The sequence below is a fragment of the Adelges cooleyi genome, unplaced genomic scaffold (genome assembly GCF_023614345.1).
Source record: "Adelges cooleyi isolate 19-005CV unplaced genomic scaffold, UGA_ACOO_1.1 ACOO_flye_CR_arks_rails_tigmint_CR_PRNA_651, whole genome shotgun sequence".
Taxonomy (NCBI): domain Eukaryota; kingdom Metazoa; phylum Arthropoda; class Insecta; order Hemiptera; family Adelgidae; genus Adelges; species Adelges cooleyi.
Genome location: NW_026096352.1, coordinates 13,415,617 through 13,559,795, shown reverse-complemented (window position 1 = coordinate 13,559,795; position 144,179 = coordinate 13,415,617). Strand labels below are relative to the sequence as shown.

Below are 144,179 nucleotides of genomic sequence, written 5' to 3'. Positions count from 1 at the left end.
ATGACCTTGCATTGAAAAAAATGTGTCTGATACCTGCCCAGTCGGTCTTGTTCTGCTACAAGCTAACCTTTAATTTTTTTAAAGTTTGAACCGTGAATGATTATAATAAAGCTCATTGTCAGTATTAAATTCTAAATGTTAAAATTATTATAATCTAAAACCTAACCCAAACTAACACGGGTGTGCTAGTTTTTTTTTAAATAAAAATAATTATGTCATGCATTATGTATGCTGCGATCTACCGGACAAAACTTGATAACCGGCACAAAACTGCTTATTCGCTATATTAAGTATCATGCCAAGATTCGAAACTGTTATGAATCTTTTAAATAAAAATTATTATAGCTGTAAAAAATAAAAATTTTAAATAACATTTGTATATGATAATTTTTTATAAAAAAAAATGAATTTGTTGAACATTTTTAGATAAGTTGTACATGAGGGGAAGTCATGTGAAAAACAGTTCCCCCTCATTGGTTCTGTATTTAAAAAAAAAAAGATAAGTTGTACATAAAACTTAGGAAACCAGAACCAAATAAATAATAATAAAAAAATAGTGTTTTAATGGTACTTTTTTACTAAAAGTTCTTACTGTAACTAAAAGAGTGTCTTTTGTACATTATTAAAACAATGACAAATGTAATCGCAAAAGTGTAATTTTGAATATTATTTTATGAATAAAAATTTACTGTTGAATTCGATTGAAGAATTTAATAGACGAGTTTTCTATGGCATTAACCTAACTATATTTGTATGAGGTATATTATAATGTTAATATAATATATATTTTGTACAATATTAATTTCGGGCGAACTTTTAATATATTATACGCATATAGGCATCGTTTAAATAGTAGATGAGAATTTGTTCTATAAAGTTGCCATGTCTTCAGATAAAAAACAAACACATATTTAGTACTTACACTACCGATACCTTTTTAGCTTCGGATTGACCTAAAAATAAAAATAAAACGATATATGTGTAAATATGTAATTTTTAAATATTATATTATAATAATTATATTGAAATAATTCATAATACCTGTGCACACAAATAGTGGGATAGGAGTACAATTTTTTGAACAGGTGAGATCACAGGTCTTTAGGAATTATTATCTTAACTTAATGCGATAAAATCACTTTTGAATAAACGCTTCGATACTAACCTTTTGTTGTTTTGAATATTAGACCTAACCATCAGAGCTACGACTTAAAATTTTATTATGTCAATTAATAAAATTATAAAATTCCTAATCAAAAGCGTACAAAATAATTCAAGATTTTGGACTATAGTCTATTCTATTGGCTTAACGCTATTTGTTAATGATGTATGTATAATATTATTTATAACGTTTAATACAACACTTAACGCCCACACAGGTAGTAATGTTTACTTGTAGGACGACAAGGTGTTATAAAATTATATTTATTAGCTTGTTTAATCAGTACAAATGGTATGCCGTATGACACATTAAGATTTGAGTAGACAAAAAAACTATAAGGTATAGATTTAAAAAGATAAAATTGTTAAATTTCACCAAGCGTGACGTATAGGCATTTTAACGGCACCAAAGTGTTGGGTGCATTTTTCCTAACGGCTCTTTTTCGGTACCAAAATCAATACTGTGGGTAGATTTTCACAAATTATAAAAATGTAGACATTATTTGTGTGTTAGTCGAATTAGAGATTGAAATCCGACCGACGAGTCAATTTCCCTCTCCCCCCCTTTTTCGGAAGAGTGTGGGTTTCCTTAATTAAAAAAAAAATGTTTAGTTCATTTTTTTGGGAAATATTTAAAATCTTACAGACCCATTCTAGATTTACTTCAGCCTTATTTTCAGATCACTTATCTTTAAAACTACACTCGAAAGATTAAAATAAAGGAGAAGTTTCCAATCCTTCTAGAGGAAATTGTGTGAAAATAATTAGACTATTAAAAAAAAACAAAATGCGCCGTAATTTTAAGTGGCCACTTGTGAAAATGGTTTAGATATTTTTTCAGTTTTGAAAAGGAAGGGGTGAACTTGTGTACATTTTTTGACCCAATTAAGTACCTTTTAGGTACAATTTCTGTTCGAATAGTCACTCTACATGAAATACAGAGTCGGTTAGGTTAGGTTATAAGATATCGCGGATCCAAATAAAATTGCGGTGTTGGTCACAATAAAACACATGATAAAACTTCCATTAAAAATATAATTGCAACAATACTACTTTTATGAATAAAAATAAAAGTTATCAGTTTAATTCTACGCACAGATGTGCAATATTTTCTATCGCATTGAACCTAACCACCATACTCTTTATGATGCAAATTATTATGGAAGTATGCAGAGAGGAATGGAGAAAAAAACTATCAAATATTATGAATATTTGTTCATTTTATAACAATATTAGGACTTATTGTTTGTATAACTATAATTATTAAACCATTGAACAATCTGATATGTCATTATTTAAAATAAAACCATTATTCGGATTTTTTCCCCTTTTTACCTACTTTTATACCTACTATTTCAATGATATGTCTCTCCTGTAGTCCTATCAAACTAAAAACAAATAAAAATTGTATTATTGAATATTGTCTCATATGACGTCTCTTATAAACGTAAAAAAGAACTGTTATATACAAATACAAAATTAGTCATTTTAACTATTTAATGCATTTTTTTAAAATCAAAATACATGAACTAAGTTTTTGTTCATAACTTCGTAAATTGATAAAAATGTTTACGGTCGGTCAGCATCATAAAAATAAAACTAATGACGTGATTTTTAGTCATATGATACAAAAACCTTCTTTTGCCTACTACTTATTTCATTTTTCAAAATGTCATCAGACCTCAGAAGATGAAGACGTATTTGCTGCTGTAAATATAATGAGCTTCTTAAATCATAATCAAAGACGTTGGGTTCATCAATTTTGGCGCAAAAATTGTAACAGTCATGGTGTTTAAACAATTAAACGATCCTGATAGGTGTAAAAGTATTTATAGAATGGAAAAATCTGCATTTGAACAGTTGGTTAGACTAGTTGGACCCAGTATTAAAAAAAACGTACACATAACACATGATCTAACATGTCAGGTCGGTGGACGCTATTGTAATATGATTTTTCAATTTAACTTTAAAAAAAAATTCCTGAGTGACTTGTTACAATCAAATCATTTGTCATATCATACGTCATGTAACTAACCACGTTGCTTTGGGGTTCCGGTGCCAAGCTTTTAAATGTTTACAATTTAGTTACTTTTTATTAGGTCTTTGTTTCTATACTACGTTTAATTGTATTTGCTTTACGGATTATTTTACTGTAATTGGTAAAATTATTTTAATCAATAACATCTTTTATCTGGAAGTTAACTATTTTTGTAAGATCTATTAAAGATATCGGATTTTTTATCCATCCTTATATTTAAAATGTTCACAATGTTGAGAAAATGTAACGTAATAATATATAATAGGTTTTTAATTAAATAAAAACAATAACTTTAGGTACTGATTTTTTTATTTGTAATTTTATATTGATAGAAATCAGATGATAATTTTTTTTGTAGACAACGAGAAGCGAAATATTTTAATTGAAAATACACAAAAATATTTAAAATACTATTATTATATATATATGATTATTGAACATGTCCGATTAATATTGTTAGAGCTTGTGAGTTATTACCAATGATATTAAAGTTAAATTTTTTCGGTATGATTTTGTAGGAAAAATACAGCTTTAATGTATTCCAAAGCGTTGATTGTTTGAAAACCTAAAAAAGGAAAATTAGTTTTTTGGCGATGACCACCAATCGACATTAATTAAAATTATAACATTGTTTAAATTAACTTTACCATTGAATTTGCTTAAATAATGTCCCGCTTTTTCGACAGTTTCTGCCGACCCTGTAAAACCAGTGTCCGACTCATACACGTAGTTTTCATACTCATTGGAGGACAGTACACAGTCGTTGTTACGATCCATCTTAACGAAATCGTTTATGGCAGATACGACATCGCATAGACTTAATACACTCAATTTCTAAATAATTTTTTAAGCAATAATGTGTAATAGTTATTAATCAGTAGGTGTGGTAGTGTAACAAACATAACAGCGAAGAACTGTTAGATTTAAAAAAGAAATAATTATGAACGATATTACTTACATTTTCCTCAACCGCCGTATTGCGTTCTGCCGCAAGAATGATTAAATCCATCAACAATATTCCAGCAGGTTCTGTACGAATTTTAATAATTAGCAGTTCTCCAATTACTAATCATACGTATTATAATACAAAAATAATTCTTACGGTGGGATTTAAATAGCAGTTCCAATTCGTCATTTACGGTTATACTAAACACTTCGAACACTTTTTCACATGCCACACGATCAACGCTACCGGATGTCTTGTATGCTTCGTACAAACTATCAAACATTTCTATTTGTGCTATGGTTAGACCATGACCCTACAAATAATGAATACATTTTAAAAAAAAATCTTATTATGAATAAATTGCTGGCAGTTTTGGTGAGGATTGTTCACCATACTATATGTAGTGCTCAGCTGCACAACTAGTGGTTCGTAAAATTTGTGTTACATAAGAAACGTCTGCGAATGATATTCACTTATCTATATGTATAAAAATAAATGTTTGTCTGTCTGTCCCCAGATAGCACAAAAAGATCTATAGCTATTGCATCAAGGACTCTCTCGGAATCAGAATACCAATTACCACAAATATGTTTGGGGTGTTAAATTACAGTGGTATTGTGCAATATTTGGTATTAGGCATTTAACAGTAGCATCTTTGATGAGACAGGCGTTAAAATCGTAAAATGTTAAACAATTATTGAAGCTTGAGTGGGGTATTATATTATCATCGTAAAATGTTTTTTTTAAGTGTTTCACTTCATGTAGTCATTCAAATTAATTTCTGCTGATGTATAGAAATACACCCCATTCAACAACAAACGAATCACCCACTAAACTCACGTTAGGACGTTCTACACGAACACTAATTGATTTATTAATATCCAACATCAACGAAATTATAGTTATTAAAAATCAAATAACCCAAATAAAAAACGTTGGTAAAAAGAGACTTAAATTTAAATAAGGGGATGGTGTGCTACTAAAAGATTTAAAAAAAACCGTGAAAACTGGCAAAACGGTAAAACTACTGATGATAATACTAGACACAATAACTATAAAGAAGATTTAAACGATGGTTCTGAATGGTTAAGACAATGGTCAGATACGGCCACATAGTCAAAATAAAAATGTGTTGAAAGAATTTAAAAAAAATAACAGGGTCTGCTCTTATTTTTTTTTAAAGCCCTTATTTTAAGCTGGTTCTTATAAAAGTTTTTATTAAATGATTCTAGAGATTATATTTTCCTAATTTTTTTTAAATTTTGCTCGAGTAATGCACTTACTGCTGGTTTGATATCCATCATGAACAACAAGAACTCCGTAGCAATAATTACATAGTCGTCTAAAATTGAATTAAAAATTAAAAATTGTCTACATCAAGTGAACCGCCTCCTTGGCTTGTGTGCATTACCGCCTTTTTCGGTTCTAAGTTCTTCTGATTTTGCGTTCAATGCATCATTTACAGTTTTCCAATTACTGAATACTTTTGATAGCTGTTGAAGCTTAAGGTAACCAAATTTGTTGCATTCCTCGAACTCTTCTAGATAAAAGCTTACATCCGAAAACGTGAGTTTTTTAACCTGAAAACAATTTATTAATACAGAATGATTGCTTATGTGTAGGTCATATGAACTTAAGCTTTTCGGTAAAGTATAGATGTTATTATTTTTGAAATAATTTGCTGCTAATTTCGACTAGTCGAATGCTGGTTTTGAGCAATTACTTTTAAAGATACTAAAGTTAATATCACTCAATCTTCCGTTCTAAATTTTGAACTTACATTTAGTTCACAGGATGTTGAATTTAAGATAAGACACTAGTTATCTCTAAAAAAAACTACAAAATCACGATTATGTTAAGAGAAAATGAGTGTCTTTTCCGTAATAAATCTCCCTGTATAATATAACTACTGTAAAATGTTTAATTCTTTAGGTTTTAACACATAAGAGATGGAGCTATATTGTTGAGAAATATATTAAATTTTAGCTAATTCACAACTATAATAATAGTATGATAGAGAATAATTTAAAAAGTTCACACTTAACCAACGCGCATTAAATAATTTGAGAATTTGAATACCTTGTCGGAGCTTTTTTTGCCTTTTTCTGCTAATGCATGTAATAAATAATATAAATTAACAGAATCGGGATCACCTGTAAAAAATTGATTAGTTATTAATTAAGTCATTAAATATTTTTAATAAATTAGTTGTAACAGTGGCTTTTTGCCTGACACACAAAAGCAATAATAATATTGTGCTTGGCTGGTAGTCAGTTTTGAATAAATAGTATTCAAGTTATTAAAGTAGGTATATAATTGTGCTACATGTGTATCCAGCTTTGCTCGGGTTAAGAACTCGGGTTGACGTACATATCGACAATATATTGGTAAAGTAGACGAATGCATTGTGTTGATGGGAAAAAATTTGCGGTTGTTCCACGATTGGTTTTTTCACCGAACTGTTGTATGAACAACGCTGATCTACTTCTTGTGGTGAATTGTCCATGAAATAAATATGACGAGATCTGTAACCTAAATTGTTTCGTCTTATTGGCGGCATTGCAATACGATTAATCACTAAAATGGGCAACTATGTAATGTGAAACTACGTCTTTTTGGCCCGAATTTATGAATAAATATGATCAGCCGTCAAACTGTCCATTTGTCAATATGTCAGCTATCAGTTGTAATATTTAGGGACGTAGCGCCATGTATTGGAATAAAATTTCATTAAAATTAAAAATTTTCTATTTTCCCGGCTAATTTTTTAATTTTTCTTTCCGTAAAAAACTCTCTTGGACTATTACAAACATTAAAAAAAAATTTACCAAATAGGTCCAACCGTTCTCACGTAATGCGATCAGCAACGAACAGAATTTCATTTATATATAATTATAGGCAGAAGGAACGGTAAAGTGTTGAATTATTTATATTTGCACGCAATACTCAACCGCACGCCCCTTCCCACCCTCATTTTCAAACTTAATCGACTTTAAAAATATTTATTCAAAACTGGTTATCGACCAGTTAATATTTTCAGTAAATTGTTCTTAACTTTCTTAATTTTTCTAAAAATTTAATTTATTATGTACTGTTAATTATATTTCGAAATTTGATAAATTTCCAGCAAATACTAAAATAAGGTAACAATTTGTTTCAAATATTGTGCTAAAATATAAATATAAATGTTTTCAAAAGGAAACACTATAAAATTGCAATTCTTTTAAGAGTAAACTCGTGTAGGGCGTTAAATTCATCACATGGTACGATTCATTAAGCTCATCAAATATTAATTAACCAAGCGTAAAGCCCTTAACGGTCACAACGGTCAACTTGAAGTGCCCAAAAGATAATTGTAATATAATTGTTTATTAATATTTGTTACCTATGTTGTATCCAGACATAATTTTCGTATCTTCCCATTTCAGTTCAAAACAACTTTTCACGACTTGTGCGATTTGCTCCTGATTAACTGCATTGGTAGTCGTCGTACTGTGATTTTCAAACAGTTCATGCAACCGTTTTAACTGAACACCGTTCAGTCCAGTGCTCTAAAATAAAGTATGACAGCTATCACTTTTAGCGGTAAACGTACAGAATGAACCTATTGTGAAACGTGGCAGATTTACACACATTCGTACTGTATCATAATCATCATCACCATCATGTAGCTTAACGGGCCATGAAGGCCCAACGCTGCTATCGTGAGATGGTTTCTTGACCAATTCACTATCAGGGACCGGGCGTCAGTCCGTCGCCGGAGAGGGGGATGGCGGCTCCTTTTCACCGGACAATTGGTCGCCAAGTAAACGGAGTACCCTTAACCCAGAGTCAAACCAGCGACAGTGATCGAACACACTGCCGCCTTACCCACTCAGCCACTCCTCTTCATATAATATAATCGGTATCTACCGCTGACGAGAACGCTTATTTTTTACAATAACATATTTTTCTTTTTTACCCGTGTTGACAACAGTCAACGGATATAGGAAAAACAATTTTTTATTTTACTGGCGCCACACTGGCACGTGGTTATATGAAGTACGGTTTTATCCCATTTAGTTACAAAACAATTTACAAAAATCCGTGAAATTCCCGATCACCCAATATGGACCACTTTTCTTTGACTTTTAGGCAATTTATTTTTTTGGAACACGATAATAATAGAATGTTAATAACAAATTAATATTATTAACCGAACAGCACCGTGGTGGGAGCAAACATTAATATTTAATAAATTTCCAAAACGATAAAATGGTGGTCTAGGTAATCCAGAGCTATTATCTTCGGAGTAGAAACGACAATTACCCCTGATTCACTACTCCGAGCAATTGCTTCTCAAAACAGTGAACTTGATATACCAGTGGACTCGGCTAACAACCTTATCATTAAGAGAGGGCAAAGAGAAACAGTTGTTTGGATTGTTGAGGTTCATCTAAATCACTATTAGAGCCTCATCTCCCAACCCATGGTCATTAGTTTCATAAGGAGTAGATCCCGTAAAATTGAGGAGTTAAGATTTTCATCAATAATAACATCTAAATATTTCATACTTGATGTTTTATGTATAACACAGTTGTTATAGTTTGTAGTGTCATAACAATCACTCAAGTGGATCATGCTTATCTCCTAATTACATTTATTTTATTTTATACTAAAATAAAAACACTAAAAAATGTTGATCAGTCACGGCATGACATTGTAAGTTATAACGTTGGCGTTTTTGTAGGAACGATTAAAAAAATAATAATAATCTACAAGGTAGACTTTGAAGGGAACGGGATGCGCTAAGGTCGTTTTTCCCAAAAATAGTATTATTGTATTAATTAGTAGTATAAGTATAAAAAAACTGAAATTCTCCCACCCTTGACCATTTACCGTCGTAATGAATACCGAATATAAGCACAAAATAATATGTATATTATATACAAATAAAAAAGTATTGTTTTCAACAAAGATGTTCAACTAAAACAAAACAAAATTAAAATTTTGTATTTTGAGTAAAAGTTCAGTAGGTAACGAATGAAGTAATAATGCCGTATGTTTTAATATTATTGTTATGATGTGTGTGTGTATGTATGCAGGACAGATAAACCGATTGATTACACGTCTAATGAGGTTACTGAGGTCAACTGGTTTCTATGTGTATAGTAATATGTATCCATGATTTGGGAGAACCCTACATAATATAAATAGGCGTAGGTACGGTCAGCAAGTCATTCGAAGCTAATACAATAATTATTAACTGTAAAGTCGTCTCTCACACGGTTTCGTCGCCATGAATTCTAAGTACGTGGTTTTGGTTTGTTTTTTGGTTTTGGCGTTCGCTTTCAACGGCGTGAACGCCGATTGCAACCCAGATGATTGTATGGATCGATGCCGTGGCCAGTTCGGGGGACTGTATAAAGATCCTCGAGGAGTATGCGAATCTTCGAACAATGACTATTGTAGGTGTTATGGTAAACCCTTACTTCCACCACTTTATACTGTCGCGGGTCCCGAGATAATGATCAATTGAAAAATGGTAAGTAATAAAAAACGTTATTTGTTCATTCCAAAAAATGCGCTACGACCCTATGTATATTTTGTTATTTTGGATTTAATTACCATATTATGTAAACCTCGGATGTTGATGACATTGCATATTTTTTTATTGAAATCAGACTTATATCCAAAAACTGCGTACATGACATTACGGTATAGAATGTTGTCAAAACCATATATTTTAAAATGCTCACACAATGGGCATTCGATTTGTGTTCATCTGCTTCGTTTTAATTACCTACAAAATACAATACAAAACATAATACATACCTATAACCTACATGTTAATTATATTTAATCACCGTTTGTATGTTACACAAAAAGTTGTATTATATACACAAAAAAAATGTATCCCTAATGGAAGTTAAATAGTTATTTTTTATCAGTATTTCAGAGGATTTAAAATCTTTTGTTATAACCGTACGTATAATAAAAATAGACAATATTTAGGGCAAAAGAGTACAATAATAATAGTCAACTATTGGTTACTATTCACAAAACCCAACACACGTTCTAAAAAGATACATTTTTAGTAGTATTCCGATGTAACTCAATCAATTTGTTTTATAAACGTCATACATTTTATACTCGCGTGCAATAATTGCACTAAACAAAGGTACTGATTTATTATTAGCAAACGCGCAAAAGACTTCAAAACGAAATACTTAAAACATTAGGTTTCATTAAATTAAATTAAATGCGTCGGCATTTGTCAGCACTCCTTGACAGATAATCCGACTATTTGCACGTCTAATGAAGTTACTGAGGTCAATTTGTACAATGTGTATATTAAAATACATCCATGACTCGGGAGAAACCTACATAATATAAATAGGCATACGTACGGCAGGGAAGTCATTCGAAGTAATTACAATTATTATTGCTATTGTAAAGTCGTTTCTCACACCGTTCCGTTGCCATGAATTCTAAGTACGCGGTTTTGGTTTGTTTTTTGGTTTTGGCGTTCGCTTTCAACGGCGTGAACGCTTATTGCAACCCGGATGACTGTTGGGGTCTATGCCGTGGCCAGTACAGTGGGGAGTTCGGAGCAATTCGAGGAGTATGCGAATCTTCGAACAATGACTATTGTCGGTGTTATGGTAAACCCGTAGATCCACAATTTTTGAATTTCATAGGTTCCGAGCAAACACTTAACTGAAAATTGGTAAGTAATAAAAAACGCTATTTATTTATTCCAAAAAGAGCGCGTCGATCCTGTTTTGTTGTATTTTGTTATATTGAATTTGATTACCATGTGTAAACGTTGGACGTTGATGGCTTTGCATATTTTAGTTTACTGTTTAATTGCCATTGTTCTTTTAAATTTGAAAACACCATCGAATTAATTATAATTCAATGTTATCCTGATACATAAATACCTTTTTAAATAATTCTATTTTCTAAAAATCTAACTTCTAAAGTTAGAAAGTATTAAATTGCGGTTCTGTATTTACTAATAAGCATCAAAGCGTTTATTTGAAAGTGATTTTATTCAATTTTATCACTTTTATTTATAATTATTCCTGTAGACCTGTGACCTCTCGGTCCCCTCGTTGCTTTGATTCCATTATGCTTATACTCTACTGTACTAGTCCTCTCGGATAAACTCACTTTCAAATTAACGCTTTGATGCTTGTTTGTAAATACAGAACATCAAATTTAATACTTTCTAACTTTGCTGGTTTATACTGTGCTTGGTTTAAACTATACTGGCTTTTTTTTCTTTTGTATTTTTTAGCTCAAGACATCGTCTTAAACACCTTCGTCAGTTCAACGAGAAAATGTCACAATTTCTTGGAAAGTAGTAATTCTCTTTTGTAATACTATTTAGTTACCTTTAATAAGTTACACATTGAAGATACCTAAATAAAGTTATGTATAGATAAAAAGTAATGACATAAATAATAAAGACGAAATTTTACTGAAAATGTAATGTGTTTTAATCTTTTTTTATTTACTATGAACAAATTATCATAGTCAACGGGTGTGTAAATTATCAAAATAGATTATTTAAGATTTAAGTGGTTAAAATTGTTCACGACTTATTATTATAATTAACAGAAGAGCACAATATTCATAAATAATTATTAACTTATACGTTTGAATTGGCGTAATCAATTTGTAAAAATGTCAAATTTTATGACTTCAAAAAAACGGTCATTTTGGCTACGTTTGTGTGTTGTCAGCAAATAAATAGAAATACATTTTTTTTACAGCATAATATTAGGCTATAAGGTTACCTGAAATAGAATGACGTTAATCGTTTAACTAGAAAATAGTATAATCTGTTTTTTGCACAATATATGTTTAGCTAGATAATTTCTTGTAACCAGTGTGATTTCCGTAATAGGTCAATCGTTTAATTTTACAATATTATGTTAGACGATAGATGTTGTTATAATAAAAAAAACAGTGATACTATACATGATATTTTAAGAAATTCAACTTATTTTGCAATTACACCTATTTACTAATTTATTTATAAAATTTCATTATCCATAATTTTTATTAGTCTAACTTTGACCCTAACTCATTAAATTGAGATAAGACATATTCTAAACCTAAAGACTTGCGTTGTTTTTGCAGGGAATAGACATTTATCATTTAGAAATTAGGTCAAGAAATAAAATTAAATAAATAAATACTGAAATGTAATTAAATTATTGCACAAACTGGTATATTTTTTTTTAAATAAAATAAAATATTTCTGACAAATGTCATGAATCTAAAAAATTTAATTTTTACACACAGTTACGTAACTGCGTATATAATTATCAAATTTGACAAAAAGTCATTTTTTAAAAATCGGTGACTTATGCCGTTTTTGAAATGACCGATTCAATTATACATTACATTTTAATAACACAAACAAGTAAGAATTGGTTCGCTGACTAAAATGTACAAATATTTTACATTTTGTTGAAATACAAAATCACAGATAATGGACGGTAGCGAAACGTAAATGAGCTGTTTAGTGTACTTACTTGATACTTCTAGTCCTTAGACATAATTCTACTAATAATAATAATAATATTTTTTACACTTTTTAATATCATATTAAGAGGACGTCACACATTCGTTATTTTCTTCAAAAAACCCGCCTCGCGCGGATTAATTTTACAAAGGCTATAATCAAAACTAAGAAACCAAATTTTTACATAATATAAACAGCAACATTGTCTGTGTTCTACCATCGCCTTTTTTTTTAATATTTCAACCAATTAATGAATAATTAATTAATTAAGAAAGGACTTTTTTTACTTTTTTAAAACTGATATAGCTATATCGAAAAAATACGGATGATGGAACACAGATAATTTTCTCATCAATAATATGTATGAATTTCTTTCCTCAACTATATATGAAGCCTGAGAAAAATCAATCCGCGCAAAGCAGTTTTGATGGCAAGAAATTTTTATTTTATCCTGTAGAAATGACTGTGATAGTCTGACAAAAAAAATGGCAATCAACAAAGTATCCTTAATACTGTATTAATTAGTATACATTATAGTTCAAACTCTGCTGAAAAACTTTTTTTATCAAATATTATACTACCCATTTGTAATAACCAATAGTCTGGGTTAACGTCTAATGCACCAATAAAAACTAGAGCCAAAAACTGAGAGACTGAAAATATGTAGATTTTTTTTTCTAAATAATTTTTCTCTATTATTATGAATAATTATACATTTTTATATTATTGGCTACAATGAAATTCCCAAATAGCAGCTATTAGCTTACGGCAGTCAGTCATTAGCACTCATATCAGTATTTTACATTTAATATAACATTATACTGTATTTGCTTCAAAACCGTCATGATCTTCTTTTAACATGTAATCAATTCAACTATTTTGAATACTGTGATCTTTTTTTTTAACCTTATTAATGTTTACCTCTTTTTTTTTGTGTTCCTAATCGTTTTATTATTCATAATGAATTTGCCCATTTTACGTAAAATTTCTTAACTGTCTGAAAAAATATTATAGAAATTTTCAAACTTTGGGTAACAAAAAAAAATAACTTTTTATATTATAAACTAAATTTTAATGGTTTTCTGCTACTTGAAAAGAAAAATAAGTATTTTTTTTTAGAAAGCTAAATTTATTTTAAAAGAGAAACTGATTTTTTTTTTTAATGGCTGAAGGTACTATAAACAAACAAACAATAAAAAAGGGTGTCAAGATAAAAACTCAAATACTTTAAACCCTTCCCTAAAAATAAATTTAAGAATGTATTGAAAAAAAGATATCTGATTTTTCTATAAAATCATCATTCGATTAAACAATAGGTATTTTAACTCTAAACATGCTCATAGTAAGAACTTGGGGGGGGGGGGAATCACTCCTTTACCCTTAAAATTTTGAAAAAAAAATGTAATTTTCAACTTTTACAAGCTATATACTCGAACAATGAGTTGGTTTGAGTTAAAATTTATAAGGAATACTTATTTATTATGCCCATATACGTCAATTGTCTTTATTATAATTTTAATACTTTTAGATGAAAATGTATCAGGTTTTTTTTGCAGATTTTTTATATTGTAACATAAACATATAAAATCTTTAAAAAAAATTATCAAATCATACAAATATTTACCCCCCCCCCCTTTCCTCTAAGGGGATTTGATTTGAAAGTGGTTTTAGGCGAATAAGCCAGTACAGTAGGGTCGTGACCTAATGGAAACGAGTGAGAGGATTATAGGTCTACGGGAATTATTTTAACTAAACGTGATAAAATCACTAAACATTTTTTACAATGACCGAAAGAGCAACTTAATTATCCTAGTTATATTATTACATTATATGTATAAGTTAGTTATATATCATTTTTTTTTTGTGTATAGGAAGGGCAGTCATCTGTTTGGTTGTGGATACATTTTTCCTTTCTAATTTTTCTACAATTGAATGTATTTATGATTTTTTTCCTTTTTCCAACAATATAAAAGCTTATTGTTTGCATAATAATTATAATTATTAAATCAGTGAACAATCTGATATGGCGATACTTAATAATTTATGTTATTGTTTAACTGAATCATTATGATCCATATATTTTTGTTTGTTATATGTCTACTGAACATTAATAACTAGTTTTTGATGCAATAAGGACTGTTACCATTTTTTAAATCCTTAGCAAATAATTGCATTTTACTGATTTATAACAATGGAATGTAAATATGGAGCATACTTATTTTTCATGTTGATAATTTTTACTGACAATTCAGTCGGCGAAAGAAAATATTTTCCCAATCTTCCGTTATTAAGTACCTACCTAAATAACAGCATACATGCACTGTGAGTACTACTCACAAATTTCAATAATTTTAAAATTATTTATAGATATTCAGCAAAAGTATTTTAGATACAGCACTTGTTTGATAACAGCTAGATTTAAAATTGTATTGTGTATTTAACTGCCACGTTTGTAATATTTGTTATAAATCTTTAAAATATATCGATTTGTTTACTTTAAATGTCAAGTCGATCGCGGTAGCCTTACCGATGTTTAATTTGTTGATTTCATACAAGTTATATTATAGTGTATTTATACACATTAGCTTTATTTTCCTTGTGATTAGTCCATTTAAAAATCAATTTTTAATATAGGTACATATTTTGTCTATATGTGAATTCAAATGGATTACAAAAATATAGATAATCTTGCTAATCGAAAATTTGGAAAACAAAAATTTTAATTTTATGAAAATTTACAAAGAGTCGATTTAGTGCTTTTTTATTGACTTACCGCAAGATGTGTATTTATTGTATACAGTAAATGACACATTAGCACAATCAAGGCGGCTAACATTAAGTAAAAGTTATTTTGTTTAACAAAATTTTTAGTGATTATCTACAACTCAAATAAATATATTTTAGGGTGAATTCAGAGTGAAATTTCGAGAGCGTTCATTTGTAATGAAAGCATAAGCTATCCTATATCTCATAACACCACCAATTATCACGGATTTCTATGAACAAAACGGTCTTAACGGGCAAACTAATCCAAAGAATCCCATTTGACAACTCTTTACCCGTAACAAAAAAAATCTACAAAATAAAAATTAAGATATGTTTTCACGTATCTGAAGATGAAATTAATGAATTTATTTTATTATTAAAATCTCTACTTAAACGCGGCAGTATTAAGTAAAATTGGCGGTTGGAAGCCCAATGCGTTCGTTTACAGACAACCTAATGCTTGTAGTACAACAGAGAAATTAATGGGAGAAGTTTGGTTACCATTTCTACGTAGCTTTAACGAATATTTCGAAGGTATCGACTGTCCATTTGCAATCGTATGTATAAGAAATTATATTTTATCTTTTTTCAATTTTCAGTTGACTAATATTAGTAGAGTAATTGTAAGCGATTAAGTGAAAAATGTAAGCACTATCAAATTTAATTATGTTAGATATTAATTTTTAATTTATTGACTTATGTTTATACTTCTTGACGTTAAATAAAATACATAATTATTGTTTATTTATGTTTAGAAAAATTAAATAATCATTTAACCAGTATTTTACAATAACAAAGTCTTACTCTATTCAATTATTTGTAGCTATATTATACAATATGACTAACATAAAAATAATTTACAGGGCAATTATACATTGAATGGTATAGACTTGTCTCAATTCCAGAAGCTAAATATGCTCCCAAACAATTTTTTTATGGAACTTACAAGCTGAAAATACAAACCATAAACACAAAAGACGAAACTGTTGGTTGCTTATTTGTAGTTTTAGAGGTTGTAAGACCCTGGGAGTACAATTTATAATATAATAAATGATTTATGATTATATGTAGAATTTATTTGGTGTATTGTTAAATGTTTGATTGTTCATGTAATTTTGTTGAAAGTGGAATTTAAATAAAGAATAATTATAATATACTTATTATACTTGAGTGTCATCTAATTACATAATTTATACCTTTTGTGAAGTGTTTTTTAAAAACAACATTTAATATTGGGTACTCTTTTTATTGAACTCTGTAATGATCTTTATTCTTTGTTTTATGACTTCTGGGCCTACCATAGTTTTTAGCTGGGATAATGGTTTTCAGCAAATTATTATTTAATATTTACGTACACGATATGGTTTATTCAAAAGCTTTCGCCATTTTACCCTTCAGATTTGAATACTAAATGTAAGAAAGCTATATAAAAGTTTTTAATACTTTTATTGTATTACATTTTGACTTTAAATATATTTGACAAATGTTTTAAAACAGTAGAAACTTTATTAAATTAATCATCCCGGGGATTTTTGGGGTAAATGGGTTTTTTCAAATTGTTCCCCTACTTATGAGCGTGCCCTTTGCACGTTGAAAAGTACTTGGTCAAAATGTATTTTTATTGTGTTAAGATGCCAAAAGATTACACAAAATTTCGGTAGAGGCTTTGTTATATAGGCATATAATAATTTATTGAAAATCCGTTACCTGTCTTATGCATAGGCACAATTTTTTAATACATTTGTGTTTTTTAATAAAACTGATGTATTGGAAACTGCATCATAACAGTTTTAAAAATATTTTTCCAAATCAATGGCCTGTAAGAAAATATCAAGACAATTAATTATACAATACTAAAAAAAAATTTCGGGGATGACAAAGTAATTAAGTTTCTTATCGGCCATCGACCCACATAAATATACCGCTATTACATCGTATTTTTTTATTTTAAAACCATTTCTATGCTTGATCTAATCACACTGAAGTTCAATAATTAACAGCGCCATTTGGAAACGCTATTCAAATAAACTTGACGGTACAGTTATGCAATGTATCCAGGCGTTATGGTTTAATGTCTAAGTGCAACTATTAGTAATAGAATGTTGATTAATTATACAGACCTCATGTTTCATTAAAACGCCAAAAATACAAGGTTAAAATTAATTATATATATAAAGAAACGGTATTATTTTAATTATTATAATTTATAAGCATACGAAGAATGTAAACACACAACAAAAGCTTTAAGGGATATATTTCTAGTTGAATATGTTTTGAAATTATTAACACTTCCAATTGGTATCATGTACCTACTTAAATAGTTTACGTTGAGTAATTTGATCATGTAACAACATTTTATTTTATGTTACAATGTTACATTGACAAAAAAAATAAATTGTGTAATTGAACAAAAATGTATAAAGGATTGCTATGTAACTTGCTCAGCCTTAACTATATGACCGGCTTTTTTAATAATAATCATTGCTTGATTTAACATCATTGTTAATAAAAGGGTAATTATTTAGGAGAGTGTCTATGAATGAATTGACAAATTTATAACTATGGTATTAGCTATTAGTTATAATCGCAAGAATAAACGTTAGTGACCCAACCAATATTAAAAAAGCCAGTCCAGTAGGGTCGTGATCTAGGGGGAACGAGGGTTATATACGGGAATTATTGTAAACTAAACGTGATGAAATCTCTTTAAAAAAAAAAACTCTTTGACACTGCACCATACATAGATACTTTCTTACTGTTCTGGTTTATTCTGTGCCTGGATTGAACTCTACTAGTTGGTTTGAACATATTAACCTCGTATTTGTATAGAAACGTTTATTTGAATGTGATTTTATTACTTTCAGTTATAATAATTTCTTTAAACCTGTGACCTCCCGACCACAATATGCCCCGATCCCACGTGTTCCTTTTTTTTTATCAAAAATACAACTTAAACTATTTGACATGGTCAAAATTTGTTTAAATATTTTTCTCAAACTGTATATAAAATTATTATTTTGGTAATATTATTTAATTGTAAGTAAAAAAAAAAATTCCGGAAGTAACAGTCTGGTGACCACAGACCTATTATTATAATGAAGTAGGTCTATTATAGGTACCGGTCAAAAAATATAATTATGCCCGCAAATGTCTGTCACGTGGTTGATGTTCATTTGATTATAATGTAATATTCTTCGTATTTTAGAAATAACACATCTTTTTTCCTTTTTTTATAATATATTTTAAAGTTTTTTGAATGACATATTTAATAGTTTTATTGTTATATATTTTTTTAATCAATAATACTAAGTAATTCAATTGACAAGGTTGACATATTTTGTTAAAATATTTTTCACAAAATGTAGAATTATTTTTTTATATACACTGACTGTATCTGTAAAAATCATACATTGAATTGACGCAAATTAGAGGTTTTGAGAGTTTTATAGGAACACAGCATCTTGTGGGAAATAAAAGCTTTAGTCCTATGAAAATTACAAAAAGATGACTTAGTACTTTTTTTATCAAACGCCCGCACGATGTTTACATTGTGTACAGTACCTATGTATATTGTTACATTAGCACAGTCAAGGCGGCTAACATCAAGTAAAACTTATGCCGATTAACTAGGTTTTTGGTGGTTATCTACAACTTAAATTAATATTAATAATAAATAAATATATCTAATAAATAAATATATGTTATCGTGAATTTAGAGTGAAATTTCGAGGAGCGTTCCTTTGTAATAAAAGCATAAGCTATCCTATATCTTTTAACACCACCAATTATCACGGATTTCTATGAACGAAACGGTCTTGACAGGCAAAGTTATCGCAAGAATTCCATTTGACGACTCTTTAAACGTACCAAAAAAAAAAATTGTTATAAATTAATAAAGATATGTTTCACACATCTAAAGATGACAAAAACTAAAGAATTTTTAGTTTTTATTTTTAACAGCTCGACTGTAAACTGGAGGTATTAGGTGAAATTGGCGGGTGGAAGCCCAATGCGTACTTTTACAGACAACCTAAAGCATGCAGTACAGCGAAGAAATTAATGGGAGAAAATTGGTTACCATTTATACGAAACTTTAACGAATATTTCGAAGGTATCGACTGTTCATTTGCAATTGTATGTATTACGTATGATACTTTTTGATGTTAAATAAAATACATATTTGTGGATTATAACTATTAAAAAGAATAAAGTAAACATTTACCTCAGTATCTAACAATTACACAGCCCTACTTTAAACAATTATATTGGATAGATAATTTGTAAGTAAATTTCACTCAAGAATGTAACTATATACCTATTATTTAATACAGTATGACTAATATAAAAATAATTTACAGGGAAATTACACGTTGAATGGTATAACGTGTTTCATTTTCATAGGTCTAAATATAATCCAAAATAATTCTTTTATGGAACTTACAACGAAAAAATACGAATCATAAACTAAAAGGACGAAACTGTTGATTGCATGTTTATAGTTTGAGATTATAAGACCTTGGGAATATAATGTATAATATAACAAATGATTTATATTACATGTTTTGTTTTCCTAACCCACAAAATTTTTAAATAAGATTTCAATCCCTTTGTACGGATAATTTATTCGGTATATTGTTGTGTTATGGTTCATGTAATTTTGTTTAAAGGGAAATTTAAATAAATGAATAATTATAATATACTTTTTATACTTGTGTGTCATCTAATTGTATAATTTATTACTTTTGTGAAGGTCAGTTTAAAAAAAAATATTTAAGATTGGATACTCTTTTTATTGAACTCTGCAATAATCTTTCCAAATTTTAACTATGAAGGAGTGAACTCTTTCAACTATTAAGCCCCCTCCCCCTTAAGTAGCAACTAGGTGAAATTTGTGATTTATAGAGTTGCTACTCGAAGGAATTGGTCGAGCATTAAAAAAGTTACAGTGTATACAGTCACAAAAAAACCCACATCACTGTTAAACCAATAGTACCGATGCATCGAGCTAATAAAAATGTTTAAATATTTTTTGATTATAAATAATTTAAAACATTGACAAACATTGTGATTGATATGCACAGGGATTAAGAGTTTTTAGTAAAGCTAGTCCAATTATTTATATATCTATATATATGACTTTGTGATAATACTATTTGAAGAAAAGCTACAGTATAGACTAAATTACAATGATCAGATTTAGGAAATACGGTAGCATGAACAAATTGTTTTATTGCCTACATTAAATGAGGCAAACTGTGGATGATTTGAAGATATGAAACCGGTATACATTGTGCACCAGCTGCTCGAAAATGTTAGCGACCAAGACGAACATTTTGAGCCACGTCAAAGTAGTGTACCTAACAGTAGAGTACAAGTGCTACATTTTTTACAATGATTTATTTCAAGCAATATGTACAGCACGGCAAATATACAAAAGACGATCGGCTTGGTTTACTGCCGACCTTATATTACCTTGAACGGATTATGTTATGTAAAATTATAAATTTTATTCATATTCATATATTATAGCACACAAATATACAAGTAAGATAATTTCTACACTATCCCATTGTGTGTGAGATAGATTTATTTAATATAACTGTGATAATACAATGTGTAAAATTGTGCAGAAGTAATATTTGTGCAAGTGAAGATATTTAAAAGTATTATGAATTTCTTATGAAGATTTATGTTCATTTACATTACAATATAAATTAAACATAACTAATTTCTACAGCTAGACTAGGATCTTTAATTGCTACTTTCATTGGCTTGTCAAGAAAATCACTTACAAAAAATCCTTGTTGGATACAAATCGCATACACAAGTTTCTTAAATTTCTGAAAAGACATCATAGCTAAAAAACAAAACAAAAGAAGTAGTTTTATTAGAAAAATCATCTTGTATTTAATTTTTTACAATATAAACAGCAGGTAAACAGTATTCAAGAATATTTAAATGTATATGACATAAAAAATATATTTTAAAAATTTCCGAATGTGAAAAAAATAGCGTGCTTTAACGTCTTAACAGTAGCGTCTTAAAAATCTTTCTGACGGTCACGCAGATGTTTTTACACAACCATGCCATTTCTTTTTTGAAAGAGTACCAAATATCGCAAGTTGTTAAGACCACGCACGCAAGCTCTTGAAGAAAACAAGCTATGGAATTTCCTGTATATTTATATTTTGATATAATATATCATTCATAAAAATAACGATAAATATGATATATATATATATATATAATAAGGTGTTTTAACGAAATGTATCTAAAATCATTATTTCATTAAACAAATAACTGTAACATTAAGTTGAATAATACATTTTTTTTGTGAGCTGTTTGGGTGCTTGGTATATAGGGTCATTTCATGACAAATCACCAGATGTGTGCACGAGTGGATTTCCTAAATGCCTTAAACTAATATAATATCTTATGCGAAAAGTTCCATAAAATTGAAAAATAAAGAAAACAATGTTTAAAATTTGTTTTGGACTTAGGCGATGCCATCTTCTGTAATTTATAGTAAAAACGCCTAAGTTCCCGACAACGTTACCTACTTAATGATTTATTATGATATCGAAATAGGATTTTCATTGAATAATTGTAATTCAAGAGTTTTTGTTTTTTTTATAATATTCTTAAACAATTTTTTTTCAAATTTTTAAGTAGTTAAAAATTAAATTTTTTTTTTATTTTATAAATTTCATTAAATTTGTGTGCTGACTCAAGGTCAAAGTTTCATAAAAAAATGCAAAAAATTTTATTTTAACAAAACTAACTAAGTACTCTTGTTTTATAATTTTTTTGGAAATTTTTTTTTTATGACGTATAATTAACTTTAAAATTTGGTATTTTACTAAAAGTGCAATATTTAAGAGCCTATCACTTTTTAGGGCTTGAACTAAAAGAAATATGTACAGAACTTCCTTATATGCATACAGAACATCTGGTAAAAGTTTGGTAATGGAGACTTATTTTTACTAGGAGTTGTATGAACATGAATTTTTGAAATTTCGCACTTTAGAACTATGCATAACAGCTCGCAATTTAGTGTCACTATTTAGTGTCGTTTTCGTGCTGGAGGCAAGGCTAATTCATGTTCCATGCTAATATTTATTCGGAAACTATTGTTAAATGATTCATAATGTATATCTAATAGTTACTTGGTTCTTCTGGTAAATATGAATTCTCTGTCCAATAATCTTTCACATATTGTGAATTATTTTCACCCTCAAATTCTATAAATTGTAACTTACTAAATCCCTTTACGCCATTTTATTTTTTTAGAGCAAAATTGTAAGCTTCCATTATAGGCTGAAAAGTTTTTATATTCCTTTTATTATTTTTTTATTTCATGAAAATACTAAAACAATATAAAGTACCCTAACAGAACGAATATGATATTTTATCTAAAGTTAGTTTACCTTAGCTTCTACTATCATATTTTGCATGCGCATGTCAAGGAACTCTTTTAAATAAAAACCTTGTTTCTTGTAAATCCAATACACAAGGTTCGTAAACTAAGTAATAAATACTATTGTAAATTGCACCACTCAAATTGTTTTGGATACATTACTCTTATTTACAATTTTATTTTTTTTAATAAATTACAAACATTTTTAACAATGGCTGCGAATCAATGAAATTATCCAAAGCTATATTATTATCTGGGACATAAATTTTTGTTGTGTACACCAAGGGCAGACAATAAAATAAAAAAAGAACTCGGGTTTTTTCTCCGTATTACCTATACCTACTATTCTAATTTTATGTCTTTCCTGTAATCCTATCACTATTATTAGTTGACATTATACTATATGATTATCAAATTTGTGATTGAATGATTAATGTTATAGTTTAACTGAAGTCTGAATTAATACAATCCATACATTTTAGTTTGTTACTTACTGAACAGTTACTAGTCTTTGGAGCAATAGGCACTGTTACCAGTTTTATATGCTTTGCGAATAATTGCGATATACTGATTTATAACAATGGAAGGTAAATATGTTACATATTTATTATTCATGTTGATATTTTTTACTGACAATTCAGTCGGCGAAAGAAAATATTTTCCAAATCTTCCGTTTGTAAGTAACTACCTAATTAGCAGCATACTTGCACTGTGAGTACTACTAACAAAATTTCAATAAATATAAAATGATTTTTAGAAATTTAGCAATGGTATTTTAGACACAGCACTTGTCTGCTAACTGCTCGATTAAAAATTGATTGTATATTTAACTGCCACTTTTGTAATATTTGTTATAAATCTATAAAATATGCCAATTTGTTTACTAAATATGTAATATATTTAATATTACATATTTTTTGTTATGTTCATATTTTGTACTGTTGATTTAATCGGTGACAGAAAATATTACCCCAATCTTCCCATTGTAAGTACATACTGCCTACCTAATTAATAACTTACTAGCACTGTGTGCTACTCACATAATTTCAATAAATTTATAACGATTTATAGAAATTCAGTCATGATTTTTTAATATACAGGGGTTGAGCAATAAAAAAATGTATAAGCTTTTCTTATTTTTTCACTACTGAAAATTTATCTTTATAGTAAAAAAAAAAGTCTATCAAAATGTATGGTCATTCGGTTAGGTTACGTTTTTGACATTTTCATGTCTTAGCTCTGGCACATAACCGAAAAAGTTTTTCAGCCGATTCTGGTCGACTGAAAAACTTGGGTGGTTAATATATTAAAACATATCAAGTTTCTGGCTAATATTTTAGTGTTTTTATTATATTAAACTCGAACTCAAAAATTGCTTGAATATTTGATCAAACAAATATTTATTTATTAAACAAGTACAATAAAATTAATTAAAAACTAACAATTTTGTGGGGAAAAGAGGGGTTACTCGGGTTACTGGACTTTAAAGAAAAACACATTTTTTTTTACCTTTCAACTTTTTGAAACATTAAAAAAAAAAGCATACTATGAAAACACAAATTTAAAGTAATTTCAACTATTTTATTGCATTTATAGAAAAACAAAATACATATATTAAGTTTTTGTTCATAAATAATAAATATATAAAAATGTGATGTTCGCAGTATCTTTCAGGATTAATTAAGTAAAGCTAGAATATAAATTCATTAATATTTTTTTAAAAATAATACGGTCATACGGTCGAATTTTTTTAAAATATTTTTCTTTAAATGTAGAATTATTATTTTGGTAATATTATTTTTATTTGTTCGTAAACGTTTGTAGATGTGGCAGTCTGGTGACTGCAGACCTATTATTATTATTCTATAAATTGTAGGTGAAATTTAATTGTTATGTCCGATAATGTCTCTCACGTGTTTGATATTCATTTCCTATCGGTTTTTTGTTTTTTTAATAGATTTTAATGTTTAAAACATAACAGTGTTTAACACTGACTTCGCTCCCCCCCCCCTGTAACTGGTCAAAATCATTACACAACGCCTTGTTGGAAATAAAAACTTAAGTTTTATAAAAATTCCACTCCAAGTGCTTTTTTATTGAACGCCCGCATGATATGTGTATATTGTATTGTCACATTAGCACAGTGAAGGCGGTACACATCAAGTAGAAGTTAAGTTGATTAACAAGGTTTTTAGTGGTTACCTACAATAATTCTAATAAATACATATATTTTAGGGTGAATATAAAATAAAGTTCCTAGGAGCGTCCATTTGTAATGAAAGCATAAACTATCCTATGATGTTTAACTTACACTTATCACGGATTTCTGAAACCAAAAGGGTCTTAACCGGCAAAATAATTCTAAGAATCCCATTTGACGACTCTCTGACCGTAACTATAACATTCCTTGAAAAAAAAAATTTGTTTTCACATACCTGAAATTAACAAGAAATTAAAGTACCTACTTGTTTTTATATTATCAACAGTTCCACTTAAACATGGCGGTATTAGATAAGATTGGCGGATGGAAGCACAATGCGTTCGTTTACAGACAACCTTATGGTTGTAGTAGCCTCAAGAAAATGATGGGACAGGTTTGGTTGCCATTCTTGCGTAGCATTGGCGTAACAATATCCGATTGTCCATTTAATACCGTATGTATTAAGAATTATACTTAATAAGTTTTCAGTGTTTCAGATAAATAATATCATTATTAATAGGGCCGAGTAAAGTAATTGTAAGCATTTTTTAACTCTTAAATTTTCTCTATTACTCAAGATTCTAGCTATATAATACAGTATGACTAACATTAAAAATAATTTACAGGGTAATTATACAATGAACGGGTTTGATTTGTCTCTACTAGAAAAGACTAATTTTCCCAAACAATACTTTTATGGAACTTACAAGTTGAAAATACAATACACAAACAAAGAGGACGATATTGTTGGTTGTCTAATCTTAGTTGTTGAGTTTGTAAGACCCTGGGAATATAATTTAAAATATTATAAATGATTTATATTGTTACATGTTTTATTTCCATGTACCGTAAAATAAATAAATACGTTTTAAATCCCTTTATAATATGTATAATATTTTCGGTGTAATGTTATTAAGTGTGCTGTGGTTTATGTAATTGTGTTTAATGGATTTCAAATAAACGGATAATTATAATATACTAATTATACCGTATACCTTTAATTATGTAATTTAAAAATCATAACTAGTGTGTATTTAGCCGGGCAATAGAAATCAAGAAAGAGATTGATGAAAAAAAAACATTTAGTTTAAGCTTAAACACAATTAAAACACAATTTTAAACAGGAGTACATTTTCGACGACACCCCGCTGTTTTATCTCTAAAATATAATTATATATTGTCTATCCGGACGTCTTAGGTCCGGATAGACAATCTATGGCTAGTTGTAAATTTGACCGGGCGGGCGGACGGGTGGGAAGTAGCTGATTTAACCATGCGGTAGCTGTAATGGTGATTATTTTTTTATCATCAGCGCATAAGTGTAATTTTTTTATAATTATTCATTATTTCATTAATTATTTTTTTTAATATCAATGACCTTACACTGAGCCCAGCAAAAAAAAATCTCAGGATGACATGACAATATTTAGTGATTCAAGCCAAAGGTTAGTTAACTGTTTATTTTATTTTATTTTTTACTTAAGTACTAATGTGTATAATAGATATTCTTAAGATACAGAATAAATTTCAAAGTCCAACATATAAAAAAAAATATATTATTGTATTTAAAATAACAGTAAAATAATACTTTGATATTTTTTTGTATAATATTATATTAAAAATATGTAAAAAAAAGTTCTTTATAATTGTTTTAATTTTGATTTTTCAATAAACTTTAGCGACAAAAAATAGCAAAAACATAATATTTATTTATAAAAAAATTAATTCATTTTTTTAAAAATTCATCTTAACTTTCTTTAAATAAATAAAAATATCAAAATTTTAATTTGTCAATAATGACCCAACGATTTCCACAACAAGATATAATACCACGATTGATACAGTTTTTTCAAGATACTTGCATAATATGACTTCACAAACATATGTATCATATTTCAGCTATCATAAGCCAATTTTCTCTATGATAGAATGTACAAATTAGATTTTTAATGAATATATACTTATTAATAAAGTTTTAACGAAGATATTTTTTTAAATTTAATTTCATGTACTTATTTTTTTTTTCTTATTCCTTAATTAACATTTTTTCACCCACTTTACTACAACACATATACGTTCGGAACTTAATAAAGAATATTATAGTATAATTATATTTTTAATAAAGAATAAAATGTTGTTTTCGAAACGTTTAATTTGTCTCAGAACAGTGATCCTACACAATCTACGACAAAATATAGTACAACCGTTGATGCTGTTTTTACAGATATTTGAACAAAATTGAGTCAAATATATACGTATCATATTTTAGTCATCATAAATCAATAATTTCTATGATAAAATGCGAGATTTAGTAATATATAATATGGGCGTACCTTGGCTTTTGTGGTTCTTCCCAAAGGGGGTCCCCTACGATTACGGACCGACTAGTAGCGCTAGGCGCTAATTGCGGGCCGGGGAAGGTATGTTGCAAGAGAAGTGGTCCCATAGAAGGCCACTTAACGTTCGGCTCAACGTCACTTTAGTCGCCTTTTACGACAGGTGTGAGGCCCTTGGAAGAATTCTTTCTCCCCTGTCCACAGGGATAAGTAATATATAATAATATACATATGATAAAAAGATTTTATCATCACTTTTTATAAATTAATCGAATGCAACCATATGATATCTGAACTTCGTTCCTACCGAGGGTCCCGTGACCCACTCAGTATTTTTTTAAATAAAATGAGCACACAACACTATTAGCAAAATAAAAAAATGACAATTCTCACTTCTCAGAACTTCCAACTGTTAAAAATTAGTTTGAAAAAATGTCTTATTTTGTCCTAAAAGTTTGAATTTTTCTAAGTGTGGTATTCGTGATAATGATAAAAAGCTCATGTAAAATCAATCATCCACATATGTACAGATGTACCTAGTAGTAAACTTAGGTATAAATTATGTTTGTAGAAGTAATGTGCAAGCGATTCCTCTATGCTATTTGTAAAAAAACGAAGATGTAAACTCCAAGGGAATCGTATTTAGTTTGATACCAGGTCACCACAATACCTAGTTGCGACACTGGTGGTTTCTTAGCCATAGTTTAGTGGTCCACCGCCAATTTATTTTAGAGAACCATTAAGACTTGTCAATTGTTTTTAAAAACCAGCAAAGTACAGTTTTTTGGTAAGGAGGGGGGGAGGAGATGGTTTAAAAAGATAACAAACTTAAACGTTTATTAAAGAAAAACCAAATTATTTTATTTCTACATTTTGCTCATCTTTTCCAGGTCATTTTACGCTATTTTAACAGTTGTTCATATTTAAAAATAATAGATTTTGCTAAATTTCATTGTAATATAATATCGATAACAATAAGTATCCATATTGTTTGAAGTGCATAAAATATTTTATTGTACAGTATTTAAAAAAAAATTGTAAAATATCAAATCATTTTAAAATTACCCGCTACAACAAACTAATGTTTTCTTTATGCGCTACTTTTTTTATCTATAATTAGATATGATATTTTGATTTATAACTCAATAGTATAATTATATAATAATATTGAGTATCTATAACTTAATATTATAATTCGATCTCATAATAAATACACATTAGGCCCTATGTAAAAAAACTTTGGATTAGGTATTCCAAAAACTTTTGTTCCAAAAAATATAACTTCCCATAATATGGTAGTATAAAAGTTTATATTATAAACTTTTATAAATAATAATTGTATAATATATTTAAAACAAATAATAATATGATAGTACTATGGAGTAATTTATTGAAAGTGACCTGTATAATTTAGCAAAATACTAATAAAAATCTTATAGTTACAAAATAATATTCTAAATATAATATCAAATATTACTTCAGCTTTAGGTTTTTTCCCGTACAAAATTAAGTCCTACGAGAAAAGATAGTATCAAAATACCGAACTTTAACGCCGTTGTATCTAACTCAATTAACTGAAATTGAACTGAGAAACTAAACGAATAATTTTTATAAGCTATACTTGTCATTTTATATAAAGAAACGAAATAAAAATGTAAAATATTAAAAAAATATACCACATTTGTTTGCTAAGAATTGTTGAAACTTTGACATTATTGCATATGTCTGTTTAAACAGTTTAATATTTTTTGTTTAAAAATCATACAATCATGTGTCATCATAACGCGCAAGTGTGTAAGTGCGTTTTTTTTAAGGTTTTCTTAAAAATAATTTAGAACATATTTAATGCTATACTGCTAAACTTAAAACATCGGTAAAACATTATCGAAATATCGATCTTTTAGACAAAATTATCGATATTATTGTATCGATATTTTTGAATTCGATGTATCACTTTGATCGACAATAATTATGTCTCGATATTAGATTTTTGTTTTTTTAATTTTTTAATAATCAGAAATGTCAACCCTACTAAGGTCCATATCATATTGTGTTGTTATACCTACATATTACAATTACAATTGTATTACATATTTGATTTATTGTCAACTGCCCAATATCTTTAGTTCTTATCACTTTTAATTTTATGTTTATCATATCCAGAGACTAGAATAATATGTTATTATAATATAATAACATATTATAATATTAGCTTACCATGGTTTCTTACATACCTCATATCTAGACGACGATATTATGAATTTATTACTTTAATTTAAACAATAGCCTTATATAAGTTATAATCTAAAATATCGGATATATCAATATATCGGAATTGAAATCGATTTGCGCAACCCTAAATTTATTTATTTATTAAATAAATAAATAAATGTCTATCTGACGTCTTTACACTGTAAAATATATAGTAGTAGTAAAGTGTATAGTAAAATAGATATCCCATTACGCTGCCATTTTATTTCTGAAGATAACAATTCAAGACGATGTGGAATAACCTATATATTTTAACCATAGGTTACCCCTATTCTTATGAGAAACATATTTTGTTAATAACAAATTTGACATTGCTGATATTAGGCATTATAGTCAGTACGTTTATAAATTATACGAAGCTATAAAAACGGTTTAAAATTAAATACTATGTCAACGTTTCTTAATGCGCTTTTAAATCATTCAATCGTATTTAAAGATAAAACTCTATCACTAAGTAATAAATACTATTGTAAATTGCACCACTCAAATTGTTTTGGATACATTACTCTTTTTTACAATTTTATTTTTTTTAATAAATTACAAACATTTTGAACAATGGCTGCGAATCAATGAAATTATCCAAAGCTATATTATTATCTGGGACATAAATTTTTGTTGTGTACACCAAGGGCAGACAATAAAATAAAAAAAGAACTCGGGTTTTTTCTCCGTATTACCTATACCTACTATTCTAATTTTATGTCTTTTCTGTAATCCTATCACTATTATTAGTTGACATTATACTATATGATTATCAAATTTGTGATTGAATGATTAATGTTATAGTTTAACTGAAGTCTGAATTAATACAATCCATGCATTTTAGTTTGTTACTTACTGAACAGTTACTAGTCTTTGGAGCAATAGGCACTGTTACCAGTTTTATATGCTTTGCGAATAATTGCGATATACTGATTTATAACAATGGAAGGTAAATATGTTACATATTTATTATTCATGTTGACTTTTTTTACTGACAATTCAGTCGGCGAAAGAAAATATTTTCCAAATCTTCCGTTTGTAAGTAACTACCTAATTAGCAGCATACTTGCACTGTGAGTACTACTAACAAAATTTCAATAAATATAAAATGATTTATAGAAATTTAGCAATGGTATTTTAGACACAGCACTTGTCTGCTAACTGCTCGATTAAAAATTGTATTGTGTATTTATCTGTCACGCTTGTAATATTTGTTATAAATCTATAAAATATGCCAATTTGTTTACTAAATATGTAATATATTTAATATTACATATTTTTTGTTTATGTTCATATTTTGTACTGCTGATTTAATCGGTGACAGAAAATATTACCCCAATCTTCCCATTAAGTACATACTGCCTACCTAATTAATAACTTACTAGCATTGTGTGCTACTCACATAATTTCAATAAATTTATAACGATTTATAGAAATTCAGTCATAATATTTTAATATACAGCACCTGCTCCTACACTGTGATTTTAGCTGTACACCCTTTTAATTTATTTTTATAAATCTTTAAAATATAAGATTTTAAGTTTGAATGTTTTACTACGTAATTTGGCAACTTAAAAACGAACAGACAACCTTAGTCTTTAATATTGTTATAATATCTTTAAGACCAATATACTCGTATTTATTATTAAAAACAAAATGAAGTAAAATATTAATTTGTTAAGCTTCAAATTAAAATTTAAAAGTTGTTAAAAAAAGAATTAGTTGAGTCACAACCTAATATTTTATAGTTCACTCTGCTGAACATTTAGTCACGTAAATTGAAGAGTCTACTTGAAAAATTATTCATTAGAAAATACTATTTACTCAGTAAAGTAAACTACAATATGTTGTAATCACTTTTTTCAGGGATCATGTAAGTGTAGATAGTGCCATCTCTATTTGTTATAACTTAACTACTATTTGTTTCAATTCTTAATCCAAAAAGTTAACACGTCATTGCGAAAACCGGTAATTAGTTTTTGATTTTTCAAACTAATTATTTTAGGGGTTGCGCAATAAAAAAATGTATAAGCTTTTCTTATTTTTCCACCTTAGCTCTGGTACATAACCGAAAAAGTTTTTCAGCCGATTCTGGTCGACTGAAAAACTTGGGTGGTTAGTATATTAAAACATATCAAGTTTCTGGCTAATATTTTAGTGTTTTTATTATTTTAAACTCGAACTCAAAAATTGCTTGAATATTTGATTAAACAAATATTTATTTATTAAACAAGTACAATCAAGTTAATTAAAAAACTAACAATTTTGTGGGGAAAAGAGGAGTTACTCGGGTTACTGGACTTTAAAGAAAAACAAATTTTTTTTTACCTTTCAACTTTTTAAAACATCAAAAAAATAAGCATACTATGAAAATACAAATTTAAAGTAATTTTAACTATTTTGTTGCATTTTTAAAAAAACGAAATACATATATTAAGTTTTTGTTCATAACTAATAAATATATAAAAATGTGATGTTTGCCGTCTTTTTCAGGATTATATAAGTAAAGCCAGAATACAAATTCATTATTATTTTAAAAAATAATACGGTCACACGGTCGAAATTTTTTTTTTAATGTAGAAAATTTTGGTAATATTATTTTTATTTGTTCGTAAACTGTTGCGGAAGTGACAGTCTAGTGACCGCAGGCCTATTATTATTATTATTCTATTGTAGGTCCCAAATTAAAATGACGAATTTCAATTCATTTTTTTATAAAAATATATGACCCCATCTTGAGGGAAATAAAAACTTAAATTTTATGAAAATTACATAAAGTTGACATAGTGATTTTTATTGAACGTCCGCACTATGTGTATATATACAGCACCTATTTATTATCACATTAGCACGGTCAAGGTGGTACACATAAAATACAACTCAAGTTGATAAACAAGATTTTTAGTGGTTATCTACAAATTTAATTAATATTAATAATAAATAAATATATTTTAGGGTGAATATAGATTAAAATTCTTAGGAGCGTTTATTTGTAATGAAAGCATAAATTATCCCATTTCTTATAACTACCATCTATCACGGATTTCTAAAACCAAAACGGTCTTAACGGGCAAACTAATCCAAAGAATCCCATTTGACGACTCCTTAAACGTAACTATAACATTCTTTGAAAACTAAATAAGAATATGTTTTCACATATCTTAAGACGACAAAAATCAAAGTACTTTATTATAATCAACAGCTCCACATAAGCGCGGCAGTATTAGATAATATTGGCGGTTGGAAGTCAAATGCGTTCATTCACAGACGACCTAATGCATGTCTTAGCCTCAAGAATATTATGGGAGAAGCTTGGATACCATTTTTACAAAGCTTTAACGAATCAATATCCGGTTGTCCAGTGAAACCAGTATGTATTGTAACTTAATATGTTTTCAGTTTTTCAGTTAAATATCATTATTAATAGGGTCGAGTAGAGTAATCGTAAGCGAATAATTCAAATGTAGGTGCAAAATAAATTTAATTATGTCTTATTATTGATATTGATATGTCTCAATGTTGAATAAAATACAAATTCGTTAATTGTAGGTTATAACTATTTATAAAAATTGAATAAACATTTACCTCGTGTTTTAACAATTACACAGCCTTACTCTATTCAATTTTATTGATAATTAATAATTATTAAATCTAAAATTCTCCCTATCACTCCATATTGTAGTTATATTATACAGTATGACTAACATAAAATAATTTACAGGGCAATTATACATTGAATGGGTTTGATTTGTCTCTACTAGAAAAGTCTAATTTCCCTAAACAATATTTTTATGGAACTTACAAGTTAAAAATACAAGCCACAGACAAAAAGGATGATCCTGATAGTTGCTTATTCATAGTTTCAGAGGTTGTAAGACCGTGGGAGTATAATGTATAATATAATAAATGATTTATGTTACTTGTTTTATTTTATTATACCATAAAATAAATAAAATATAAGTTTTCAATACCTTTACATGTTTAATTTATTTGGTGTATTTTTAAATGTGCTATAGACTATTGTTTATGTAATTTTATTTAATGGAACATTTAAATCAATAAATAATTATAATATACTTATTATACTTGTGTATCATTTAATTATATAGTTTATAATTTATACCATTGTGTACAATACATATTCAATGTTTATACATAACCAAAAAATAAAAATAAATACATACTATATAAAACCCGGTTAAAATTGAGCAATAGATTTTTAAATAGCATAACAAGTATATTACTTGTACGTTAATTTACTGTAACGTGCAAACAATATAGTAAACAAATTACTAATAATATTACTTATTATTGGTAAATGTTCGACTACAAATTAACATTTTTGACAAAAATTACCTTTACGAAATCCCTTAATGCACGCAAGAGAGAGAATTTTATTTTTGCGTGTAGTGTATACTATACAACTATATAATAATAATAATAATAATAATAATATACTGTAAATAAATTACTTGTACAATATTGAAATAACACTAAAAATAGATAAGATTTTATAACAATGAGAAAGCAAAAGTATTGCACATGGAAGCCCGCCTACAATTCTTAAAACCAAATTCCCTCAAGACGGTAGCACTGATTTCAACTGGCCAATCAGGGAACGTTATGCGAAAATCGATAATTACAGCCCGGCTGGACGTTCTGTTGACTGTTTTCATATTTCAATATTTTGTATAATCACCTGCTTGTGTATAATGTCAGTGATGGCTCGATAGGAAACGTCCGGGATCCTTATCGTGTATCTTTTAACTGTATTTACATTTTACGGCAATCTTGTAGCTTTTTAATTACATTTAAATACAACAAATATTATATATTAATACTGTCAGAACGAATACTCATTGTTATACTACATTGACTACTGATTGATTCGCGATGGCGCCCCATAAGTATCGTTAGTACCGTTCGTCCAAGTGGCGCACAGTCAAATGGAATATGGATGGAGACAATGTTATGACTATGGAAACTGATAAATCTATCGGCGACAGTCTCGACATAAATCAGGTAAGTTAAAGACGAACATTTCAATTATGTGATTTAGTTTTTACAAACTATCATTACCTCGAATGACTTCTGTTTGAAAGATGTTTCACCCAAACATAAGTAGTTATGTTTGTTTGTAGCAAAAACTTTTTTTTTTAACTGTTAAATTCTAGTCTGTACGTATTTCTTCAAAGCTAAGCTTTCACTTAACTGATCAATATATATATATAATAGGTAGGTTCAAAAAAACCTTAACTAACAAACAATTCATTATTGTTTGTTTTTCTCTTTAGAATATATTATTTAAATATGAAAAATGTTTTAGTATTTTTTTTAGATTTGTAATACTATTTCATGAGATTATTCGTGGAGACTTTATAGCAAAAATTAATTTTTTTTCAATAAAAAATGCTTAAAAAAATCTTTTATATGAAAATTATTAGCATTAAAAAAAAAATATATTGCTAATTCTATGGACCTTAAAAAATGAAGGTTTTTGATATTTTGATTAAAAAAAACACAAAATTACCCTAAAATTGTTTTCATAAATTAATCACAACATATTATTCTCTATTTAATTAAGAACAAAATCACTATAATAACAGTAACATTTTTTTTTTTTAATGGTAAAAAGATAAACAAAAACTGCGAACAAATTAACACATCGTAAACAATTTAAAAAAAAATTCTAATCATGAAACTTAAAATAACTTAAAAACTAGAAAAACTTAATATTTACCTTAAAATTAGTTGAAAAATAACTGGTTCTAGTGTCAATTTTGAGTGTATGGTGTGTTAACAATGTAAGTTAGAATACTTAAAATAGTTAATACCTAGCTAAAATGTAATTTATGGTACTAATGTTTGTTACTATATTTGACATTTCATTATGTCAATTTTATTTCAGTATCCATCAATGACAGTTCTATACGATCTAACAATTCAGAAAGACTCTATGACTAATGATGTTCCATTGCCACAATTTTGCTCCGAACAAGAGCTGTGCTTTAAGTATTTTGATAAATGGAGCGAACAACACCAAATAGATTTTGTCAGACATCTTCTGACACGTATGTGCCACAACCAACAAGGACAAGTTGCCTCCTATTTACAACCCATATTACAAAGAGACTTTATATCACTCTTACCTAGTAAGTTAAGAATTTTGTTTATGTTAGAAAACCAATAATGATTTTTGATTAACTATTAATTTTAAATTTTTTAGACAAAGGCCTAGACCATGTAGCTGAACACATTTTGTCCTACTTGGATGCTGATTCTTTGTACGCTGCTGAGTTAGTGTGTAAAGAATGGAATCGGGTAATTTCGGAAAGCATGAATTGGAAAAAGTTAATCGAACGTAAAGTGCGTACTGATTCGTTGTGGCGTGGGCTTGCTGAACGAAAAGGATGGTGTGTTTCAACATTTATTATTTTAGCGGTTTATTATTATAACCAGTGGGGAAGGGTCATAGGAGACAATATTTACTTAGATATATTAACTTAGAATATAGATGAATAATTTTTTTGCACGTTCGCGGAGTCGCGGATAATCCTATAAACATTTTGTTACTGTATAGATAGGAGATACAGTCAAATTTGTCTCATTTTGCCGGGCGTGGTGTGCAAGGGAAATTGGCAATTGGGCGGAGGTTATCGTTGCTCTATGACACATGTCTCACTATTTATTTATTTATAAGTAATCGTTATTATCAGTTATCGACGTCCTGGCATCAGACATACGAGATAAAAAATAAAAAACCGACATTCATTTTAAATTTAACATCTGCAATCAGAAAAACTATTTGAAAATTTCATTATTTTGTTATTATATTTTTTTTGTTAAATTAGTTTGAAAATTTTTTTACCTTTTCTGGTATAAGTCAATTTTATTTCTAGTTTTTGAACTTATTTGTTGTACAGTGTATACTTAAAAAAAAAGAGACAAGAAGTACGGGGGGCCGCAGCTCCATTTTTTTTTCAATATCTCCCCAACCTAAAGAACCACGCCTCGCCACTGATTATAACCATCATTTAATTTTCTAGGATTAAATACTTGTTTAAACCAAAGCTGGTAGAATGCCATCCTGAGAATTTCTCCTATAGGAGCTTGTTTCCTAAAATAATGAAAGATATTGAAGTAAGTAACAGTGTTACTATGATAAAATTTAAGCAAATTAATAATATTGTGCCAATTATACAAACTAAACCAACTATTTTTATTTTCTTACAGAGCTTAGAAACAAATTGGCAAACTGGAAATTTTGTTTTGAAAAAGATTAATTGCCAGTCAGAAAACTCAAAAGGTGTATACTGCTTACAGTATGATGATGAAAAAATTGTCTCTGGACTACGTGATAATACTATTAAAATATGGGATAAAAATACATTACAATGTACTAAGGTAATAGTTTTGTTATTTATATATATATACATATGTAAATTATATTTAAGAAGGTTAGAGATGTGAGAGGGACCATTGGCCAAGCCATCAGTATGTTTGGTGCTGACTGTTACTGGCACTCCGTTTGCTGGAGGAGAAGTTGTTTGGTGAAAAAGAGCGGTTATCCCCTCTCTGGCAACGGACTGACAACCTGTTTGAACAGCAAATTCGTCTAGAAACCATCATCTCACAATAGCTGCTTTGGGCCTTCAAGCCCGTTAAGCTTACATAATATATATATATATATGTATTATATATATATATGTATTATAACTTCATTTACGTATCAATAAAAGCTTAAACATCTAAACAATTTGTAAAAATAAATAAATTAAAAACTGTTTCTTGCATGATATTTGTAAATATTGCAGTTTACATTTTGGGGAAAGATGTTTAAAATTATGTACTAAATAATTTGTCTTACATTCAGAATGTTCAATAAATTTGAAGTTTTTCAATAAAAAGTGCTAGAGTTAATTTTTTCTTTTACTTATAATAAAGTATAAAATAAACAATAACTTAATAGGTAGATATACTAATCTCTCTCTCTGGCTGGGAATAACTCTGACATGTTTCTGAAATTGCAATAGTACTCAGACTATAAAGCAAAAAGATTTCAAAATTGAGAGAGGTTCTAATGCCGCCACGCTAGCTATAGTGTAACTTTTAAACACACATAGCTCATTGGTTATACATCACTTGTGTCAGAAAAAACCGGAACGTTTAGTATAATGGCTTCTTTATAACAACATTTACCCCTATCAATTATAAGATTACACCCATAAATAACATCAACATTTTAGAACTTCAAATGAAATCCCTTGTCATAATTCCCTTTATATTCCAGTTAATAATTTTTTTAAAACAATATGGTTCAAATATTACTTCTTGTGGAATTTATAATATATCCGCTTCAATAAAAACAAATTTTGATTTAACAACCCGTTTTGTAATCAATAAACAAAACTATATTAAGTAACGATTTCTTATCATTATACCTTATCTCTGTACATTTATACTGAATAATTTATTTATCAATTGTTTAATATTATCTTATTAAATCTTAAAAATACAAGCTCTAAAAATAATTTTTAGACATTTTTATTTATTTTTAAAACAGGTTTTTTGAGGTAGGTCTTCAAATTTTAATAATATTATAAAACAAGTAATAGTTTAATTAGATTTAGACAATACAATAGAGTATTCTTAAATTTATATTATCGAAACTAAAATGACAATGACTGTTTTATGTGTTTAATCCGATAGTTTTATATTTTTATAAATCTGTATAAAACTTTAAATTCCGTTTGAGAATGGTAAATTTGGTGTATTTATACAAACTGCTACAATTTACAAAATTAAATGTTATTGTCCAATTACTTGCCAAATTAATACAAATTTGATATTTTATTGATTTTTAAGCTGTTTTTTAACGAAAACGTTACAACTCTTTGTTTAAAAAATAACTCTAACATATTGAAAATTAAAGCTGTTAAGAGTTTTTGTTCTACTGAAGAAGCTTTTTATACTGCAAAAATAAAGTAATTTAAAAGCATGCAAGACAACTAAATTAATTTCTAATCAAATTGAAACAACTTAAATGTATCTTAATAAATAACTGGGTTTTTTCCCTTAAGACAATCAATTTATATTATAATAGAAAATACTAATGCGCATTATTCAAAAATATTTATAACTTATGTAATCAACAAATTCATACCTAATTTTTGTTGATGATCAAAATAATTGATATGTGTAAAATTATTTGTGATGAAGTTTTTATTGCAAGTTTTTGGTTGTTGGTATTGTAAATATTTATTTTGTATTGAATACCTATTCAAATCATTAAAATATCATAAATCAAATTGTATTAATTATGAAATGTTGTGAAAAACAAACTAAAAGTTTAACCAATTTTTAGGTATTAGCTGGCCACACTGGCTCAGTCTTGTGCTTGCAATACGATGACAAAGTGATTATTAGTGGCTCCAGTGACGGCACATTACGTATGTGGAACATTGCAACTGGTGAAACAGTAAACACTTTGGTACACCATACTGAAGCAGTTTTACACTTGAGATTTAACAATGACATGATGGTGACTTGTTCAAAAGTTAGTGCATTCATTGGATGTTACACTATTAACATGTTGACATTGACTGTATTATATTTTGTATCTTATAGGATCGATCAATAGCTGTATGGGACAAGTTGTCGTCTAGTGAAATGAACTTACGTCGTGTGTTAGTCGGACATCGTGCAGCAGTGAATGTTGTAGATTTTGATGATAAATATATCGTTTCTGCTTCTGGAGACCGTACGATTAAAGTGTGGAATTCATCCAGTTGTGAATTTTTAAAAACCCTAAACGGTCATAAACGCGGCATTGCCTGTCTTCAGTATAGAGATCGTTTGGTAGTCAGCGGTAGTTCAGACAACACCATCAGGTACTTCATGATAGCTACTTATGGACAGAGATGTACCCAATAAAACCAAAAATATCTTGTTAAAAAAGTATCAATCATGCACACCTCAGATTATGAAGGTACTGTTCATTTATTGTTAACTTATTATGTTTATTCCTGTTAATTGTTATAGATTGTGGGATATTGAGTACGGCGCTTGTTTAAGAGTACTCGAAGGTCATGAAGAACTGGTGCGATGTATTAGGTTCGACAGTAAAAGAATCGTTAGTGGAGCTTATGATGGGTATGTGAGAAATAATAATCATTATGATTGCTTTGGCTTGGGGTATAATAGTTTATGTTTTAACCCATAGAAAAATCAAAGTGTGGAACTTAGTTGCGGCGTTAGACCCTCTAACTCCATCAAGTACGCTTTGTATTCGCACACTCATGGTAAGGGTTTCGCACAGCATATGCTTTTATGAATTTATTTTTTTCGTGATTAAGAGAGGAGGTATTTATTGTCCGGCAGGAGCACACGGGACGAGTGTTTCGACTCCAGTTTGACGAGTTCCAAATTGTAAGCTCCTCGCATGATGATAACATACTTATTTGGGACTTCTTGAATTACAATGACACAACTAATATGGCAGCAGGCCCATCAAATAACGCAGAGGTACAAGCATTACCCAATCAACATGGAAACATTTTTCGTCCTTCGCCACCACCAGAGCCTTTAGGTAAAATTGTTTTCTCTTTAGTTGAATATAAAATATAGTTTGTGTTATACTTATTTATTGTATATGTTTAGATGTTGAGTGATCCCATCCTTGATCGACCGAGTACAAGTTAAGTACTTGCTGTGAATATCGTCTAAAAAAATGATAAATTAAATACTTATCTCATCTTTTTCTCTTTTTGTATTTATTAACTATATTATATATTATACTTTAAAATATTTATATTTATATTTAAAATACAACATTAAATATAAAAACTTCTGAATATAACTGTGCCAATGTTCTTAAGTATTTTTATCGAATCGTATATTATGTATACAATTGATATTTCTTCGGTTTAATGCAAATTATCGAGTGTTTTTAATGCTGCTTAAAATTTATTGTTTAATTTAATCAAAACGTCTGTGATTTTTCGTTAATAATTTTTTAACAATATAATATATCAGACGAGCATAATGACACTTCTTGCTTTCCTTCATAAACTTTATTTTGTTAAACAACATTGTGTTCCTTCGTTTTAGTTTTAGGTTACAGGACATGTTTATAACCTACTTGATTTTGTTTGTACTATAAATTTAATAACATGCAGTATTGTGTTCTTTATTTGAATAAATTCCAAAAAAAAAATTGTCTATATAAGAGTGATTGTGTGTAAAACTTATATAATTATTGATATGAAATAAACATTTTATTTGAAAAACATATTGGTTTTTTTTATGTTTTTAGTAAACAAAATAATAAATAACAATGGTGAAGTCAGCTTTTGCCGGAGAAATTTTTGGAAAGTTATAGCCAATAACTAAATTTTAACTTTTTTTTTTTCATTCATATGTAATGTGTAAAAAAAATGTTTAGGCCAAGTCAATTAATTGAATTATGCACTAGAACAATTAAAACTTGTTGTAAGTATACAAATAATAAAATTGTTTTTTGCTAATTACTCGGTGAACAGTCAGTCTAGATATACCCAAGGCAAAAACTAATAGGTAGAGTTATATTTTAGAAACCCTAGGCATCTTTTTTACACTAATTATCATTATTGCGATATTATCATTATAATTATGATTATTAACTAACTGTCATTAACATCTTGAGCCTCCGTTAGTTTTCGAAAAAAGCACCATGTAAACTATGACTAAACTTAAAACTTTTCGTCTGTCGTAAAATATATATTATTTGGCGTATGTTGGTAAACCTACAATTGTTTCATACATTTATTTAGTTTGGTAAAGTACGGTTTAATCGATAAGTCGCTCATAGGACATCAGCGTTGCGCACGTCGTCGATGAAATCGCTTTAAGGTTTGCGTCGGGCCAATATAATGTGGGACCTGCGCATACATTTCATTGTCTTAAAAAAAAGTACAAAATATTCTATATTCATTGTGATACCCGTTTGAAATTCAGAAAATAAAAATAAATGACTTGAAAGTTAAGCGAACAGAACACCATTTGGTTTGATTAAAGCCAATCAAACCGATTTGTATAACAAACATAATTTATTGCTTGACCATATTTACCACCGAATAAAAATTAACATTTTTATTTAAGTATAAGTAAGCCGTAAGGTATAGTGTTAGATATAACTAATGAAAGAATAAGAAGATATCGTTATCTCATAGATAATGTAGACATTTTTCCTTATTTCGTTTTTGTTGATATTTTGTTTATTTTGTGTCAGGTGTAAATGGTTATACTCAGAGACGTATTTAGGAATTTTGCGCCCCAGGTAAGAAAAATAAACACCCCCTTCCCAACCTATATTTCTTCATCAATAGGTGTATTTGTAAAAAAAAAACACATGATAGTGAAACCAATACACTCCTAATCTGAAAGGTATATTAGGTGTATATAAAAAAAAAAGTTCTTAAAAACATGCTTTTCTAAAAAAAAAAATAGTAAAAAGTGAATTAAAAACTAAAAATAATTTTATTACAAGAACATTTTACCAATCAATTGTAGCATATTTTATTTAAAATGTTAATTACTTTGAAAACAATCGAAAATTAATTTTTGACTAAAAAGAAAAGCGTGGGCGTTATTCAACAAAGTCCAAATTTATTGAGTTAAGTATTAAGAAATGTATGTGTCACACACTAATATTCACCCAAATTTAAATTACAAGAAAACTTACATTATAAAACATTATCTGATAAATTTTTTTAGGGACTTTGTTGAATAGGGCCCACGCTTTTCTTTTTAGTCAAAAATTAATTTTCGGTTGTTTTCAAAGTAATTGACATTTTAAATAAAATATGCTAGAATTGATTGGTAAAATGTTCTTGTAATAAAATTATTTTTTACTTTTTAGTTCACTTTTTACTATTTTTTTTTTTTAGAAAAGCATGTTTTTAAAAAAGTTTTTTTTAAATTTGTTTTTTTACTTTTTAGTCCTATTAAGGTATTTAATAATTGCTGAATAGATTACTAAATTAATTTTAGAAGATTTGGAAAAATATGAAATTTTAGTGAAATGACCCCCACATTTGGCCCTGTGTAGGGCGACCTGGATGTCCGAGTCTCAATATGATTACAGGATATTGTATTGTCATCTAAGACGAGTGTCTGTACCAAGTTTCAGCCCTATAAAACATCGGGAAGTGGGTTAAATTAATTTTGCAAGATTTGAAAAATACCCGTACAAACGTACGTACGTACGTGTTAGCGAGCTAAAGAAAAGCAAGTAAAAATACATTTATTGAAGTACATATTACATAATTATATTAGGTATATTTATTATTAATTATACAAAAAACCTAAATGTAATAGGTTAAATGACAACGTTTAAAAAAAAAATCCCTTAATGTATAAAATTCCCCATATGTGAAAGAATATTAAAAATGTTTACGACGAGCTTTTTCAATAAAAAACGCCATTAAAAGGCGAGCAAAAGCAGTAGAATTTACGCCGAGCGTATCAATGATATCATCATAATCTAACTTCTTTGTTAAATCTGACTCTATAGTTAAAACAGCCAAAGAATTAGCCTTTTGTCTGTAGTATTTGATCTCAAGTAGGACTTGACTCTTTTTATGACTGAAAAAGACCTCTCAGCAGAATAGTTAGATGTAGGTAGGACAAGAAACAAAAATTCGTAACGCACTTTCTACATATGGTTACAAATCTTTTTTTGTTTGTTTGTGATTACGAACATAGATAATAGATTACGAGTACATAAACGTTACGAACAAAGATTATTATTACTGGCAGTTGGCACGACCGTTTAAACATGTCTACGAAATATTTTTGGGCGGCCATATTCTGTGTATCTTAATTCTCAAACTACAATATACTTTTCTATCGTATTTTCAATGCATGTTTCGTGACAAATGAAAACTACAATAATACATTTATTAGTATCATTACTTTTTTTATCACCCAAATGACCTACCATATTATATCAAAATGCTCTCCAAAATTTACCACCCGGGGCCCAAGCCCCCCCTGCCCCCCTAAATACGTCTATGGACTTATACTTTAAAAGTACACATCAAATTCACCACCAGTCAAATTTTCTGACGTTCAAGTCCGAAAACACACTTAAAAGTTGAAATAAAAAAAGGGTTAATTGTTTGGGGGGGGGGGGGTTACCGCAGATAGATGAGGTTCGTCTCAAAAATACCCCAACCAAATTTGGAGATGTTAATTTAAACATTTAAAATTTTTTAGAGTGATTTTCTTGATTTTGAAATCGAGGTATAGTTATAGAAGTTAGTTTCTTTCCTTTTACAACTTTTGACTAGGTCAAAATAAGGCTCTAGCCTTATAACAGTGCCAATAACGAAGAGTTCGTTTCGATGGTTGAAAAGTTAAAGATTTAAAATACGTTTTCTAGCAAAAAAAAAATCGTTTTTGTTAGGGACGAGTCACTTATCAGCGATAGATACCGCGCAAACAAGCCGTTGCATATTTCTCTGTTGATTTTGTAACACAAGTTTGCAGACAAATTATTTACTTATGAGGGAATATTATTATATTTTCATGTTATTATTCATTTTTTTAATATTTCTAAATTACTTTGTATATTTTTATATATTTTAGACGTATTTAAATTATTTCCAACTGGTACGAATTCGGAATTTCTACCAGAATCGTCTAGTCACCTGTTTGGTCTAAGAATGAAACACTATTATATACAGTACGTATTGCACATTTTGATTACATGCGAGAATTCGATGTTGGTTTTCTGAATGTAGTATAACAATATTGCATGTTTTCTTGACTGACGACTTTTGGATAGATCGCGTTGGTAGCTCTGGATGTAACTTTCAATTGATAAAATCTGATGAGCGATAACAAACGCATAAGCATAAATTATGATTTATGAAATGCCTATGTCTTATAATTATTTTGTCATGGTAGGTACTAGATAGTAGCCTCTAGCTAGTAGATACGTTTGTAAATCAAAGCGACAAGAGTATCATAAATTATATAATTATAGATAGGTGTAAACTAAAACTGAAATCACAGATCTAATCTGTGCTGAAATCAAAATTCAAAACGTTAAAATACAACAAACTACCAGTGGGGTATTTGCAAGTATTAAATAAAAAAATATAGATCTTATTTTGTAAATAAAAATGTATATATCATATAAGAAATTTAGTTTACTTCATTTTTCTATTTGTTTAATAAAATAATTATTTCGTCGCTGTTATGCAAGTATGATTTTGATTAAACATTTAAAAAAATGCAGTTAACTTAAGATTATTGATCAAAACAATACAATTCCTTTTATTTTAAAAGTCAATGGGGGATATAGCACTTCCCATATCACCTCTCTTTGAGCACGATTACTGGTTTTAAGAGCTTAAGTCTAATAACTAGAGTTAAATATAACACTTCTATTTGATAGTTGTACTTAAACTTTAATTTTTAAAATTAACGTGGAGGATCATTCAATCAATAAAAATTACATTACTAGGTTTATATATATAAAAAAAAAAAAAATTAATAATAAATAACAAAAAAGAAATATCGATTGGTATACATTCACAAAATATAGATGAGTATAAACACAATCGGTAATGTGATGGCATACGTTTAAAAATTACATACAAATTATTTCCTATAATCAGAAAACCTACGAAAATAATTCATCTGCTAATTGAGTTTTTATTCGATAAAACGTTTTTTAAATCGTCAGGTAATGAACTTATGATGTCATCCATTTTAATTTTCAATTGATCTTTGATTTTCTTGTTTAACGGATATCCTTTGCTTTCACATTCAACTAGTTTCTCGCGTATTTTCAGAATCATGTCAACAATTTCCACCTCTTGTTTACCTTCTAACCACTTGTTTATGTCCTAAAACCAAGCACAATTTATTAAAATAAAAATACAAATTACACTTTTTATAATTTTTACTTACCACGCTGGAAAGTGCTTCGATTTGCAGTATTTGAAGTTTCATCATCATTTCATTATAGCGAACGTTATACCAGCCGTTGAAATTTGGCGATCTAAAGAATTGCTTATAAAGTCCTTTCCAATCTCCTTTGAGCCCACAAGTTAGCTGGGGTCCAGCATACTCTAGACTTGCCATAAAGTTATCAGGATTAAAGGGCCAAGGTTTAGGCGCAGCCTTAAAACAAAATCGTGTAGTTTGTTAAATAGAAATATTAAAACAATGGAACAGCTGCATACTTTAAAAGGAGATATATTCCTTTGTAGGGGCATCAACGACGACATGTATCGTTCGAGTGGAATCATAAAGCTTTGTGTCAATTCTAGAAAATGTCTTCGCAACAAAGCCGACTGCACTTCTTCCGGTCTTTTATTCTGCATTCCTCTAATAAGTTTTTTTACAAATGACTTGTCTTTTTGCAAGAATGGTTTGTACTGAGTGTACACGCCTGGTTTGGCATCTAAAATTTTGAGACTCGATCCTTTTCTAACTTTATTTTTAAATGGAGTGTCTGAATTAAAACACAGTAAATACAAAATTAACACTTCGTGTTTAAGATTGCAAGATAGATCTCACCTTTTTTTGTCGTTTCCATAACTCTCACTATGTGCGGCCAGTGTTGTAATGTTTTTGAAAAATAAGGATTCGTAACACCAAGAATTATGGGAGGTGGGTTCAATGTTTTACTCATATACTCTTTGAATTCATTATCGTGAATCGTAAAGTATGGTCTGTAATCTCCATGATACGCCAAAGGTACGATTAGGCTGAAACGTTATTAATTGAAATCATTCGAGCTTGTGCAATTATTAGATATTGACCGTTTTAATTACCTGACTAAAGCCTGAACAACTTGTGAACAGTACGACGGAGACGAGGCCATGACGACGATAGGCTCTGATATCAACACAAGTTCCCATAAAAGTTGCACTTGAGTAACAATCGATGAGAAACATTCAAACGTATTTAGCTCATAGAGAGACGACACTACTACCGGCAATTGGTAGTCAGGAACCATTGAATTTGACGAGCTGCACATTTTGTTGTTATCACATATCAATTGAGCCTACAAAATGTTACGTATTTGAAATGTCAACAAATTTTGCTTATTATTCAATTCATCTACTTGTTAATAAAAATAGTGGTTCCAAATTATAAACAAATTGTGTACAAAAATAATTACCTGCAAGACGATTCCTAATAATGGCAAACTAACAGTTTCGCCGGCATATAATTCTGGCCATTGTTGAATATCATGCCAGGCTACTTCTACACCAGTAATTCCATGTTTAAAATATTCTGGTGCTATTGTACCACAAACTTCCGAGAAAAGACTAATAAATGGCAAATGGGAGAGTATAATTACACTCTAAACATAAAAAAAAAAAACAATAAATACAATTAGTGTGATAAAAGTAAAATAAAACTTTAACTTGTCTTAAATACAATAGTATGTATACATTCATTTTGTTTTAATTTATTCATTAAAGAATGCAATATTTATAATTTAACAATGGCCTATGATTGCTTTTGTCCAATTGACAGTTAATAGACGTCTCCTTTATAGTATTATTAGAATCCAAACAGAACTTGGTAATTTATATAAAAACAAGTGAGTGTTGCATGCTAATAACTCATTTTAACAATTTAATGATTTTGTAACTCATTTATGTGCAACTAATACAAACAGCAGCTACAGCTTATTTATAATATTCAACATTGAGTTTTTCAAATCTTGTAAACAGTGCAACAGATTCTACAAGAGATTTTAAAAAAGGGGGAGAGAAGTGGTAACTAGTAAAATAATTAAATACAAATAAACATACTTTTTGGAAGTAACCTCTTGGCAGAGTAAGATCTTTGATTTGTCGAAAAAACACAAACCCATACAAACAGCGATGGTCTGCTTGAAGGAAGACTGGACATTTAGTATTATAGTTGATATGACGTTGACTTAGGGTCTGAGGGGGCGTACACTTTATTTTCACGTGAAATTGTGTATCGCCCATGCAGCCAGAGTTGGAATCGGGAAACGCCAAGTAACACAGATTAGTCTTGTCATCTTCGGACAAAACAACATTGTTGGGATAAACTAGCTAAAAATCAAAATGCATGTAAGCAAAATTAAAGCATAATATAATTAGAATTATATTCAGATTTTGGCTATACCTCCAACGCTTGTCCAAACTCCAAATCAAACGTAACTACGCAGATGCCCTTGATCCAATCAGACAACACTCCGATTTTGTCGTCAAATAGATTCTCGTCAACAGAGTTGGCCATGTTAATGTACACGTCATAGGGAAATAATCCCAAAATTTGTATTGATTGACATTAAAAAAAAATCAATAAAAATATATAAAAACCTAATTGATGGCACCTAAACGTTTGCGGCTAATTATCGTCGATTATTACAGGCCTCTTCAATGTAATATTCACCGATCTAATTCATCATAAGTATATACTTAAAGTGGTCAAATGTTGATGTACGTTAGCTCCTTTCTTTTTTTAAACGTTAAAAGTTGTACATGATGCGTTAAAATACTAAAAACTGATCAAGCTAAACAATAGTTAACAGGAAATACAAATCGGTTTGTAAATATTTTCTAGCTTTGATAACGATTGACGGGTGATTGTTTGGTTATCAGCTATCAACAAAATATGAACGTTGATAAAACGATTTTGTTATTTCCTGTCGGGTTTCCTTTGTAGTTTGTGGTAGCCCGTAGGTATAATGTTCACCTTACACGGCAGCCAAAGAGCTATTATCTAGTTTTTAAATTAGACAGACGAGTAACGACTGTTGTAAATTACGAGTTTACCGATTGCTGCACCACGGAGAATAGGTCCCGAGTCCTGATAGCCTAACTGCTAGATTATAATTGAATTTTTAAAAATCAAAGTATAAATTTGTATTTACCCGCTAATATGATGGAAAGTGAAATAGTTATCGACATGGTAATTAGACCATTATTAAATAATCACAGAATAGTCTGTATAGAAGAGATGTTTTTTCTTTTCAAGTACACAAAAAAAAAGTGCGATTGTTTTAATTTAATACGACATTTCCAACGCTATACTAAACTTTGTAACGCATTTACGTAGGGTACTTAGCTAATGAGTGACACTTAGCGGTGTCTGTTTTTATTATCAAGACCATATTATGAAAACTATACCATAGTTCTATCACTATTACGACAAAGAATTGCCTTGGTTAAAGTATAGACGTAAAGGCAAATAGGTAAGCTCTTTCGTGCTTGGGTAATGTTTCTCAAGCCTACAGTCTCAAAAAACCTATTCCTCTTCATTAACATGTGATATGATCATTGAAAAATGAGAATAATATGAATAATATGTATAACATATTTAACAATACCTATGTACTCAAAGATAATACATTACAGCTATTTTGTTAAACTGTGTTCTTAAACAATGGCTTTATGTTGTCTTATACTCGCTTTATTAAATGAGACTTGATATAGAAAGAAACAGCTTAGGTTAAACCCAATAAATATTGTTTTTTTTTCTTACAGAGCTTAGAAACAAATTGGCAAACTGGAAATTTTGTTTTGAAAAGGATTAATTGCCAGTCAGAAAACTCAAATGGCGTTTACTGTTTGCAATATGATGATGAAAAAATAGTCTCTGGAACATGTGATAATATTATAAAAATATGGGATAAAAATACATTACAATGTACTAAGGTAATAGCTATGTTTTATAATACATATATATATATATCTTATAAGTGATAATACATTAACTTAAACAAATTGTTTCTCACATGATATTTTTAATTATTGCAGTTTATTTGGGGTAAATTATTTAAAATTATATAATGGATATGTTGAGGCTGAATTACACTTAAATGTGAAAACATTTTAACACATAATAAATAACTATTTTAATATTATTTATTTTTAAAACTCATTGATGGCGTATTTCTAACACTTGATACATTTAAATTATTTTATAAATGCTATATTTTCATTTATTTAATTAATAGTACATGATTAAATAACTTTTCAGTTGCAATTTTGAATTGAGTCTCGTGGATTTATTAATACAGAATATTTAAAAAATTTGAAAATTTTCAATGGTTTAAATATCATTATATATCGAATTTGTAATAAATCTGGATAATAAGGTCACATTTTAATTAAATTGCTCTTATTGTGTTTATTAAACAAAACTAAAGCTAATTTTGCCAACCTCTATTTATTATTCATATACTACACCTTATTATTATACATTTATACTTCTTAATTATATAATATATTTATCAATACATTTATACTATCTAATTAAATCTTAAATTTAGAAGCATTAAAAATAACGTTCAGGTATTTTTATTTATTTTAAAAAAATTAGGTTTTTTATGTAGATATTTAAATTTTAATAACAATGTAATGTGATAATAGTTTACTTGAATTTATGTAACATAATAGGGTATTCTTAAACTTATTATTATAAGAATTAAAAAGACAATGTTTAGATTTCTTTCTTATTGTAAAAAAGAGTCTTGTATTAAATATCATAATAATAATTCTATGTTAAAAAATTTAATTTGTATACTATAAAATTTAATTAAGTTATTATTAATTTTCAAAATACTGGGCTAGAAAATATTTTCTAGAATTTGGTGAGCTGTTTTTTTCTTTACAAGCCAATTAGACTTTTGCTGCTTTTACAAAACTTTCCCAGCGGTCATGATTATTAGCTTTTTAATTTTCATTATTCCATATTTTATTTATTAAAAAGACTTTCAGTTTTCTTTTACTTTCTTTTGGTAGTCTTGTGATATTTTTGTCTTCTATTGGGCACTGCAATATTCTTCTTATCAGTCTAGCCAAAGATATTTTTGACAACAAATTAAAAAAAAATTTTATTTTCTAATAGAAAGCACAATTATTGCGCTTGGCTTAAAAATATTTGCAAATTATGTAATCATAAGGTTATACCTAATTTTTATAAAGGTAAAATAAATTATGATACAGTTTTTATTAATATTTTTGTGTTTTTAATATTGTAATAATTTATTTTATATTTAATACCTGTTCAAATCATTAAAATATCATACATCAAATTGTATTAATTGTGAAATGTTGTGAAAAACAAACTAAAAGTTTAACCAATTTTTAGGTATTAACTGGCCACACTGGAGCAGTCTTGTGCTTGCAATATGATGACAAAGTGATTATTAGTGGCTCCAGTGACGGCACATTACGTATATGGAACGTTGCAACTGGTGAAATAATAAACACTTTGGTACACCATTCTGAATCAGTTTTAAACTTGAGATTTAACAGTACCATGATGGTGACTAGTTCAAAAGTATGTACATTTACATATTCACAGCATTCATTATACTATTAACATCTTGCCTAGATGACATTGACTGTATTTAAATTTGTACCATCACATAGGATCGATCAATTGCCGTATGGGACAGGGTATCGTCCAGTGAAATGAACTTGCGTTGTGAGTTAATCGGACATCAAGCTGCAGTAAACGATGTCGATTTTAACAACAAGTATATCGTTTCTGCTTCTGGAGACCGTACGATTAAAGTATGGAATTCATCCAATTGTGAATTTGTACGAACCCTAATCGGTCATGAACGTGGTATTGCCTGTCTTCAGTATAGAGACCGTTTGGTACTCAGCGGTAGTGGAGATAAAACCATCAGGTACTTCTCGATTCCTAATTTTCATCAGAGATGTACCCAACAGAATTTAAAATATCTTGTTAAAAAAGTATCAATCTTGCACACGTCTGATTATGAAGATCATTTATCATTAATTTATTAAGTATTTTCCTGCTAAATGTTATAGATTATGGGATGTTGAAAATGGTGCTTGTTTAAGAGTACTCGAAGGTCATGAAGACCTGGTACGATGTATTAGGTTCGATAATAAGAGAATTGTTAGTGGATCTTACGATGGGTATGTGAGAAAATATATTCTTTATTACTGCTTGGGGTATAATAGCTTATGTTGTAATCCATAGAACAATAAAAGTGTGGAACTTAGTTGCGGCGTTAGACCCTCTAGCTCTTTCATCTACACTTTGTATGTATACTCTCATGGTAAGCATTTCACACAACATATGATTTTATAAATTTCTATTTAATTGTAATTAAAAGAGACATTTTTTCTCCGGCAGGAGCACACAGGACGAGTGTTTCGACTCCAGTTTGACGAGTTCCAAATTGTAAGTTCCTCGCATGATGATACCATACTTATTTGGGACTTCTTGAACTACAATGACACAACTAATATGGCAGCAGGCCCATCAAATAACGCGGAGGCACGCGCATTACCCGCGTCACATTCAACGAATTCCTTTCCACCTATACTGCAACAGCCTTTAGGTACAAGTTTGATTACTTTTTAATTGAGTATATAATTTAGTTTGTGTTAAGCTGGTCCCACACGATTCATATACTTTACGATCATCGTCATGGAGGAAGCTCACCGAGTTCCTTGCCAATATATTGATTTAACAATCGAATCGTTCCCACGCGGCTCATGTATTCTTCGGTACTTGGCAGTTGTATAAACTTGTGTTCATTTGTGTATCCTTGTATAAACACTGCCAGATCAAAATAGACAATGACGACGCTGTTTATGCGGCAGATACTTTCATGTGTGCACATTTAAAGAAGGAATCCAAATGAAGATGGTGGACCCTATCAATAAATAAAAGTTGAAAAAAGTAAGTGTTTATAAGTTTTAATTAAGATTTTAAGGTATAAAATAAAGCAGGAACTATGTATATAAAATAATTATTATAATTAAAATTAGACTTATTATCAATAATGTAATATAAATTTTCGTAATGTATTTATTTATTTTTAGATACTGCGCTTCAAGTATGTTGGAAGACATAAATTGCAAAGCATCAGGCAAATTTAAAAACTTTTGTAGAATTCGGCTAAGGACCTAAGAGTTCCTGCTCATAAATTAGGTCCATTAATTTAAAAGCAGGATACAAATATGTGGAAGTCTAAATCTATGGAGGTTACCTTATGGTCTTTAGCATCCAAAGACAGTTTTGTCAATTTATCATATTTGTTCAAGGTATCTAACCAACTAGTAACCAATACTATACTTGAAGTGTGTAATGCTTTCATACATGTTTCGAAAAATGAAATAAAGGTAAAAAATAATTGAATTAAGTTGATAAAAATGAAATTTATGAAAACTAAAATTACAACTCCATGTAAAATAAATTAGGACCTACTTTAAATAAAATATAAACACTTCAGTTAACCTGCATATTTAGATTTTTTTTTACTGAACTCATTAAAGTATAAATTAAGTGGGTTTTAAATAATAATATCATAAATTTCACTTCCGATATTGTCCTCGTTGTTTTCACTATTAATAAATGAACAATCATCTATGTCCCTATATAAATCAGAATTGTTAAAGTAAAACCAATCAATTGTTAACATTTTTTTTTAATTTAAAAAAAAAATGATCCCTTCAACTTCTTATGAATGGCATACCAATGCTTCTTCAGCCTCAATAAGTGTCGAATATTATTACGGCTTGTATTTTACTACATTGTAAAAGTAGAACGTCTTCTATGAAATATTCAGCTACGGGTTCTTTTGATAACGAAAACTATATGTTGCCAATTCGTAAAATACCCAAATCAGGAGATGAAGCAAAAGAAATTCATTCACTGAATATTTTACAACTAACGGAAAAATGTACCGTGACAAGATGCCTATTGTTAGATATTTAGCTTTAATTATATATTTATTAAACGGTGTATTATTAATCATACAAAAAGTTGTAATTTTATTTTTTATTTTATAGGTTGATTCTTTACTTAGTATTAGCTAAAAAAAGTTGTATAATACAAACATTGATATTATTCATATTGTTAATATATTATAATTGTGTATACTATCAATGACGAATAAATTACTGTCAAATATTTAGTTGCAACACAACATCTATTCCAACATCCGAATTTTTAATTTTAGTATTAAATATTATGTAAATAATAGTATTACTTTTATTTCAGAGATAATCGACTGATTATATTTTAATGTCAAGTCGCAAGCTTTTAACAAAAAAATAACTTTATTTCAAGAAAACGTCTTTGTTAAATATTTTATGAAAAAAAAATACACGTATTTGAACAGATTGACGATAAGTAGCTATCAGTGAATCTTTTTTTCTGTTTTCCTTTAATCCAAAACTGTGCAATCGGTGCTGATAATATTTTAATATATTCTCTGTCATAAGTCATGCATCGTTAACAGCATTTCGAATTTTATGCAATGCATCTTAGGGATTCTAAATACACGTGTTCATCTCGTACAGAGAAATAAACTCTAATGTCTGTTCATTTGACAATTCCGTCATAAATTAATTTAAGGTGTCTCACTAAGACCTGACGAATGAAATAACTTTGTTCTAGCGAATATTTTTGGCTATAAAGACCACAGCTTGTATTACTCTCCACCTTCCAACCGAGACTTTAAACTGAAATAACTTTAAAAGTAATTATCCAAAACTAGCTTTAGACCAGTCAACATTTTCAGCAAATTATTCTTCATAAAATAGACAAATTGATAAAAAAAAAAAAAAAAGTAAAAGTAAAAAAGTTTAGAGTAATACAAACCGTGGTGTTTTTAGCACAAATAAGTATAAAAATAATTTAAAAAATCTTAAAAATATTGACTAGAATAAAAGTTGTTTCATTTGTCAGGTCTTTACCTTGTCCCAGCAATTTTTATACGAATATTCGTTATACTTTTGACACTTGTCACATTTACCGACAACGCATAGTGACTCATTAGAAATAAAAATCTCCTACACGACTTGTAAAGTATAGGTTTTGACGATTATTCGCTAAATACTTGAATCGTGTGACAGGCCTAATACTTGTTTATTGTATATGTTTAGATTTTGAGTGAGCAACCCATCTGGGATCGACAGTATACAAATCGCTAAGTACTTGCTGTGAATATCTTCTATGGAAAATAGCACAAATTAATCATATCGTGGAGCAGGTTTTAAGGGTATTTTAAAGTCATAAAACGCGTGCCTAAGAATTGTACCTTCCACTTCACGTCTAGCAGAGTTGCCACAGATGTCAATTTTGGCACCTTTTAAACTGTAGCACACCTCACTGCTGTTATCACGATAATGATGTTGCAATTGTAATTTTTTAGTATATTATAAACTTTGTTATATATTTATATACATATATTATATAGATTTATTTATGTTTAAAACTGTACAACATAATAAAATATAACACCCAAGTATTAAAAAATTAAATGTATACTAAATTCTATTTTCATTCAATAACTGACGTATGTATTTACATGTAAAAATTTTGTCTTTTAGTGCAGAGACAATTGAATTATTGTGTTAATTTTTTTAATTACGGACTTTGACAATAAAAGTTGTTAGCAAATTACTTAATTAATATACGTAATTAATTGTATTTTGGCTTATTACTGTGGTGAAATGTGGTCATACCCAAGTCGGAAACTAATAACTTTTTAAACTAACATTTTTTTTTTAATGCTATGTAAATGTTGACTTTTTCTTCGTCAAAAAATATACATTATTTCTCGGAGAAAAAGAATTGCTTATGTAAAATATGGTAAATTACATACATTTGTTTCATTCACGCTGCCCTACTTGTATAGTTTGTAATATCAATAAAACATTAAACAAATTTATTTTGGCTAAGTTAGTAAATCTTTAGCTAATAAAAATACTCCCTACGCCTGCCGGTTTCGGTAGTCGACTCTCCGGTATCCGTTGGACGGGGGCTCACGCTCCCAAACCACCAGAGGGAAAAATAATTTACCTGAAGGACTTAACTAACCTAACCAACCGCTCTAGAAGCATCAGCGAAGCCTAACGTATCCTTGCGTCGTTTACAAAGGTAACCATTATACAGCTGCCTTTTGTTATACATGCGAAAATATGCAAACTTCAAGTGGAATTAGAGGAGTCCGACGATTTTTAATTTCAGATTCGTAATCAAAGTAAAAAATAGTACAAGACGATAAAAAAAAGACCGGTAAAGTGCATTTATGCCTAAAAAGTAAAATATATTTATAACTTAACAAAAAAAAAAATTTTATTTTAGTGGTTTATATTTTAATTCAAATTAACCGAAATAAAATATAACATTTTGATTCAAGCTAGCTTTATATACAACAAGAGTACATACGATTTATTTATTTGCTTATGATGTTCTATAATCTTGCCCTCGAGGCGTATAAATATATAATTATAAACATTAAGTATAAGATATAGACGAAAAAGAAACTGTCACTACTGGGCGATCTCTTATATGACAATTTTATAATTATCAGTTTTGATAGGGATTAAAATAAGGACATCTTCCGATACATTTTCCGTTTGCTAAACACAATTGACATAGACCGATTGATTGAAACTTAAAATTTTACTGATAAGCGAGTTTGAGTTACACATAATTTCGGGTTTTTTTTCCGGTGTCATTCAGATACATATGTCCATCGACAATTTGTTATAGTTAAGTTAAAAACGCACTAGGTTTAACCCGTAGTCTTTCCGGACACGGGCTCCCGGTAAAAAAATCGATAATTAATACATATTTTGATGTATACGTTAATGTTGTTGACATGGTATTTTGTATTGGTTTTTTACTATATACTTTTCATTATGGTTACGCTAGTTAGTATTTATGAGGGTCATACCTTCCCCTTCCTCAGTAGAAGTGTAAAATATAAAAATTTTCGATTTCTTTTAATAATTATGGTCGGTGTATGGGGGTTTATGGGATGCCCCTTAGAATAATAGGGTATTGGCAGCACAACATACACCAACGTCATGACACATTCTGTCATCAAAATATTGCTGGCCGCTCATGGTCAACTTCATATACGTGATTGACGGGTGATTATATTTTGGTTATCACTTATCAGTTATCAACAAAATATGAATGTTGATAAAACGGTTTTGTTATTATTTCCTACCTATGTTTTCGGATTTCCTTTATTGGATTGCTACTCGATGGAATAGACAATAGTTCCTGATAGCCTAACTGCTATATTATAATTGAATTTTTAAAAATCAAAGTATAAATTTGTATTTACTCGCTAATATGATGGAAAGTGAAATAGTTATCGACACGGTAATAAGACCATTATTAAATAATCACAGAATAGTCTGTATAGAAGAAATGTTTTTTCTTTACAAGTACACAAAAAAAAAGTGCGATTGTTTTAATTTAATACGACATTTCCTACGCTATACTAAACTTTGTAACGCATTTACGTAGGGTACTTAGCTAATGAGTGACACTTAGCGGTGTCTGTTTTTATTATCAAGACCATATTATGAAAACTATACCATAGTTCTATCACTATTACGACAAAGAATTGCCTTGGTTAAAGTATAGACGTAAAGGCAAATAGGTAAGCTCTTTCGTGCTTGGGTAATGTTTCTCAAGCCTACAGTCTCAAAAAACCTTGATCTGACATTTGATATATATTCTTTCTAAGAAATTGTTGAGGAAAAAGGTCTTAACAGTTAATTTATTTTATTCAACAATGAACAGCTAATCCAAATCCTATCACTGGTTGTTAGTTCACATCTCTGTGACTATAATATGTCTGGTCTATCTATACCTCTTTATCATTATGTGATATTATCATTGAAAAATAAGAATAATATGAATACTATAGAAAAAACTATTAAGCAAACTTATGGTTAAATATATAGTAAAGATATAAAATCTACTTGAACCCTAAACCATAAAAATTATACACTTCTTGTGTACACATGTTACGACAACGATGTTGTCATCTTCAGCGCTAACAACAGACTCCATCATCGTTGTCGTAACACGTGTATGCAAGAAGTGTATAATTCTTATGGTTTAGGGTTCAAGTAGATTTTATATCTTTACTGAATAATATATATAACATATTTTACAATACCTATATACTCAAAGATAATACTTTATAGCTACTTTGTTAAACTGTGTTATTGAACACTCGCTTTATTAGAATGAGACTTGATTTAGAAATAAACAGCTTAGGTAAAACCTAATAAGCATTGTTTTTTTTTTTTATAGAGCTTAGAGTCAAATTGGCGAACTGGAAATTTTGTTTTAAAAAGGATTAATTGCCAGTCAGAAAACTCAAAAGGCGTATACTGTGTACAGTATGATGATGAAAAAATTGTTTCTGGACTACGTGATAATACTATTAAAATATGGGATAAAAATACATTACAATGTACTAAGGTAATAGCTATGTTTTATAATATATATATATATTTTATAAGTGATAATACATGAACAAATTGTTTCTCACATGATATTTTTAATTTTTGCAGTTTACATTTATTTTAAGGTAAATTAATTAAAATTATGTAATAGATATGTTGAGACTGATTTACACTTAAATGTAAAAACAATTTAACACACTATAAATTACTATTTTAATATTATTTATTTTTTGAACTCGGTGATGGCGTCTTTTTAACACAATTCAATTATTTTATGAATCCCCTAAGTATATTTTCATTTATTTAATTAACAGTTTGAAGTTTTTAATAATTTTTGAGTTGCAACTTTGAATTGGGTTCTACAAATACATTTATACAGAAAGTTAAAACAATTTGAAACTTCATTGGTTTAAATATCATTTTATATCGAATTTGTAACATATATCTGCTCAATAAGGAGAAATTTAATTAAATTGCTCTTATTGTAGTCAATAAACAAAACCAAAGCTAACATTGCCAAACCTCTCTATATATTATTTGTATACTACACTTTATCACTGTACATTCATATTCTATAATTATATAGTATATTTACCATTTTTTTTTTTTACAAGCTAATGAGCTAAATGAGCTAAATGAGCTAATGAGCTTTTGTAGCTACTACACAACTTTCCCAGTGATCACAATCATCAGCTTTAATTTTCATTATCCCATATTTTATTTATTTAGAAGCCTTCCAGTTTTCTTTTACTCGCATTTGGTAGTCTTGCAATATTTTTGCCTCCTATTGCACTCTTCTTATCTATCTAAATCTAACCAAAGATATTTAAAAAATATGAAAAATTGAATAAAATTTGAAACTTAATTAATTCTTAATATTTTACATCTTTATGTACTAAACAACTCAATTATAAAATTTAGGCCGTCAGTTTTTTCTTATTGAAAAAGGTTTTCCTACAGCAATAACAAATGTAAGCAATATAAGATGACTAAAAATTTCCATTATTATTTGTAATAAAATTGAAATAATATATCTTAATAATAACTGATTTTTCCCTCCATAAGACAACCTATTTATTTTATAATATAAAATACAATTATTGCGTATGGTTCAAAAATATTTGTTAATTATGTAATGATGTAGTTTTTATTAATAATTTTGTGTTCTTGATATTTTAATTATTTATTTTGTGTTAAATACCAAATTGTATTAATTATGAAATGTTGTGAAAAAACAAACTAAAAGTTTAACCAATTTTTAGGTATTAGCTGGCCACACTGGCTCAGTCTTGTGCTTGCAATACGATGACAAAGTGATTATTAGTGGCTCCAGTGACGGCACATTACGTATATGGAACGTTGCAACTGGTGAAATAATGAACACTTTGATACATCATTCTGAATCAGTTTTTAGCTTGAGATTTAACAATACCATGATGGTGACTAGTTCAAAAGTATGTGCATTCAATGGACGTAATACTATTAACATATTGCTAAGATGACATTGTCGGTATTATATTTTGTACCACATAGGATCGAACTATTGCTGTATGGGACAGAGTATCGTCCAGTGAAATGAACTTACGTCGTGTGTTGGTTGACCATCGTGCTTCAGTGAATGTTGTAGATTTTGATGATAAATATATCGTTTGTGCTTCTGGAGATCATACGATTAAAGTGTGGAATTCATCCAGTTGTGAATTTGTACGAACCTTAATTGGTCATGAACGTGGTATTCCCTGTCTTCAGTATAGAGACCGTTTGGTAGTCAGCGGTAGTTCAGACAACACCATTAGGTACTTCTCGATTCCTACTTTTCATCTGAGTTGTACCCAATAGAATCAAATATATCTTGTTAAAAAAGTATCAAAATTTCACACCTCCTAATATGAATATATTACATTAAGTACATTTATCATTTATTTATTATGTATATATCTGCTAAATGTTATAGAATATGGGATATTGAAAACGGTGTTTGTTTAAGAGTACTCGAAGGTCATGAAGACCTGGTACGATGTATTAGGTTCGATAATAAGAGAATTGTTAGTGGATCTTACGATGGGTATGTGAGAAAATATATTCTTTATTACTGCTTGGGGTATGATAGCTTATGTTGTAATCCATAGAACAATAAAAGTGTGGAACTTAGTTGCGGCGTTAGACCCTCTAGCTCTTTCAACTACACTTTGTATGTATACTCTTATGGTAAGCATTTCACACAGCATATGATTTTATAAATTTCTATTTAATTTTAATTAAGAAAGTATTTTTTTTTCCGGCAGGAGCAACCTGGAAAATTGTTTCATCTCCAGTTTGATGACTTTCAAATTATTAGCACCTCGTCTGAGGATACCATATTCATTTGGGATTTCCTGAACTACAATGATACAGCTAACACGGCAGTAGGCCCATCAAATGACGCAGAGGTATGTGCAGCATCTACTCCACATGCAAAGAGTTCCTTTCCACCTATACAGCAACAGCCTTTAGGTAAACATTTTATTATTTTTGTATTGAGTATATAATTTAGTTTGTGTTAAGCTGGTCCCACACAATTTATATACTTTACGATCATCGTCATGGCAGAAGCTCGCCGAGTTATCCACCGATATATTGACTTTACGAATGAGTCGTTCCCATGCGACTTGTGTATTTGTCAGTACTTGGCAATCGTATAAACTTGTGTCTATTTGTGTATCCTCCTATAAACACTGCCAGATCAAAATAGACATTGACAGCAAAAAGATTGCTGTTTGTGCCGTTGTTACTTTCCTGTGTGCACATTTAAAGAAGAAAAAAAAATCCAAAATAAGATGGTGGACCCTATCAATAAAGTAAGTATTTATAAGTCGTAATTAAGATTTTAAAGTTTAAAATTAAAACGGGAACTATATATATATATATATATATATATATATATATATTAAATAATTATTGTAATTCAAATTAGACTTATTATATATGAGTAATGTAATGTCATTTTTCGTAATGTATTTATTTATTTTTAGATACTACGCTTTAAATTTGTTGGAAGACATAAATTGCGAACCATCAGGCAAATTCGAAAACTTTTGTAGAATGTCGGCAGAGGACTTAGAGTTTCTGCTCAATAAATTAGGTCATTAATTAAAAAACAAAGTACAAATATGCGAAAGGCTAAATCTATGGAGGAAAGGTTGCAGTTACCTTAAGATTTTGAGCATCCGGAGACAGTTTTGTTAATTTATCATATCTGTTCAAGATATCTAACCTACTGGTATCCAATGCTATACATGAAGGTGTGTAATGCTTTCATACATGTTTGGAAAAATTAAATCAAAGTAAAAATTAATTGAATTTAGTTGATAAAAATAAATCTAGGAAAATTTAAATTACAACTCCATGTATAATAAATTAGGACCTACTTTAAATAAAATATAAACACTTCTTAGTTAAACTTTATATTTATGTTTTTTTATACTGAAAGAATTTGAGTATAAATTACATTTACAAAAAAATATATCATACCTTAGACATACAACAACATATTTTGTTAATAATCATAATTTGGGTCAATTAACGCCAATACGAATGGACAACGATATTAAATGCAAACACATAATTTTACAATGTCCTATGAATAGTGGCTCGGAATATCAACTACAAAGGCACATTTAGTGTTGTACTTTTGACTTTGGTGAATGCTGCTTACTCTTATACTATTGCCGATGTGGGTTGTCAGGGACGTATAAGCGATGACTGTTTTTTTGACAATATTAAGTTATTTAAAAAAATTAAATGAAAATAAGTTGGAACTTCCTCCTAATAAAACACTCCCTGGGAGAGAGATGCATGTACCATATGTATTTGTCGCAGATAACGCTTTCGGTTTAGGTCTACAAATAATCAAAGGGTATACAATAAAGGGAGTGTCGAATTTTCAGCTATTGTCTTTCACAAGCTCGTAGGGTAGTTGAAAACGTGTTCGGCATCGGTATTTCCAGTACTTTGCAAACCAATACTACTTCGGTCTCAATAAGTGTCGAATATTGTTATGGCTTGTATTTTACTACATAATATTTTACGGAAAAGTAGAACGTGTTCTACGAAATATTCAGCTACGGGTTCTATTGATAACGAAAACGAAGATAAATTAATTGAGCAAAATGATTTAAAATCTATATGTTACCAACTCTTAAAATACCTAGAAAATCAGGAGATGAAGCAAAAGAAATTCGAGATTCATTTGCTGAATATTTTACACCTAACGGAAAAATATACCGTGACAAGATGCCTATTGTTAAGCTTAATTATATTTTTATTAAACGATGTATTATTACTCATACAAAAAGTTGTATTTTATTATTTATTTTATAGGTTATTAATTGTTATAAAATAATATATTGTTATAACAGTAAAACAATATAAACTGATGTAAGTTATAAGTATTTCAAAGTTATTATTATTAACATTTTTTACTTAGTATTAGATAAAAAAAGTTGTATAATACAAACATTGCTATTATTCATATTGTTAATATATAATTGTATGTATGTACTATATACTATATACTATCAAGAACGAATAAATGACTGTCACAATATAATGTTGTATCTACTTCAGTATTTAAATTTTAGTATTAAATAATATGTAAGTAATATTATTACTTTTATTTCAGAGATAACCGACTGATTATATTTTAATATCGAGTCACAAGCTTTTAACACGACAACACTTTAACTCGAGAGAACGTATTTTCAATATTTTTATAAAAATACACACATTTGAATAGATAGAACTATTTAAACGCTTTACCCGGCTGTAATAATTAATATTAAACGAGTAAAATAAATAACATACCTCTATTCTTAAAATAGGGTTTGCCTCGTACATTCAATGCAAATGTGTTGCCATATGATCGTAATAAACTCAATTTGGCTTAAATATCTCAGAATAATAAACGGAAGATAAGTAGCAATCGGTGAATCTTTTTTTCTTTTTAAATCCAAAACCAACAATCGATGCTGATATCTTATATTCTCTATCGTTAACAGCATTCCATCATAAAGTAATTTAATATTTTATAAAACACCTACCCATTTAATATTACTATTAAAAACTTTAAGAAAACAGTGTTGTACGTATGTGTACAGATTACATAACACGTGAATAAAATAACGTCAACAAAAAGACGTGGAATTAAATGTCGCCTTTCGTTTGGCGATTATAGACAACCAGGTCAATGGACTCCCAAATTGTTAGGGAAACCCATCAATAATTTATACAAATATTCGTTATCCCTTTGACACATTAAACCATCGGGAAACCGACTTTAGACTTGTTTATTGTATATTTTTAGATTTTGAGTGAGCAGCCCATCTGTGATCGACAAAGTTTAAGACGTTAAGTACTCGCTGTAAATATCTTCGAATATCTTCTAAAAAAATTAGCACAAATTGAACATACCGTGGAGCACGTTTTAAGAGCATTTTAAAGTCGTAAAATGTAAAAAGAACTTACGGCTTCGGATAGGATTCCGAACTTGGGCGATACGTGTGCCAAAGAATTGTACCTTACACTAGCGGAGTTACCACAGACGTCAATTTTCACACCTTTTAAACTGTAAGCACACCTCACTGCTTTTATCACGATTATGATGACGCAGTTGTATTTATTAAGGGCAGGTATTATACTGTATATTATAAATACTTTCAAATATATATAAAATTATTTATATTTAAAAATATACAACACCAGAAATAAATTACCCACATATTGAAAGTTTAATTTGTACAACAACTGACAAATTTACATGTAATTACTTTGTCTTTTAATGCAGAGACAGTTTATTTATTGTGTTAATTTTTTGAACTACGGACTATGACAATAAAAAGTTTTTTGGTCACACCAAAATGTATAGTATATTTCTTCAATATATTTTTTAATTTTATAACACTGTTTTCTAGGTACAAAAATAATAACCACTAATAATTGTTATTATTAGCTATGATTAGTCAAACCAATAATATTTATTAAAAATATAATAGCTTATATCTCCGTGCAAAAATTCCCACTTCTTAAAAAAAAACATGTAACAGCTAGATATTTGTTATATTCATATGATATTGTTTGTACTACCACTCTATTATGATTTTTATAATTATGTTGTATATTATCATATTAAACGTTATCGTTAAATTATTACTCCGGTCCACTATATTAATATATAAACTTACATTACTAAGGAATAATATCGAAAAAAAACTATTAAGCGGCATTTTTCTAATTTTATAAATGAAAAAGTATAGCGTATGATAATACATAACTGATGTTCTTTTACACATTTAAATACATATAGAAACCCAAGATGAATTGTTTATTACGAAATACATTGAATTAGATACAAGTGCGACATAAAAATATTATTAAAGTAAAATAACAACAATAGGTGCTGTATAATTTTTTTCAAAGATTGCTGGTCTATTTTACGGATAACAATTTCTTATCTCTTCCGCAAGTAATACACCTGCATGTCACTCATAGAACTCTACTTTCTTTAGAATTATACCATCGAAAGTGCGTTTGTATCTGTTTACTTTGCCATCAGGTGAAGTTATTTCACAAATCCTACCATCAGAGTCAAGATCGGCGGTTTTTATAAAATTCTTTGGGTATTGCATACTTTTGAGTAAACCTAGTAAACGGCACACCACGGTAAACTTGGTGGATGCTGGGTCTCCTCTACTTTTCTCTAAAACTAAAAAAAAATTGAAGACATGGACGATTTAACTTACTTGAAAACCAATCAACATGTTTTACAAAAAAATACTCTTAAAGCTGAAATATGAGACTTAAAAATCACAAAAATAAAAATTGTTTTTATTAAGTGGAGCCCAATGAAACTGATAAAACTAATAACCGGATGACTTGCTAGAAAAAGTGTTATTACGGAATATCAATTGAAAGAATTTTAAAGTGTCATATTTTAGTTTTAAGAATGTTCTTTCACATTTAAACATTTTGATTGGTTTTAAAATTAGAATTTTCTTAATGACAAAATAAAATTTCCCGTGTTAATCAAATGAAAAAAATCACGAGGTATTACCTTGAATTGAGCTTGGGAACTAAAATATTAGGAGTTTTTCATCTGTATTCGCTACTTTCGACTGAAGCTGTAATCCTTCGGAGGAACAAAAAAAAAAAATGAAAAAAAAACGTATACTATATATACGTGTTTAAGAATCTGTGTAAAGTATAAAACATTTTATACAATTAGGTTACCTGGTAAATTGTCAATGAATCCTGATTCTGAAATTAAAATTAAAATATGTTATGCCTAATTTAGTTATGAATGATTATCAAGCTATGTAGATCAACTATGTGGAAATATTATGTCCATTACATGCTTTTACTTTTGATTCCTCCTTTTTTTTAAATTTATTTCTTTATTTTAAAATGTCTATGGAGTCGAGACAATTATTTAAATTTATTTGATATAACAAATTTACAAATATAAACATTTAATTATTAATTTTGATTATTTACAATCTATATTCCACAGAAAATATTGTTCTTGTGTCATTTCACGCCTAATCACCTAAAGTGTGTGCAAGTGGATTTTCTAAATTCATATATTGCATGCGGAGTAAAAATATGATTATTTTAAGTTTGTTGTAAGCTGGCTTTATACACTAATCTTTTAAAAGTCCCTCCTATCCATTACATGAACATTTAAATATTTTTATTTGCCTGTTAGTTAAAACATTGACCTCGAGTTAGTATACATTTTGTACTATTAATTATATTATAACCCATTACAGACCACAGTAATTGAAACTATTTATTTATTTCAAAAGTCAGTTAGTGGATCAGCTATTGTCTTAAGCCTATAATTTTCGATAGTAATATAATATCGGTATTATCTACATAGAGTTTAGTCATGTTTTTCTACGCGTGTAAAGGTGTTTTTAAGTATGTATATTTTACCACAGTATTATTATGTACTCGGTTGTCAAAAACAAATAAACACGGTTACGCATATTATACTACCTACAAAAGCTATGCACGAAAAAATATGTTTTAAAATTGTATTACAATTGACCTAGTTCTAAAGGAATAACATATCGTGTTGAATTTGCCTGTTAAATTCATACTTACTAACTTTATCAATAATTATATTTTATAAATTCACCAATAAAGGAAAAAATATTAAAAAACAGGTTTTTTTTATCTCTCCTATTTTTGATTTTTGATTTATGATTAATGATACAAAACTAAAGTATAAAACTATAATAACTTAATCCCTAAACAATATTTTTAAAACTAACATGGTAATTGGATTTTCTCCAAAATTCGTCCTGTTTCCATGAACTATAAAAAAAATTCATCCAATAACCTTTGATGCTGCGGTTATTAATAATAATTTTAAAATAAAAGCTATAGCGTGGCGGGTAGCTGAAGTGAAACTTTTTTCGGATTTGTTTGGATTTGGTGGAGTTTAAGGCTTTACCGGAGGAATAAAAATACACACAATATATATATATATATATATTATTGTAGTAATTTATACTTTCTAACTTACAAATGAAATCATTTTACCTTGATGTTACAATTATTATAGGGCCTCTACACCTGCGTGTTTTTAGTCGAAAACAACTCATTCTAATTCAAACGTACTGTTCCTAAGAATACTCCGATTTAAGTTTTGAAAAAATATTTTAATTCTTCAAAACTTTTTCGAGGCATCGGTCGTGACACAATTTAAAAATTATTTTTAGTTAATTAATTATTTCAGTTAAAAATTGCATTTTTTTACATTGAAATAATTAATTAACTGAAATTAATTTTAAAATTGCGCCACGACCGATGCCTTGAAAATGTTGTGAAGACTTCAAATGTTTTTTAAAAACTTAAATCGAAGTATTTTTAAGGACAGTACATTTGAAGTAGAATGATGTATTAAAGTGAAATTTCAATTTCAAATTTTGTGGTTTCAAACAGTGTAATGACTTGTGCCTGCAAGTGCGGGACATTCCTTATCGACCGCTATCGTCGTCGTCGCACGGCACCCGCAAATTGCACATAAGGATATTATTTTTAGATATTTTGCCATGTTCAGTGTATAACAAAATACTATTAAAACGAGGATCATTGGCAGGGCATTGCAATTTATACTGAATTGTAAAAATGTTCGTTTTTCTACAATTTAGATTTTGAGTATTCGACTAGCGTTGTTGATGTTGTCCCTCGTCAGGTCGTCTCATACTTCATTAATTCATGTTTTTGATAATATTTAAATATTTCATATAATAAAGAATAATAATACTACTAGAAAGTATAAACCTAAGTGTAGAAAACCCTTATCTCGCAGGATAAAGAATAAAGGGAATTTAATCACGCTGAATAAAAAAAACTGTCCAGAGAGAGAAGTTAGATCATGCTCCATGAGTTACATAATATTATGTCTAATTATGATTAAAACAAGGCTTTATGTATTATATTTTAAAGAACGGCATATTTTACCAAAAAACAATTATTTATTTTAGCTTCGACGCGTAACTGAGAAGGTATTGTTGTTACAATGATGTGTTTTTAATTGTATTTATTTTTGTTTTTTTGTGTCTGGACGTATCTTCTATGCCGATTTCTTCATGTACTTACTTTATATATTAGAAGTATAATCTGAAAGTTAATTTCTTGGGGCAAAATTCACCTCTTCCCCTTCAAAATTGGGAAATCACATGAAAATTTACATATTACATATTTATTATAACTTTTTTTAAAATAGTCGATTTTGGTCCAAATTTCTATGGAATATTCTTCGGATACAGTACTATACAACGTAAACGGAAAAACGTTGACGAACCAAAAAAATATCACAAACCTTTTCCCTTAGAATGATTAGACATTTCTTCTTTATTTCCCTTTTTCAAGCAAAGTTTTGGGCCTTTAGGTCAGAAAAATTAAACTGGCCCAAGACATACTAGAAATATGCCAATTAGAAACCCGGATTATTTTATGGAAGCAAAAACGGCTGATGAAAAAAAACAGGTTAAGTTAGTGTAAATATTTGGATTTATTCATAAATTTAAAAAAATTCCATTTTATGGGTAGGTAAAAATATAGATAATTGAAGATGAGTACCCAAATTTTATTGTTATGAGTATTATACTGTGGTCAGTGGCTACAACACAATAGAATATATTTCATAATTTAACCAATAAAAAGTCAGCACATCAGACTAAATCCTTTTCAAACAGGGTTATGTAAATTAATTGTTGAAAACTACTGTATATTATAATTTAAAAAAATATTTTTTCCGCCTTTGCAATAAAATTTTAGATTAGATTTTATTTGTAATATTTGTTTATTCAAGATTCTTGAAGATACTGGTTGTAGCTAATAAAGAAGTCTTCTATTGTTTGTTGAAAATATTTATGGGGCCCTTTGTTTATGTTGAAATGTTTTTAGAATTATATTGGTTGTCAAAGAATACCTATTGTAACATTTCCTTAGAAATTAACACTTTTTACGGCTTATAAATAAATCTTTAAACTATGGATAATGATTTTTTAGAGTTTTTTTATTAAGGTCGCTTTTTTTTATGCGTAGTACAGTAGTAGTACTATTAAGTCTGAAAGTAAATACTAAAAGAACACCTGCTGCGATCCTATTACAAGTTCTTCGAAAATCGTAAACCATATGTATCTAAAGAAAAGTACTAACGAACAATAAACAATTGAATATTTTACTTCTACCTTCTAAACCACACGATGGTTAAAAGCACACTCTATGGCAGCACACTACAAGTTTCTAATTAAGGTAAAAACATGTTTAGGCAGAAAGTAACTCGCTTAATTTTGGTTTTAGAGTAAAAGCATCATTATAAAATTAAAAGAAAACAATATTCCGGGGGGCAAGACGGTGCGTTTTTTTAAAAAAAAACCGTTTTACTCTAAATCCAAAATTAAGCGAGTTATTTTCAGTTTGCTTAAACAAGTTGAGATGAAAAAACATTTTTAAATCGCTTTCAAGGATGCTGTGACAGTCCAAAAAATAAATTAACTACCAAAATAGAGTCATAGTTATTGAACTAATAATTACACATCACAGTTTAACCTTTAAATTAAGATTTTGTAAAAAATTGCCTATACTTTACTTTTTAAAAATGGGCGGTGTGACGCCCTCTTAACGTAACTGACACCACTTGGTTTTCACTCTCTCGACTATATAGTTTACAGCTTAAGAAAATATCATATTTTACTATCATATTTATTACTCTGATGAAGATTGCCCCTATCTAATAGGCATGGATTTTCTCTTTAAAAAGTTGTTCCTTATTTCCTAAAATCGTTTTATAATATAATATAGTTTTTATTATGTGATATTATAAACTTATTATATGTTGCTGTAAAGTGCGTACGTGCAAAATCTACAAATAAAATACCATATTTATATGATGTACGAATATTATTTACCGAAAACAAGTTGTTTTTTTTAAACGTACCTATTCAGTTTGGTTGTATTATTTAGGTTATGCTTAGAAATTGTTATTGCGGTTTTACAATAGTAATATTTTTCCATCATGTACTTTATTTTATTTGTTTGTTTTGTAGGTATCTGTGTACACGATAACTATCAACTAGGAATTTCGAAGTAGGATTTTATACCAATTTAAAATGAAATAAATATGAGAAGGAATTTCACAGCCAAATTCGACGCGATATTCTTTTAAATTCGGCCAATTGTAATAAAACATTTTAAAACATAATTTTTTGTTGTAGCTCACATGCAGAGATTTTGTTGGTAGTATTTGCGTTTAACCGTGTTTTTTTGTTTCTTTATTTATTCATGACAATCGAAAATGATACTTGTTGAATCATTTATTGCATTTTCTTGTGGTATAAAAATTCACTCCTTCACTCTTAATATCGGAAAACCCCAAAAAATGTGATAATAGTTTTGATCTAGTCGAAATTTATATGAAACATTTAGTAGAAATGATGCTTACTACCTTTATTAGACAGTATAAACTGTTTTTTTTTTAGTGAGTTGAAACATAAAACTTTGTTCTTCTTAAAATGAGTTTATATAACAGAAAATTTGTCCATTACGGGATGCCACCAGGCAAACATCAAGTTAAATCAAGAGCATAAAGAGTAAATAGTCAAAAAGTATTGTATATTTATATTTGTTATAACTTATAAAGTTAAACAATTATAATATTTTTATTATATTTCTATCGAATATTGTACCTACTAATTATAGTAAAAACAAATAGTTGATTTAGACTAGATAATAATATACAAATTTACTTATTCGGTGAATATGATTTTTATTGGTGTATGTAATCGACAAATATGTTATTTATAATACATTGTTATTAGACAAATCTGTAGGTTGAAACATAATAATTATGATAAACAAAGATGAAAATTTTACAATATACACGTATTAATTAATAAGCATATGTATTTTCAAAATGTGGTACTGATTTAGGATACTGCAGCTTTGTTGGTAGTATTTGCGTTTAACCGTGTTATTAACTGTCGTTATTAATCTAAAAAAAAAAATATTGTGAAAAAAATGGTTTATTTATAATTAGCTTACACATGGATTTGAATTCAAATTAAGTTAGACTCCTTTATAAATGTATTAAGTACATTATTTTGGACTTGGTCGTTAAAGTATTTTCAGCTTTATTGAAAATAATTTAAAAACTGCTAGTATCTTTGCAAAGCACAAAAACTGATATTTTCTTCCAATTTACAATCATTTGAAAAACGAATAATAAAATGTATATTCAATTTCGAACTTTTGAAATTTATATAAGTTATAGCAGTGTCCAAGACTTACCTTCAGGAAAATTAGTGGGATTAGGATTTGGCAGAGTAGCTGAAATATCGAAAAAAAAAATCATATGGCTCATTGTTCTAGGGCTAAGTACACAGTTGTTTTAATATATATTAGTTTTAAATGGATTTTTTTCATAGGTATTTTTCTACATTCATAAAATAAATATTAAGTTTGCAATAAAACACGTTAATTCAACTACAATAAAATGCAGAAAAATGTAATTTTTTTTTGTTTTCGAGCAGGATCTAATTGATATCAATTTTCATAATAAAAATCCGATGGTTTTATAAATCAGAAATTGACATTTTTTTAGAAACAAAGTATAATTTTAAACATGTCTGTTAAGATGAAAATATTTTATTTTTTTTTGGATTATTATTTATAGTACCTTTGTACATAAAAAAAAAGTTATTACAAATTAAATTTTGATGTAAAATAATATCAGCTTTCTAAAAAAAAAATTAATTTCTTTTTCACAGAATAGAAAGTCATTAAAATTGAATGTATCATCTAAAACATTGTGTTTTCCCAAATTTTATTTTTTAACCAATTTTTTTAATTAGACATACAATTTTATATAATAATATGTTTATGAACATCATAAACATATTTATATTATCAACAATCTACTGTATTAGTAACATTTTATACAAATTTTCAGCTTTTTGAAAATAATTTTAAAACTGCTAGTATCTTTGCAAATAACACAAAAACTGATATTATTATCTAACTTACAGTCATTTAAAAACCAAATAATAAAAATGTTTAGTCAATTTCACTTTTGCAATTTATATAAGTTATAGCAGTCTCAAAAACTTACGGGGTAAAGTGTCGCGAATATTAGCAGGAGCTGAAATATCGAAAAAAATTACTTAAACATTTTATTTACCCCAATGCATCATATGGCTCATTGTTCTAAGGCTAAGTACACAGTTGTTTTAATATGTATTCGTTTTGAAAGGATTTTTAAGTAAATATTTTTCTGCATTCATAACATAAATATTAAGTTTGCAAAAAAACACGTCAATTGAACTACGAAAAAAAATGCAGAAAATTGATCAATTTTTGTTTGTTTTCGAACGTCATCTAATTGATATACATTTTCATAATAAATAAATCAGAAGGTTATAATGAATCAGATATTTACATTTTTTAGAAACAAATGTATGGTCAAAGTATGGTAGGTATACATACAATATAAATTTATACTATTTATGTATTTAAAAAAAAGAATGTTTTAATTTTTTTTAGCCTTGGTCATTAAAGAATTTTTAGTTTTTATTTTGACACTTTAATTTTGTCATTTTTTTACAGTATTTTCACCCAACAAAAAAAAGTTATTACATATCAGATTCTTATGTAAAATATCGCAGCTTTGTGAAAAAAATTTTGATTAATTTTTTGCGTAACAAAAAGTCATTAAAATTGAGTTAATTATCTAAAAAGTTGTATTTTCACAAACTACATTTTTGAAACAATTTTTCTACTATACATACAATTTTATATAATAATATGTTTATGGACATAATAATCTTCATTATATTATCAACAATATTTAATAACCATTTATACTTATTTTCAGCTTTTTGAAAATAATTTTAAAATTAGTATCTTTGTAAAGCACACAAAAACTAATATTATTATCCAACTTACAGCCATTTGAATAACGAATAATACAAATGGATAATCAATTTCACTTTTGAAATTTATATAAGTTATAGCAGTCTCAAAAACTTACGGGGAAACGTGTCAGGATCTGAAATATCGAAAAAAATTGCTTAAATATTTTATTTATCTCAATGCATCTTATGCATCATATGGATGAAAATAATTTTTTTTTGGGATTATTGTTTATAATATCTTCGTACATCAAAAAAAAATGTTATAAGTTATAACAAATCAGGTTTTTACGTAAAATTATATCAGCTTTCTGAAAATAATATTAATTTTTTTTTCGCGTAACAGAAAGCCATTAAAATTGAGTTTATTATCTAAACAGTTTTTTAATATTTTAAACAGAAAGCTTAGGAAATTTTACATAATGTGTACATAGTTTCAAATTGAAATCTCCATAAAAACTCTTAGAAAAAAATTTAAATGAAGTATAAAAAAGGTAAATTATGAGATAAAATTTCATAAATAAGTCGAAAAAATGGATAAAAATTACCAGAGTATTCGAAATATTTGAAATAATTTTGTTGGCCGAAGATACTACAAAAAAAAAAAAAAATTATGTACTAAACATTTTTTTATACCTGTTGTAACTGGATGTGTTGGACCTGGAGCTGTTACACCCGACATCATTATACAAAATATGGTGGCTAGAATACAAATGATATGATTCAAATTCATTTTTACAAGTAGTTAATATTACTAAACACCAAGGATGTAGAATACAATACTAGAGCAACTGTGCGTTGTACGTTTGCTGCTTACATTATATAGAGCTATATGCTGCACGTCATTTTAAAATGTTTGTCCCATTTTTTAGCAAAAATCACTTGTTTTCATATTTGGTTTTGTCGTTTGTGTATTTAAGTGTTTGATCCATTTCCTGAAGTTACTGTAGCAATGTAAACAAATGTAAACATCAGTCATATAACTATAGTGTCTTCATATATTTAATCAATAATATTTATGCTTTCAACTTGCGTTCTAGATTTGATTTCAATTTTATGTTTTCACAGAAGCCATCGATTTATTATCTTACATTATACTTAATATACAGTTTTTTACGACTATTTGTATAGTTTTATTTTTTCTTATCGAAAACTGTTTTTTTTTACATCTGTTGCCATCTAAATTAATGACAAAGAACTGTAATTAAGTTATTAGTTATGTTTTAAAATTTAGTGGCTATCAAGTTTTAGTCCTTGTTAAGATGTATTTCAAACACAAATAATAATTTGAATTAGAGTATTTTAATCCTATTTTTTCCATTATATTTAGACTAGATACCTAATTAGTTTTATATAATATTTCAACCCTTGTTATGATAGCTTAGAAAATCGTCTATTATACTAGTAAAAAATCATAAGCTGACAACAATCAATAGCATATACTTTTTTAAGATTTGTATACATAAATGTGTTAATTTATTTTTTTTTCAACGGCCATATCATTTTATTATTCATAAAGGAAATTTTATTTCATTTTCAATAAAATCCCGTGTTACATATTATAGTCATTTGTAATCTTTTTTTAAACTTTAATAACTATCTTATCGACTATGTGTACCCATGGCAATTTAAAACGTCTGCAATTACATAAGATTACATTACTTTACCGGCGTGACAAAAAAAATGCATATTAAAAAAAAAGTCTTTACGCGAAAACAAAAAATATCAAATATAATGTTGTTTGTGTTTGGTCACTCTACTATTCTGTATATATCACGAAAGTATTTTTTCTGTTGACCGATTTACTTGAGTAGCAACTCTACCCCTCCGTAAATCTATCCCACTTGTACTTACTTTGATGGGTCAGAATTAAAAAAATGTGCTCATATTTCTTCAAAATCTAGCGAAATACCGAAAAACGTACATACTTTAAAATTGTAAATTATGGCACGCTATAAAACTTTTTTAAAATAGTCGAATTTGTATAGAATATTCTTCAGTTAAAGTACAATCTATAAACAAAACAACAAATATATCATCAACTCTTTTCCCTAGAAGGGGTGAAACTTTCTTTTTTATTTCGTCGTTTTAGTTGGAGGTTTACAGATTAAGGTCTGAAAATGAGTCAGAAGCTAATTATTGGCTCTAACTTTCTCCAAAATCTGTAGTCAAACTTTTTTATTTATTTAGGAAAATGATTACACTTTGATAGTAGTTAATTTCTAGGTGGCTGTGGCTGTGTGTGAGTGAATTAACAGTCAAACGATACTAATAATATATATTTTATATTGTTAATTACGGTGTATGAGTACACTGTACATACGGTAATAAATGATTATTGTCAAATGGTCAACTCTAATCATATTACCCTTATACTAAAAACACTTTTTTTTAGCACGTTTACACCGCTAGCGACAGTGAAGATGATAACTACGTGTATTATTTTTGAGAATTGGGTCATTTTAATAAATTATAAAAATTTTTGGTTTTAATTCGCGCAAAACTATTTTGGTTGAAAAATAATTGTAATTTTTGTATAGGGATCTATAAAAAAAAAAATTATAATAACGACCAACAGTAAATTCTGATTACTGTATGAGTAAGGCAATGTAGGCAATTTAGCTAAAGCTTAAGTTTACCTTAATATGTAAATACTTACAGTAATGAGGATTATTTGTTGATAATTATTTTTTTATATCAGGTTATAAAAGTTTTATAATAATTAACAGAGCAACGCAGAATCCGTTTTGCTAGGTCCGACATAGTTTAAAGCAAAAACATGTACTATCATATATTTTATGAAATATACTGTTCCTAATGGCTGAACGTTGGTGGATTTTTGATCAATTAAATGGGTTTTATAATTTTTATTATGAACAAAAACGGTTTTATAGTTATGTGTTTTTTAACGTTAACATGTTGTTTTACTATAGTTAATAGAATATTAAAGCAGGATCATCGTATAGCTTAACAAGCCTCTTAGGGTCAACAGGCAACACTGCTATCTTGAGCTGACATAAATGGAGCACCTATAATTATCAAGGGTCCGTTTGTATTTTTTAATGTACACTACACATTTATATTAGAGTTATTAAAAAATTGTTAATTACATTAATAATAAGATTATAATTTTGTTCACGTTTTATATGTCTTTAATCGGGGCTTAGACGGTAGGTATGGATTTGGCAGTTTTTGGGATTATTTTTATAGGTTACAGTCGATCAAACGCTTTTTATACGAAAAACTTACATTTACACAATGGGGATATGTCTTAAGACTTTAATATACTAATGATAATAGTAGAAAAAATGTTTACAATGATGTGTTTTTATTTTTAAACCACTGAACCAATTTATTTGTGTAACAACTCTACATATTAAAAATCGTATCTGAAAGGTACATTCAAAGGCCTAAAATTTAAAAAGTCCACCCCTTTAAAATCGAGGAAGGACCCAAAACATTTTCATATTTTTCAACTTAAAGCTACGGCGCTCTGTAACTAGTTAAGTTAGTTCTAAATTTGTATGAAATATTCTTTAGACGTAGTACAGCTAACCGATAAACGTTGCCAGACTAAACATTTATGACAAACCCTTTCACCTACAAAGGATGGAAACTTTTTCTTTATTGTTAGGTGAAAATGTGAAGTCTTAAAGTCTGAACATTTTACCGAAAGAAGTTCTAGAATCTTTTTTTTTTAATAATAATTATTATTTTTATAAAAATAATAATTCATAAATTCAATTTTTAGCTTTACTTTGTTAATGCTGAAAACAACGGCCAACAACACTTTTTTATAATTTTACTAGAGTTATGAATACAAATTTAATATAATAATATGTATCTTGTTTTTTTTTTTAATTCAATAAAATAGTTAAAATTACTTAATTTCAAGTTGTGTTTTATAGTGCGCTTAATTTTAATCAAGGGAGGGCACACCAGGGGATAGTCGCAGTGCTTGAAAGGGACGCGTTCAATGAAACTCATTCCATTGATTTCGTTCAGTTTTCAGGAACTTATCAAAAACGTAGTTCATTTGTAAGTGAAGGGACGTAATGGAATTTAATTCATTTTTTAGAAGGACTTCTTTTTATAATTTTTGTATAAATTATTAGGACCCAGTTTGAAATTCACACATGTTATGTAAAATTTACCCAGCTTCCTGAAAAAAAAATGAGAAAAATTCTCAAATTTCGAGCAACACAAAAAAACAACTTTATAGAACTCAATTTTAATGACTTCTTATGACGCACAAAATATATTTTTTAGAAAGCTATGATTATTTTACATAATAAACTGATTTAACATTTTTTTTTATGGCCAAATATACTTTAAAAAAAATTATAAAAAAGAAGTGTCAAGAAAAAACTGAAGATACTTGAGAAAATTATTTTTACCAAAACAGATATGCAGTGTAATTTTCAAAAAAATTCTCAAGGGGCCACTCCAAACGTTCATTAGTATTTAGCGTTAAACAACTGTTAAAATAGCGTAAAATGAACTGGAAAAGTTAAAATATGAGCAAAAAGTAGAAATAAAATTATTTAGTTTTTCTTCAATAAACGTTTAAGTTTATTATTTTTTTTAAACCATACCCCCATCCTCCTTACCAAAAAACTGTACTTTGCTGGTTTTTAAAAACAATTGATACGTTTTAATGGTTCTCTAAAATAAATTGGCGGTGGACCACTAAACTATGGTTAAAAAACGACCAGTGTCGCAACTAAGTATTGTGGTGCCCTGGTGTCAAACTAAATACGGGTCCCTTGGAGTTTACATCATCGTTTTTACAAATGATATAGAGGAATCGCTTGCACATTACTTCTACAAACATAATTTATATCTAAGTTTACTATTAGGTACATCATCTGTACATATGTGGATGATTGATTTTACATGAGCTTTTTATCATTATCATGAATACCACATTGCCACCTAACCTAACCTAACCTACCACATCATAAGACATTTTTTCAAACTTATTTTTTAACAGTTGGCAGTTCTGAGAAGTGAGAATTGTCATTTTTTTGTTTTGCTAATAGTGTTCTGTGCTCACTTTATTTAAAAAAAAAAATTGGAGAATATAATTATATTTTAGAGAAAAAACAGCGGGGTGTTCTCGAAAATGTACTCCTGTATAAAATTGTTTTAATTGTGTTTAAGCTTAAACTAAAATTTTTTTTGCATCAATCCCTTTCTTGATGTCTATTGCCCGGCTAAATACACACTAGTTATAATTTATAAGTTACATAATTAAAGGTATACAGTATAATTATTAGTATATTATAATTATCCGTTTATTTGAAATCCATTAAACACAATTACATAAACCATAGCACACTAATAACAATACACCGAAAAATTATACATTCTATAAAGTGATTTAAAACGTATATGTATTTATTTTACGGTATATGGAAATAAAACATGTAACAATATAAATCATTTATAATATTATAAATTATATTCCCAGGGTCTTACAAACTCAATAACTAAGATTAGACAACCAACAATATCGTCCTCTTTGTTTGTGTATTGTATTTTCAACTTGTAAGTTCCATAAAAGTATTTTTTGGGAAAATAAGACTTTTCTAGTAGAGACAAATCAAACCCAATTAATGAAGCATTGCCCTGTAAGTTTTTTTAACATTAGTCATGTTGTATTATATAGCTATAATGTTAAGTAATAGAGAAAATTTAAGAGTTAAAAAATGCTTACAATTACTTTACTCGGCCCTATTAATAATGATATTATTTATCTGAAACACTGAAAACTTATTAAGTATAATTCTTAATACATACGATATTGATTGGACAATCGGTTATTGATTTGTCAAAGCTACGCAAGAATGGCAACCAAACCTGTCCCATCATTTTCTTGAAGCTACTACAACCGTAAGGTTGTCTGTAAACGAACGCATTGTACTTCCATCCGCCAATCTTATCTAATACCGCCATGTTTAAGTGGAACTGTTGATAATATAAAAACAAGTAGGTACTTTAATTTCTTGTTAATTTTAGATATGTGAAAACAAATTTTTTTTTTTTAAGGAATGTTATAGTTACGGTCAAAGAGTCGTCAAATGGGATTCTTAGGATTATTTTGCCCGTTAAGACCCTTTTGGTTTCAGAAATCCGTGATAAGTGTAAGTTAAACATCATAGGATAGTTTATGCTTTCATTACAAATGAACGCTCCTAGGAACTTTAATTTATATTCACCCTAAAAATATATGTATTTATTAGAATTATTGTAGGTAACCACTAAAACCTTGTTAATCAACTTAACTTTTACTTGATGTGTACCGCCTTCACAATGCTAATGTGACAACACAATAAACACATCATGCGGGGGTTCAATAAAAAAGCACTTAGAGTGAAATTTTTATAAAATTTAATTTTTTATTTCCCACAAGGCGTTGTGTAATGATTTTGACAGTTACGGGGGGGGGGGGAGGAGCGAAGTCAGTGTTAAACACTGTTATGTATTAAACATTAAAATCTATTTAAATTCCAAAAAACGAGAGGAAATGAAATTCAATATTACAAAGAATACTACATTGTAATAGAAATGAATACCAAACACGTGAGAGACATAAGCGGACATAACAATTATATTTCACCCACAATTTATAGACTAATAATAATAGGTCTGCGGTCACCAGACTGTCACTTCCGAAACATATTACGAACAAATAAAAACAATTAAATAATATTACTAAAAAAATAATTCTACATTTTTAGAAAAATATAAAAAATTTCGACCGTGTCATTTAATTAACGTTGTATTATTTAATAAAAAAATATATATTATACATATAAAAATAAAACTATGAATGATCAAAAAAACCTTAACAAACGATATAAATTGTTATGTTATATGCTAAAAGTTTTAATTCTTACTTCAACTAAATGCTCAATAAGTTGGGAAAATAAATATTTTGTTTAAACTAAGCATGGTTTATACAGTAGTTTGCGTTGTATTCGGTCTATAGTGGTTTAAGAGCAAAAATACCTCATGCTAAATCGAATAATGATTTTGTAGAAAAATTACATAGATACATATACTTTTTTATAATAATTCATAAATTCAATTTTAAGCTTTACTATTTTAATGCTGAAAACGACGGCCAACAACACTTTTTTTTATCAATTTACTAGAGTTATATACAAAAATTGAACATAATAGTATGTATCTTGTTTTTTTTTTAAGCAATAAAATAGTTAAAATTACTTAATTTCAAGTTGTATTTCATAGTGAGCTTAATTTTAGTCAAGGGAGGGCACACCAGGGGATAGTCACAGTACTTAAAAGGGACGCATTCAATGTAACTCATTCATGACCGAAGATACTTTTGATAAATGATAAAAAGGAAGTGTCAAAAAAAACTTAAAATACTTGAGAGTCGAGAACATTCTTTTCATCAAAACAGACATGTTGTGTAATTTTCAAAAAAATCCTGGAGGGGTCACTCCAAACGTTCATTTATTATTTGGCGTTTTGACACATAAATAATGTATTGAATTAGGTATGTATAAAAACAATGCATACCTAATGTTTATAAGGTTATAGTGCATACAAGTAATATTATGAAAACTGAATATATTTCTACTTGTAAAATTATTCATCTTTATTACTTCAGTAAAAATACTTATGTTTGTCCGATTTATGTTATAAGAAAAAAACTATTAACCATGTCAGATTTTGATTTAAATTTGTTTGATTAGATTTTTTATTTCTATATCATCATATTATGTTGGACTAGTAGTACAGGGTGGGGCGTGGTTACTTCCTTATTTTAAGAAATCGTAACACAAAAAGTATTGGAAATATCGATTTAATTTTTTTTCCATTGTACAGGGGTACGTTTAAAGTTTTATTTCACTGGGTTTTAAAAACGACATCTCGAAGGTGGCCACCGTCCTCGTCAATGCACTGAGATGGCCGAAATCTCTTTAGCCGCCGAATGTTTGCGTGCAGATCGCCTAGGGGATTTCAAAAGCACCGCCTTTACCCTCCCGATGTTTTCTGGCGTCCTGACGGTTCTGGAAGGTCCATCACATTTCTTTTTCGCAACTAACAGTATCCCTAAACGTGTCCTGCCATAAACAAATCGATTTCCGATCAGGCACACGACCTACAGGCGCGATGTTGAAATGCTTTCTGAAGTTGAGTTGTGATGACCGAACGGCCGAAGGAAAAGTAGGCCTCCACGGCGAACGCGCGCTCCTCCTTTGTCCACTGCATTGTTGACATTGAACTAATCATAAAAAAAAACTTTAGATACCGAGCTTTCGAACGCGCCATATACCAACACTCTAGGAGTAATGGTCACTTTGTGGCGCGAGTTCAAATAAGGAAGCAACCGCGTCCCACCCTGTACTTAAGTAAAACAGAAACACTTTTTTAAAGACCGTTCGCGCCAAATTTTATTTATCCACAACAAGCCGTTTGCAACAACAACTTTGATATGTAATGAATTATGAACACTAAAGATTAGATTGAACACTTAGATCAAATCGTAAAATAGTGAATTAAAAAATAAAATATTCAATATTTTTTTTTAGTTTGACATCAAGTCATAAAGTAACTTCTTGGAAAATAATGGATTCAGATAATATTGAAATGTTTTAGTTTTAGTAGAAGAACTGTGCAAATTAATGAAGAATGCCTAAAATGAACATTGTCTTTAATGTATATTAAATTATACTGAATGACCCTAAAGTTTGGTAAACTTATTTTTTTTTACTATACAGATGAGGCTTTATTATACGAACTTAAATTAAAGATACATTTTTAGTGATGGCAAAAAATATTACCAAAAATACCTAACCTAGTTTCTATTTCCTTATAACCTTAAAAACTAGTAACTTGCCCCTGAAAAAAATAATTCTGGTTTTCAAACTAACGTTTTAAATTTTGGATTAAAAATAGAAGCTTATAGTAATTTATTATGTTACAAGCACTTATTATAAATTAACTTATTTTTTACTATAAAGAGTTGTGACAATATTAAAGACTAAAGTTATCTAACTGTTTGATTTTGAGTTGCCAAATTAAATATAATGAAACATTCAAACGTGAAATCGTATATTTTAAAAATTAATAACAAATATTAAAAATGTGCACAACAAAAAACACAGTATAATTTCCAAACAAGCAGATAGGTGCAGTCAGGTGCTGTGTATTAAAATAGCATAGCTGAATTTCTATTAACCCTTTAACGCGCAGATCTAAAATGAAAATCTAATAAATAAGACAACTGTGGCATCCATAGAAGCCACCATTATAAAAACTGTAAACGCGCAACAATATTTTTGAACATTTTACTTTTACGTAAATGTGGCATACATGGTAGCCACTTTTTTATCAATATAAAAACAGCTGTAAAATTAATCTGTTTTTGGTTATGTTTATCAATATTGATAAAATATTATCAATGTAACCATCGTGACCATATAACCGTATTATAATCGTGATTATCAAAAGTGGCTTGTACACGTGCCACTGATTCATAAAAGTGGTTATAATTTCAAGTTTTATGTTAATTTCAGTGATTTTATGACTTTTTCGGTTTTTACTAAGTAAAACAATTCAAATAAGTACACAATTTAATTCTTTACAAAATTTTACATAGATTGTAGACTATTGATGAACAATAGTTCATCAATAGTTCTGTTTTACACTAGTTTTGCGTTCAAGAAAAATACAAAAAGAACTATTTAAGAAAAAAACTGTACTTTTAATTGTTGATTATAAAATGTTATAGTAAATTAAAATTATTAAATTATATATCATTCAATCGTTATATTCTGTAGTTTTTAACAGTATATTATTTATCAAAGTAACTATTTGCGCAAAGAAGATTTATGAGCACAAACGGTTGAAATCTATAGATCCCAAAAATGTGGTTGATTCATCTAACATAAGACACTCATTTTCTCTGAATTTTATGCTAAGTAGAGTAATTTTCATTCAATGATTGCGATTGAATTAAATATAATGATACATCGACACTTCTAAAACTATGTAGGTATTAAATAAGTACATAATCAATCTAAGTCAAGGAAAATTCTTAAACGATAGAATATTTATTGAAATGTTGCGAGTAGTACTCAAAGTGCAAGCAAGCTTTTAATTAGGTAGGTAGGTACTTACAAATGGATGATTTGGATAATATTTTCTTTCACCGATTAAATCATCAGTAAAAAATATCAACATGAATAAAACATATGTAAAATATTTACACTCCATCGTAATAAATCAGTAAAACGTGCAATTATTCGCTAAGGACTATATGAATGGTTACAGTCCCTATTGCTTCAAAAACTAGGTATTACCGTTCAGAAGGCAAATAACAAACACAAATGTACGGATCCTATAATAATAAGTTAAACAATAACATTGATTGTTTAATCGTAAATTTGAATATCATAAAGAATATTTTCAACTAACTCATAATGTTAGGACTACAGGAGAGGCATAAAATAGGAATAGCAAGTAATGGAACTAGGAGAAACGCCCCGAATTGCTGTATTATTTTAAATATCGCCATATCAGATTGTTCACACTTCACTGAACTGATTGTAATTATACAAATACAAAAAATAAGCCTTTATATTGTTAAAAATGGAGAAAAAAAATCATCGTGTGAAAAAATGTATCCACAACCAATCTGCCCTTGGATTGCCTTTGGATAATTTCATTGCTCCTCTGGTCATTGTTAAAAATATTTGTGTTTTATTAAAAAAAAAATTGTTAAAAAGAGTATTGTATCCAAATAAATTTGAGGGGCCTCTAAACTGGCATTTATTACTTAGTGCTTTTATCTTTATAAACGAGTAAGTGATTTTAAAACGCATTAAGAAATGTTTACATATTGGTATTTAATTTTTAACCGTTTTTATAGCCTTGTATAATAACTTATAAACGTATTGACTTTAATGCCTGGTAATATCTTATATCAGCAATGTCAAATGTGATATCTACATATTATGTTTTACATAAAATTTGCGGGAAACCCCTTCCTTTAACTTTCACTGTATAACTTTTCTATGAACTCAATTAAAAACCAATAACTCTACACATTGATTCGCCATTAATTGCTTTCTCTATTCCTCTCTGCATAATAATCCATAATAATTTGCTTCGTAAAAAGTATGGTTAACAATTTCTTTACCACAGTTGACATCGAAAAAGTTATAGTAACAAACTTTAAGTAAAAATAACTTTATAACAGCACTCACTTTATGCAAGCAATAAAGTATAAGTAGTTGCCTAACATAGAAGTATATAATCAGTACTGTATAAGTGCACTTTAAAATATTTCGACTCTTGTGAAAATGCCATTTTTATGGAAATACAATTTTACCAAATCCAGCTATTAAATTATAAGGACAGAATGATACAGTAAAAAGTACTACCTATGACAAAACGTACGGCTAACCAGGAACTTCTTCTACACTAGTTTGTAATAAAAAATGAAGACCATTGTTGCAGTGTTTAAAAAACTATGTACTTCTGGGAGTGCATTTGATTTCAGAAATTATTGAGAAAAAAGGATATTGACAATTATTTGGTTTTATGCAACAAGCCACTTTACTAGAATGATACTGCACGTCTCAGGTATCACATAAAAACTTGCAGAGGAGATTTTTAATAAAAATAAAATATGCCACACGTTGTTTGGTTTGTTATAGATAAGGTTCAATGGTATAAATAAGAAAAGCAATTACAAATTCTGACACAAAGCAATATATTGATGAAACAGCTTAGGTTTTTGAAAAATTTTAAATAAAAATCAAAAGGAACACGAAAACAAAATAAATAAAATGTATATCATATTATAAAATATTAAAATAAATAAACAATAATTGTATTTAAGCTTATCATTAATATGACAAAACAGTGTTACAAATGTTAAATTATGCTTTTATAAGCATCAATCATAAATAACTTAAAGTAAGTTTGTGTTTAATTTATATATATATATATATATATTTTTTTATAGTATTTAATTTAAAATAAAAAAAACAAACGTTGCTAGAGGTAAAATGTGTTATTGCGATTCATACACTACACAGACGCCTTGAAGTCTGTGATTTACAAAATCGTGGTACAAATAAAATTTAATAAAAAAAAAAATTATAATTATTTATAATAATTGTTTTCACAACATTTAAAACATTTAAAAGCTACCTAGGTAAATATAAATTATAGTCACAAAGTTCAATATAATTTAATTAAATAATAATATAATATTAGTAGTATAATATATAATATAATATTTATAAGCTGCTCGTAACAATCCGAAAGCTTTCAAACAAAATTATGCGATAGTAAAAAAAATATTTGTATACATTTCAATTCACATAATATATATCGTATTAATTAAAAATTATAAATCCATTTTGATTAATAAATATAAATTAATTTCGGAGGCAAAAAATGTCTAAATAAATCATACTATATAATTTTCACAATATAAATATAATAAAAATAAAAATTTGCGCAACTTTATTTTTTAAAAGAAATTCTAGATAGTGTATTACATTTATATTTTGTAAGCGAAAATTATCATTCAATCATTTTATTAACAATTAGGTATACAAAAAATGTAATATTTGTACAACACAAATTGAACGTCAAATTTCAAATGTACGGCAGTTTTCAGTTTATCATAAAAATACAAAAAGTCCTATGTCAAATTAAAAAAAAAAAAAAAAATTAAAAACTATGTGATGTCATCTAACATTAGTAGAAAGATATAGTTTACTAGAATTATAATAAGTTACGGAGAGAAAATAATTTTGTAATAAACTCGGTGTCGCCAAATAATTAGATAGAAATATATAAGTTAAGATAGTGTTGAGTAATGGAGCTTTTTTGTTACAAAAATAATTAAACATATATATTGTAAGCACTCGAACTTAACTAATATAATAAAAGTTAAGGTTAGAAATTTAATAATTTGTAATGTAGAACGATTGAAATTTGAAGTCTTATTAAATTATTCTTAACTAAATATGTTGTTCGCGAGTTAATAAATATTTATTTTTAATTGTACATAAAATAACGACATTTTATACTATCAGTTTGTATCTTAAACACACAATGTAAGTAATGTAATAGTTCAGCTGCCACAAAATGAGTAAACAGACCAAGTCCCGAACGATAATTGTTATTTTGTTGTTTTGGCTATACTGTTATTACCATCGAAAGAGAATATAATATATATCAATAATTATGTTATAAGCTCCATTAATACTGAATGCAACAAACGTTAGTAAAATCTATTACTGGTCCACAGCAGATTTAGAACAAATATTATTAGTTCATATACTATATAAAAAAATAGACATAATGTAATGTATTTAGTTTTAGACCGGCTGAAATGACAAATACACAACATTGATTAAGCAAAATATTTCCACTTGGAATACAAATCAAATTCTACAGCAGAAGACATTTTTGTTTTGTTTTAACAATAATAAGGTTAAGGGAACGGTAAAGGAAAATAGAAAAAATGGTTTTCAATGTCCTTTGGGAATTGAATATTCTGAATAATCAAATTTAATTTTCAGGCGAATAATATTATACTGTCACGAGTGTAAAAATGTCTATGTATCAAATTTGGTAACAAAACGAACAAAAAAATAATAGGCTAAGATTTATCGAATGAGGTCAAAAAAAAAAAATTACCTATGGCCATTAAAAATAAATAGGATTACTTAATTACTAGCAACTAAAGTTTAAGTATAATGCACATGTTTTAGATTCCAAATAAATATACGATAACTTAATAGAAGTTATGCAATAAAGACGTGTCGAAAATGTTACTGATTTGTCCAAAATGGGCGCGCGTTGATGAGTGGAAAGATGAAAGGATGACTATATTGTGAGCTACTGACAACTAGTGTTGATTGGTCAAGGCAACATTTAGCTAGGCGTCTGACCAGTTATAAAATTGTATTCTGAAATGATAAATAAACAACAACCATTAATCAGCGTTACCACAACAGTATAATACAAATAATTAAAAAATTGTTTAACGAAATTGTATTTAAAAGCTATTATGTTTACTTACCAATTTTAGTTTTAAGCTTGAATAACCTTCTTTTTTTCTTTCTTTTTTTTAAGGAAAGACGGCGTTCTAATTCCTTTCTTCTTCTTTTTCTTATCTTTGTGAGAAGAATCCTCTGTGGATATTTCTTTAGTGGGCGAGCCCTATGTTTGAAATAAAACAAATTCTGTGTAATCAATTTTCACCAGTAATAATCATTTCTATATGTAATACCTCTTTGCTACTGGAAAATGTACTCTGGTGAGCGTCAGAATTATCTCCGTTGTACGTATTTTCACCTAAATAAAATAAAAATATTAATACATTCATGGTGTCAATATTGTAAAACAAATTCTAGCAATGGTAAAAAAAAATCTAAAAATGGAATAGTATCCGTTTTGATGAATATTAGCGACCCTGAACTCATATTTTTTTATTACTTAACAAATAACTATATTTACCGTTGTCGAGGCGACAAGATGAAATTATATCTTCAATTTTAGTTACATAGCTAATTCAACCTTTATCAAGACCATGATCAATAACAAGGTTATAAGAATAAGAAAGGTATACTTTACCACTGCCTTCATAAATCTTAGTGAACTAGAACTAAAATCTTTAACTTTTTATTTAATTACCAACAAGAATTGAGTTAAGCAGTAAAAAATAAGTGTTTCCCCATACATATTTAAAACAATACAAAACATAAACAAGCTGTATCGTTAAATTATATTTGTGCAAATCATAATCAAATTGTAATTTCATGATACAATTTAAACAGAACTTTATAATAAAAATAACAAAAATAATATGCTTTGTAAGATATAAAAAAATGTTTGTTTGAACACCTACAATAGTAACACGAATTAGAAAAAAATATATATGAGATGATGCTTAAAAAATTCAGGTTCTTTAACAATATCTAATGTGTATTAAACATTTTACAACAAAGTTATTTGACACAACTACAAATTTTCTAAGCTGTCATTTCAGTCATTTCAGAATAAAACAGCGTACAAATTACAAACGTCTTACAATATACTATTCGCTTTTTAGTATATTGAAGAGTATAAAGTTATAGTCAAAAGTAAAAATAAATGATGTATTACCGTGTGAAAAGAATAAAAACTAATTCTCAGATTAAACAAGTAAAACAAACAAAACAAAAAAATGTTAAAAAATTATTCAACATCACTTTGATAAAGATTTATTTTAATGGGTGGCTGTTCAGGGAAACTAAGGACAGGGGTCCAATGTGGAGTCACAATTATTTGTGTTAAATCGTTATCATCGATATTCAAGATTTCATCGGAAAGCGATTCCGCAGAGTTGAAAATGTAATTATTCGCCTTCTGATTGTTGATATTGTGAAACTCTTCAATAATAGACAATTTATTCGATGTAGGCAACGTAGCCCAAATTGGGCTAACAGTAGTTTCAACGAAATTATTTATGTCGTTTTCATCTTGCGCTAAAGGAAGATTTCATACACAATTTCGATTAGTTCATTAGAAATGACGATTTAAATTTGAATATTACGATTTAACATTTAATGGTTATTATTATTATTTAATTGTTATTATTAGCATGTAAATTAATTTTAACTTTTTCAAGTTAAGTTAATATTAGTCAAATTCAAGTTTATACTAACGTAATAATTATTGCTACTCAAGTACTGTTAATACACTCTAAAGTAAAATACTAACAACTCCAAAAGTATTTGTGATAAACTGGTTATTGAACTGTCTTCACAAAAATAACATGCTTTAACAGCATTTGAAATTTATGTAGGCAACATTTTAACATTATTAGTAAATCAACATTTCGGAACCACCATTTACCCTTTATTAGTCAAGATTAAGTATGATCAAGCTAACTACATAGCATATTTGTCCATGGAACCAAAAAGTTTATTATGATATTGAGTTCAATTAATTTAAAAAAAAAACTTGTCGTAACTATGTTCAATGTATAAAAATTAAAACAATACAAAAGGTTAGGTTAATTGCTACACATTTTCAGATAAGTTCTTACTTAACTACAACTACTTATATTTAACTACAAGTTGGAGGGTTCTACCAACATAAAATATTATATCACTATCAGCAATGTAATTTGTAAAATCAATTTAAGTAGTTGAAAAATATTATCTAACTAGAAAATTTTTTCCTATGCAAATATTTTTAAATAATAAAATATGAGAAAACTGACATAATATATGATATGATGCGTTACAATAAAACAAATTTAGACTTACCTTCACTAAGAACGAGTTCAGCCTGGTCTGGCTTTAGTACAGATTTCCTCTCCACTTGCACTACTCTAGTTTCTGTAAAAAAATTATTTATTTAATATTTTAACAAACTTTCTACAGCGATGGCCTGACGTCATCAGACACTGAATTTGTCAAGAAACCATCTCACTATGGCAGCGTTAATCCTTCAAAGCCTGATAAGCTACATGAGTATGATGATTCAAAAAAGAAAGTACCATAATTGGTATTATTGGGATTGTATTAATAAAATAAACACCCACCTCCTGCTCTGCTTTCATCTTCTGTCTCACTAATAAGGAAGGCCTCGGTTTGTCTAGTCGGTGAAAAATGCTCGCTGTGTTCTTCATTGTCTATGAAAATAATAATAAAAAATTCATGTTACAAATTTATAAATTATAAGTATACAGTATATCTATTAAGTTGTTTATTATTACCGTGTTGTCCTCGATTCACGGCATTTTTATAATATTCTATTTCCTCGTCCGTGACTGCATCAAATGGATTTTTAGCATAAGGTGTCTTGTAAACAGTAGCGTTATGTTGAAAATTACGTTGTATTATGCCTTTGGACGCAGCCCCAACCAATATTACTTGATCGCCATTTGCACTTAAGTTAGCATCCTGATAAAATGTAAATAACGACAAACACAATTAATATTTGTTTTTCCTAGTTAACATATAAATTATTATTATACTTGTAGTTTTTTTGCTTCTTCCCAAGAAACGCCATCAAGTATTTGAGATTGAGGTCCTGAAGTTATTTTGTCAGCTCTTCTATTTTCTTTTATCTAAACAGGGTAAACAATTTGTATATTAAATGTATTAATTTAATAATAGAGGTTAAGATGTAATTTGAAAATATCAAAGCACGGAATTATATGTTTACACTTACTTGCTGTTGAAGTTTTTTAAATTCTTTAGGATTAGTGTTTTTTGGGACAAACTGCAGGGGTCCTTCTATTTTAAATGGAGTACTTGAATTAGGCGACGCTTCAGGCACCCACTAAAAATTTGATTAATTATAACAATATTATTTTATAATAATTTAAATATAAATAAAAACTATGTTAAAACAAACTTATAAATAATTATACCTATTGTGTAATAATTATGTTATTAGATACCTTGTTACCACATATAACATGTTAAGCTTAACACAAAACAAGCTTGACTACTACTTTTGAAAATGTAAACCCATTCAGTTAATGAAACACACAACATTAGTTATAATATTTAAGTTTATATTGTATCTTCACAAGATATTAATTAAATCAAAATACATAATTTAGGTTCATATTAAATAATCAAAAGTTTATTTTTCATTTGTGAAAATCAGTAATAATTTTATTATATAATTTAAAATTTAAAAGCAAGTACTAGCACATTATTTGTTTAAAGCTCTTAAATATAAATAGGAATACTTTTGTCAGCCACTTGCTATTAAATAGTCACAATATTATTAATAATAATAATAAAAAAGTGTCAATACAAGCACAATCAGTTATACAAAATATGTATATTTTATAGACATATATAGTGAAGTAACGTTAATGTAATTATACATGTTAAATTTAAATTACTTGAATAGAATATAAATTATGGGTGAAAAAAATACTTAAAGTTATTTATGACTATTTTCTACCTTGGTAATTTTCTTAGGATCTGTTGTTCCTGTTTCAAGTACTTCTACTTTTTGATAAACATTTGGTGAATTTAACCACTTAGTCCTGTCGGTAGATTTGCGACCATCATAGTATTTTTTCCACTGTCTAATTAAAGAATGATCAAAATAAAATAAATAAATAAATCATTTAAAAACACTATAAGTTTTAATCAAATTTACCCATTTTTGTAAAGTTCCTCTTCTTCTAACAAATAACCAAGTGAAGAAACTGCTGGCGGTACCTCAACATCATTTCGTGGTCGCGGTGGCTCACCTTTAATGAGTGGTTGCCGGTAAATGTAACCAGTACGAAAACCCTAGTAAGTCACAAAAATGGTTGTTTAGTTAATTACAAAATAGTAGGTATTAGGTCTGCCTAATTATAATATCTTTGGTACGTACAGCATTATCAAGCATTCTCATGAGAGCTTCAAACTGAAGTCCACCAACTCTCCAGCGCTTTTCTGAAACAGCAGTGCTACCCGCAGGTAATGGAGCGGGTACTGTGCCATCTGGCGGAGATCTGGCAGAGTCATAAATAGATTTGCGCTGTTCCTCAGACATGGTGACAATATTGTCAAGTCCCACGGGCAAAACTTTGAGCTAAGCGTAAATTAAAAATAATATAATTTACGAGTTGACAATTTAGATAGAAAAATAATCATATTTCTACTACACAACTCACTTGTGTTTCACAGGCATTGACAACATTATAAGCATTGTAAAAAGCTTCTTCGATGGATTCACCAGAGCATACTGCACCGTGATTAGTAAAAAAGATAACCTAAAAATCAAAATAATTTTTTACAATTACTTTAATATAGAATTATTTTAAAAACTTTTCTTGATGTTTACCTTATTTATGGGTCCTAAACTGCGAGCGATTTTTTCCTTTTCTTCTGTATCCACATTAGATCCCGGATACGCATAATGTGAAACATCACCAATTAATGCACTTTCTTTACTGATGTGCAATAAACCGCAACGCAATGACGATACAGCCAAAACAGAACCACTAAAGAGAATAAATAAAATGTCAATGAAGATTGTGATTTGACATCTATTATTATTATTATATATAGTATGAAATAAACTCAGCAAACATACACTTGTATGTCAATAATTGCTTTTAAATCTGGTCTAGCTGCATAGATAGAAGCGTGCAGTTGAAAAGCCGTAACGTTAACACCATAATTTGTTGTTCCCGGTTCCATTACATTTCCTTGCATGTCTACTTTGATCAGGCTAGACGCCGTTACCTCATTGCTTAAAAGTCCATGTGGGTTTACCAAAAAGTGTTCTTCTTCTTGGTTAAGTCGAGCCTAAAATTAAATAGAAGAATATAAATATCTTTTAAATTTGTTATGATCTCCATTTAAATTACATAAAATTAAAATTAATAGATGATAACTACGTAATGGTTCTCATAAAAAAAAAAAATTCAGTAGGGTTAGGTTGAATATAAAATATTACTTTCTGTTGAACATTAAACCTAAAAAATCATATTCTAATAACTATATTTAGTATACTCGATTATCAAATTAGTGAAATATAATATTCAGTTTTAAAAAAAATTACAATATTATGAGATAAGTAACAAATTTTTGCCTTTAAAAAACATGTTCAAAAAAATGTTCACTTATCATTTTTGTTTTTCATTTTAGTCTAAGGAAAATTTGCAATATGTAAGATTAGAGAAAACCTAAGTTAAATATATATAAATATGACGTAAGTAAATATGTCAAATTCTTGGTAACATTATACTTAAAAAATACATATCATATTACAAAGATATTTTATTTCTCAGTTTAAATTTGTCATTTTAATGTATACGTACAGATACTTGATTGTAAATTCCTTGAGTCCAGCCATACAAGTCCATTAACCTAAACACAGCAGCCAATTTGCATCTGATAATTTTTTCCCCTTTAGCGTATCCCATACTTTCAACACCTCGAATGTCATTGATTGGGGCAAGACAATTTGAAGCTAAAATATTGTGTTGGGTTATAATAATTTTAAATGTAAATAAACTATTTTAAAATTGAAAATTTAGGACAATTTTTTCATTACAATTAATAAAATAATAATAATGGTATACCAACCTTTAGATCCTCCAGACTGACGTCCTCCGACCATATCTGATATTTGCTGTAATATTCCAGCAGGAACGGAACCGCCATCTTTCATTTGAACTTCAATTATTCGTTCAAGTTCTTCACGAAACAGTCGTGAATTCATTATCATTTCCACTCTTTTTCTACGTTCCATTTCTCTTACATCCTGTAAATAAAAATGAAAATATCAATGAAATAAAAATTACTATACATTTGGTTAAGTATATCTTTAGATGAAAAGTGGGAAAAATGAAAGAAAATGATCGATAATATTAATACTTTTGAAGTTATTAACACTTCAAGTATAGAAAAGAGATACTGCAAAATATTATTTTAATCTATGTTCAATACTCTACCACACATCTTTAAAGCAAAAAATAAAAATTGAACTAAAAAGAATTTAATGGACCAATCATGGTTACTAAATGATGTTAAGGAAGCTTAAACATCTATTGTTTCATTAAACATAAAACAGGCATTCCAGCATAAGTATTTAAAATATTTATTCAAAACTTGTTATAACCAGTCAATTTTTTTCAGAAAAATGTACTCATCTTTAAAGTTACTAGATTTACTATATAAAATAAAAAATTAGACACTACTTTAATTTTTTAACTATAATTTTTTTTTTTAATGTAATATCCGCAGTCCATACTACTTTTAAAAAATCTCTATTTCTCTAAAAGATATTTCGGTTAGTAAAACATTATAGGATACAAGCATATTCTGTGACACATATTTGTGTTAACAAAAATATTAGCAATAAATTGGTTATTAATATATTTAATTTATTTCTTTTAAAACAGCCTAAATGTTTTATTTGAAAAGGTAATTAATAAGTATAAATATCTTACAGCATCAATATCTGCAGGTCTCATTTTTCCACGTTCATCGTCATCATCATTTGAGTTTGTATAACCATTGCTATGATGAGCTGGAGATTGTTCAGCTTCCACGTCAGCCATATTTCAATTGTTTCTTAATCTATAAAAATAAATATACCTATATACAAATATTCTATTATTATTTTAATAAAAAGTTAAGACGAGAAATATCATCTAGGTACCTGTTTTATCTAAGACTTTACTATATTATATTTTTAGATAATCTAAAAACTACTCACAACACTACTTTAACAGTCACGTAAATAAACTTTTATGTTTAATTTTTATTTTACTATCATTAAAAATAAAGCTCTTAACTTTTTTTTTAAATACATGTTGGCTGTAATATCTGAATAATAATTTAAAAAAAAATTAAAAGATTTAATGTAGTTACAAAAAAAAAATTAAGAAAAAATACATTAAGAAGCCATACAAATATTTAATAAGAAAAACAAATTAAATTTATCTTAATTTATTTTACTATTATATAACTCAATAATTTGATTCATTGGATACAATTGTACTTAGATTATATATTGTAGTGCCTTGAATCAAAAATAATCAAATGTATAATGTCCATTTCTCTATCACTGACGTAATCAGTATTTAAATATATCACATCAACATGAATACGTTTGAAATTAAGGTTTCCATACATAGATTAGGTAAAGTTTAGTGCTAATGATATATTAGCTTTGTTTACAAGTTATCAGAGAATTTGTTTTCACTGGAATGATTTATCATGTTTGCACTTTGACCTTTATAAAAGGCATAAGTGTAACAATATGTTACTAACTAAATATGTACATATATAAGAAGATATGAGCACATCATCATTATATTAACCATGTTTCAGTATGAATAAAATATAGAACATCTACTATAAATATATTATACAAGTAGGATTTAATGTCAAGAGATAATCTGTAATATAAAATAGTGTTGTGTGTGTTATTATTATTTGATATGGTAATTATTTATTTCAAATATCAACAAAAATGTTTTATATAAAGTAATTAAAATATCGAAATACAGAAATTTCTCAATTAATGGTTCTATATTATATAAAACGATTCCCTACCACATTTTTATAGGAAAATTATATTTATCCACTTATAAACTATAACGAAATTATGGCCTTATCTGTTGATTTTGTAATTTTACTCAGTAAATACAGAATACTTATTATATATTGAGTTATTGAATAACAAAACATAACTGTTACTGTTGACGTAAATACGTTCTTTCTCTCTCTCCAAATTTAATGTTACGTCTATCCTAAAATTGTATAATAATCTCAGTGCCGGTAAAGACTAAAGTCTATCTAGAAGGAAAAGTCATATTTGCATTACGATACCATCGCACATAATTTTATTCCATACGCTAATAGACTACCTAGGTGTTGTTGGATTGAGACCGATGTGAAATTATGTGAACATTGTCTATATTGACGTGATAAGGAAATGATTAAAAACAACTACTCCGTTAATAAAAATAAAAGCATTAATATAACATAATAATATTAGGGCGAGCAGGAAACAACACTCGGGGGGGACGATTCAATTTAAACAACAGTCGGTTTTAATTAGGACGGCAATGTGAAAAAGTACAACCGAAAGTGAGAGAGAAAGAAGCGGCGACCGCACGAGTGACGCCTAAATAGGTGCTAACGCGATTCAGCGAATATTAGGGCATAGGTAGACGGTGTTAACTCGGTAAACAAAAGAAAAAACCGTAACATTTGCCGGCGATTGAAGTTAACGAATCAAACGCGACGGCGCCGCCACAGCCGTCTAGGTTAATAGCCGGCAAAGCGTCCAAAAACGAACGACACCCTGTACACGAGATGGATAGGTATTTGACCACTTACCCGTAAAAATCAAACGCGAACCGCGCGTAGTGCACCAACGACCGGTGTTTGTCAAAGTCTACGACTGTTGTCTGGCTTGTTTGGTTCTACCCGCGTTTGGTCGTGCGACGGCCGTATTACCTATCACACCCACGAAAAAAAAAACGATACGGTTGCGGTCACGTTGACATTATCGGTTTCGACGACGGGCTAACAGGGTTACGACGGCAACGGCGGCGGCAGACACTGTAGACTGTAGAGACGGGGGCCAAGCCAACAACGGCGACGGTCGAAACAGTATGGTACGCGGTCGAACACTAACACAAACGCACGTAAACACTAAACACAGTCACACACACACGCACACAATACACGTACATCACACGCACGCACATCCACTCGCGCACACACTACACACAAGCGCTGTGTTAATGACTCCGAATCACGAACCGAAAAAACAATATAATATGGAATTCAGCGGCGGCTAGGAGATACGCCCGTGTGTTGTACCGAGCTGCGGTGCCGTGCGCGGCGCGTGCAGTGTGACCGCACCGCACGGAACGTCGCGGCGAGGCGAGGCTACACTGCGCGTTCGAAGGCAACCCGACCGCGTGCACGGGGCCGCGGCTGCTAGATATACCGCCGCTTTTTGCCGCACGGTTAATTATTATAAATTATAATAATATGGCCTGCACTCGTCCGTTTGCGGTATTATGGCTGATAAGCCGGCCCCGGCGATATCAACGACAATAACAATGTTGTTTTGTTATTATTTGAATTCATAATAAATACCTACCAATGTCCAAAACAATAATTTATTACAGTCAACACCGATTGCCTTTTTGACTCGAATCACGATATCGATATTATCACTTGTAATAATAATTATTATTGTGCGGATTTAGCTGAGTTCACGATTTTCAAACAAAATGACGTTATCTGACGTCGAGGTCGGTCCGAAGGCTATTCGGGACCTGTACTGTGCCCTTGAAATTCGAATAAACTATAGAGCCTCCCCTACCCCGTCCTAGAGTGGTTCAATTGTATAATATTATTATTATTACTTGGGTGAAAACAATACTGCTGTACTTGTAATTTCGAGAAAAAAATGATATTTAAAAAGCGGAAGAGATAAAATTTTTTTTTCTATAAGTACAACAAAATTATTACTTAAAAAAAATTGTTGCTAAATTGATGAAAATTATTTTTTTTTTAAACCGCTATTCATTACAGTAATACATATCTACAAAATTAAAGGCATTGAAAGCGGACGGGTTTTAAGGAGTTTTACATAGGCACAACTTAAGAACACCGGTTTTAATAAATTTCAGCCATGTAAATTTATTTACAGATTAATTTCTGTAAGCTTCGAGGTATTATTTTTAACTTATATAAAATTGTTTCAACGAGTGAACGCTATTTCGGTGCTATTTTAGTCTATACAAAATTACGCCTACTTAGGATGTCCGATTTTAATTCTGTAAAAAAATTCTAGTTCTTTCAATATTAAAAAACAATTTGGTCACATAAAAAAAGCAATAAATCAAAAATCTGTTTCCTATAAAACGTAGGAAAGTAGCTGAAGAACTCGTATCTCTTGACAGAATTTAAATCGAACCATCCTAAGTAGTCAACATTTTGTCAGGCTTTTTCGTCTATGACGCCAAAAAAACTCACCGCTTTTAATCCCCTCAAATGGATTCCTGTGATAACGAAGAATATTTTAGCTAAGGGAAAGAGCTAGAGCCCCCTCCTTAGTTAAACAATCTAATTACGCTAATAGGTTACCTGATGTACTTACTACAACCTGTAATCTATAAAGGTAATAACTAACAGTATTTTATGTTTCGTATGATATGGGTTATATAAATGAAAAGTAGAATATATAACTATAAGATAAGTAAGAAAAACTTGGATATAATAGTGTATGCAAATATGTATGCATAGTGTAGGTATAATTTACAAATTTCCAACTTGATTTGATAAAAACTAAGTTATAAATCTTTTAATAATAAATTTATACTACAGACGATCAATTAGAACTAAGAAGTAATGATAAATATCAATTATTAGTATACACTATACATATTTACTTAAAAATATAGTACAATATTACCTATTATGGACAAGTATTATAGAGGCCGCTTTGTATACCTACTTAATAACATGTATTATTAAAATGTGGCGTGGGCGATTATAATGATATCCTTGTCCCTGATTTTAGCTGCTGATTGTAGTAGTTGGTCGAGTTATCGTTAAAATGTATAAATTGGTTTGTCGCATAAGATCAGATAAAGATTGGGCAATTATTGTAAAAAAACGAGGCAATGTGTAAATACCTATTTTTTTATATCATTTTTTTAAGTGAAGCACAAAGCTTTTTTAAAAAACTTAAAATCATAGTTTTTTTAAATATAAAAAAAAAAATGTTTAATTTTCCCTACCCAATTTAGTTATTGGTTTAATCTATTTGTGATAGCTGCAAAGTATACGTACTGTGAATAAGACAATGATAATTGTCACTTAACAATTTTTTATTTCTTAAGAATAGTTTATATACTAATTAGTTAGATCTTGTGTAAACTGTAGTTAAAGTTATATATTTTGTGAAGTACCTATATAAAAATCAATTGTACCTACCTACGTAGAAAAAAAAATGTTTGATAAGATTAATTAACACAATCATTACTTTAAAGTAGGCGGTTGTCAACCAATCAACCAATACATTTATTTCATAATTAGAGATCAAAATTTTCCCTATTCCAATATTACATAACGATTGACTAGCTTACACAATCAGTAATTGTTCTTATAAATAAGATAATTATTTTAAAATTAAAATCGAGAAATAACTTACTGCGGTAAAACACTTAACAGGGGATTTTTTAATGATTAAATATTTTAGTAATTTGTTGTAAATCAATTTAATAACAATATTGTAGCCGTAGAAAAACATTCTATGTGGTTACCTCTCCTTCTCCCCCTTTTATAAAATTCTCTGGAACGTCCACTGTACCAAATAAAATAACAAATTAACAAAACTAATTTTTCAAAAACTATAAATTCAGCTCGTCTACGTTTAATGTATTTTATTAATATTATGCGGCGTTGTTTTACTTATAAGCATACGAGAATAGACAAATGGCTGTTGTAAATTCAATAATGGAATTGAATGTTTAGCCAACTGCCAAATAGGTGTACGGAGTGTGCATAATAAAAATGTTTTATGACCGTTTAACGCGGGATATCCGTTCTAATGATTAATCACAATACTATAGTTTTGCTCGGTGGTGTTCACGAAATGCAATAATAGCATTTAAATTCCTAAACGCAATTATTACTATACAGCGTTTTTAATTTTTAATGAACGACGATATCTCAGCTATTAATATATAGAGGCGTTTTTAACAATATCACTATTGTAGGTACTTAATAGTCTAGTTTACTGTTTACACCGAACACAAACTAGGACAGTACAACATGTTACCTAACCATAATTAGAAGAGTTGATATTATGTAGGTACGTATTAGGTTATATTATTATCTCACATAATGTTATGCTATTAAGTCAGGTCTAATTTGTTTTTGTTTCCTCGCAAAATATATTAAACGAGGAATTAGGCATTCGCAAAATAATTATGGTTTTAATTCAGTGTTACCCCAAACAGCGAAAACATTGAAATGTCTCAAAATGTGGCTAAAAAGCTGATTAACTCTTTAAAAATAGTTTTTGCCTAGGAATTCAATGTTTTTAAAATGTTATTTACAGTATGTTGTCAAAATATGGTCGTGTGGTTGCAAATATTTCCACTATATTTTTTTTTTATTATTGTATTTATTTATATTTACAAATGAAGCAAAGAAAAAAATAATACATAAAACTATATAAATATTCTACTCATTTAAGCTAAGGCTTGTGTTAAGTAGAAGAGTTAGCACTTCGCAATCAATATGAAATCATTCATAAATAAAAGACAAAATAATAAATATACTAATATACTGTTAAACTATGAGTGACAACATTCAATGCGAAAATAATTATCATCGTGAGCTCAATAATTCAGAAAAAAACCACCTATAAACTATTTTTTTTTTTTACATTTAACCACCCAAAGTTAATGTATTTTTTATAACCATTTGGGATTAGATTAAAATATGTTGGACCTAGATAGTCAACAATACTCTTTCCAAACGATTTTTTGGTTTATTTGATGGGATAGTCATAACCCATAGGATCTAAATTCTCTTACCTGAGGAAATTCAGTTTGGTTCGTTTTCATTTTACTGTATTTAATTAAATTATTAATTTCGCTATCCGGGATACTTGATGGATAATAACATACGTTTTTTATATACGAAAAAATCTATGAACATAATACTGCAGTATGTCATAATGCAGGTAATTTAGTTTGAAGGTATATTATAAAATAATAAAATTAAATGCCTAATCTAACGCGACGAACGCTTCCATAGAAAAATAGGTATATGGTATGCAATTACAGAATACTTATTTATTACCTCAATGAGTGTTTATTATTTAACCTAACCTATTTATAGATACTTATTAGATATGTACCTATGTTAGTGTAAAACCTGGTTGAACCTACAAATAAATTTTCTTCGTGAAACATCACATTCAATAAGGTAGTGAAAACCGATTTTGAATGAGCGGTGCATCTGCATATAACAATATATTAAGTGAATGGGCAGAGCTACTAATCGAATAATTTTGTTGTTCCTCGTGACGTACCATTGTACACGATGACATCAACTTGCTTGGCAACTCGCCATTTGTTATTTTTATTATGGTTTATAGCCTCTAAAATGTGATATTAAATGTATATAAATACAATACATATATATATACTGCATTGCACTTACAGGGTCTTCCAAAGTGTACATTGCCATAGTCTCCAAAGGTATCTTATTAAACAAGTTTGTTTTTAATCATTCAAAGCGATGTTTCTCTTTACGGCTATTAACCTGTTTTAGAGCTTATAAAGTCATAAACAGCTATCAAAAAGTTTTGTAATTGCACTTGACCCATAAGTCGCAGTTACTCGACTTGACACTTACTTTTTTAATTTAAAATTCGAAAACGAATAACGGTGAATACAAATATTAAAAATTGGCATTATATAAACTACCTATAAAAGTGTATTGTGATAGATTATGTCCTTTTTGCTGCACACACATTATCTGATTTGCATCCACTTATCACATATACAAAATGTGGAAGTTGCAAAACTAAACACAATCAATATTTGAGTTATATTGAAAAATATTAATCAACAATAATTGCAAAAATACAATATGATTTTGCATTTAAAATAATGTAAACATGTAGTTAACATTAAAAAATTGTAATTCAGATAAGTATTTTAAAATTAGTTTACTGGACTTTTTTAGTTGTTCGGTTTTGATTATTCAAAATTAAATTAAATACTAATCGATATTATAGTCAATGATTTTAGCTTCTCACGTTAGTCGACCACAACTCATAATATGTTTTGGTACACTAGCCCTGAGGTTATCTGTACAGTATGTTATTAATTATTATAATATCGACGAATCTGTTTAGACCGTTTTTAGAGCAAGCCGGTAATTATATCAGCAACTCAAAAAAAAAAAAAAAAATGTTGACCATACGTAGCTTTAGGCTTAAGCTATCATTGATCAGATAGAATTTTTAAAAAATATACCTATCCAGTTATAATAGGCGGAATGCGGGCCACTGTATTGTTGACCTCACTGGCTCACGTGAGTGTAACCAGCCGGGTGATAATACAAACAATAATTAATCTTTTATTCATTTTTATACGGTTCAGTTTTGAATAATAAACTATAAAGAATGACGTGGTTAGCTTCTCATAATTTTTAACAATATATTATTATTATCAAGATAATTGTGTACAATCGTAGTGAGCAAATTAATCCCCAATTATATAAGTACATGTATAACTAGGACAAAACTCTTATTCCTACTCATAAATCTATTTCATAAGCCTGTGATCATAACAAATGGATGAATATACAGATTAACTACTATATTTTTAATTCCGAACATTACATATAACATAATTTATCTATATTAATAATAATGAGTGTTCCTATATGATTGTTCTTTATAGGTGTCCAAACGGCTGCATTTATATTAACCGAATTTGGCACAAATATTATTTTGATTGGCATACATTGTATATGAATGTGAGAGAGGGAAAGGATGAAGAAGGGAGGGATGGGGGTGGGATGGTAAAAAAAAAATTAGTATTATTCAACTGCGATTTGTTGCAATTGTATTTATTGACTCGGGCAAAGTCAAGTACGGTCACTGGAAATTCACTCACATTTTTTTGTACGTTAAGTTGTTCGTGGTAATTATAACATTATGTTAATTTGTGATATAATAACAGGAAAGGGAGAGGGTGATGCAGTATTTATCCCACGGACACCACTCATTCTAAAGGGTCTCCATTTTAGCTTAAGGAAACTGGATACCGCATATTCCTGTCAAATCAAACGTTTAAAAAAAGTAAAAACAACTATCTCGAGTAAACTTTATGACGAACTCAAATCAGTTTTCAGATTCCTCATCGCATCAGTGGATCGATCAGTACGATGAACAAAATAATATACTGATAATATATGTATGTTTCCCACGGACAACTTTATGTGGCTTTCTAAAAAATGGGTTCACCCAATAATTTATTTACTCTTGCTCTTGGAGGTGAAACTAAAAATAAATGTTAAGTGGGTAGGTTTTTATTTTGGGTATCTATACTTTGTTGTGTATAATATTATATTCTTACAAATGTCACAGGTCTTGGCCTGCGTTTAGAGCTTTAACGATTGAAACATGATTAATTATCGTTTTCCATTACCGCTTGGGACTTACACATTAGTAAGTATAATATGCTAGGCTGGCATCCTGCCGTGACTATTCAACAAGTTCAAAAATAAGCATAATATATAAGTTAGAAATAAAATACAAATTAACTACCATTTATTATTTTCTTTTATTATTTACGCGAGAGTCCTTCTTATTTTCAGTGGAATTCTGAGGAAAATTCTATTCTTCGGTAGGTTTTTATTTTTAAGATCTCTAGCCTACCAATGAGCCGGAGTAGCATAGACATCTAATACTACGACACTGTTTGTATGTAAACAATAATTAATATAGATGCTTCTATAAAATAAATTAAAATTAAAAATATACCAATATTAAATCACTGTATGTAATTTATATTATAATATATTAATACATACAGTTTTATGTGTAATAAAATTGTAAAGTTTATGAACAGGAACCATAGAGTTTTACATTATGTATACAATTGTATTTTACACTTAAAGATAAAGACATATTAATTTAATTACCTACGCTTTTAAAAATTATTACTTATATATGAGGCGCATAGCACCAGAAAAAGCTCAACCCACAATCCATTATTTCAATTATTGATTTTGAAATATTATATTGTTCTAAATTGTAAGCTGATTTGACACTACGCGCCTCTTATATAAGGTAATTTTTTTAAAAGATTAATAGTTTACGGTTTAAATATTTGTTTATACATTTAATCTGACCTCAAAAAGCTTATGCGTTGTTGAATGGTTTTCAACTGCTTTTATTAGGTATTTAGTAGAAAACAAAACGATTATAATTACCAAGTATAACACTAAGTATTGTATATCTTTTCATTTTTAACAGATATTTGAAATTCTAGAGCTAATATATATGATTTTACCAAGCAAGGCCATTTGTTAGGTGCAATTAACAATTTTAATAGATGTTTAAGTAGATTATGTGCATTAAGGTCTGGTAACGGTAGTAATTTTAACAATGTATTAGAAGAATACTGATAATTTTATAGAAAATGTAAATAACAAATTAAAAGACAACTTTATTAAAATTATTTAAAAACTTTTTCTCCCTTAAGTGAAACTAGAATAAGATTCGTCAAAAGGAAATATGAGGTTACACAAACATGTTGTAGACGTTGTGTGCAGATTGCAGTTAATTGTTATTTTATGGGTTACACTGAAGTGATTTGTATCCGGGAATGGACACATAACCAGTGTTGAAAACAGTTTGGTCGGGCATAGTGTTGGCAGCTAACATCAGCAGCTTTTCGGCAGCTAATGGATGCCAAATTCCAAAAGTGCATGTCGGATCTACCTTTTCGTGATAATAGTGACATCTGTGTGTAAGTCTCTCCGATGGTATGAATTCGAACATATTAACAACGGCACATTGGGGTAACAACATGGCCAACCCTAAATAAAAAATAAAAAATAAATTAAACCAAATCAACGCCAAAAGAAATAGCAAACTCTGTTATCCTTTCCTTTGCCACATCTTCATATTTCTTTCCATTCCCTCGCAAAACTGAACCCAAATACTTGCATTTTTCTTCTCTATTGATCTCTGAGCATAACTGATTTCATATTTCCTACCATACAAATTTCACCACTAAACTTGATTACTTAACTAACCATTACTTATTTTACTCCTTAACATTTATATTCTCACTCAAACACTAACTATTAAAAAATTGATAACATTATGTTTTTTTGGTGTCTCGTCCAGTTTGTCACTTGTAGGCTCATTTATCACTTTCAATTATAATAATTCCTGTACACATGTCACCTCTGCCCCCCCCCCCCAATATGATTCGTACCCACCATGTCGTGATCCCACTGTACTAGCTGTTTTTTTTTTAATACAATTTCCTTCGGCTCTACTACAATGTTATCTTCAACTACATACTATATTCAACTATTTCAACTATATTGTTACTCTGTCGTACGCTTTTTCCGAATTCATAACAACGCTTGTATTTTATTTTCTCCCTATATCTGTTCCATTATCATTTCAAATACTCTTCGCAAAGCTTGGTACTATTCAATTGTAGAACGACGAGTTTTCCTACCCAAAAAGCCCGAAGTCGGAGGGTTCTTGCTTATGCGAGCTGCAGTATGGGATTGCAAAAATTCCCAGAGGTACCATAAGTACTGCGGATGTATAATGTGGAAATTCGATTCCGGGTTCAATTTCCTAAACGCCACGTAGTTGTTCACAAATTTGTGCTCTGGGCTTTGGATCCACTGAAAACCGCAAAATCAATCGTTACAATAATAAGTAAATGTCCCACCGAAACCTTGTGGTGTTCACCTCGTTGACCGTCGACGAGTAATTCGATGGATCCCACATCAAGAGTTTGAGACGTTTGTACAACGGAGACGTTACGAATTCAAACTGTGGCTTGGTCACGACTTGAGAATTCAAAATCCGAACCGTTGTTTTGGAACCGACATCCCTTTCATAGCCTACGGTCGGAGCGTTGTTGAAGCGAAGCACCAAATCATGTGAATCTAAAAACAATATAATATGTTTAATAACATCATTATTCAATAGGTGTCTATGTACATAATTTCCCGCATAATGTCATTGCCATTTTTCGTATACATAGGATTACCTATAGGTTAGGTTCAGCAAAAATTGCTTTAACACTACTCTATAAAGAACTTTCGTCAAGAAAAAGAGGCCAATTCACAGGTCTTTTACGGTCACCATTATTTTTTTTTTGCAAATGACCTAAGCAACGTTAGGTCAAAAATCGGCATTTGGTTATTTTTTGTGTGTTTTATTTTTTTAGCAATCGTGTTACATTTTACTCTAACTTATTACTTATCAGTTAAATACATCAGGCTATTATTGGGACTACAAACAATATTTTATCACTAATTTAACTGTTATAAATATAATATTAATTGCAGGGTAGTTAGTGAAAACCAAGGATTTTACCTATGAAATATCCCAAGTTTGAATTCCTTAGTGTAGCTGCGTTCGACACAATTGCACAAGTGTTAAACGATTGGTCATCGTCAAACAATGGCTCATCCGGGAGATAGTCCATTATTGGATGATCAAGATCATCCTGTCTGTCTAACGTTCTAAAAGTATCAAATCCAGTGGCCATATCGCAAACCCAATTCTTCTGTACACCATTTGTCGCCTGTGGTTTATTAGGAACATTGTAAGGATTCGCGTCTTTAAGATATCCACTGCTTTCTTTCATTACCACCTGCCTGAGGCGTGAAGTAATTTTGTTCTTAAAGTTGAATAGTCTATAAAAAAAAGTACACATCTATAATAGTATAAATAATTATAATCTCTGGAAAAATTTAAATGTATACCAACGAATATGAATTAGGTATCTACAAAAGTATAACTTTTATATTGTAAAATATAAATATACAATTAGGTATTCATGCCGAGCCCAGAGTAATATAAGCGCTTTTTATTAAGGGGCAAAGGATAGATAATATTTGACAAAAATTGCTGTAGTAACCATTTTAAGTATGCCGACTAATTTTAATGGAAAAAGTTTTTCTAGTTATAAAACTTTTAAAGTTTGTTTTCTCCGAGTTATAGCGAAAGTTTTTATAAAAAATGGCTTGAGTAGAAGTAATTTTATGGCGTATCTATTGGACGGATTTCAATTTGTATTTTGTTTAGTCTACTATTTTCTCTATGGAGGCTAAAAGAACGATTTTTTATTTAGCTATTAGAAAATTAGTTAGATTTATTAGGGAAAAGAACATAGAAAGTAAAATAAAATACAATTTTAAAAAAAGAGCCCCCATAGAAAAGATGCTAACATTTTTGAAATCGGGTAAGTAAACACTTCAGAGAGTGACTTCTCGTTTTAGTCTTAATTTGTACAAAATGTGACGCTTTCCGTTCCTCTTAATTTGATTGACCTATAAACATTGTTTTAACTTTAAAGGTACCTGCCTAATTTGCTTGGCTTTTTCTAGTATGTCATCTTCGATATTATTGGAAAGAAATATTTTGCTCTTGTACATAGGATCCTCAGTCGTCACGTCGCCTTGGTCATAATATTCGACGTTTGGCTGTCTCGTGTAAGTTATTTCATTCATTTGACGATTTTTAATGGCAACCCGGCGCCAATGCTGAATCCAAATTAATACCATGTAACCAACCGTGCCCAACAACAGCACGTTTAAGAAGAACCATACTGTTATAGCGATAGAACGCATTTTTGAAATAAAAACAAATTTCAAAATACAAGTAGCCCTTATAGCTGTAAAAAACAAAACAAATTGTATTTACTATTATTATATTCAGTCATTAAGGTAGATATAACATACCAATATGTATTAAGTAATATAATATTTTGTACAATAATACCTAACCACAAGCTAGGTGTACGCAATTTATAATAAACTATAAATACTTCTGTTTAAATTATCTTCAGACTACAAAAGGAACTTACGACATTTTTCTCGTTGAATTAGAATTTTGCTTTAATTTTTTTATGTACTATGTCTAGATTTTCTTTAGACACAAATTGTGAAATGACAACTTTTTTTGGGATTATATTTAGTTATATAAGCGTTGAGTACTTTTCTAAACCTGTTTTAATTTTTGTTTTCTACTGTGTTCCGAATTGATTCTCAATTCGGGCACAAGCAACTGATCGTAAACTAAAATGTTTAGTAAGCACTAAACTTATTAAATCAATTATTAGTGTTATATTTGTGCTTTGTTTTATCTAGTTTCGAGAACTAAGAATACTTTTACAAATATAACTCCAGAATAATTAATTACTTTTAACAAAAATACTGGATGTGATTTCTCAAGGTAACATTAGTAATAAAACAAGAATATAGATTTACAGTTAACCTTAAATACTTTTATCAAGTCATGCACTGTTTGTAATTTTTTTTAAGCATATTTAGCCAAAACAAAGATTTCTTTATAAAGTACATTTAGTTTGAGATTGTTAAAAGGGATACAATAGCGACGTAATTATATGTTATAAAGGATACAAACAATTATTTATGAATGATAAAATATTTGAATTTTATTGTATGTTATACAGATAAATATTTTTTACTCAAACGATTACAAACTACGTTTTACCTACAATTTTGCCTGTCATTATTACACAAAATTACAACAAATAAATGATAATTACAGCTTATATTAAGAAATTTACAGAAACAGAAGTAGAAAGGATAGTGATAGGTATCAATACACTGAAATAATAATAAATAGATTTCTGCTGTAATTCAATAAATGTAAAGTAAATGTAAATGTCGGGTATTAGTCGAGCACTATTTAAGGATAGTAGTTTTTAGGATAAAATAATTTTGGTATTTTTTTGATCATCTACACGCCTTAAGTTTTCATTGACAACAATTCGTGACAAAGAAAAGGCTCACCGTATTAATTATCTTTAATATAGAAGATACATGTAGGTATTAGTAGATGATAACAATACCTAGGTGTCTAAAAAATTATTTTCATGAAAAATACTGGAAGTTAGACGAAAACTCGTTACAAAACTGAGGTAGGTATCTTAAAATCGATAACATGATAAGTAATAATGATTTAATATTTTGTTGTATAATTGTTATACTTATTTATTGTACAGTCATAAAACTATAGTTTAAGAAAGACAGTCTAAATTATACAACATTAATAATAATAAATGACAATAGTTGTAGATTAGGTATCTAATAATTTGTGTACGACAAACATCTTTATATATTATCTCATTATGATTATTTTACTGTTTACATAACATATCTACGATAAGGATATGATAATAATAATATTGAAACGCTTTACCTGTACTTTTCGTTGTATTACGACGGCATTTCTTTAGAAGCTATTGGCGTTAACACGGTTATAGTGTACATTTGAAAAAAAGCGATTTATATAACTGTAAAAAACATTCAGCCGAATAGTGTTATTCAAGTTAGGAGTACGTTGGTTGTATGTAATGTATTTTTTTCATGCAACTAAATGACGTTACTGCTACGCACTGTAAACACAGACCGAACAGCATCCCTTCGGCGGCCAGATCAATATTTTTGGGTTCACAACAGCGCTGTCGCAAAAACGCGGCTTACTCGAGTTGCATCCAAAATGTGTTATGAATAAATCAAAATGTTCTCTTTCTTGGCGCATTTTAAACGCAGTAACTCATAATGTCTTATTATTAATCCCATTGTCCATTGAAAAAAAAATATTTTTACATATCTCAAATGATTTAAAAAAATATATACATCCAATATACCTACTTGGGCAATAACATTTCAAAAGCATTGTTTGGTTTTTATTGAAATCATTTTTTTTTAAAAACTCCATAACATAATATTATATTAATAATTTTAGTCATCTCGTTGGAAATATTTGAAAAATATATTTTAATTTTTTAAACGAGATGTTCAAATAATGAGAAAACATATTTTGGCCGTTTTGGTTATTAATTATGTTGAACAGTAATCAGTGCTAAACACTTACGAGTACTAAGTTCTATTAGATATTTGTGTTGTATTATTTAGTCTTTGCACATTGTAAATTGAAATATTAAATAATAAATATTTACGAGTAAAGTATAAATTATTTTCGTTAAAATGTTTTTTATTTTTGCGAATTACGTCCGTTTGTTTTATTGTTAGGTACATGAGTTGTTGAACGCTATAGGAAATAAATGTGTAATTTTTATATTTAGTCACAAAGTACAGTATAATCATAGTTTTTGAATGGTATATCCAGTTATAATTGTTTGTGAAAACAAAATAAATAAATAGTTCTAGTAGTTATTTTTAACAATTTTCAATATTATTAGGTTAATCATCAGAATACTTAAGATTGTTTTTGAAAAATGAGTTGTTATAGGTAGTACGGTCAGGGCTTAAAATTATTTTTATTTAAATGCATCAGTCACCCAAGGAAAAAGAAAATAGATAACCCATCGCTTTCATACATTTTTACATACAACCAAACATTTTAAAAACCTAAAAATGTGTACTTCAAAATTCACTTTTTATGTATTTATTTACTTCATATATTATAAATCCAAAATTTACAATTACACACAAATTTTAATCCATTCTTCGCAATGACATCGAAGTACAAGTTCCAAAATAATTATTGTATTTCATAATATTGTTAATTTTTAAATATGTTAATAACAAAACTAAGTAAAATGAACTTTTTAATGGAATGGGAATATAAAATGGAATATGAAATATAAAATTAAATGCTAAAAGTATTAATTAGATAGAGGACAACTTATTTTTAGATTAATTTGTATTAGCTTAAGGGTTAAATGTTTAAAACTACATCGACAATAACGAAGACGGCTGTATAGTAGTAAAAATATTTTTATTTTGTTAAAAAGGACTTGTTGTTAAAGTAAGGATGTTGCAGTTTTGACATAAGTAAAAGTAACAACCACAGATACCACTTAAATCTGCTAAAATTAACTAGTTTTTTTGGTAAAATGCATGCAAGTAAAAAAAAAAACAGTCATTTATTGAAACAATTTCCTCATCATAATTTGTTCTTTGGTTTTAAGTAAAAGTAAAATAATTTTTATGACACGTTAGTCTAAAAAATTAATTAATTATTGTCTATTGCATTAATAGATGTTATGAATTTATAACTACTGACTAGCTTGATTAAGACACGAGAAATAAACTTAAATTTTACATTCTATTTTCTACACAATTTTTGTAAAGATTAATCTATAAAAAACAAGGAAATGGATAAAATTGTTGGTAATGAGTAATGACGTTACTATAATCTAATAGAATAGAAATAGTGCCTTATCTAAGTAGCGGTTTTACTCAATATTAAACGTTAAATGCATCTAAAATTTACTTCAGACAATCCTAAGTTATGGGAATATAAGGTATTGCGAAATATTTACATCACATACCTACGACCAGGAATCTAGTTACAGCATGTTCTCTGTGTATAATTTGGTGCAAAATATTATTCTCAAATAAAATTGAATTTAATGTCATTTTAACGGAGTTCCATTATTATATGGTTTCTTTAATCAAGATCCTCGCCTTCTTAAAATTAATACAGTTTATGCAATTATTGTAAAAATGTAATAATTATGTCCAGCATTGCTACAATCGATTAGTAATTGAAATCGTAGTTAAGACTGTAAAAAAAACCCGTTAAAAACACTTTATTTTCTTTAGAATAAGGCTTAGATTATTATTAGAATATCAAAATCAATTTAAAATTTGTATCTTCCGTTAAAAACGTATAAAAGTTTTATAATATTACCAAGTAAGCAAGAGAGTAGTTTCTAATTAGAACAAAGGCATAAAGAAGGCATCCAACTTATGCATTATTAATTTTGATATTCTAATAGTAGGTATTTATTTTTCAAAAAGAAATTAGGTTTGTACACAAGTTTTATTTATTTTAAATATTTGGAGAAGGGGGGGGGGGTTAATTCAATTATATTTTTTTATAAATCGTTGCAAAGGTTTGAGCTTTTGAATTTTGCCGGGCAACAGTGGGCATGATTACACTCGGTATTTGACATCTCGGATAGATAGCATCACAGTTATCTTATTTGAATTTATTATACCAATGACCTTTAATAATGACAAAATGTGAGTACATGGAAATCATATGCGACATAGATGTTAATTTATTGTAATAGATATTATCAAAAGTGTTCAAAGATCATTACAAATTTATTGTAATTGATATTATTAAAAATAATAATAATAACAATATACAAAATAATACAAAATAACATAATACCAATTACATACTAATAATAACACAATAATAATATTATAATACAAGCAGAGATAATTTTCTCTATCTTTGAACAATGCTTGTAGTGAGAGGGGGACCGTTCGATTCTATTATTTTTTTATCTATGGCAACACTAGTTTTAATACTGGATATGATAATAATTGCATTTTATTTTCTTTGTATGTGTTTTGTTTGGTCTTTAGACCATTTTTGTCTACCATGACAACTACTAGTAAATATATTTTATAAAAGAAGCAGGGCCTTTTAATTTAAAGGTCTCTTTTCTTTTGATTCCGAGGAATAAATTTACTATTGAGTGTTAAACAAACTGTAATACCTAAAATGAAGTATAGTAGAACACACAGCGGTTTTAACCGTATGCTAAGCTTTCTACATAAGATTATAGAAAACCAAATGAATAAAAAATTCTGTGCAGCAGCATAACACTATATAGTACTTTGGGATTTCTAAAATTTTGACAAACAAATTTGAAAAAAATACCGCACAGAAAATTACACAAAACAGTGAAAGGTTCCATAATAAAATCTTTTGAAAACTCCACTTGATGTGTACCCTAAACTTAATTAGAGTAATACAATTATTTTTTAGATTTGATGCGGATCTGAGATGGTATTGTTATTACAATGATGTGTGCTGTTTTTAATTTGTCTTTACCTACTGTAAAGTTTTTAATACTGGACCAATTGTTTCGAGTAGCAACTCTATAAATCACAAATTTTATCTAGTTGATACTTTAAAGGAAGTAAAAGCTCATGTCTTTGCTCTTAAAATCAGGAAAAACTAAGAAACAAGATACCAATTCAATTTTCTACGTTGGCTTGCTATAGTTACGATGGAAATGGTTGGATCAAATTGAAATTTTTAAGGAATATTTATGTAATGTGCTTCTATACGGTAATAGTCTCAAATTTAAATTATATTTATTTCCCACACTTTCCTCCCACGTGGAAGTGAAAAGGTTATTTGTTTTTTGTGTTTTTAGCCGTAATTTGGGGACTTTTAGTCAAAAGTTAGTCAGAAAGTATAACTCATAATACATTTTGTAGAGGTAAAATATCGGGCCTATTGTTTTTTTTAATTGCCTTAACAGATTTTTGCAGATTTTAGTAAATTTAAATTTAAACATAATTCAAGTTAGTACTTCAGGGGGTAAAACTCCTTCACCCTTGAAATCTGGAAAACCTATAAAAAGCCTGTACAGTGGGGTCAGGGCAGTAATAAGGTTTCAACAGCAAAGGTGATTGTCATAGAATATTTAAATAGATTGTTTTTAGAATTTATTTCTATTATATTAGATTAATACGTTTAAGAAAATTAGTTAAGGTGTCCGTTTTGTTTTCATTGATTCTTTTATTGGTAGTGGTAATTTTAGTTCTAGAATTTTGAAATTCTGGGCATTTCATGACTATATGTGTGATTGATAGTAATGGAGGTGCTGCAGTGTATGCTTATTGGACTACGTTTTTTTTTTATGAAATACAGATGTGTAAGTGGAGTGTCATATTCTTGTGTTCCATCGGTTTTATGTTACCCATTTGATTTTTTTATAAGTTTTATTTTAGTTGGTTAGTTTCGGGTATACTATCTCAATAAGTCTGCCACGTTTTTACATGTTTTTTTATATACTGTTTTGTGTAATTTAATTTTTGGAGTATTTTGAAGAGCTAAATGATGGCTAAGTGAGTCGCTGGGTATTGAGATGTCGTTGTGTGGAAGTGATTTTGTTAGTCAACTGTCGAATGACCCCAACGGTAGAGTTGATACTGGTGCAAATATTTTTTATTATAAATAAAGAGAAATACTTTTTAACGAGGTTTCAAAAATTTGATATTATTTTCACCAATTTTTACTTGTATATTATATACACATATTCGAACGGTTCACATATAACATACGTGAGAAATCACAAACGAGCTACCAAATTGTGAAACGTGCAGTAAGGAGAAAAATTCAAAGACCAGTAACAAGTTGCGTTTTAGACTATAACGATAGAAATAATGACTTGAGGGTGTGTTCGATTTATGGCAACGCAAACGACTGGGGATTTTGGCACAATCATCTCTATGTAATTTGACATAAAAATGATGTATCAGGGAAAACGTTTTTCAATTTTGGGATTGCTGATGAAATAGGTCGTAAAAGGATATCATTAGGTCGAAAAGCTCAGTTTCTCAGAAACGTGCACATCTCCCTGTTATACACGTTGTACATCTTTTGCGTTTCGACGCCTTCCAGAAAACAACCAAGCCATTAGATATATCATTAAAAACTGACGATACAACGCAGTGTATACTGTTATTTTGAAATAATAGGATAAGAAAATAATATGTTTTACTTGTTTTCGACAAATTATTTCCGCGTACGAAAAACTGTCTTGCTATCGCCAATGTTGATTTTTCACTAAAATCCATTTTTAAGATCATTAACAGTGTTTTAAAGAGAATATTTTAGATATTTAATTTTCAACTTCAAAGGAAAATAGCATAAAGTGGAAACTTCAAGCTAAAGTATTGCATACATATTATTATGGTAACAAGCATAATAATATTATATTTTTGGTAACAGTTATAAAGTTTTAAAGGGGGTAAAGGTAGGCATCAATAATTACATTACGGCATCCGTGTACCGCTACACAATATCATCAACGCCTTGTGTTAAGATGACGTTATACCCCCATTTATTCGGTATAGTAAATTTTGTTCAAAATCTTAATTTAAAGCCTAAATTTTCAGTAATTACAATTCTTTGTTGGTAGTTAATTTATTTTTCGGACTATCACAGCACCCAAGACGCCGTTTTAAATATATTTTCCATCGTTCATTTAAACAAGTTTAAATTTTATACGTCTAAATTTTATAATAATTTCTATATTGCATTCAATTTGTTCTAATAATTTTCACAATTAGCTAGTTTTACATTTTACAAAAAACTGATATTTTTAGACTCGTTAATGATTAAAAAAAGTAAGCATAAAATCAATTGTCATAATTTGAATGCATAACTATAAGCTTAATTTAAAACCAACTAAACGCAAAAGTAATTATTTATACAAGAGATATTTTTTTGTGGATTTATTATTGTCATAGTGCATCATTGTAAAAGCACTTACTACCCTTTATGAATAGTAAACTAAACCCTGCATAATACAAATATTTCATAAAGTTTTATGCAAATGTGCCAACTGATTTCAAAACTAAAACTTTATATATTATTATCAGTATTTACATAATTTTGTATGTACTTTTTTTTATTATTAATAAGGCCTTTTGGGGAAACGAAAACGTCTCGCAAAGTTATCGGATTTTGATGATTTGTTTTTAATAAGGTTGGTCACTAATTATTGGTATTCATTATATTACTTATGTATAATGTGTTGTCAGTTATATTAAACATTTTTAAGATGACGTTATACCCTGAATTTTTTCAAAATATTTCTTAAAAACAAGTTATCACTGTTATCAAAAGGTAGAAAATACATTTTTTAGTATCAAGCTGAATAATGAACTTAAATAAATTGATAACGTGCTAAGTGCTAAAAATTTGAGTGAGTTTTTAAAGCTAGAAGCCCTGGTTGATATCACACAAGGTATTTATCTGCATTTTTTTTTAACTAATAGAATTGATTGTGCGTTTTTCATATTATCGGGCTTTGCAGGTTGGTTTAATATTCCGAGCTTAAGTCATTTTGTTTTTAACACAGCAATTACATATAAATTTAGTCTTTATATAAAAAAAAAATTAAAAAATGTCATTGTTTCTAAAATATTAGCATAAATGACTTGTCACACAAATGTGATAAATGTTTTTCCAGCGGCTTTATTATTAGTTTAAAAAATATGATAATATTTTGGTTGGAAATAAACGATTTTCAAAAAGGTATGACACTGTTCTGTGCACTGAAGTTTTTATCATATTTATTAAAAAAATATTTGTCGCGGTACATTTTAAAGTCATTCTTTCTTTTCAACTTGGCTAATAAATAAAATTGTCAAATTTAAGAAACAATAAAACTATGATATTATATTTTTAAATGAAGATTGGAGATATACACCCTGTACAATACTAGCGAAAACGAAACGTAGTTTATAATAATTGATTAATAAGGCATACACATTAATTTGAGAACGCATATTAATTGAAAAACGTAAAGATCTTTTCTTAACTTCGAGGGTTTTTAAAAAGCATTAAAAAAAACACTTCTATAATTATAAATCGAACCGTGTCAAAGTATTTGGTAATGGTTGAATTATTTGCCGAATATGGTTGTTTCTTCCTAATTATTAACTGCCTGCACTATCTTATTTATGTATTGACGTTTTAAATCATAATTTAAAAACGATAATTGTAAATTTTCCTACCACTGATTGAACTGCATACTGTAATACATTTATTGATCGTTTTAATACAGTTTTTATATTATGTCAGTCCATGTTTGTACCGTTGTATCTTTAAAACTTTTTCAAATATTATTAACAAAAGATCAATATCGCGAGAAATAGATGACATGTTGCTCACACTTCTGACCAATTAATTCAGAACTATTTAATTTGTTTGCAAAATTATATTGCTAAAGAGGTCGTTCGATACTTTTTCGTTTAAAATAAAAATATGTGTTGTATTTTAAACTAAAAAAAAATTGTATTTATTTTGTTTATGGTATTTCCATTAGAGTTCAGTTATATTCTAAACCGAATATACTTAACAATGTCACTATTACTAGGGCTGATGAAAAAAGCGAGATAAGTATTACATTCCATTCAAAATTTTCATTTTATCCTCATGTTGATAATATTACCAATTAAGCATATCTAAAGCTAGATAAGGTTCCATTAAATTTTAAACGTACTTGTAGGGATTTCCACGATAATTATGCTGTTGTTTTATTTTACTTAAGTACGCTCTAAACTTGAGTTAGTTTAATATGGCAAAATAGCTCTCTAAATCAATCACAGTCACTCGAAAATTCAAAATAATTTTTTTTTGCGATTTTTATGCTTCTAATGTAATGCACATAGAACCCCTCATTCTGTTTATACCTAAAAATGTACATATTTGTTTTTTGCAATTATGCCGTTAGTTAAGAGGTATATGTTAATAACATTGAAATGTTTACATTATTTTTTAAATAATGTCGTGGATTGTCCAGAATTAAGAGGGCGTCGCACCGCCCAATTTGAAGGAGTAAAGTATAGGCAATTTTTTACAAAATCTTAATTTAAATGTAAAACTGTGATGTGTAATTATTAGTTCAATAACTTGCTTAATTTTGGTTTTAGAGTAAAAGCACCCATTAAAAAATTAAAAGAAAACAATATTCCGGAAGGCAACACGGTACGTTTTTTTCATTAATCCAAGTTTAACGCTCAATACATAGTTTAGAAATAACGACTATTTTAACATTTTTAAATGACTGTAACTTTTCAAAAAATGATTTTTTTTTTTAAAAACGCACTGTCTTGCCCTCCGGAATATTGTTTTCTATTAATTTTATAATAGGTACTTTTTCTCTAAAGCCAAAATTAAGTGAGTTATTTTCAGTCTACTTAAACATGTTTTTACCACTGAAAATCACCGGTGCGACACCCTCTTAAGCTTTTAAATTTGTAGCATTATTCTACTCAACGCTAGAAATAAACCTTTATTTTACTTACCCAATATTTCAAAATATTATTGTTATGTAATTCTCTCTTGTATGATAACTAGATATTGACATACAAGAGCTAATATTTCTAATAATGTAGTTTTTTACCTCTCGTCGCTCTCAGAACTAACAAAGATAGTTTATTGTTTTAGTATCGTCTAATAGTTTTTTTCTATAGTTAGAGTATATCATTTTTTACATTTTTGGTGATATTATATTTACCTACTGTTAGTATTTTTATTTTATGTAAATTGGATTTTATTCCATAATAAAGATTATTATTTTTATTATATAATATATTGCCACTTGTAGATAACCAAATTATAGTATATTTGTTCAGAACATTGTTTATGTGTGGCCAAATCTATCGCGTCGATGAGAACCGAAAACGGTACAAAAGATGCTTGAAATTATTTTGGTAGGTCACATTTGGACTTGTATTTGCTCATTGTTTGTAAAGTTATTTTTTTATTTAACTTTTAAATAAAATGTCAATAAAAAAAAGGTCTAAATAAATATCCTATAAAATAACCAATATACTCAAATAATAACTGGAAATAACCCCATATTTTATGGTTCTTACCGCTCTATTAAAAAAAAAAAAGACAACTAACCGCAAGCGTTTTGGTCTGACACTTTATTATATAAAGAAAACATGATTAATATGTATAATAGTAATTACTAATTAATATATAATATAATATAAGTATATAAATATTTATTTTTATAAAACAGTCTTAATCAACAAAATGTCCTGATGCTCAATGATGGTTTCGAATATGAGCAATAAAATACGTATGTATATAATAATAATAATATTGTATAATAAGAAAATATTTTGGTTTAAAATATTTTACTTAAACCACGTTTTTATATAATAATAATATCGCAATAATGATTGTTTAATATTTCGTCGTTAACAATATAACATAATAATAATAATAATATTTGTCTAAACAACAAATGCACGGGATATAATAGTTGTATTGCATAGTAATATGTTGTATATAATGTAATATAATATAATAATAATACAAAGTAACTCTTGTATATTAAGTAGCTCGTATAATATGTGGTATTATAATTATTATTATCTGTTTAAGCGCATGGAGTATTATCATATACTTATATTACCAAAACCTGTTTACACGGTTAAGTTGTTATGAGTTAAACTTTATCCTGATAAACACGTGCATCATTTTGGATGTCGTTTTAAATAGGCGTACAAACAATTTTTAGACCACCGGTATGTTTAATTTTTCGAATTATTGATTGTGGCACTTTTGAATCAGTACTCGTTCTCTTCACGTCCATAGTAGGCAACTATAAATAATGATGTATTGGGTATTATATATATATATATTTTTTAGATGATGTTCAATAGATCATCTTTGATTGAATGAAATTAAGCGTGGTAGTTTTGTTCAAGCGTTAATTTAATCTCGAAGCTGTTGATTATTTATTCGTCGTCGTTCTCGCTTTGATAGGATATGTAGCGGACAGATGATTTTTCACCCGTAACCAACGACTGAAATCAAAATCAAACCATTTAATGTATATACATATAATTTAAACTCAATGATCTATAATCAATGGACAATACGAATCGGCTACACTTTTGCAAACAGAAGAAGAGAAATAAGAAGGTAACAACACTACGGTTCTGAGTTCTGACCCCTCTAAAGAAGTCGCGTGCTATTGAGGATTGTAAAGCGCCAACGATTGTAAAATAAATGCTGAAAAAATAATTAGAAACAATAAGGGTTTACTTTTTTTTCCTCCTTTGTCGGCGGACTGCGGAGTATGTACAGCAAAGGCGCGTACATGAAGTTGATTATGGCGATACCGAACAACATCCATTCAAATCCGATTGTGTTCACCAATGTTCCACTCAGTGCCGGGCCTATTTCGGAAGAAAAGAATATTTTAAATCAGCAATCCGTCTATATGTTAATGATTGCCAACAGTTATATACCTATGGCAAATCCAAGACAGAAAGCGACGTCGCCAATGGCATAAACGCTGCCGTACACTGCCGAGTGACGTATATCAACCAAGTATCCAAGTTCAGGCATCATCGACGAATCCACCATTCCAATAGCAAAGCCAAGTCCAGCGTTCGGTACAATCAAGTCGTTAAGCGCTCTCGCAGTCGGTATCTGGGTAACACAAATTACACGATTTACAATTAACTCAACAACTATTGAACATTCGTAGATCATATTATTGTGTCCATCGTCGACTTACTATCATCAAGCATATGCCAATTACAACCAATCCAATCATCGCGGCCAGCCATCTAGATAAACAACAATAAACGTGACATTTCTCGTGTGACGACTGTCGAGTTTCGAGATTGAAAATTATACCTTCCCATGCGGTGTCCAAGAGGTCCAAACAAGTTCGTGCCGATCAAATAAGAGATGCTGGCTGGTAAAAACGTTACTCCTTGCTTCAATCTACCAGCTCCCATGGTGTCCATCATCCATATGGGCAGGGACGGTTCGAGCATAGAAATTCCAGTGTTGGCGAATGTTATGGCACCTTCGGACAAAAGCCACTGTTTATTTATTCGTCCCTAAACTACCATTACTGGTTAAATGAATTTGTATTGGGTTACCGGCCGCTATGATTATGTAAGGATCCATCACCAGCGATTTCAATGATGGAGGATCTCCCTCAGTTTTCACCACCCCGGGTTGAAGAAGCAAAAGTTGTAACACTAGAACAATTCATCGAGAGCAACTGGTTAGTGTAAAAATAACAATAATGAAAATATTATACGGGTTTCCACAGACGATATCGATAATCCGTACGAAAACTTGCACGTTTCATTTTTTCAACAAAATTCAACACTTCAGTTTGGACAAATAGAGAGCTGAAATTTTGTTTTTCGTTTGGCAAATGAAACGTGCAGGTTTTTGCGAGGAGCGACCATCAGCTGTAGATGTATATTCCTGCTATTGAAAATGCCTGTAAGCATTACCTATTGACATCAGAGTTTATATAATATAATAAAACATAGTATTCGTACTTCCATCGCCTAGTGCCAGAGCCGAGAGTATTAAAAATGGAGCGGTTTTGCCCACATATTCGTACATAAAACCTCCAAACGGCGGACCGATCAACACGCCAAGAGCCAAACCACCCAATGCGATCCCCATTGCGTTTCCACGTTCCTGGTCGTCTGGGTAACGTTCGGCTAGCATGCCCATTCCTGTAATGAAAAACCATATTACAGAGTTGTTTACCCAATGCACAAACGGTCGATTATTGTGATCTATATTGTAATCACCAGAGACTGACGAACAAGATGATCCAACCCCTTGAAGGGCTCTAGCCAAAAACAACACCGAATAGCTCCGCCCGAAAGCAAATACTGAAACAACAATAAATATTATTATTCGAAAATTCAGGGTGTTGGTATAAGTTCGTCGTTTGTGGCTACACTGTTTGTCGTTACATACTTAATGTGGATATAAACATAATGAAAAATCCAGCGAACATCGGGATGCTGTAGCCAATCCTGTGCGTAAGAGGTCCGACGATAGGGTTTACCATAAGCTGCACTACGGCCTTGGAAGCAAACATGATTCCCACAGCAACCGTCTCGTGAACCAAATCGTCGTGTCTTTCCTTTTTGAGAGTAGCTTCATTTTCCTTCCATTGCGTTTCGTTACCTGGACAAATGTCAGCAATATACCCTCACGAATCGTTGTAAATCAGTTTGGTAATTCCGAAAGTTACCTGTGGGGCCGGACATGTCACCGTGTGGAACGGGTAACTCATTGGTGGGGGCGGGCGGTATAGTCACACTGAGAGGATGATCGGGGTGTTGAATGTCATAAAGGAATTCCGGCATGATCGGCACTAGAATAAAACATTTAATGATAGTCTATCCGTTAAGATGGTCAATGAAACGTCTGATTGAAGTTCAACTTGTACACTTGTCTGTATACTGTTTGTATAGATGCTGTTATTCAATAAAATCGACACAAAAAGATCTTACCTACCACAGTGAGGAGCATATTATCCAGGAGCAATGCAATTGCCACTATAACTAAAACGAGTTGGCGGGATTGGCGGCATCGGCTCAGCCATTCTTCAAACATTCCTTTAGCTGCAAGTTCTAGTTAATTATGCGATTTTTAAAATGTATTCAGATGAAACAAAACAATACAAAACATATTTAACACCATTCGAACAGAAATAATGCAAACATACCAAATTTTCCAGTCGAATACGGTTCTTATTGCCTTATCGAAGAAAGTTGTTTTGCTCTTCACATAATCTTATAGCTTTCTTTTAACCAAGCTCGTAACGCTATAAAAACAATTCGAAAAAGTGTTTTTAAGCTTGCACGTTTATCATGTAGAAACTAGTATAATATAGGATAGGTTAAGTTCAAAAGATCTGTTCTACAAATGCTAAAAGATTTGGGTCTATGTGAAAGGAATCCTATTACTTCACCATGACCGATGAGTGCTGAATAAAAATAAGAAAACCAGGCACTCTTTTTAATAACATTTGATAATATATTGCATTATACTTGACTGTACAACTGGCATCTTATAAGATATGCGCATTTTTTCCTCGAAAGAGAAAAAAGGTTTATTTATGCTCTGCCACACCAACAACATATGGGTAAGCTACCCTTTTAAGTATCTATAGGGTGATTCATCTGATGTAAGACACTCATTTTTACGGAAAATAATAAATATAAATATTTTGTACATCATGTTTAGCTTCAATGCGATAGCTGAGAAGGTATTGGTTTTATAATGATGTTTTTTTCCCTATACTTTTAGATACATATTTTACTATATTTTTCAATACTAAAAACATTTTTATCTTCATCCCTTATACGTAAAATAAGTATGGACTTGGTGTTTTTAAATAACGACATTTGTTTTTAATTCCATAAATATGTAGACGAGAATTTGTAAAAATGTAATAAGTTTTAATTTTTATTAATCTGTTCGTTTGCTATGACTTAGTAAAAGTTTTCATTTTTCTTCTAATTGTTGTCAATAATCTTTTGACATTACTAAGACTAGTAGGCATTACTTTATTTAAATGGGTAGACAAGAACCGCTTGTCTATTATTATCTCAAGTAGGTAATGAATCGCTTATCCATATAATATAAACAAAAAATATGTGTAAAGGGTGTTATTTATGTCTGATTAGCGGTGGCAGTGTTATCGACGAATATTTATTTAATAGGATCTCGCTGAGCTACTGTCATTAAAAATCGAACGAATATTGATTGATCTTAAATTCGAATCTTTACAAAGTCATAAGTGATGAACCGATTATTAAAAATTAAAAATTCAAACGACAATTTTAAAATCAAATTTTTTACTACCCAGTTATAGACTTAAAAATATGTTTTTGCATATGAAAAAACAAATTTGATAGTCCTTATACATATAAAAGATGATGTTGACAATTTTCCAAGTTTTGAAAAATATAGCAAAATATGTATATACAAGTACAGGAAAAAAATAATTTAAATATATTCATATTTTCCGAGAAAATATGTGTCTTACATCAGATGGAAATTTTAATGCATAATGCAGTCATTAATGCAAATATAAATACCCAACAAATTATATAATAGCAATAAAAAATACAAAAATTGGGTTCCCGCGATTAGCATTATTACTTAGCAGTTAGCAACATAAGAAAACAGTGGTATATGTACCAAAATTGTCAATATAATACCGAATATAAATATTAAAAAAAAATAACAACAAAAACTAATCTTATAATTGTCGATAAACATATTAATATGTGAAAAATAATAATTCTCTGTGAATCAACAACTTAGTCGTTATAAATTATAGTACTTATACAATACTCAATAGCCAATATGTACAAATAAAAATATCACAATTTAGTCTCATTATCGTTAAGTACATTCTATTTTTTATTTTACATATTAAGTAATCAACTCTTGGTTGTCTTTTAGGAACATTAGTTGTTCAAATACTTCATCGGATAATTTAGATCTGGTAGCGGACAATGTACAATGCATTTTGTATCTTAAAGTTAAGATACAAAAAATAAGATACATGTATCTTGAAAACCGAAATACAAAGTACAAAATTTATTTTGAATACGTATTTTATGTATTTTAGTTACTGACCATCGCTGACTGTACCTACACAAATAAAATCATTCAAATCTCATTGCAGTATCTTGACGGTCTTGTTGTGAATGGAAAATTTGTAATGTTTTATTAATTTAATGAAATTCTATTACCACGGATTAAATAGAAATAACCTAAAAATGAGCGAATTGCTATAATTTTTCTTAACTATGGTTTAAGCATAAGTGCAACTAGGGGGTGATAAGAAGACTTGAGCACCCCCAGACTGAAAATTAGCACCCCAAAAAATTCAAACCCCAATTCTCGATTTGTACACGTAACAATTTAATAATGTACATACTCTGTTCAACATTTTTATGTTAGAATATTTTTGTTTTCAAATATGTTATTTTGTATTTAATGGTTTGAAGATAAGAATTATATTTAGTCAAGTATACATAATTTTAGTCTTGTTGCGTCTATGGTTTTAAGGGTTTTTTTTTTTGTAAACAAAGATAATGCAAAAACAATTAACAAATTGAATGTGTAATGACAGAATTATGTGCTAAATAATTTTAATTAATATTTTCAAAAAAAAAAAAATGAATTTTATTCTTAAGTTTAAACAAAATTTTCTGGATTAGACAAATTGTTGTATGATTTTTTAAGTTAACAATATTTTTTAAATTGAGAAAAATTATTATTTGTTTGGAAAAATCCCAACAATTTTTACGTTTTTATAATAAGTAAATTTGTACCGTCAATGAAGTATTCAGTTAAAATTAAATATTCTCTTTTCAGTCCATAAAAATATGTAAAAAGCTTTATTCTAACTTCAATATTTTCATTTACCTATTTTACACATACTTGCTTACAAATATTTTCTCTCTTTATTAATTACGACTATTAATAGTGATCCATTTTGGTGAATTAAAATTTAATTTACCGAAATATAATACAACTATAGTTATCATTGCGAAAACGTTTTTTGAATGAATGTTATTGTTTCGTGCTTTTTATGTTTAAATAAGTTATTCATTTTTTTTTTTAAGTAAGACTTCCTTTTTATGAAATTTTGTTTAGTTTTTTATTACGCTATTTTGCTTTTTGGGTTTTTTTTTTAACGGTTTCCATCGGCGATATTATAATAATATGGATATAAAAAAAATATATATATATATATTGAAACTAAAACATAGATATTTAATAATCAGGTTATTGTGGTCTGATAGAATTTGTAAAAAAAAAAAATAATAAAATCATAACGTAATAAGTTATAATAATAAAATACAAGCAATGCATGCGATAAGATGGTGACAAATCGTGATGCAAAACCATCAGTTTTTATTCCACGTTAAGTCCAACCACAATTAATATTATTATAGTTAAAAAATGTCAATTTTCGTGCGCGCTCGCTCTGTACACGAACGACCGCGTTGTACGAACATGTGTACTTGTGTGTGCACACGTTTCAAACGACAACGGCCGCGCAACAGGTACTTCCTATACAATACAAACGACGGTTCCGTACACAAATGTATATACTTACGCATACACTCGTGTCTACGTAATACGTATATATATATATATATATATATATATATATATTGGTACTTTAATTCGGCAAACAATCCGGCGGTAAGCTCGAGGGTCGGATTACCTGTTACGAGTGGCGGCGGCGGCTGCAGTGGCGGTGACGGTGGTGATGGTGGTGGTGGCGGCGTGCCGCGCGATGCTGCCCGTCGGGTCCCGGTCGAGTCGGACGGTCAACCGCCGGGTGCAAAGCCCGGGGACTGTGTGTGCGTCTGGTGCTTAAACGTTAAATGCCGAACAATCACCGACGACGGCACCGGTGACTTACGTTGAGCACTTTGCCGCCATCCCCCAACACGACCGTGGCGCTTCGGTACGGCTGCGCCGCGCCGCGCCGGCACGTCCATCCCGGACGACGGGACGTTTGATCGCGCGCCCACCCAGCCAGCACCGCCCACGCACCGCGCGGCGTCAGATATTATGCATTTAACATTTACCGTGCCGCCGCCGCCGCAGGCCCACTTTTGCCGGTCCGCCCCGTCGCCCTATCGCGTTTCTCGAGTGCTGCGGTCGGCGTTCCATTAACATTCGGGCCCTTCTAACTTGTTGAATAGACAATTAATTGAAAACTTCCGTTAAAAAGGGCAGCTGCTGTATTATATTATACTCGACAGTCACTCCATTATATATATATATACTTCACTCGGGTCGACCCTCGCTACCCTTTGTTCGCTTTTGAAGAGTGGCCACTTGATGTTTATCCCGCTTTTTCCTTTCTGCTTTTATTTTCCTTTTTCCGTTCCGTTTCCTTTTTTTTTCTTCCCCAAAATCATCCGAGCACGACTGTACGACCAACTATTATTGCCTATTATTATTATTATTTTTTTTTTCATATAATAACTGGATGACGGATTTGCGTGTAGAAATATAAACGTTTTTGAATAACGTCAAGACATTGAAAGGCTACGAGTGATCATATATAAATATATATTTTTTTTGATGCGACGATTAAAGATACAGGTATTACAAACGTTATTAATTTTATTTTTTACCATTGTGACAACTGAAAAATATTGTTTTTTTTTATTATTATTTTAATTATCGTTTAAATATTGTAATAAATTTAAACTGATTTTTAATAATACTTAACAACGTTTAGTCAGATACAGTCAAACAATTTGTCAGATATTTAGTTTTTGGCCAAATAAATTATTGTAAAATATGGAAATTGTTTTGCCTCGTGGTTATAATATTTATATATTTTTTTTATAAATTCTCAACAAAAAAAAAACCTTAGGAAATATTAATAATCGTACATTTTTGTATGGAAATGAATATTATATTTTTTTCCGTTTAGTATGTATTTTTTTATAATTGTTTTGTAGAATATTGTTAATTTTTTTTTTTTTTTGTAGAACTTTTCTCTGTATTTTTACAGTTTACATCGTTTTTAAAATAATTGTAAATTCACTTTTCATATTGATATTTCTCATTTATATCCACTATGAAATTTTATAACAACAAATTACTCAACATTTTGTACACTCCTTATGTTTATTTTTAGAAAATATTTAATTTGAAAAGTCAAAATTATATTAGTTAAATTATATTATAATACTTAGTTTAATAATATTGTAAGATTTATATTTAATCACTGTCAATATTAGTAGTTACTTAAATCATCATCATTTAGCGGGGTTGATCAGTTATATTTTAATAAATAACTAAGTTTATCTATTTTTTGTACAAACCGGCATCATTGTATTGTTTTTCAATTACCAAACGTAAACTTTTAATTTTTACAGGCACATAATTATTTAAGCAAACTCGAGAGGTGGTCACCTAATTTTAGACATAAGAATCAGAAAACTACCGTACTTATAAGCCACCCTTATTGCTTTTTTTTTAAATAGATAAATATTTAATTTTTGCAAACATTAAAAAACAATTTCAAACGTTTTTCAGCCGAGTCTGCAACCACGAAAGAGCATTTTCATGTCTCGTTGAAGTGCCGAATAAATTTAGAGTAGTGGTGGAATTATAGATAATGATATAGTATATAAAGAAGCAGTAACAAAATTAGTATAGTGGATAACTATAACTAGTGTAGTGTTTAATATTTGGCTTGAAACAATTCATAGTGAATTTGGGCCCTTAAACTATTTTGAATTTATCATTTAGTTCTAATTTGAAAGTACAACATATCTCTTATCTCTTATCTCCTATACCTTACCCCTATCTTCTACCCTATCTCTCACCCCTATCTCCCCCCTATCACTCACCCCTATCTCCTACCCTTATCTACAACCTCCTATCTCCCACCCCAACCCCATCGCCGGGTGTTAACGCTTTTTTCGGTTATGTGCCAGAGCTAAGACTTGAAAATGTCAAACTTATATTTTAAAGAACTTATGTATAATAATAATTAGAAACATACACGGATAGTTTAACAAGTAATAGTATTGAAACATAAATTACATTGACAAGCAATAATATTTAATAAAATAATAATAACTAGAAGAGCAAGAACAACAGTGAGAACTCAGAGTCTTCATACTTCTTATTAAAGTTTCATTCATTCAAAAGATTGTCGGTCGGGTATGTATAGAAAAGATTATTTAACTTGATAGTTGCACTATTAACTTTTAAATGTATTCTTTCGAAAACCCGAAGGTTATCAGTTGTACCTTGAATTAATTTTAATAAAAACCCAATTCCTAGCTGTTTATCTTGTCAGCATTTAAGTGATGGTAAGGTTAGCTGCTAAGAAATGGAGGTCATAACTGTGTTTGGAGTGTTTAATATTAACAAAAAAAAACCACCAAAAGATAGAAATCTGTTCTGAATCCGATCTAACCGTCTAATATCTCTTTTAATATACGAAGACCACAATATAATGGAACTATATACATTTCTTATAATCGCAATTTTTTTTTAAACATTACAAACCTAAGCTTAGCAAAAGCACATAGGTTGATTACACAAAACCCAAATAACCCTAACCCAAATAATTAATTCCGGTTCAAATACCTGTATTGTTTAGTATTAAGTTAGTAATAAGAAATATAAAAAAGGTAATTTTAAAATTTCTAAAAGGTACAAAAATCTATTGTGAATTCATGGTAAAACAATTTACACGAAGAAAACTCTGACGTCACACGTCTTATAATGTGATTTCAATCGTAAAATGCTTTCCTTGAAAATATGGAAAAATAAGACACCCACGACTTAAATTCGTTGTACCTACTCAAAAGTCTTTTACGTCACACCTCGAGGACAGAATTGCACAATTCACGAAATGTGTACTTTAAATAAATTTTGTTTAATGTATTCAGTCCCAACCTGACCTAATCGATTATTTATTTCAGAACCTCTTAACGACACTATAAGCATTATTCAGAGTAGGATAATATATTATAGCAACTTAACAAAAAGTATTTTATCCCATCATTATAATATAACATATAAAATTTATTTTACTATATTTTAATAACACTAGTTGAATTTTGCAGTTAACTGAAAGTGTATCTAAACTAATTATTACCGTTTATTTAAAACCATTCGCTGAAAATCGTATTAAAAATATTAAATATACAATATAAAATTGTTCGTGTGGCTTTTAAGGATTTACTTATTTCCATTCTTTAATTTTTGTGTTTTGTGATAGTGTTTTTTTTAGTATCTTCTTCGCCACTATACATTTAACCAATAAGATTATAGGTTTTCAACTGTCTTGTTTATCTAACCGAGTCCATATAATTTTTTGTGTATGTGTGTACAGTGCACTTTATATAATTGAAAATTTCACGATTGAGTGCACATATACATTACATTATACACTATATTATGTTTGCTGAATAATACATTTAAGTTAGCATTTTTCAATGCTTCAAATGTAGGTACCTAAAACATATGATTATCTTATTTTATGGAGTTGGTGAATTATTGTTATTGCTTTTTTACCGAATAAGGGTTTAAAAAAAAATACTTGGATTGGACATTTAATCAGAGGCCCAATAGTGTTTGGTACTTTTATAATTTTATCCATCGCTATAAATATGTTCCTAGGTTAGGTTAACTTTTCACTTATAAATATTTTTCGAACTTAATCAAACGCAAGCATGTTTTAGTTTTTAAGTATCTTACCAAAAATATTGGGATCAGCGCCACTAATATAGATATTTTACATCATAATGAAAGCTGTTGTAAATCGCAATTTAAATTAAAATGTCGCCTCAACAAAAATGTGTTATCTTTGTGTGTATTATTTTTTATAATACGAGTATATACTCTTTACATAAGCTATACTTCAGTGGAATTTTATTGCAATAAACGGTACTCTTATTAATTCATATATTATGTCATTCTACTTTTTACAGACAAAAACAATACATTTTACAGCTTCTTAAATAATTTTTTTAATGTTTAAAGGAAGGCAAACCTCAGTAGTCCAAAAAAAAAAGGTGTCCAAAAATAAAACAATTGTAAACGTTGGAAAATTAATTTTTTTTTTTTTAGTTTGTTATAATACTAATCTGGAAATAAAAAAAAAAGAAATAAAAATATTGTTTTGAAAATTTACTTTCGAGTAGTTGAACTTAAACACAGTTTGGTTGCTAATTTTTATTTTTTAATTTTGCTTCGATGCGGAGCTGAGGTTTAACTATGATGTGAGGTTATTTTTGTCTGTAGTCGCTGTAATTTTTTTAAACTGGACCAGCTATAATTTCGAGAAAAATGGTCGGATTGACTTGAAGTTTATAAGGATTATTTATATGGTGTGCCCTTAAACAGCATGGGGGGGGAAGTTGTTTGTGTTTTTTAACCATTGTTTTAGGAATTTTAGTTGAACATTTGTAAGAAGGTAGGACTCATATGTAACCATAACATAGTGAGCAGAGAAAAAAATTTGGACTATAGTTTTTTTTATTTGTATAGGCTTAAAATAATTACAATGTACAAATAATACCAACAACAACATTTGGTCTATGTACACGACTAATAATTTGCTGCGCAACGTCAATAAACAATAGCCATAACTTTTAAGTCAATTCAAACAGTTTTTTTTCTTAATAAAGTTCAGCAATTTCTTCAGAAATTAATTTTTATTTTATGTTTGAAGTAACTTTTTAAATAAATAAAAATTATCCACAGCATTTTCGCAAACGGCTGCTGTGGAAAAATTCCATTTGTCGACCAATTTGAATGTATGTTTATATTATTATTATTAGTATTTATTTAATACCAAAAAGGAAAATTCAAACATAAGTTCATACTACTATCTAATATTCTCTTCTAGATATTAAACTATTTATGTCTGAATTGTTTGACCAACATTAAAAAAAAATGCATTATGTTAATACAACTACTGAATTTTTTTTCGACCGGTTATTATAAAATTTAATCCCGGCTATTAGGTTGTATTTTTCCGTTTTAAAAAAATTATAAAATACAAATTTTAATTAAAATAAAAAAAACCCATTTGTTAAAAAAAAACTCATTTATTATTTAGTATAAAATACTACTAGTAGGAAAATGGTCAAACGGAATTACATACATATTTTTATTATAATTATTTGTATCATTAATATACAAATGAGTTTGCCGATGTAATAAGCTAATATTCTGTTCTAAATTTACCTAACACATACAAACACATACATTAGTACATAATATACATGTACCTGTACATACATATATTTATTTGTGTAACAAATAAATGTAATATTTAAACAGCAAAAAAAACATCAGCAGCATTATTTAAAACCGTGGACCTGAGCAGCACTACTTTATCCCTACATAAAAGTTTTCCTGGTTGAAAAATTTAATTTTTTTTTGTGGTTTGAATCAATTTTGACAAATATTTTTTTTTATATTGACACAGATACATTGCTACGTTGTTACTTTCCTTGACAAATATTTTATTTGTTTTTGTAAACAAATTTTAACGGTGTAAAAATTGTTGTAATATAGTCATGTTAATATGCAGTTGTTTGTAATTAGTGTGATAACTGACTGCGATGGTCGTTATCGGATACAGATACATCCGATGGACAACAGCGATGGACCACAACTTTTTCTTGAAGTGCGATTTGCATGGACAAGTTATTACACGTTGTTTATACCTAAAACCAAATCAAATAATTTAAAAAAATACTTTAAATTTATCTATGTTTTAGATTTTTTAGTCGAGTTCCCGCTAGAATACTATGAGTTGGTTAGAGCCATTTTATACGTTTTTTTGTCATTTTTTGAAACTAAGGGAAAGAAAATTTTTGAAAAAGTCGTGTCAATTATTCATTTAAAAAGGCAATTGAGCTCTTACCCAACCTAACGTTGAGATATATAATAAAAACGTATAATACTACAAATTCTAAGACCCATAAATTATGGTTATGAGTCATAATCAACTTGTTACTGATAATTTTATGTTAATGAACTATGATCACTTAGATTCCCTTTGATAATATAAAACCTAATAGGATTGGACTAGAAACAAACCTAGGCACTATTTACATTACAAATTTGTTGTTTAAACAAAAATGTAAATGGTCTTGAAGGATAAAAATATAATAAAAAATATTTCCATAAAAGCTCAAATGTCAAGTAATCGTCAAGTTGTCAAAATATCAAGTAAATATAAAATAATCTATTTTTAATTTGAACGAATAAATAAGTATAAAAATATTCAAATACTTTTTCAATTTAAACTAAACATTTTTATATTAAAAAAAAAAAAAAATTCATTTTTAATTAGCTTAGGGGCCAAATTTCCATCGACTTTGGAAGTCTCACAATTTTGTCACAGCGAAAGCATTTTTTTAACACTAAAATTGCTTTTAATCATAGAAAAAATTAAACTATGATTACAACAAGGGCCCAAATTTTGTTTTTTTCAGAAGACACAAAAAACTATACTAGGTACATTTATTTTAAACGAAAACTTTATAATTTCGCCTAATTTATTACTAATGAATGGGTTGATTTAATTTATAAAATATTTATTTTTTATTTTAGTTTAGCCTAATTAATTTTTTAAAAGTTCCCTGAAAAAAACCAAAATTCGAAATTCGGTCCTTGTTATCATAAGCACCTCAAACGTTTTATGATACATTTATTCGATTATAGTTGATTTTTAAAAACTAATTTTAGAATGATCCTCAATAATAGGTTATATTATTTCTTAATAAAATTACCATTAAGATTTTTCTCGATAATTCCTGCCTGGGTAATAGTTGAAAAACACACACACACAAAAAGGGAGAAAAATTGTTGACAAAAAACAAACGAGAAGTTATTTTTAATGTATACATTTTTCCTATGAGTAAAAGCCATTTCACTGTGACAAAATTACTATTATATATCTTTTTTTCAGTTTAAAGAATATTTACAATCTATGCTACGAGGTATAATAAGCAAATAGTTACATTAATTTATAAATACAGAAAAAATTAAAACGGTGATATAATATGAAGAGGGAGACACAATCGCCTTTTATGAATTAAAAATATTATGATTACTTGTTAGATAAACTGACATGTATATTATTTTCCCTAGAAAAATGTATTTTTTTGGCGTAGTTTCAAATAATGACAAACAATTTATAAAATGGCTTTAATCAACCTACAATATTAAAGTAACCGGGAACCCGGTTAAAATCCCTAATTCAAGGAAAATTTAAAGCTTTTTTTTAGATTATATGATTTGATTTTTAGTAAAAACAACGTGAAATGATATTGTCATCTATAATACATAACGTATAGGTCAGCTTCCAAATAATAATGCGGATATTATTTTTTTTTTAAATAGAGTACTGGTTTATAATTATTATATGTAACAATATTATACCGATTTATATACCCTCTACAATACCCGTGGAGGGTGTTCGAAAGCAGAGTTCACCGCCGAGGCCAGACAAACTAACGCTTCGTTGTCGAGGCAGAATCGACTGACGGGTCTATTCTAAGAGGATACGAGTAACCAGATGAAGAATCTGACCGTACAAATGGCGAGAAAAAGAAGCGATCAATAAAACGGACAGGAAATGTTCACATACCAAAAATACTTATAAAATCATTAAAGATAATTACAGATTACTGTCTGGACACACGTATTTTATTTAAAAAATATATTAAAACTTGTCATATATAATATATGTATATATTTTTTTTGAGCGGGATTAAATCGCAACGACAAAAATCGCTCAACAAAATCATATCGAAAATGTATTATAATATTATGCTTGAATGTGTTTTGTAAATCTTACATACCTAACATTATAAATTTGGATTCAATTTAATATCAAGTAAATTGGTTTTTATCCAGTACATATGTATATATATATATATATATATATATATATATATATTTTTTTCTGTACGGTTAGTTTTAAATTACATACATTTTATATTACATTTTATGTTATCAGAGATGTTCTCTGATAGCATAAAACCATAAAGTGATAGATTGCTATACTTAGTTTACATATCACAAACATAATAATACAAGTTATACTATATCTAAACTATAAATTGTATTTAATTAAAATGTGTAAATATTATAATATGTTTAACAATAAACATATATAATTTGGTTTTGATATGTTTATAAGTATTCGATGAAGAGGACCTAGTCTCAATTCCGACTGAAGTATCACCAGTGCTGATTATGTCCAAGAACGATCTGACGGCAATGGGCTACAGACGATTTGTCGAAGAATATGTTTTTGTTCGGGATTTTTATAGAACGTATTTATTGTGAATAATATTATGAAATTTGTATTAAATGAGTGTCTTGAACCAGAGCGTGTAATTATTATTGTATATATTTTACTCCCTCTCAACACAGCTGTTATTTTCCTCATCCTTATAAGGGTGTATATCCATTTATTTAAGATACTTAATTTTTTTAGCTTCGATGCGTAGTAGAGAAGATATTGTTCTTACAATGATGCATTTTTATTTATGTCTAGACTCACGAAATCTTCTAAACAGCTGAACTAATTTTTTCGTGTAGTAGCTCTATGGGTCAGAAATCGTACGTGAAAAGTACATTGTTGGACCAAAAAATGTAAAAGTTCACCTTTTACCTTATCCTTTAAAATAGAGAAAAACACTCAAGCCATTTACATTTTTCAACTTTAAATTACGGTGCACTATAACTTAGTCTCAGACTTAAAATAAAAATATTTTAGTTATTTTCTCAGAAATTGTTTTGTGTGTAAGACTTGATATACAAATTAACATAAAGTTCAAAATAAATTTAACAATATTGTTAGTTAGCACAGGGTGTATTGTTTAAATTATTTACAGAATTAGCGATTATTTTTGTGTTTTATTATTAGCTTTGCCAAGGTTTGAAAGTTTTCCATCTTCTAGCACTCTATCTTCACAGCCCAGAAGACGAAAGATGAATAGCTTTCGAAACGTCAGCAAAGTCAATATGTTATTTTAGGTAGCTGTAACCAATCTAAAGTTATGCTGAGGTATAATGATTGACTGTCTTTGCAAAATTAATTAAATATTAGTCACTTAATGGTTACACAAATTGAGTCTAGAGTTAAATGTGTCAAATTGCCAATCTACGTCCTTTTCTCGTTCACGTGACCATTACATGTTTGTTTATGAAATAAATAGTCTACCTATACGTGTTGTATCCTCTAAAAAATACCTAGGCATTATTTACACCGGTAATGTTTGCCTTCACAAACACATAGAGTAGGTATATATCATGTAAAGCACTAAAGGTCCTAGAATTTAATTAAACGTACCACGGCTGAGTTCAAAACGCATAATTAATTAAATCCTTTTTACTGTTTAATGGTCAGATGGATTCTAGTATCCGGTTCGGTGATTTAGGATCCTCTCATCGCTTTAGACTCTGCTGAACTATAGTAGGATACACCGGAAGTTTCTAGAACAGTCTGGTTAACATCCCTACAAGGGTTATATGCGGTGACTTAGGTTATCCAAAACTACCGGCTGAAATTAATTTCCATGGCCCTTTTACATCATCCCCTTACCATACCCTGTGCCATATGCTTCTACACCACACGATTAATTATGGTAATAATCACTCCCTACGTCGTACGATGCGCATCGCCAATAACTTTGCTCTTTTCTGAATATATATGTATGTTCTTATATAATTATTATACATAATATATATTTTCTGTTTATTGAATTTTTTTTTTTTTTGTTTTCACCGTATTTTTACTCGTTTTGTATACACGTCATATTTTCAATTTGTACTGTACGTTGAACTTGCCCCGTTGAAATATAACAACAATAGCCACCTTTGCCTTAGACAAACCCGTACCAAGCGCGGTTAGGCCAATATTCGATAAACGTTATTCGAAATAAATTACTATTAAATATTATACTTGCGTACCGTTGCAGACCTCCACTGTGCTTGGATTCGTTTTTTCTACGCTATTAATTCTTACCGAAAATACCATCTACGTTATAGGATTTTGGTAAAGTCCAAGTGAGAAGTGCTACATGTTAGACCCAAACCAACAATCAATTTTTTCAACTACTCACCGTCGTCCAGACTGCGTCCACTAGAGGTTGGGTATATGTCGTGTAGCTGGATAAAATATAACCCTCGTTGGCATGAAAACTTTTCCTCATGACTTGCACGTCAATTATTATTATCCCGGGCCAATGCTTGTATTATGATATCCATTTTCCCCGTCTGGGGAGCTCTGCAACGCAAGTTTATAATATTACTTCACCGTCGCTGTATATTTTGCACAATGCGGCAAAAGGCTTGTATATAATATTGTGTTTGGCTTGTATATAATATTGTGTTTGTCATGTGTCAAAAGCAGGACTCTGCGGAATCACAGGCCGACCCTCGTCGATTTTTAGCGGTATTGTTTTTTCCATTTTCCGCGTTTGTCTACTTGAAAAACAATATAATATTATGCCACTGCCGTCAGCCCGGTGGGAGCCGTTTTTGTCAAAACAACCGAAGTCACGTACAATGTTCGTAATTAATCACTCGTCGTACCACCGATTGTCATCAGACATTCCAAGTGGTCATCAATCAAACCACAACACACACACACACACACAACTCGCATTCGATATAATTGATTTCCAGTACACATATTGTACACAACTCGACTGTGCATATATAGCTAAAAAAAAGAGAAATTCGAGCCGAAAGAGGAACCGCATGTTCTTGTTCCCTGAAAAATACACATAGGAAAAAGCCAGGAAATTTACAATTTTATTTTGTTATAATTCTTAGACGATTATGATTAATATTAATCATAATCACAATATTGTACATAGTAAATTCGTTTTAAGTTTCCGTATCAAGTTAAGTTCATATTGTTATGTTTTACGTCCAGAGGAAAAGGAGAGCATTATAAATACACAGTTGATGTAGAAGAGTAAATCGAAAAAAAAATGTTGTCTGTCTTCCCGTGGTCAGATTTTAATATTAAGATAACAAAACATAGTGGACTTTTATTACACATAATTGGACGTAAAAGTTAAATTGCACGTTGAGAATGATAATACTGTTATTTAATTATCTTTCAAATTGGCGTGATGCCTATATATGTAAGGCAGTAGGGCCAAATAGTTAAATAATTAGCAAAAATCCAATATTTGACAAAATGGTGAAATATTTCAAACTTCAAACGCTAACCAAACTACATTATTGAATTTTCATTAAGTTATAAAAATTGAAAATATACTTAATGGAATAATTTGTTTAATAATATTTCATATTTCTTATTCAATTCAATTTAAATGCCTTCAACGAGTATGGAAAATATTTTTATATCTACACAGCAATTAAAAAATAATAATATTTTCTAAATATTGTACTGAGCTTACGAAATAGTTTTGAAATGAATATTATAAAATTAAGTTTTTGAAAAAAATATGATGTAATAACAATTTTGGCAAAATAAAAAATATTCATATAATTTTTTTAAATATTATTAAAATATATTATTTTTGTTTAGGAAGACACGCTATAATCTATCAATTTTTTTTAAAACAATTATTTAAACTATTATTTAAGTGGAAATATTTTGACACGTGGACTAAAAAATAATAAGGTTTTTTTAATAGTATTGGCAGAGTATTATGTTTAATTTCATGTTTCATTCTGATATGGCACTTTACCCATGGTAAATTTAACAGTTCAAAATCTGTGAGGAGATCTCGAATTAGACTTGTTCAACATAATGTTTATTAGGTATAAAAAATAGTAGGTACTATACAATTCTTAACATTAAAAAACAACAGAGGTATAGAAATAAATAAGTAGATATATTTATAGAAAAACAAATGTATAAAAATTTTCATAATTTCTATAAAGAGAAAAAGTGAGGTAGAAAATATACAGTTTCAATTCTAGATATGATTTACCCTTTTTGCAAAATAAATGAGGTTTTACCAGATTTCAATAGCTTTTCATTTCCCATTGCCCTATACTGATATTAGATCAACTATTTATACACCAAACGCGAAATTTATGACCAGGCTGTTAGATTTCTTACATTTTGTGTTAGAATATTTAAAATTTTAAATCAAAGAAAATAAATAAAAATCACAAGTGCTAGAGTATCACTCCGTGTTGTTTTCTGAGAAAAGCCTAATGAGTAATGACATCAACTCAACATTAATGTATTTATATTATTTACATATTTATTGTGAATTAAAAGAATTTCAAAATAATTCTTACTTTAAGTCAATTTAATTGCAACGTTCTTCTTAATTACTGAGAGGGATGAATCACTACGATGAGATACAAATTGAATATATCGTGCAAGTATAATTAAGACAGTCAATTAGCGAACAAGATTAACATATTATTGTTCAAGTTTTACTAAAATTAAAGGCGAATACCAAATTGAATGTGTTTTTAATCTGAAACATCATTAGCAGTCAATTGTATTTTCCAACTTGGCAGTTGGCGCGTAATCAATGCTAAAAGTAATTGAATTGTTTATTTTATGTTCGAATTAATTATCTGTACTTCGACGTTCAAGATATATTTTAAATTCATAAGACAAATTGAAAGCATTAAATTGCTTGGCGTTTTGATTTTTATTAGTCCGTATTTTACTAATTGCTTAGACGTTTTAAAAGGATGGCATGGCGCTTTTAATTTGATCTAAAAGTGTTTATTTGTTATTTATTCTAATTCGTTTACCATCTATTTAAGCTTAAATTTCAAAATATCCGTATTTAAAATTGTGTTTTATTTTTAAAAAAATCTTAAATGAGTATGTATTTGTTAAAAGAGAATTAATTATATTTTAACTTTGCTAATATGTTTACTATTTTATTTGAGATATTTTTCATAATCATTTATTTTATTGTTATATGGTTTTTAATATTTAACTACAAAATAAAAATTATGTTCTATTTGTATAAGGTATAGTTAAACAATATTTTCTCTTTTAACCACAAAAATAACAATGTTTCTTCTAATAAAAATATTCATAAGTTTCGACTTAAGGCAACATTTAATGCACTTTTGTACATATTTATTATACTGCCGAGTTTGAAACTGAAGTTGTTTGACTCGGCTCAAAGGTTTTGGGTGTGTTATTTTAGTCCCAAATGCCGGATTTTAACATTAATATTATTTTAACCGGTGTTTTTGGATTTCTTTAAAAATATTTGTAATACTGAAACAACACATGCCACTATTATTATTTATTATTGCGTTTAGAACCTTCAAAAATCGTACACTACTGTTTTAAAGCATTGGCCACCGAGCTATTGCACATATTACCGAAATAGAATATTCAATGTAATATATTCAAATACATTCAAGATTTTCTTTCGGGAAGAACTTTAAGAGTCAAAATAAACAAACCAATTCTTTCATACACTTATCTTCTCGAAAATGGGCTAGTTCAAGGATCATCTCCAAGTAAAACTATATTTCCAATTGCAATTAATGACAAACAGAGTTACCCTATTTATACAAAACTTTTCGCAGACAATATATTTTCGCAGACTACATAGGAACTGAATTACCATTCGGTAACGAAACAACTCCAAAATTCAATTAACAGTGTACACAGTGACTTGGGTTTCACAGTTTCTTGAACATTTAAAATGGAAATAATTATTATACAAGATATTCCAACCTATGGTTCTGAAAAAATAGTACAACGAGTTGGTTGTCCTCCATTTTAATATTATTATTGTTTTATATACACATTACTGTTATACCTCGAGACTGTTCCAAATAAATATTGTCCTCTTTAGTAATTATGTAATTTTAATTATTCAAAACTATTGATACCTAATAAAATTATTTTTGATAAAAAAATGTAGGTGATACGCAAATTAATAGTGTTCTTTGTACGTAAATTACTTACAAATATTTACATTTTTTAAAAATAATATTACTGAATACAAATAACACTCCAACAATATCGTGCTATTGTGTTTTGTGCAACTCTGTGCTTAAGGTAAATTAGAGTAAAGACTAAAAAATAAAACACCTTTATATTATGTATTACTATCAAATGGTTATAGTAATATGTGTTGTTTTACTATAGGTTAAGCAAAACTAACTGTATTTGAATTGACAACGTTTGTTTGTAAATATAGCTGTAACTTAAAATAGGACAACCTTGCTGTGCTCACACCTGATATACAAAGTGTACGTCTTAATAATAATACCATCGATATTGTAAGTGGATATAGTTATAGTGAACGTGTCTACGGGTGTATATGCTGTGCTATAATTGCAATAAACTTTTCACAAACATCAGTAGTATACCTACTTCGTCATACAAAACATTTAAATTGAGTGTATACCTATCAGTTTTTCTTATACATCATACATAACGAGGCATATGCATATTAATAAAAAAAACATGACACAAAATTGGTTCAGCAAGTCGATTGCATTTTTTATAATATGTCATGCGTTAATTCCGTGTGTAAACCTCGTGTTAAGACCGCTTTGTTTTAGAATAAGAAAAAATGATGAAGGTTATCATGTAAGTAAACGTTTTATTATTAAAAACGGACTATAGAGCACGAATTAAAATATAAAAATATCTTGAGGCGTTATGGCCGGTAGGTGGCGGGATAATGCCCTAAAAGTTTGTACGGTGGCTGGTCTAAGAGAGGAAATATTTCATAATCACATAAAGGAGATGAATTACATAAGGATTTTTAAACCTGCAAACAAAATATGCAATAACTATAAAAACACCTCTGATTTTCCTGCATGTCGCCCAAATGGTACTCTGGTATAATGATTCTTATCGGATCAACTAGAACGCCCGTTTTAATTTAGGAGTCTCCCGTTGTTTTCTTGGGATCTGTACAGGGATTTCTTATCTCTAAAACATAAGAGCGTGATTACATTTTTCCACGAATTACCCAAATGGGAGAAGGAAAATAATTAACGGAGTACAATAGGCTGTATGTTACGTTTAGTTATAAGTTGCTTATAATTTAATTTTGGGAATCCGTGTTTCCATGTATTGTAAGGGCAACACATAGAGTAATAATATAAAGAAACGAACTAACATATAAAAGCATTTGTTATATATGCTATAGTGAAGTAAACAGAAAGACTAAAACCAGTATGACCACACAAAAGAAAAGTAGTCTTCATAGTTGAGCAGTTGGTACTCTTTATTATTATAAAATCAGTTTTTACCCTTTATCATAAAGTATTATTGGTTTTTTTACTTCAAAATACTGTTATCTTATCACCACTATATAGTGAACAATATTTTTTTTTCTTCAAACTGGCCATACTGACTTTAGTCCTTTTGTTTGTGTCATATTGAACTGCTATAACCACACCCTGGGACAAAGGCTTCCTATACAGATAAATACCTAAACGAGAATCCTATAGTTGATTCTAGGAGGTCTTGAAAGTCCTATTTGGGAGACTTAAGGCAAAATCCTATTGGCTCCAGTTGTCTCCAATTGGGTAATTGTTACAAATAATATAATGAAAATGTAAAATGTATAATGTTTATAGAGTTTGTTTGAAGACAACAATGACTACTATACTACACAGCGTGCCGATGAAAATATTGAAAAGAACATGGGTGTTTTGCGGACGATGAGTGACGAACATTCTGTTATCTTTTGTGGAGAACCAAGGAGCCCAAGTTCGCCCAATCCACTCGTTGTTTACTTGAGCAAAACGAAAGAAATACAATGCACTAATTGTGTACTTGTTGAATTTTTTATGAAGAAATTGAAGTTTATTGTGGAAAAACTGTTGCTTGGAAATTGCACGCATTCGCGTCACTTTAGTAGGGATTTGAATAGCATGAAGAACCACGTTGCACAGATGTTGTCACTACTTTACGTGGCAAAGGCAGGAATACAACATTGGCTGTGGTCGTTTTTGTTTAAGGTTTTGGCGGTCGAATCGTGGACCGAAACCAGACAAATGGTAACCGATCACTTTGCAACTTTTTTCGCTCTCCAACCGATTTTGTCTAGATTTATTTCTCGGTGTATACGCAAAAAATATTTACCGATTGGAAGTCCGTTCTACAATCTGGCGTACACTAAAGAGAACAGTTATATGATACGAGAAAACGTCTTCAGGCCGTTGTACGACAACAATGTGTTCTACCAAACGTCCAAATACCATTCGTATTTCACCGTGGAAAATGCGTATCTGACAAATTTTTGGGGAACACAACAAGATCAGCTGATTTTTGAAAACACACCCGGCATGAATATAGACTGGCAACAGATACGACCGCTGTTGGACAAATTCAGAAAGTCGATTGCGGTTTTTCATGACAAAAAAAAATGGCTACACGATCCTTACCAATGTGTGAACTATCACAAATTAATCGTAGACCTGATCAACGTTCGACTGTACTCGCACGTTTTGGTCCATTTGCATGTTTATGGTCAACTGCAAAAAGAGTTTCGGAAAAACGACTATCGGAAATATAACCAACAATTTCACGGAGATCTGAGTAACGCTTTTAAGTTTTCACAACTTGACAACAAGTTTGCGGCGGAGGTGTTGGGCAATTTGCTCATCGTTGAAAATTACTTCAATGCGGGCCTTATCCATGAAATGTTCACAGAAGTGTTAGGCAAAATACGAACAATCGTTGATGTAGAAAAAACGGACAACTCGAGTCTTGTCGTTTTAAAAATAAGCGATTCCTATGCACGATCGACTGCTTTTCTAACGAGAAACACAAACAAACTATGTGAGTTTATAGAAAACCTCAGGAAAGCATTGGACCCGATCGATTTGAATATGGTCCAACACTTCATTAAAGCTAGTGCGGAAGACGATGATATATTTTTTTCAAAATTATAGTAGAGTCGGGTTAGCACCGTACAGAAAAGTCAAAATGCTCTTGCCAATGACATTCACGCCTATTTTTTTGTGAGAAAAAATTATTATATTTTTCAAATCAAGCTATCAATTTTTTAAGTATTAATGTGCTCTAATATCTTCACTCGGCCCTGCTGTTCACTTTCCTTTACAATTACTGTTCGTTCAAGTCACAATATTCTTTCTTTTATTTAGTACAATACATACAATCCTTATAATGAGTATTGTTTTTAACATTATTTTTCACAAGTTAACATTAAATAGGTACATAAAGAGGAAACCCTTTAGTAGGGGTACCTAATTTGTGTCACCAATTTGTTAAGGTTGCTACTGATTAATAGTTTTAGACACTTTATACGTATAATTAGTATATGTGTAACTTATAATATTACTAATAAATTTGACTTTACTGATTAATATATTACAATATTATTAACTGTAACTTACTTTGTGTAATTTTTCTCATATATTATACTATATGATATGTATGTAGCATTTCAAAATTTGAGTTATCTTGCCGATTATTTGGAGATGTGGGCGGAGAGGACATTTTCAACCTATCACCCATATAAGTATCAAAACGCATAGGTAAATCGAGGAAACCAGAACAATCAGATGAAAATAATGTTGCCATTGTGTTTACATACGCAAAAACCACACATCGTTATTAACCGCTTTTCTGTTTTGCTGTTTGAATCGAAATTAATTTAAAAAAAAAAAAACACATTCTATTAAAACGTATACGAAGAAGCAGTATAATAAAACATACATACTACATAGGTACAGTTGTAGCTGCAGACTTACCTACGTTTGTTACCTTTGCGTTCTCATGGGAATGGCTGTAAACTACTATTGATATAATATTATAACTACATCTATTATTATTATTATTGTTTTATAATTTTTAAAAGAATACATTAAGTCAATTGTATGTCATAAAATATAAATGAGAACCAATGAAAAGTAGACAGTTACTTAGTAGTAGCTCAACAATACCAGCAGACAAGGCGATAGTTGATACGATGACGCCCATGTGGGCGTTCTCCTTTCTCATTTATCGAAGGAATTTTATACATACACCTTTGGAGACAGAGCTCGACGACAATCCATCTAAAGCAGGCATAAGGGGGAAAATATGGAAGCTCTTCAAACCGAAACCTCCACTGGGAATGACTATTGTAGATAAAAAACTACCACTGTGCAAAATAGATGTAACTATTTACAAATTAGACCGTGGTTTTGTAAGTACCTATTTTAGTAAGTAAGATATTGTAATCAGGGTCGACTTCTGCAGTTTTTTATTCTAAAAAATATTGTAAATAAATTATAAGCCTACTCTTGGGACTTACACCTCCAATTCTCCCATAAGTTAATCAAGTATAAACGCTTATGGCTAAATAATACAGAACAAAATTCACTTAATGAGATATTTTTCTAGTTTGGACAAAATCAATATTCACATGCATATTAGTTAACAAAATATGTACTATAACTATTACAACAGCTGCCCAAATGATCTCACCGACCAGTTAAATAATTTAGCAAGTACCTAAGGGTAACCTATTAACGTAGGGACATTTAAATATACTATCTTAAAGGAAGGAATAAAATCGTTCCTGCAAAGTGTGAGAATTATTAACCATTTATTTTTGTTCCAGATTTCTGCTCAATATGTGAAACGGAAAAAATAATAGGCAATGCTTAATTAATACCTAATTAATCGTTATTTAAAAAAAAATCTAACCTTTGAAAATGTTTAGCAAATATAATATTTTTTTTTTTAATACATGAGTTTTTAAACCATATAACACCGTAAGGCAGTAAAATAAACTCAGAAAATATAATTTTTAATCTTTTTCCCCAAAAGACTGGGAGCAATTTTCGTTATTCTTCTTTTCAGTTTTCAGTTATTAAGTACTTCACTGGTACATCATTAATCTACATTAGGTAAGTAATCATTATTATTGTTAAATATTAGGCAAGTTATAATTTTCATTAGGTGTCTAAACAGAAGCGAACTGTAAGTTAAGGAGATTTTATCGCCAGCTTTTGTGTTGTTCGCTAACAACTATAATATTTTATATTATACAGAAAGGGTACATTGAAAACCCTAAACTCGTTAAAGAACACCAACAGCTCGGTGCATCGCCGTCCGCATTCGTTAAAACTTTTAATTAATACAATAAAACATTATAAATTACATCACCATTATCATCATCGTCAAATTATATTATGCGGTGTATCGTAAATATAGCTATACATATTCAAAAGTGTATGAACCGACACAAACAATTTTACAGTTTCTCAAAGGCATATTACTATGATCGTTACAAAACTAAAGTTTAATCGTTCAACCGAATGTAGTTGAACTGTGCGCTGCTCTATCAGCATTTATTATATTAGATCCGAGGAATTTCATCAAAGGAGCGATGCTAAGTGCTGCTATGCGAAAGGAAATAGTTTTCAAAATGCCATGACTGAAAGCTGTTATGACATTCATCTCTTAACCGCCATTACATTCCGTCGTCACCGAATAAGAACATTCCAGAAGAGACGTGGTCGCGCTACCGATGCCGTTTAATGCGGTAAAACGTTAAAAAGAAAGTAATAAGACCGAGTACTGCTGAATAGAATATTGTTTCTGGAATTTCGGCATAATCGGTTTTTACAAAAGCTGCAACGGGTCCGCCGTGCAGTGTTTAAAATGGTCGAAATGCATAAAATAAGTGTTATAATACAATATATTTG

General features: G+C 28.9%; 8 protein-coding genes and 1 long non-coding RNA gene across 32 annotated transcripts; 2 read left to right on the top strand and 7 right to left on the bottom strand.

Annotated features, from left to right (window-relative positions):
• Positions 1 to 3,778: 3,778 nt before the first annotated feature.
• LOC126844838 (uncharacterized) lies at positions 3,779 to 7,812 on the bottom strand. The gene is made up of 8 exons (XM_050583262.1): positions 7,807 to 7,812; positions 7,531 to 7,696; positions 6,225 to 6,298; positions 5,557 to 5,725; positions 5,429 to 5,487; positions 4,302 to 4,458; positions 4,158 to 4,228; positions 3,779 to 4,033 (listed from the first exon to the last, which is right to left on the bottom strand). Exons 1-8 carry the CDS (start codon positions 7,810 to 7,812, stop codon positions 3,779 to 3,781), a joined length of 957 nt encoding a protein of 318 aa, XP_050439219.1.
• Positions 7,813 to 23,426: 15,614 nt separating this feature from the next.
• Positions 23,427 to 33,533, top strand: LOC126844837 (uncharacterized). The gene is made up of 5 exons (XM_050583261.1): positions 23,427 to 23,433; positions 23,488 to 23,522; positions 32,591 to 32,746; positions 32,838 to 33,005; positions 33,357 to 33,533. Exons 1-5 carry the CDS (start codon positions 23,427 to 23,429, stop codon positions 33,531 to 33,533), a joined length of 543 nt encoding a protein of 180 aa, XP_050439218.1.
• An 814-nt stretch (positions 33,534 to 34,347) lies between these two features.
• LOC126844870 (beta-TrCP-like) lies at positions 34,348 to 63,747 on the top strand. 19 transcript variants are annotated; one of them, XR_007686646.1, is made up of 13 exons: positions 34,348 to 34,657; positions 35,544 to 35,787; positions 35,862 to 36,048; positions 36,682 to 36,775; positions 49,165 to 49,335; positions 50,774 to 50,965; positions 51,058 to 51,320; positions 51,466 to 51,576; positions 51,641 to 51,719; positions 51,797 to 52,004; positions 52,233 to 52,348; positions 52,492 to 52,713; positions 54,559 to 55,084. XR_007686646.1 is itself a non-coding variant. In XM_050583315.1 (11 exons), the coding sequence occupies exons 1-11, from the start codon at positions 34,589 to 34,591 to the stop codon at positions 63,244 to 63,246; spliced, it is 1,629 nt and encodes a 542-aa protein (XP_050439272.1). In that variant the 5' UTR covers positions 34,348 to 34,588; the 3' UTR covers positions 63,247 to 63,747. The 19 variants fall into 19 exon arrangements, 7 of the variants coding, with proteins under 7 accessions (XP_050439272.1, XP_050439273.1, XP_050439274.1 ...); XR_007686644.1 differs by having other exon boundaries at positions 52,492 to 52,791; XR_007686645.1 differs by lacking the exon at positions 54,559 to 55,084 and adding an exon at positions 53,672 to 53,750 and having other exon boundaries at positions 52,492 to 52,791.
• Positions 44,875 to 48,270, bottom strand: LOC126844869 (protein DENND6B). 2 transcript variants are annotated; one of them, XM_050583310.1, is made up of 8 exons: positions 47,801 to 48,270; positions 47,458 to 47,727; positions 46,815 to 47,000; positions 46,465 to 46,697; positions 46,208 to 46,398; positions 45,871 to 46,121; positions 45,596 to 45,808; positions 44,875 to 45,531 (listed from the first exon to the last, which is right to left on the bottom strand). In XM_050583310.1, exons 1-8 carry the CDS (start codon positions 47,912 to 47,914, stop codon positions 45,319 to 45,321), a joined length of 1,671 nt encoding a protein of 556 aa, XP_050439267.1. In that variant the 5' UTR covers positions 47,915 to 48,270; the 3' UTR covers positions 44,875 to 45,318. The 2 variants fall into 2 exon arrangements, with proteins under 2 accessions (XP_050439267.1, XP_050439266.1); XM_050583309.1 differs by having other exon boundaries at positions 45,871 to 46,142; positions 47,801 to 48,268.
• Positions 63,748 to 70,191: 6,444 nt separating the features above from the next.
• On the bottom strand, positions 70,192 to 73,159 carry LOC126844657 (uncharacterized). Its single transcript, XR_007686621.1, has 5 exons — positions 72,987 to 73,159; positions 72,470 to 72,487; positions 71,552 to 71,581; positions 70,732 to 70,770; positions 70,192 to 70,435 (listed from the first exon to the last, which is right to left on the bottom strand). It is a non-coding gene; the product is annotated as an uncharacterized LOC126844657 (long non-coding RNA).
• A 4,645-nt stretch (positions 73,160 to 77,804) lies between these two features.
• LOC126844836 (uncharacterized) lies at positions 77,805 to 82,604 on the bottom strand. Its single transcript, XM_050583260.1, has 4 exons — positions 82,509 to 82,604; positions 78,417 to 78,572; positions 78,153 to 78,320; positions 77,805 to 77,981 (listed from the first exon to the last, which is right to left on the bottom strand). The coding sequence occupies exons 1-4, from the start codon at positions 82,602 to 82,604 to the stop codon at positions 77,805 to 77,807; spliced, it is 597 nt and encodes a 198-aa protein (XP_050439217.1).
• Positions 82,605 to 84,088: 1,484 nt separating this feature from the next.
• Positions 84,089 to 95,620, bottom strand: LOC126844962 (protein hu-li tai shao). 3 transcript variants are annotated; one of them, XM_050583496.1, is made up of 18 exons: positions 95,222 to 95,615; positions 93,322 to 93,451; positions 92,456 to 92,633; positions 92,188 to 92,339; positions 91,458 to 91,672; positions 91,206 to 91,365; positions 91,036 to 91,134; positions 90,753 to 90,953; positions 90,531 to 90,667; positions 90,330 to 90,456; positions 89,580 to 89,690; positions 89,383 to 89,475; positions 89,122 to 89,308; positions 88,948 to 89,037; positions 88,670 to 88,741; positions 86,647 to 86,711; positions 86,437 to 86,576; positions 84,089 to 86,323 (listed from the first exon to the last, which is right to left on the bottom strand). In XM_050583496.1, exons 2-17 carry the CDS (start codon positions 93,430 to 93,432, stop codon positions 86,448 to 86,450), a joined length of 2,127 nt encoding a protein of 708 aa, XP_050439453.1. In that variant the 5' UTR covers positions 93,433 to 93,451; positions 95,222 to 95,615; the 3' UTR covers positions 84,089 to 86,323; positions 86,437 to 86,447. The 3 variants fall into 3 exon arrangements, with proteins under 3 accessions (XP_050439453.1, XP_050439452.1, XP_050439450.1); XM_050583495.1 differs by lacking the exons at positions 84,089 to 86,323; positions 86,437 to 86,576; positions 86,647 to 86,711; positions 95,222 to 95,615 and adding exons at positions 87,303 to 87,883; positions 93,534 to 93,552; XM_050583493.1 differs by lacking the exons at positions 84,089 to 86,323; positions 86,437 to 86,576; positions 86,647 to 86,711 and adding an exon at positions 87,305 to 87,883 and having other exon boundaries at positions 95,222 to 95,620.
• Positions 95,621 to 102,534: 6,914 nt separating this feature from the next.
• On the bottom strand, positions 102,535 to 108,052 carry LOC126844964 (beta-galactoside alpha-2,6-sialyltransferase 2). The gene is made up of 6 exons (XM_050583500.1): positions 107,865 to 108,052; positions 106,002 to 106,311; positions 105,009 to 105,331; positions 104,376 to 104,575; positions 104,134 to 104,308; positions 102,535 to 103,477 (listed from the first exon to the last, which is right to left on the bottom strand). The coding sequence occupies exons 2-6, from the start codon at positions 106,265 to 106,267 to the stop codon at positions 103,230 to 103,232; spliced, it is 1,212 nt and encodes a 403-aa protein (XP_050439457.1). The 5' UTR covers positions 106,268 to 106,311; positions 107,865 to 108,052; the 3' UTR covers positions 102,535 to 103,229.
• Positions 108,053 to 117,337: 9,285 nt separating this feature from the next.
• On the bottom strand, positions 117,338 to 134,775 carry LOC126844963 (synaptic vesicular amine transporter). 3 transcript variants are annotated; one of them, XM_050583499.1, is made up of 13 exons: positions 124,228 to 124,370; positions 120,700 to 120,798; positions 120,489 to 120,604; positions 120,223 to 120,345; positions 119,943 to 120,155; positions 119,771 to 119,854; positions 119,510 to 119,692; positions 119,096 to 119,197; positions 118,845 to 119,019; positions 118,723 to 118,774; positions 118,451 to 118,634; positions 118,245 to 118,378; positions 117,338 to 118,003 (listed from the first exon to the last, which is right to left on the bottom strand). In XM_050583499.1, the coding sequence occupies exons 4-13, from the start codon at positions 120,335 to 120,337 to the stop codon at positions 117,935 to 117,937; spliced, it is 1,311 nt and encodes a 436-aa protein (XP_050439456.1). In that variant the 5' UTR covers positions 120,338 to 120,345; positions 120,489 to 120,604; positions 120,700 to 120,798; positions 124,228 to 124,370; the 3' UTR covers positions 117,338 to 117,934. The 3 variants fall into 3 exon arrangements, with proteins under 3 accessions (XP_050439456.1, XP_050439455.1, XP_050439454.1); XM_050583498.1 differs by lacking the exon at positions 124,228 to 124,370 and adding an exon at positions 134,642 to 134,775 and having other exon boundaries at positions 117,341 to 118,003; positions 120,485 to 120,604; XM_050583497.1 differs by having other exon boundaries at positions 117,341 to 118,003; positions 120,485 to 120,604.
• Positions 134,776 to 144,179: the final 9,404 nt, after the last annotated feature.

What these genes read in the sequence shown, in the direction of transcription:
- LOC126844838 (XM_050583262.1), bottom strand. An exon ending in GCAAAAAAAGCTCCGACAAG is followed by an intron (nt 5,726 to 6,224) that starts GTATTCAAATTC and finishes AATTGTTTTCAG; the next exon opens with GTTAAAAAACTCACGTTTTC. An exon ending in ACTTAGAACCGAAAAAGGCG is followed by an intron (nt 5,488 to 5,556) that starts GTAATGCACACA and finishes ATTCAATTTTAG; the next exon opens with ACGACTATGTAATTATTGCT.
- LOC126844837 (XM_050583261.1), top strand. An exon ending in CATTTGACGACTCCTTAAAC is followed by an intron (nt 32,747 to 32,837) that starts GTAACTATAACA and finishes TATAATCAACAG; the next exon opens with CTCCACATAAGCGCGGCAGT. An exon ending in CCGGTTGTCCAGTGAAACCA is followed by an intron (nt 33,006 to 33,356) that starts GTATGTATTGTA and finishes AATAATTTACAG; the next exon opens with GGCAATTATACATTGAATGG.
- LOC126844870 (XM_050583312.1), top strand. Translation starts at nt 34,589, where the DNA reads ATGGATGGAGACAATGTTATGACTATGGAAACTGATAAATCTATCGGC. An exon ending in CTTTATATCACTCTTACCTA is followed by an intron (nt 35,788 to 35,861) that starts GTAAGTTAAGAA and finishes TAAATTTTTTAG; the next exon opens with ACAAAGGCCTAGACCATGTA. An exon ending in TTTGTATGTATACTCTTATG is followed by an intron (nt 60,103 to 60,179) that starts GTAAGCATTTCA and finishes TTTTTCCGGCAG; the next exon opens with GAGCAACCTGGAAAATTGTT.
- LOC126844869 (XM_050583309.1), bottom strand. Translation starts at nt 47,914, where the DNA reads ATGGCCAACTCTGTTGACGAGAATCTATTTGACGACAAAATCGGAGTG. An exon ending in CAAGAGGTTACTTCCAAAAA is followed by an intron (nt 47,001 to 47,457) that starts GTATGTTTATTT and finishes TTTTATGTTTAG; the next exon opens with AGTGTAATTATACTCTCCCA. An exon ending in TCGAAGCACTTTCCAGCGTG is followed by an intron (nt 45,532 to 45,595) that starts GTAAGTAAAAAT and finishes GCTTGGTTTTAG; the next exon opens with GACATAAACAAGTGGTTAGA.
- LOC126844836 (XM_050583260.1), bottom strand. Translation starts at nt 82,604, where the DNA reads ATGGAGTGTAAATATTTTACATATGTTTTATTCATGTTGATATTTTTT. An exon ending in CATTTGACGACTCTTTGACC is followed by an intron (nt 78,321 to 78,416) that starts GTAACTATAACA and finishes TATTATCAACAG; the next exon opens with TTCCACTTAAACATGGCGGT. An exon ending in CCGATTGTCCAATCAATATC is followed by an intron (nt 77,982 to 78,152) that starts GTATGTATTAAG and finishes AAAAACTTACAG; the next exon opens with GGCAATGCTTCATTAATTGG.
- LOC126844962 (XM_050583493.1), bottom strand. Translation starts at nt 93,432, where the DNA reads ATGGCTGACGTGGAAGCTGAACAATCTCCAGCTCATCATAGCAATGGT. An exon ending in TGAGAATGCTTGATAATGCT is followed by an intron (nt 90,668 to 90,752) that starts GTACGTACCAAA and finishes GTGACTTACTAG; the next exon opens with GGTTTTCGTACTGGTTACAT. An exon ending in TTAAAAAACTTCAACAGCAA is followed by an intron (nt 89,476 to 89,579) that starts GTAAGTGTAAAC and finishes TACCCTGTTTAG; the next exon opens with ATAAAAGAAAATAGAAGAGC.
- LOC126844964 (XM_050583500.1), bottom strand. Translation starts at nt 106,267, where the DNA reads ATGCGTTCTATCGCTATAACAGTATGGTTCTTCTTAAACGTGCTGTTG. An exon ending in GAAAAAGCCAAGCAAATTAG is followed by an intron (nt 105,332 to 106,001) that starts GCAGGTACCTTT and finishes TTTTTTTTATAG; the next exon opens with ACTATTCAACTTTAAGAACA. An exon ending in TCCGACTTCGGGCTTTTTGG is followed by an intron (nt 103,478 to 104,133) that starts GTAGGAAAACTC and finishes TTTTTTATTTAG; the next exon opens with GGTTGGCCATGTTGTTACCC.
- LOC126844963 (XM_050583498.1), bottom strand. Translation starts at nt 120,587, where the DNA reads ATGTTTGAAGAATGGCTGAGCCGATGCCGCCAATCCCGCCAACTCGTT. An exon ending in TATGCTCCTCACTGTGGTAG is followed by an intron (nt 120,346 to 120,484) that starts GTAAGATCTTTT and finishes GTTTTATTCTAG; the next exon opens with TGCCGATCATGCCGGAATTC. An exon ending in ATCTTGTTCGTCAGTCTCTG is followed by an intron (nt 119,693 to 119,770) that starts GTGATTACAATA and finishes TTTTCATTACAG; the next exon opens with GAATGGGCATGCTAGCCGAA.